At 45.0% G+C, this 138,888-nt stretch overlaps 4 protein-coding genes across 19 annotated transcripts in view; 1 reads left to right on the top strand and 3 right to left on the bottom strand.

Moving 5' to 3' along the window:
- Window positions 1–20,850: 20,850 nt before the first annotated feature.
- Window positions 20,851–42,511, bottom strand: LOC116987524 (transcobalamin-2-like). 3 transcript variants are annotated; one of them, XM_033043620.1, is made up of 10 exons: window positions 42,246–42,511; window positions 40,377–40,463; window positions 37,985–38,168; window positions 36,262–36,407; window positions 34,409–34,552; window positions 33,006–33,202; window positions 31,362–31,533; window positions 30,083–30,266; window positions 26,512–26,633; window positions 20,851–20,891 (listed from the first exon to the last, which is right to left on the bottom strand). In XM_033043620.1, exons 2-10 carry the CDS (start codon window positions 40,435–40,437, stop codon window positions 20,887–20,889), a joined length of 1,215 nt encoding a protein of 404 aa, XP_032899511.1. In that variant the 5' UTR covers window positions 40,438–40,463; window positions 42,246–42,511; the 3' UTR covers window positions 20,851–20,886. The 3 variants fall into 3 exon arrangements, with proteins under 3 accessions (XP_032899511.1, XP_032899510.1, XP_032899509.1); XM_033043619.1 differs by lacking the exon at window positions 20,851–20,891 and adding an exon at window positions 24,036–24,320 and having other exon boundaries at window positions 42,246–42,509; XM_033043618.1 differs by lacking the exon at window positions 20,851–20,891 and adding an exon at window positions 24,036–24,320 and having other exon boundaries at window positions 40,377–40,458; window positions 42,246–42,480.
- Window positions 42,512–46,332: 3,821 nt separating this feature from the next.
- On the top strand, window positions 46,333–82,389 carry ccdc117 (coiled-coil domain containing 117). 4 transcript variants are annotated; one of them, XM_033043623.1, is made up of 7 exons: window positions 46,333–46,417; window positions 52,426–52,773; window positions 59,513–59,566; window positions 63,051–63,305; window positions 63,983–64,120; window positions 64,869–65,106; window positions 82,135–82,389. In XM_033043623.1, the coding sequence occupies exons 2-6, from the start codon at window positions 52,466–52,468 to the stop codon at window positions 65,077–65,079; spliced, it is 966 nt and encodes a 321-aa protein (XP_032899514.1). In that variant the 5' UTR covers window positions 46,333–46,417; window positions 52,426–52,465; the 3' UTR covers window positions 65,080–65,106; window positions 82,135–82,389. The 4 variants fall into 4 exon arrangements, with proteins under 4 accessions (XP_032899514.1, XP_032899512.1, XP_032899515.1 ...); XM_033043624.1 differs by lacking the exon at window positions 46,333–46,417 and adding an exon at window positions 46,760–47,078 and having other exon boundaries at window positions 82,135–82,387; XM_033043621.1 differs by lacking the exons at window positions 46,333–46,417; window positions 82,135–82,389 and adding an exon at window positions 46,460–46,536 and having other exon boundaries at window positions 64,869–66,437.
- LOC116987523 lies at window positions 69,929–118,310 on the bottom strand. 8 transcript variants are annotated; one of them, XM_033043616.1, is made up of 21 exons: window positions 118,019–118,307; window positions 115,717–115,722; window positions 109,665–109,771; window positions 106,411–106,492; window positions 103,998–104,879; window positions 103,368–103,730; window positions 101,342–101,423; window positions 100,058–100,208; window positions 98,074–98,186; window positions 96,378–96,504; window positions 95,732–95,851; window positions 92,094–92,198; window positions 91,292–91,474; window positions 89,091–89,210; window positions 87,494–87,741; window positions 84,174–84,312; window positions 82,267–82,353; window positions 78,323–78,492; window positions 74,791–74,866; window positions 72,858–73,083; window positions 70,721–71,038 (listed from the first exon to the last, which is right to left on the bottom strand). In XM_033043616.1, the coding sequence occupies exons 2-21, from the start codon at window positions 115,718–115,720 to the stop codon at window positions 70,956–70,958; spliced, it is 3,468 nt and encodes a 1,155-aa protein (XP_032899507.1). In that variant the 5' UTR covers window positions 115,721–115,722; window positions 118,019–118,307; the 3' UTR covers window positions 70,721–70,955. The 8 variants fall into 8 exon arrangements, with proteins under 8 accessions (XP_032899502.1, XP_032899507.1, XP_032899505.1 ...); XM_033043611.1 differs by having other exon boundaries at window positions 69,929–71,038; window positions 72,862–73,083; window positions 103,368–104,879; window positions 118,019–118,309; XM_033043614.1 differs by having other exon boundaries at window positions 72,858–73,009; window positions 103,368–104,879; window positions 118,019–118,309.
- A 13,362-nt stretch (window positions 118,311–131,672) lies between these two features.
- LOC116987521 (oxysterol-binding protein 2-like) overlaps window positions 131,673–138,888 on the bottom strand; it is a 212,351-nt gene continuing 205,135 nt past the window's right edge. For 3 of the 4 annotated variants that reach the window (XM_033043607.1, XM_033043605.1, XM_033043608.1), the window contains 4 exons: window positions 137,536–137,631; window positions 136,313–136,497; window positions 134,446–134,666; window positions 131,673–132,457 (listed from right to left, as the gene is read on the bottom strand). In XM_033043607.1, coding sequence (XP_032899498.1) covers window positions 132,315–132,457; window positions 134,446–134,666; window positions 136,313–136,497; window positions 137,536–137,631 — 645 coding nt within the window. In that variant the 3' untranslated portion in view covers window positions 131,673–132,314. The remainder of the gene's footprint in view (window positions 132,458–134,445; window positions 134,667–136,312; window positions 136,498–137,535; window positions 137,632–138,888) is intronic. The other variant, XM_033043604.1, reaches the window with a different exon arrangement.

Raw genomic sequence — 138,888 nt, 5'->3', positions numbered from 1 at the left:
GGAGCTGTTCCCAAACCAAGCTGTGATGCATCCCGATAAAATGCTTTCTCCGGAGCATCTGTAGAAGTTGGTGAGCGTTGTTGGGGACATGCTGAACTTCCTTAGCCTTCTAAAGAAGTAGACTGGCAGAAGGAAGTAGTAGGTAGGCCCCCTTCGGTCATGACTGACCATGGGTGATGCATCCTAGTTTGCAGGTGGTGTGCGGTTGGATGCAAGCCTGGGCGATGTCATATGGAGGACAGGCTGTTGCCCAAGCAGCATGTCCCCCCTCTCCACATCGCTGATTGATCCAAAGGAACAGCAGGGCCATTACAGTTTGGCACCAGTGCCGTCGCAGGAGCTGTCAGAGCGAGGTTGTGGACAACGACGAACTGCCTTAGGGGCTCCGACTCCGGATTTTCTTGAGGTTTACTCCAGGAGCCTTTTCCATGACTGGTACGGCCACAAGGCAGTGGAGGTTTTAAATCAGAGTTTTCCCTCTCCTAGATGGACTGCCTTCCCAGGCTGACGAGGCCCATCTGCCCGAGACTCGTGGGGGCGGGAGCGTCTACCTTCCCGTGCAGATCGATAGCACCTGCCCGCTGCCCAAGGAAGTAGAACTGGATCAATTGGATCCAGTTCCTGATTCCCTCCCCAAAGCCTATTGTGGAGAGCACATCCATCAAGTACGGGTGTGATCTCCTGTTGAAGGTCTTCTCCAGCTCCAAGCTGACCAGGCAGGTGTCCACCCCTCTGTCCTGCATGTAGGCGATGGTATCCCTGAGCAGAGCCAGGCTGCCTGAGATTTTCCTGCCAGGTACAGCACAGGTTTGGTCGGATGGATCAGGACCATGTGTAGGAAGGAACTGCAGATGCTGGTTTAAACCAAAGATAGACACAAAATGCTGGAGTAACTCAGCGGGTCAGGCAGCATCTCTGGAGAGAAGGAATGGGTGATGTTTCAGGTTGAAGAAGGGTCTCGACCCGAAATGTCATTCATCCCTTCTCCCCAGAGATGCTACCTGTCCCGCTGAGTTACTCCAGCACTTTGTGTCTATCTTTGGATCACTACCATATCAGACTTGGCCCGGTCAGTGATGGCCTTGGACAGGATCTTATAATCCACATGTAACAAGCAGTAAGATGGATTCAATGAAGGGATCTCTACACAACACAGGAAATGATTGTGGTTTCTCTGATCAAATGGTTCTCCACCTAACTACACTCAGCCGCCACATAAAGTTGAGGGTGACGTTGTTGAGGTGAATGGAGGAGCAATAAAGGCACTGGTAACTAACCTCAAATTTCAAAGCAGCTGTACACTTCTTCATCAAGCACACAGAAGCATTTGAATTTGCCAAGAACATCGAGGACAAGATCGAAGATTGAAAAATATTCAACACTCAACACCTACCTGGATACTGCTATCTCGCAGAGAAGATATGGAACTCTAAACTCTAAACTCTAAACTTTAAACCGTTATATTTAAGAGTTGCCTAAAATTCGCAATAAGATTTGGGTAAATATCCTGCAACGGATATATAATACTTACATTTTAGTACTAACTTCTAACAACTTCTAACAACTATTAATAATCATGAATACTAACTAACACTAATTATTGATAATTAGATTATTTAGATTATTTAAGAATTAACTAAAAGTATGAAACATAAGTAAAGTGTGATTCAGATATTTTACAATGAAAAATGTATGGTGGCTCTCTCTCTGATGTTTTTGTTTTTGATTATTCTTTTATAAATGTTTATATTATACAAAACTAACATTTCAATTTGAGACTACTAATTATATCATTAATGGAATATAATCATTATTTCTTTCCCCCCCACAAATTGTTTGCATCGAATTGGAAACTTTCCTTTCAAGGAAAGTACGGAGCTAGTATTTTTATTAACCAAAAGCTACGGAAGTCCATAGATGCTTAGCCACATTAGGGTGGCTATCACTAACTGCACTAATTGTAGTTGTAGTTGCTTTTTCTTTTTACTTTCCACACTTTACTAATCCAATTTGCTATTACTTTTTTTATTTTATATCATATTATATTTTGTATTTGGAATGGAATTGCATATTTTACTTAAGGAGATATGTTCGGATGGAAAACAGACGTGACCTAAAATTCATCTACCTGATGTTCGAGTATAAGGTAGGGTTGAGTGTGCTGAATCATCTGCTCTACCACTTAATCACAAGATGCAAGACATGAATATAAACATTGGGGGTGAGGGAATTAAATTCTGTAGTTGGAATGTTAAGGGAATTAATGAACCTATCAAGAGAGGCAAAGTGTTAGCCCATTTAAAATCATTGAAAACAGATATAATATTTCTCCAGGAGACACATCTTAAAAAGGAAGCACAACACAGATTGAAAGCAAAATGGATTGCTAAAGCGTACCACTCTTCATTCTCACATAAATCTAGAGGTGTTGCAATATTAATTCGTAAAGGTATACCCTTTAAACATATATCAACGATAGAAGACACTGAAGGCAGATATATTGTAATAATAGGGGAGTTATACTTAAAAAAGGTGACTCTCCTCAATGTGTATGGACCAAATTTTGATAGCCCACTATTTTTTAAGAGAATTCTTAACAATATCCCAGAATGTACACAACAAACTTAATAATCGGTGGAGATTTAAATTGTACATTGGATGCCTGTTTGGATAGATCATCAACTCAAAGAAAACTAAAATCTCGATCAAATGAATTTTTAAACTCATACATTAATACTACTAATATTAAGGACGTTTGGAGAATTGAAAATCCATCGGGCCGAGAATATTCATTTTACTCACCAGTACATAAAACGTACTCAAGGATAGACTATTTTTTAGTAGATTCAAAACTTATCCCATTTACCTATAACTCGCAATATCATAACATCATAATCTCAGACCACGCTACACTAACATTTGTGATCAAACTAAACGGAATGGTAGAGACACAGTCACAATGGAGATTTAATCCCCAAATCTTAAAAGATAAGTTATGTAATGAATACCTAATAAAACAGATTAAAATGTTTTTTGAGGCTAACGATAGCCCTGAAATCTCTGTTTCCCTTCTTTGGGAAACATTTAAAGCATTTGTACTTGGAGCATTAATTTCTTCCCAATCATTTTTTAATAAAGAGAATAGGGCCAAACAACAGAAACTGGAAATGGAAATAAAGCAATTAGACACAGAAAATGCAATAGCACCATCCATGATAAAACACAATAAAATTGCGGTACTGAAATATAAATTAAACAAGATATATTCAGACCAAGTTATAAAACTTTATCAACATACAAAACAATTAAATTTTGAATTTGGTGACAAACCACAAAAACTACTAGCGCGTCAACTTCGTAAATTGGATGGGGAAAAAACAATATACAAAATTAGAACAGACAAGGGAGAAACATTAACACTGCCTAAAGATATTAATGATAGATTTCTACAATACTACCAAAAATTGTATTCATCTAAAATAACAGAACAATCAACGGGAATGGAAACATTTTTACAGAATTGTAAGTTTGCGGGTCTAGATCAGAAAGAGAGAGAATTACTAGGGGCTGAAATTACGATAAAAGACATCGAAGAGTCAATCAAATCTTTAAAAAACGGAAAGGCTGCAGGCCCCGATGGTCTAAATTCTGAATTTTATAAAAAAAATTATGATTTGCTTTCCCCACGCCTACAGACAATGTACAAATATGCCTACACTCAACAGAAACTCCCAGAAACTCTAAATGAATCTACAATCATACTCATACCAAAAACGGACAAGGATATTGAAGACCCAGGTTCATACAGAGCTATAGCCCTCTTAAATACTGATCAGAAAATATTAACTAAAATTTTATCTAATAGATTGAGCTTAGTGATCAGTAAATTAATACATCCCGACCAAACAGGGTTTATCCCAAAACGTTATTCATTTTATAATCTGAGAAGATTATTTAATATTATATACTCCAATAGAATTCCTAATGCAGATCTAGCAATTATCTCGTTAGATGCTGAAAAAGCATTTGACCAGGTAGAATAGCCATATTTATTTTCGGTGATGGAAAAATTTCAACTAGGACAGAAGTACTGTACATGGGTTAAATTGTTATATTTTAATCCAACAGCCAGAATATTAACAAACAAAATGTTATCAACTAAATTTAATCTCTCTAGAGGCTGTAGACAAGGATGTTCACTATCCCCACTATTATTTGCTCTTGCAATCGAACCCCTAGCAGAAAGCGTTAGAAACCATCCAGGAATATATGGATACAATACTAGAGACACAAGGAATAAAATTTCCTTATATGCAGATGATGTACTAATATATATTACAAAGTTAGAAACTAGTATTCCAAACTTATTAAATCTAATAACTCAATTTGGTCAGTTTTCGGGATATAGAATTAATTGGAATAAAAGTGAAATCATGCCAATAACAAAATTCAATTTACATACAATACAACAATCCCCTTTTAAAATAGTTAAAGATAAATTTAAATACTTAGGAATCTATGTAACTAAGACATATACCTCTTTATTTAAACTAAATTTCCCACCCTTACTGAATAAACTACATAAGAATATTCAATACTGGAAAACACTCCCCATTTCTATGCTTGGGAGAATTAATGCTATAAAAAAGATTTTTTTACCGCAACTGCTGTACCTATTTCAATTAATTCCGATATATATTCCAAAAACTTTTTTCAAAAAAGTCGACTCCATTGCTACAAGTTTTGTCTGGGATTATAAGAATCATAGAATAAGTAAAAAACATTTATGTAAGTCAAAGATAAATGGAGGTTTGGCTTTGCCAAATTTCTTATTTTATTTTTGGGCAGTCCATATTAAAAACATGAATTTCTGGCTGGAAGAAATGGATCGACAACCAGATTGGTTAATGATGGAAAAGGAAGACTGTCTACCTTTTGAAATAGGTCCGATCATATTTGCCCCCACAAAACTGCACAAAAAAACCTATAAAGAAAACCCCATAATTGCGGAGCTTTCGTCAAACTATAGCCTCCCAAACTCCCACCTTTTTCGTTTTTTCCAGATTAGGAATTTTGTGAAGAAGATATTCCCCCATTTCCCAAATCGTCCCCCTGAAACCCTGACCGATTCCATCCTAGCTCTAGATCCCAACCGGAAGAAATGCATCTCTTTTTTGTACAACTTGTTAGGGTCGGTTATATTGAAACCTCATACCTCATTAAAAGCTGTATGGGAGGGCGAGCTGAATACGAAACTAACAGACCAGCAATGGGACTCGGCCTTGGATTTGATCCATTCTTCCTCCATATGTGCCCGTCATGGCCTAATCCAATGCAAAGTCCTTCACAAAGTCCACTACACATACGCAAGATTATCTAGAATATACCCCGCTGTTAAAGACACCTGCAACAGATGCAATCAATCCCCTGCCAACCATAGTCATATGTTTTGGTCTTGCCCTAAGCTAGCAACCTTTGGAGGAGTGCTTTCGACGTGCTAAGCAGAGCCTATGGCCAGACTATTCCTCCAAACCCACTGTCAGCTATTTTTGGTATTCCCCCCAACACCAACCTCTCTGCTGCGTTGAAGCGGGTCCTGGCTTTTACAACCCTGTTAGCCCGGAGACTGATTTTGCTTAACTGGAGACTTACCTGTCCCCCGACACACGCCCGCTGGATCAAGGAGATGCTCTACAACTTAAAGCTTGAAAAACTTAGGTTCTCTCTCAAAGGCTCTACCAAGACATTCCTAGACACATGGAACCCTTTCCTGGAACTTGTTAACTCTCTTAGCTTGTTTCCGGACTCGGAAGAGGACTGAGTGCCCTCTATCACAGCTCTGTCTTATTGCAGCTGCTATCCCCCTCAACCCCCCCCCCCCCCTTCCCTCCCCACAATTTTTTAATTTTTAATTTATTTTTATTTTTATCGTATTTGTGTGGATGTGTACGTATGTGAGTGTTGTTTGTCCCCGGGTGGCGAGGGTGGATAAGGGTAAGGGTTTTGAGGGTCGTTTACATACTGTTGTACAATTATGTCCTGATTATCACTGTCTGTTATCATTGTATGTATGCAAATTGCTGTTAAATTCAAAATTCAAATAAAAAGATTTAAACTAAGAAAACCCCATAATACATAGTGGAATACGAATTTGGAAACAAATAAAAAAAGATTTAAAATTGAATAATATACCACTATGCCTTCCCATTGTAAATAATCCTTCATTCAAACCATCCTTTATGGACAAAGGTTTCACACAATGGAAAAATTATGGAATCAAAAATATTGGACATTTTTATGGGAAAGGCACTTTTCTTTCATTTCAAGAGTTACAACAGAATTATGGACTGCACTCAAATAATTTCTTCAGATATCTACAAATTAGAGATTATGTTAAATCTAATACACAAGTCTACAGGAATAGGGAATCAGAAATTCTTGATGAATGTTTGAACAAGCATCCTAATACTGAAAAACTAATAGCTTATATTTATAACACCCTACTAAACAACGAGGTACCACCGACCGAACCATATAGATACAAATGGGAAAATGAAATAGGTCACCCTATAACGAAAGATATGTGGGACGAATGTTTACAACAAATACATCAATGTTCATTAAATGCCAGACATACTTTAATACAATTCAAGGTCTTACATAGACTACACTAAAATAAAACTAAATAAATCTTCCCACAAATCTCTCCTATTTGTGATAAATGTCTACATCTAGAGGTTAATTTAACACATACGTTTGCAAACTGTATAAAACTTAAACATTTCTGGACTGATATTTTTGAAATAACTTCAGAAGTTATTAATACAAAACTGGACCCAAACACAAAATTAATAATACTTGGAATATCAGAACAAAGTTTAACACTCACAACAATCCAAAGAAATTTCCTCGACTACAGTATAATAATCGGGAAAAAATTAATATTAAAATTTTGGAAAGGCCCTACAACTCCCACAATTAATATGTGGATTACGGAAATGTCGGAGACCCTATACTTAGAAAGAATTAGACTTGTCTTAATGGAAAAACAAGATATTTTCGATAAAATCTGGGCTCCATTCATTAACTATCTGAAGGGATAGATTGGCACAGCACGAGGACCCAACTGAAACTTGAACTCAGGATCAGATGAAAAGCTATACTTTATAATCTACGAACCTATCTCCATTGACGTATTACAGGTAACCCATTCCACCTCCTCTGTTTTTCTGTTTTTTTTAATTTGTAACTTTCTACCCTCTCTTTCTCTCTCTTTCTATAAAAAATAAAAACACTAGAAGCAGAAGTAATTGATAATTGAAAATTTTAATAATGTATGACTGATGTATAAAAGTCTTTTTACTATAATATGTAACTATACTTTATAATATGTCTACTTCTAATAAAAATATAATTTAAAAAATAAATAAAAATAAACCGAAGATAGACACAAAATGCTGGAGTAACTCAGCGGGTCAGGCAGCATCTCTGGAGAGAAGGAATGGGTGATGTTTCAGGTTGAAGAAGGGTCTCGACCCGAAATGTCATTCATCCCTTCTCCCCAGAGATGCTACCTGTCCCGCTGAGTTACTCCAGCATTTTGTGTCTATCTTTGGATCACTACCATATCAGACTTGGCCCGGCCAGTGATGGCCTTGGACAGGATCTTATAATCCACATGTAACAAGCAGTAAGATGGATTCAATGAAGGGATCTCTACACAACACAGGAAATGATTGTGGTTTCTCTGATCAAATGGTTCTCCACCTAACTACACTCAGCCGCCACATAAAGTTGAGGGTGACGTTGTTGAGGTGAATGGAGGAGCAATAAAGGCACTGGTAACTAACCTCAAATTTCAAAGCAGCTGTACAATAGCTAACGCATCCCATGTGAAGGAAGGAACAGCAGATGCTGGTTTACACCGAAGAAAGACACAAAATGCTGGAGTAATTCGGCAGGTCAGGCTACATCATGCTGCCTGTCCCGCTGAGTTACTCCAGTATTTTGTGTCCATCCAACGCATGCCATCTTTGTTTCACTGGCCTATAATTCTCTGGTCCAGCTTTGGGATACTTAGTAAATATGGTAGACAAAAATGCTGGAGAAACTCAGTGGGTGAGGCAGCATCTATGGTGTTTAGTTTCAGACCTTTCCACTATTCACCCCACAAACCATCCTCTGGAACACCGTGAGTCACTTCCTGCAAATTAGATCATCCAGCCATTGACGTTTCTCTGAGTCTAGACGGTTAACCTGCCCTCAATTAACTCCTTGAGCATCAGCCTTGGCAAAAGGGCTAATGGTATGTTCACAAGTGATAGGAGCAGAATTAGGCCATTCGGCCCAAGGACGAGATTGAACCCAGATCCCCAGAGATGTGAGGCAACATTTTTACTAGCTGTGCCACCCTTCTATTTATTGTCACCCATTTGGTGATGCCAACAGCACTTGCCCAAACTCATGCACAACAGGCACCTAGAAACACCATTACCAGCCGGATTCCTCCTCCATACCACTCTTATCATCTGATGTATATTGACACTCAGTCATTCACTGCTCTTAATCCTGGACCTAAGTAATATTGCACTTTCATCAGAAGAGCTGCAGAGGTGAATAGGGATGAACAATAAATGTTGACCTTGTCCTGAAATGAATAACCAAAAAGATTGTAATAATTCCTGTCAAAGGATGTTAGGATAATTAATCTATAAGTTATACACAAATTGCCCGAGTAACTCAGGGGGTCAGGCAACATCTCTGGAGAAAAGGAATAGGTGACGGTTCGGGTTGAGACCCTTCTTCAGACTGAGAGTCAGGGGAGAGGGAAACTAGAGGTATGAAGAGGTACAGATCATTTTCTGTCTATTCATTTCACTTGCACTTTATGTGCAATGTGACGAATAAACCCGTATTGTATTGTATTGTAATGTATCTTTGGTGTAAGCCAGCATCTGCAGGTCCTTCCTATACATTTAGTCTATAAGTTACTTCTTTTCCACGGCCATCCTTCATATATAGCAAGGAGGCACCTCAATTCTCCAGTCTGAAGGATCAGAACTTAGATAGAATGTAGAAAAGTACAGCACAAGAACAGGCTCTTCAGCCCAACATGATGCCAAGATAAACTAATCTCATCTGCCTGCACATGATCAGTGCAGCTCCATTCCCTGCATATCCGTGTGCCTATTTAAAAACCTCTTAAATGTCGTATCTGCTTCCAACACCACCCCTGGCAGCACGTTCCAAGCACCCACCACCCTCTGTGTAAATAACTTGCCTCGTACATCTCCTTTAAACTTTGTCCCTCTCACCCTAAAGTTATGCCCTGTAGTCTTTGATAATGCTAACCTGGGAAACGTTTCTGACTGACTATGCTATCTATGTCTCTCATGATGTTGTGCACTACTATCGGGAGGCCTTTCCTCGTAACCATTTCGTTTAAATTCCTGCAACAGAAAAATTAAATTGTTGTTATAATTATTTTCCTTAATAGTGTACTTTTGGGTACGCTAATTTTGGTGACAGCCCATGTTAGAATCAATATTCCCTTGGGGTTAGGTTTAGGTTCAGGTTTATTATAGTCACAGGTAAAGAGGTACAGTGAAAAGCTTTGTTTCGCATGCTGTCTAAATAGGTCAGATATGCCAAACATAGATACAATCAGTTCAAACTCAAGTACGATAGATAGAGCAAAGGGGAAGATGCAGAATGCAGAATGTGGTTCTCAGCATCGTAGCACATTGTGAAGTACAATTAACCAATTGGTCCGCTTTGGGGTGCAGGAGGCAACACCAGGGTGAAAATCTCATGTGGCATGAAAAATGTGCAAACTCCACACATCTGTGTGATGACAAGACTTCATAGCGTGCATGTTTCATGTTAGGGTGAAGGTCAAGGCAGGAAGCTTGGATTGAGAGAGGAATTGAGGCTCTGGTCAGGAGAAAGAAGGAGACATGGGACAGGTAGAGGCAGCTGAGCAAGTATATCGCTGAAGGAGATTCTGGAGCTGTGGAGCACACACAAGAAGAAAATCAGGTCAACAAAGGGGCAGGAGATAGCTCGGGTAGATAATATTAAGAGAAATCCTCAAAAATATTGTCAGTACATTAAGGGAAAAAATGGTATGGTCGCTCAGAATCCAAAGTGGTCATCTCTGTGAGGAGAAGCATGAGATGGGCAAGGTCCTCAATGAGTACTCCTCCTCTGATATTACCATGGAGCAAGGTGTGGGGTGGCGCAGTGGTAGAGTTGTTGCCTTACAGCTCCTGCAGATCTGGAGTCCTGGGTTCGATCCCAACTACAGGTGCTGTCTGCACGGAGTTTGTACGTTCTCCCCATGACCGCGTGGGTTTTCTCTGAGATCTTCGGTTTCCTCCCACGCTCCAAAGACGTACAGGTATGTAGGTTAATTGGCTTGGAATATGTGTAAATTGTCCCTAGTGTGTGTGTGTGTAGGATAGTGTTAATGTGCGGGGATCGCTGGTTGGTGCGGACTTGGTGGGTCGAAGGGCCTGTTTCCGCGCTGTATCTCTAAACTAAACTAAACTAAACTAAACATGAAGACTAGGGAACTTGGGAAAGATAATGGAGATGTCTTGAGGATAGTCCGTATTATGGTTAAGTAGGTGGTATACGTTCTAAGACGTATGATGGTGGATAAATCCCCGGACATGATCAGATATATCCAATTTCACTGTGGGAAGCTAGAGAAGAAAGTATGAATCCCTGGATGAAATGTATGAATATATCTGAGGGATAACATATATATGTGCAGTTATATTGACAGGGGCTGATTAGGGTTAGCCAACATGATTTTGTACATGGTTGGAGATTGTGTCTTACGAATCTGATTAATTTCTATGAAGAAATAACCAAAAAGGTTGACATAGGCAAACCGGTAGATATAGTCTACATGGACTTCAGCAAGGCAACTGATCAGTCTGAAGAAGGGTCTCGACCCGAAACATCGCCCATTCCTTCTTGAGTCTGAAGAAGGGTCTCAACCCGAAACGTTGCCCATTCCTTCTCTCCAGAGATGCTGCTTCACCCGCTGAGTTCCTCCAGCGTTTTGTGTCTATAAGCAATTGATAAAGTTCTGCATGTTCGGCTGCTCTGGAAGGATATGTTCCATAGGATCCAGGGAGATCTAACTGACTGGATAAAGAAGGAAGGCAGAAATACCAGGGCATGATATAACCAGGGCATGATATAACCAGTCACAATACTTTCCATAGTACCTCTGTAAAGGTTTGTTGGAGTAGTTGGTGACATGACGAATCTCTTTAAACTTCTAAGAATGTAAAGGCACTGAGACGCCTTCTTCAGGGAGCCCCTGCATTCCCTTTCTCTCTATACCTCCCCCACCCAAGTTGCACTAGCTTCTCGTTTTCACCCAACAAACAGCTAACAACGGCCAGTTCCCTTTATCATTGTCACTTTTTTGCATATCTTTCATTCTTTGTTCTTTATATCTCTACACCATCGTCTAAGAATAAGGGGTAAGCTATTACAACGGAGCCGAGGAAACGCTTTTTCTCACAGAGAGTTGTGAGTCTGTGGAATTCTCTGCCTCAGAGGGTGGTGGAGGCCAGTTCTCTGGATACTTTCAAGAGAGAGCTGGATAGGGCTCCTAAAGATAGCGGAGTGAGGAGATATGGGGGGAAGGCAGGAACGGGGTACTGATTGGGGATGATCAGCCACGATCACATTGAATGGCGGTGCTGGCTCGAAGGGCCGAATGGCCTACTCCTGCACCTATTGTCTATTGTCTATATCTCTCGTTTCCCTTATCCCAAACCAGTCTGAAGAAAAGACTCACCCATTCTTTCTCACCAGAGATGCTGCCTGTCCCGCTGAGTTACTCCAGCTTTTTGTGCCTATCTCCATGGCTATATCTGTGCGCAAGGGGTCCAGGACCAGTTGTTGAGATGTTACCGTCCAGGAATTTGAAAACTCACAGGGTCTGATGTTAACGATTAGTTCCTTGACGTTACTGACATTGAGTGAGAGGTTGTTGTTGCGGTAACACTCAGCCAGGTATTCTGTCTCTCTCCTGTACACTCACTCATCACCACTGGTGATTCAGCCAACCACAATGATGCCAGTGGCAAATTTGTGGATAGCTTTGGGGCTGTGGGGCTGAGCAGGGGGGCTAAGCACGTAGCCTTGAGGTGCTCCGGCGTTATGGTCAGTAAGGAGGAAACAAAGTACTGTATTACCGCAAAGATAGACACAAATTGCTGGAGTAACTCAACGGGTCAGGCAGCATCTCTGGAGAGAGGGAATGGGTGATGTCAGAGTCTGAAGAAGGGTCTCAACCCGAAACGTCACCTATTCCTTCTCCTCGGAGATGCTGCCTGACCTGCAGAGTTATTCCAGCATTTTGTGTCTATCTTCGATGTAAACCGGCATCTGCAGATCCTACACATACTGGATTGCCTCAAGGGGTCAGGCAGCATCACTGGAGGACATGGATAGGCGATGTTTCTGGTCGGGACCTTTCTTCAGACTGATTACAATAGGGAAACAAAAGCTGTAAAAGAGATGGGGTGTTCATATAAAGTGTGGCAAGTGATAGGTGGATATAGATACGGAGGGTTTTATAATTGGCAGATGGGTGGGAAAAGACCAGAGATGAAAAGAATGTCAAAAGACTGACAAAGGAGACAATAGGGAGATAAGGAGGCAAAATGTTGATAAGGAGAGGAGTGAAAAATGAGTGAAATGTAAAGCCAGAGGGAGGGATATTGAAATGATTCTTGGGTCTCTTTAATATTTGTTGCCATTCTATTCTTCTACTCTCTCTGATCAAGATGCCCCACCTACACGTCCCACCTACCTGCATTTGATCCATATCCTTGTAACCATTTTCTATATTTGTACCTGTCCAAATGTATTTTCAATGTTGTTTAATACCTGCCTTAACTACCCCCTCTGGCAGCTTGTTCCTTATGCCCACCATCCTCTGTGTGAAAAAGTTGCTCCTCAGGTTCCTATTAAATCTTTCCCCTGTCACCATAAACCTGTCTTTTGGTTCATGATTCCCCTCCTCTGGATAAAATACTCTGTGCATACATCCTATCTATTCCCCTCAAGATCTTCTAAATTCACTGGAATTTAGAAGGATGAGAGGATATCTTATAGAAACATATAATATTCTTAAGGGATTGGACAGGCTAGGTGCAGGAAAAATGTTCCCCATGTTGGGGGTGTCCAGAACCAGGGGCCACGGTTTAAGAATAAGGGGTAGGCCATTTAGGACTGAGATGAGGAAAAACGTTTTCACCCAGAGAGTTGTGAATCTGTGAAATTCTCTGCCTCAGAAGGAAGTGGAGGCCAATTCACTGGATGTTTTCAAGAGGGAGTCAGATTTAACTCTTAGGGGCTAACGGAATCAAGGGATATGGGAAGAAAGCAGGAACGGGGCACTGATTTAGGATGATCAGCCATGATTATATGGAATGGTGGTGCTAGCGCAAAGGGCCGAATGGCCTTCCCCTGCACCTATTTTCTATGTTTCTATGTCTATGTTTATACACCTCTATCAGATCACCCCATCAGCCTCCTGCGTATCTCTAAATACTCAAACTAAGTAGAACTCTGTATAATAGTAGGATCAGTACAAGAAATTGGCAGTAAGGAAAAACATCAGCCAGGATCTTGTGAATGGTGGAGAGGATCTGAGTGACCAGGTGGCCTAATTCTGTTGTTTTATGGGTGGCACGGTGGCTTGGCGGTAGGGCTACTGCCTTACAGCGCCAGAGACCCAGGATCGATCCTTACTACTGGTGCTTGTCGGTACGGAGTTTGTACGTTCTCCCCGTGACCCGTGTAGGTTTTCTACGAGATCTTCGGTTTCCTCCCACACTCCAAAGACGTACGGGTTTGTAGGTTAATTGGCTTGGTGTAAATGTGAATTTTCCCTAGTGTGTGTACAGTGTTAATGTGCGGGGGTCGCTGGTTGGTGGGCAGAAGGGCCTGTTTCCGCACTGTATCTCCAAACTAAGCTAATTCTGGAGTTCCACAGGGTGACGGAGAATGATAAATGTAAACAAAACAACAAAAGAAAATCGCTCGGCAGGTGAAGCAGCATCTGAAATTCGGATAATCACCTGGCTGGGTCGAGGGGAGAAGTTATGCCACGCAATTTTGGAACGGAAAGGTGATATTTGAGATAAGACCCCACTGCCCTAAGGTCCTTCATCCATCTTCTTGATTGCACGGGTGTCAATAAAGACAGAGTAGCTGCAATGGACTGCTCAGGTCAACCCCTAAACATAAACTATGGAGAATCTGGTCACTTGGCTGGTGTTTGGAGCAACCACATTTTGAGTGTGCAAATTGCAAGATGCAATATTTTTAAGATTACCTCAGTAAGCACAAGCTTTAAGAATGACTGGGTGGGGAGTCAGTGCAGCAGATGTAGTGCAGAGGGACTTACGAAGGGTCTTCAATGAAATGTCTCATGTGGAGTTTATTGGAGTAATTCGCACGGCAGGAAATTAGCATGGGCAGCAGAACAAAGTGGCCACAAAATGCTGCCCTAACTCAGCGGGTCAGGCAGCATCTCTGGAGAAAAGGAATAGACGACGTTTCAGGTCAAAACCCTCTGAAGAAGGGTCCCAACCCAAAGCCTCACTCATCGTTTTCTCCAGAGATGCTGCCTGACCCGCTGAGTTACTCCAGCACTTTATGTCTAACAAATCTGTTGCGTGCGACTAATCTGTTTAGCACTCTGCGCTCCTGGACCCCCATGCGAAGGGGGAGGACTCCTCTCTGGAAACCTCGCTGCCAAATGGCAGAACAGAACAGGGGCAACACAGAGCGTGGCACAGTTGGTTCCTTCCAGCACCAGAGACCCGGGTTCGATCCTGACCTCGGGTGCTGAGTGTACGTCCTCCCCGTGACCTGCGTGAGTGTTCTCTCCAAAGACGTGCAGGTTTATAGGTTTGAGAAGGAACTGCAGATGCTGAAAAATTGAAGGTAGACAAAAATGCTGGAGAAACTCAGAGGGTGCAGCAGCATCTATGGAGCGAAGGAAATAGGCAACGTTTCAGGCCGAAACCCTTCTTAAGAAGTCTGAAGAAGGGTTTCGGCCCAAAATGTTGCCTATTTCCTTCGCTCCATGAATGCTGCTGCACCCGCTGAGTTTCTCCAGCATTTTTGACTACCTCAGGTTTATAGGTTAATTGGCTTTGGTAAAATTCTAAATTGTCCCTAGTGCGTAGGTTAATGCTAGTGTACTGGTCGGCGTGGACTCGGTGGGCTGAATTGCCCTGTTTCTGCGCTTTATCTCTAAACAAAACTAAACGAATACAGAGCACAAAAGTGTGTTGGGATAATGAGGAAGCGGAGAGTGTGCAGGAAACACCTCCAAAGTTTCGTGCCTGGGTCCCAATGGTGCTTCTGGTCTAGAGGAGAGAAACTGGCTGAAGAAGGATCTCGACCGGAAACTCGTTACCACCCAGCCCACAGCCAGAATGGACCGTTTCCTTCATCATCATTACTGTTTTGCATATCTTTCATTCATTTGTTCTATATCTCTCCACATCACAATCGATATCTCTCGTATCCCTTTCCCCTGACTCAGCCGGAAGAAGGCTCTCGACCCGAAACGTCACCTACCCCTCTCTCCAGAGATGCTGCTTGACCCACTGGGTTACTCCAGCACTCTTTGTCTATCTGCAATGAGTACTTTGGCAGCCTGTGCATGGGGAGTCCCATCTCGCTGAGCGGCGGTGGGTGCATTATTGTTTGCATGTGGCCTCTGGCTGTACTTTGAGGCCCCGATAGCAACAGGGCTGGATTGTGGCCTCTGATAATTCCCGAAGCTTTGAGTTAGGCTGCTGGTCCTGTCCTAATCTCCTCATTCATTAGCACATTCCTCACATTCCTCAGGTCCCTTATCAGATTGTACAACAAAACCTCTGTCCAGGACCTGCCGTCCGGCCCTGGGCTTGCCGGTTACCTGATCACCGCAAATTCCATTCACGGCTTTATATTGTTTTAATGGCACAAGGTTACTTACTAACCCCCCACCCCCCGGCTAAACCTTATGGAGGTCAGCTTGCCGGGCTGAGGAGGGGGGAATGGGGGTCCGTGATCAGACTTTGCTGGCTTTACTTTGCACTAAACGTTATTCCCTTATCATGTATCTACACACTGAAAATGGTTTGATTGTAATCATGCATTGTCTCTCCCCTGAATGGATAGCACGCAACAAAAGCTGTTCACTGTACCTCGGCACACGTGACAATAAACTAAACTGAACTGAGGTTGGGGGGCTGTGGTGCATGTTTTCCAACCATTATCTGTGAAAAGACAGCACGGTGGCGCAGCGGTAGAATTGCTGCCTTGCGGCCCAAGAGACTCGGGTTCGATCCCAACTACTGGTGCTTATCTACACGGTGTTTGTACGTTTCCCCGTGACCTGTGTGGGTTTTCTCCGGGACCTCCGGTTTCCTCCCAAACCCGAAAGATGTACAGGTTCTCCAGAGATGCTGCCTGACCCGCTGAGTTACTCCAGCATTTTGTATCTATCTTCGGTTTCTAGGTTGATTGGCTTGGTATAATTGTAAATTGTCCTTAGTGTGTGTGTGTGTGTGTGTGTGTAGGATAGTGCGAGTGTACGGGGATCACTGACCAGCACGCACTCATTGGGCCGAAGGGCCTGTTTCCGTGCTGTATCTCTAAACTAAGCCTCATAGTCATGCAGACAGCGCAGAAACAGGCCCTTCGGCCCACAGCATCTGTGCTAATGTGCTTTATTGTTACATGTGCAAAGTGAAAACAGAGTGAAATTATTTTCTTACAAACAGTTCTAAGTATCTCCATACCATCCCTAAATATCATTGTACAGAAAGCGTCGACTGAGCCCCCATGCAAGGGGCGTCATGTCCTTTCTCTCCTCTCCCCGCCCGTCCACCTCTGTTCCCCGGGAGGAGCCTCCCGCAGCCTCGAGGGTGCGGTCGACCAGACCCCGCTTCCGTCTCCTCTCCTACCGGCCTCGCTCCTCGCCCGTCACGCCCATCCTCCCGGTCCCTGGTCTTCGGGGGACGAGCAGCAGTGGCTCGGCCGGCTCCCCCTTCCTGACCATAGACCGCTGAAGAAGGGTCTCACCTGAAACGTCAACCATTCCTACTCTCCAGAGATGTTGCCTGTTCCTCTGAGTTACTCTTGCCTTTTGTGTCTATCTTCAGTTTAAACCAGAATCTGCAGTTCCTTCCTACACATTTAATCCCATTTTTAATCTCTTCATTCTCATTTATATCCCCCCACCCACCCCTGCCCCCCGAGATTTCACCAATCACCTACACACTTGGTGACGGTTTAGCCCAGTCAATTAACCTGTCAACCTGCATGTGGGAGGAAACCGGAGCGCCCGGAGGAAACTCCCACGGTCACACAATGATCATACAAACTCCATCAGACATCGGTCAGGATTGAACCCGGGTCTCCAACGCTGTGAGGCAGCGGCTCAGTGGTTCAGAAAACATTTACGAGGATGGTGCCAGGACTCGACGGTGTGAGCTATAGGGAGAGGTTGAGTAGGCTGGGTCTCTATTCCATGGAGCGCAGGAGGATGAGGGGTGATCTTATTGAGATCATGAGAGGGATAGATCGGGTAGATGCACAGCATCTTTTGCCCAGAGTAGGGGAATCGAGGACCAGAGGACATAGGTTCAAGGTGAAAGAGAAAAGATTTAATAGGAATCCGAGGGGTAACTTTTTCACACAAAGGGTGGTGTGCGTATGGAACAAGCTGCCAGAGGAGGTAGTTCAGGCTGGGACTACCCGTCGTTTAGAAAACAATTAAACAGGTACATGGATAGGACAGGTTTGGAGGGATATGGACCAAGCGCAGGCAAGTGGGACTAGTGTAGCTGAGACATTGTTGGCTGGTGTGGGCCAGTTGGGCCGAAGGGCCTGTTTCCACACTGTATCACTCTATGACTGGGAAGGTGAGGAGAGGGAGGGCTGTTTAAAGTGAAGGTCAGGAGAGGGATGGTGAGGAGAGGGGTTAGGAGAGGGAAGGCAAGGGGAGGAGAGGGTGAGGGGCGGAGGGTGAGGGGCTAGAAGAGGGAAGGCAAGGGGCGGAGGGGAGTAAGGAGATGGAGGGTGAGGAGAGGAGGGTGAGGAGGGGGTAAGGAGATGGAGCAGGACCCATCCTGGGCTATTGAGCTGAGGATCAGGCTGGGACAGGGTTGTGAGGGCTGCAGGGCCGCAGTGACTGAGATGGGGGGGGGTGGTGGTCAGAGTGTGTTGCGGCCGCCGGGGACGAGGGCTTGGGGGGGGGGTGGGGAAGGAGCAAGGCCTGGGTCTCGGTTGCCATGGGGCCGGCATTGCTGACCTTTGGGGGCTGGGACACAGGTCACGGGGAGCCTCGAGTTAAAGGGGAAACCAAAGATCTTTGGGGGAAACGACCTGGAAGGAAGCGAGGATGGAAAAACCCCGGGGTGTAACCTAATCGCCTGCAATCCCCCCGGGAGCATTGCTAATGAGAGAGTGGGGAGATGTGTCTCTCCCAGGGAGCGGAAACCTGGAGCTCTGCAAATACCAGCGCTGGTCTGTGCAAGCAGAGCACAGGTCAAAGGGTGAGTTCAGTCGGAGAAATGTGCCTTTTTCCCTTTTGAAGTGCGGTGCTGGCCTTTGTACTGCCACTCATTCAGAACACCCATCTTCCCAGGCTTACAAAGGGGCTGCCATCCGAGCGGCGGGATGACTGCGCCTCCTCCCTCCTCTGGCGGGAAACATCTTCCCCCCCGGGACCTCTAGGCTGCCACCGACTCACGACAGGGTCTGCAGCGTTGCAAACCTCGATTCATTTATCTTCTCTAGGGGTTTTTATTTACACCCGTCTGGGTTGTGCTCCATTGGGGAGTGAGGGGTTGTGGAAACATAGAAACATAGAAATTAGGTGCAGGAGTAGGCCATTCGGCCCTTCGAGCCTGCACCGCCATTCAATATGATCATGGCTGATCATCCAACTCTGTATCCCGTACCTGCCTTCTCTCCATACCCTCTGATCCCCTTAGCCACAAGGGCCACATCTAACTCCCTCTTAAATATAGCCAATGAACTGGCCTCGACTACCCTCTGTGGCAGAGAGTTCCAGAGATTCACCACTCTCTGTGTGAAAAAAGTTCTTCTCATCTCGGTTTTAAAGGATTTCCCCCTTATCCTTAAGCTGTGACCCCTTGTCCTGGACTTCCGCAACATCGGGAGCAATCTTCCTGCATCTAGCCTGTCCAACCCCTTAAGAATTTTGTAAGTTTCTATAAGATCCCCTCTCAATCTCCTAGAGGGAGGGAGGGATTGTGGAGAGAATGAGGAGTGATGAGGATTGTGGAGAGTGAGGGTTTCAGGAGGGAGTGAGGTTCTGAGGTGTGAAAGGAGTGAGGGTTGTGGTGAGAGTGAGGGATTGTGAGGAGAGTGAGGGGTTGAGGAGGGAGTGAGGGGTTGAGGAGGGAGTGAGCAGTTGTTGAGAGAGTGAGGGGTTGTGAGGATTGAGGAGAGTGAGGGATTCCACAGACTGCTTTGCAGTCACCTGAAGGGCTGCATGGGGATGTTATTTGTGAAGGGCAGCTTTGCAATAGAGCAGCACTCCCCCAGCCTTGCACGGGAGCTTCAGCCGAGACATGGCGCTCAGATGCATGGAATGGAATATGAATCATTAGAATCACAGAGAGATACAGGACAGAAGCAGGCCCTTTGGCCTGTCGACCATCGACCGCCCATTCACACTCATCCCATTCGATCTCCATTCCCATCAGTTCCCCCAAGATTCTTCCACTTACCACCACACTGGGGACAATTTTCAGTGACAAATGACCGTAACCTAGCAATCCGCATACCTTTGGGATGTGTGGGTGGAAACAGGGAGGACGAGCAAACTCCACAAGGACGGCATCCGAGGTCAGGATTGAACCGATGTGGGAGGTGTGAGGTGGCGGATCTACCTACCCTGTTACCGTGCCATCCGAACTGTCCTGCTGCAAGGGGCACTAAAATGGAGGCAGGGTTACTGATTGGAATGCAGCACACCAGAGCAAGCAGTACTTTGCAAGTACATTGGACAGGTACATGGATAGGAAAGGTTTAGGGTTAAGGACCAAATGTGGGTAGATGGGACTAGTGTAGATGGGACATGTCAGTGTGGGCAGGTTGCGTGCTATATAACTCTATGACTTGTTGATCAGGTTTCCAGGCAATGCTGTCAGCTCTGGAGACACTCTGCAACCTTCTAATTCTTGTGGCAAGAGCCCGATACTGAGAGTCTCAGCCGACTCTATACTGCCTCGGTGTACTACTGCTCTACACTTGTTCTGTAACTGAGATGTTCACTAATTTGTATCTAAGTGCTTACATATAGTATTACTTGTACTGAACTGTACACAAAAATGAATTTTACTCCATCCCGGGACAAATAAAGTACCATGCTGTGGTAACCCACCTCAGTTACGTTCCATTTCCTTTTTAAATCAAAGATATGTCATAATCACAATAAGTGAATAGGAATAACATACAGTGTAGAAGACTGAAGGGTGAACTTATAGACCTTATAGGTCTATAGAGGTATAGACCTTATAGGGCGGCACGGTGGCGCAGCAGTGGAGTTGCTGCCTTACAGCGCCAGAGACCCGGGTTCAATCCTGACTACGGGTGCTGTCTGTACGGAGTTTGTACGTTCTCCACTTGATTGTATGGGGTTTTCTCCGGGTGCTCCGGTTTCCTCCCGCACTCTGAAGACGTACAGGTTTGTAGGTTAATTGGCTTTGGTAAAAATTGTCTGTACTGTGTGTATGATAGTGCTTGTATACGGGCATCGCTGCTCAGCGCAGACTCAATGGGCTGAAGGGCTTCTTTCTGTGCTGTATCTCTAAACTAAACTAAAAAGGTATACACAATTAGATGGGGCAAGTGGTCAATCTATAACTAGAGTGGATAGATTTAATGCAGGAGGGGGCAAGATTTAAAAGGAACCTGAGAGGCAACTTTTTTTCACACAAACGGAGGGTGGTGGATAAATGGAACAAGCTGCCAGATAAGGGAACATTTACAATGTTTAAAAGGAATATAAGGTACGTTGGGTAGGAAAGATTCAGAGGAATATGGGCTAAATGCATTCAAATGGGACTTGTTCAGGTAGACAACCTGGTTGGTCTGGATGGGTTGAGCCAGTAGGCATGTTTCCATGCTGTGTAACCTTATGGCTCTATACTCTGCAATAATATAATTCATACACATCTTTCTCGACATTCAGCTAAAAACAAAGTGCTGGCGGAACTCAGCGGGTCGGGCAGCATCTGTGGAGGGTATGGACAGATGACTTTTCGGGTCTCCTCAGGTTCATCTTCAATCATATTCCTCTCACTGTAAACATATGACCTCTGGTTCTTGAATCCCCTACACTGGGTAAAAGACTTGAGTATCCACCCTAACTATTTCGCTTATGACTGAAGATAGTGGCACAAGGAGCCCCAGGGCCAGAAGAGATGATAACCATTGCCCCGGCCACAGTTGCCTGTCTGTGTGGAGAATGACCTGAAGCATGAACTACCAGCCACACACATAGAAAACAGGTGCAGGAGTAGGCCATTCGGCCCTTCGAGCCTGCACCGCCATTCAATATGATCATGGCTGATCATCCAACTCAGTATCCCATCCCTGCCTTCTCTCCATACCCCCTGATCCCTTTAGCCACAAGGGCCACATCTAACTCTAGCTAAATCTAACTAAATATAGCCAATGAACTGGCCTCAACTACATTCTGTGGCAGAGAATTCCACAGATTTACCACTCTCTGTGTAAAAAATGATTTTCTCATCTCAGTCCTAAAAGATTTCCCTCTTATCCTTAAATTGTGACCCCTAGGTTGGACTTCCCCAACATCGGGAATAATCTTCCTGCTTCTAGCCTGTCCAACCCCTTAAGAACATCACACAGAGATAGGGGGGGAATCAAAACACAACTAATGCTTGCATCGCGAGTGCTATTGAATTTAGTTTATTGTCATGTGTACTGAGGCCAGTGAAAAGCTTTTGTTGCATGTTATCCAGTTGGGGGAAATACAACACATGATTACAATCAAGCCATCCACAATGTACAGATATATGATAAAGGGAATAACGTGAATAATGTTTAGTGCGAGATAAGGTGTATTAAAGTCTGATCAAAGATAGTCCAAGGGTCTCCAATGAGGTAGATAGTAGCTCAGGACTGCTCTCTAATCATTGGTAGGATGGCTCAGTTGCTTGATAACAGCTGGGAAGAAACTGTCCCTGAATCTGGAGGTGTGCGTTTTCACACTTCCATACCTCTTGCCTGTTGGGAGAGGGGAGAAGAGAGAGTGGCTGGAGTGCGACTCGTCTTTGACTATGCTGGTGGCTTTGCCGAGGCAGTGAGAGGTGTAAATGGAGAATGGAAGGGAGGTTGGTTTGTGTGATGGTCTGGGCTGCGTGCACAATTCTCCGCGATTTCTTGCGGTCTTGGATGGAGCTGTCCCAAACCCATGCTCTGATGCACCACAATAAAATGCTTCCGTAGAAGTTGGATGAGAGTTGCTGGGGACATGCCGAACTTCCTAAGCCTTCCAAGGAAGTAGAGGCGTTGGTGTGCTTTCTTGGCTGTGCTGTGGGGATTTTCCAGATGATTTCCACTCGGGGAAACCAGATAAGATTTTGAATGAACATCTAACGAACAAATATCCAAATTCCTTAGGGTTGGGGTGGGGGGGGAGGTAAACGCACCCAAGTGTCTACAACTGTCCAAACACCACCAGCTTCATCTCTACTGCCTGACATTCCTCGGTCAATGCAGTGAGTACCAGGGAATCCCACTGCCCTCTGGTGGGTGATGGAAGACAGTGCAGGTACTTCCCACCCACCCAGTCACTGTGGAATGTGACCCCTGCCCTCTTGCCCTCCCCACCATTGAATTCCTGCAAATCCCGGCATTGAGAGACCCGCAGTTTCCACAAAGCGGAATCCCACACACACACACACACGCCCTCCACCCCCCTCGCTCTTCCCAACATTATAATTCACCTCTTGAAACATTTTTTAGCAGAGTGGTCAGAATAGAATAGAAGTAAATAACTTGTCTATATAGGGCAACACAGTGGCACAGCGATAGAGTTGCGGCCTTGCAGCGCCAGAGACGCGAGTTCAATTCCAACTACTGGTGCTTGTCTGTACGGAGTTTGTACGTTCGCCCCGTGACCGCGTGGGTTTTCTCCAAGAACTTCGGTTTCCTCCCACACTCCAAAGACGTACAGGTTTGTAGGTTAATTGGCTTGGTATAAGTGTAAATTGTCCCTAGTGTGTGTAGGATAGTGTCATTGTGGTGGGATCACAGGTCGGTGTGGACTCAGTGGGCCGAAGGGCCTGTTTTCCGTGCTTTTTCTCTAAACTAATCTAATGTCCATTGACGCTTCTACTTCCTTAGAAGATTGAAGAGATTCGGTATGTCTCTTAAACTTCCACAGGTGTACAGTAGAGTATGTTGACTGGTTGCATCACGGCCTGATTCAGCAACTCGAACGTCCAGGATCGAAGAAGATTGCAGAAAGTGATAAACGCTGCCCAGCCCAGCCCATCATGGGTACTGACTTCCCCACCATCGAGGGAATCTACAGAAATGGCTGCCTTAAAAAGGCAGCCAGCATCATCAGAGACCCACACCTCTCTGGCTGAGCTCTCATTTCACTCCTGCCATCAGGAAGAAGGTACAGAAGCCTGAAAACTGTAACGTCCAGGTTCAGGAGCAGCTTCTTCCCTTCAACCATCAGGCTATTAAACACAACAACCTTCAAATAGGCTCTGAACTATGTAGACTTGGGGATATTATTTTTGCACTATTATTGTCTTTTTTTAATATATATATATACTCTAATTTTTTTGTTGTTTATCATGGGTTATCGTATTTATAGTGTAGTATGTTTACATACCTGTTGTGTTGCTGCAAGAATTTCATTGTTCCGTTTCAGGACATGTAACAATAAAACACTCTTGCCTCTTGAAGGAAGTAGTGGCTACAGTTCAGATATATTTAATTGGCCGTGTAGCCTGTTGCATCCAGTACTTAGCTTTAGGTCAGTGCGTAAAATTTAATGATTAAGATTGTTGGCTTTAAAACTCCTTTATTATTTTGCCTGTAATTTGGGGCTTTCAATTAACTATTTAATCACCGGCCGAAGAGAACAAAGGAACACGTGTGTAGCGGGGGGGGAGAATGACCCGACAGGGTGGGTGCTTGCTAGAAGCTGCTGAGCTGCAGGAGGATGTGTTCTCCAGGCTCGGGGAAGTAGTCCTGGATCCCTGCAGAGAGAACACAACAACGAGTGAAGTGGGAGAGTAGGGGAGGTCTGGTCAACACTGAGAACTGCTGATTTAACGCTAACAAGCTACTTATCTGCAATTTGTAATATGTCTGCAACGTGTACCTGCAACATCTGAGTGTCGGAGATCAGTCGAGGACGCATTACAGAGAACAAAGAGGGGCCTGGCGTGGGGGGGTGGGGGGAAAGTCGCCGCGAACATTGGGGACTGTCATAAACACTTTATAACTTTGTCTGTGCCCGATACGTGATGATTCTTTGCATGGCGGATGGCAAAAGACTATTTGCATTTACCCGATCTATTCCTCTCATGATTCTGGACACCTCTCTAAGATCACCCCTCAACCTCTTGTGCTCCAAGGAATAAAGTTCCGTTTTTTCCAATAACACCGATCTGTGTCTCTCTGCAGACTATGGAAGCATAGTTCAAAAGTCACAGGAGCAGAATTAGGCCATTCAGCCCAATTGAGTCTACAACGCCATTCAATCCTGGCTCATCTATCTTTCCCTCTCAACCCCATTCTCCTGTCTTCACCCCACAACCCTCACACCCTTTACTAATCAAGTATCTGCCAATCTCCACTAAAGTTCATTGGGGCCTTGGATCCGGAAAGTTTATAAACTAGAGGCTGCAGGAAGCGATGGACTCGGCCTGATCCATCATGGGCTCAGATCTCTCCACCATCAATAGCATCTACATGAGGCACTGCCCAAGAAGGCAGCGTCTATCATCAAGGATTCAAAGGATTCAGGTGGTGCAGCGGTAGAGTTGCTGCCTTACAGCGCCAGAAGCTTGTGTTCGATCCTGACTACAGGTGCTTGTCAGTACGGGGTTTGTACGTTCTCTCCATTACTTGCGTGGGTTGTCTCCGGGTTTCTCCCACACTCCCAAGATATACAAGTTTGTGGGTTAATTGGCTGGGTATAATTGTAAATTGTCCCTAGTGTGTGTAGGATAGTCTTAATGTACGGCAATCGCTGTTTGGTGCAGACTTGATGGGTCGAAGGGCCTGTTTCCGCGCTGTATCTCTAAACCTAAAACATTCCTACCATCAGGTAGGAGTTGCAGAAGCCCAGTCCCACACCACCAGGCTCGAGAATATCTACTTTCCTATATCCATCAGGCTCTTGAACCGACCTGCGCCCACCTAATCCCACCCGGCAAAAGAACACTACAGACCACTTCTACCACCACTTTGGGTTTGTTTTTCTACTTGGATATTTTTGCATGTGTCTTGCTTTTTTTTAGATGTCTTCCATTTACTGTCTTGCAGAATTGATGTGTAATTTATATATCATCTCCGTATAATCTGTGGTCTTGTGAATTGTCCGAGTCTGTGCCTGTGATGCTGCGGCAAGCGAGATTTTCAATGTACCCGTATCTCACCGTACATGTGCATATGACATTAAACTCAAGGAGACTTGTATCCCCATTAGTGAAGAAAGTGTGGCGTTCAACAGCGTCTTAGTGGAAAACCAATCCCTCTAGTGGAGAGAGCAGGAATTACCGGATCTAATCTTATCTTCAGAGCGAGCCGTTCAGATTGAGAGCAAAACACAGAGTCCTGGGAGAACTCAGTAGGTCAGGCAGCATCCATGGAGGGAATGGGCAGACAAAGTTTCAGGTTCGAAATCAGCCTGAAGAAGATTGGGCGGCACTATGGCACAGCGGTAGAGTTGCTGCCTTACAGTGCCAATAGACCTGGGTTCGATCCTGGCTACTGATACTTGTACGTTCTTCCTGTGACCTGCATGGGTTGTCTCCGGGATTTACTCCCACACTCCAAATGTACAGGTCTGGAGGCTAATTGGTAAAATTGGAAATTGTCGTTAGTGTGTGTAGGATAGTGTTAGTGTGCGCTGTTTCTCTGGACTAAACTAAAGAACCTTTCAGTGTCCGCTTTAAAAATACCCAGTGTCTTGGCCTCCACAGCCGTCTGTGGCAATGAATTCCACAGATACACCACCCTCTGGCTAAAGGATGGAAGCAGCTTTCACTGGAGCTGTGAGGCAGCAGCACTACCCACTGCTGAGATGTGGGGTCGAGCTGAACGAGGAGCAGATCAGAGGAGCCTCTTGCTCGGCAGCTGTTGCTAAAGTCCATGCTCCTGTCAGCTCACGCACTACCTGGCTGGGCCTGCAAGAGAGGGCCACCCTGAACAACCTCTTACCTTCAATAAGTGGAGCGTGTGCTCCCGAAATCAGACGCCAGTAAGTCTTCGTGTTGTCTTGTCCCGGGACGTGGTTGACTGAGGTCAGGAAAGGTCCCCACAGAGTCTGCTCAGTCTCAAAGCTACAGTGAAGAGGAAGGAGAGAGAACATTTTAACCAACACAAGGAGCAGCAGCTGTCAATGGGAACGTCGCTCCTGAGAGAACAGAGGTTTGGACAGTGGTAGCATCTTCTCCCTGGACTATCTCTAATCTTATTTCACTGGGCTTTATCTTAGAAACCCCAACCTAAAATAGGTGCAGGAGTAGGCCATTCGGCCCTTCGAGCCTGCATCGCCATTCAACATGATCATGGCTGATCATCCAACTCAGTATCCTGTACCTGCCTTCTCTCCATACCCCCTGATACCTTTAGCCATAAGGACCACATCTAACTCCCTCTTAAATATAGCCAATTAACTGGCCTCAACTACCTTCTGTGGCAGAGAATTTAAAAAAAATCACCACTCTCTGTGTGAAAACTGTTTTTTCATCTCAGTCCTAAAAGATTTCCCCTTTATCCTTAAACTGTGACCCCTTGTTCTGGACTTCCCCAACAGCGGGAACAATCTTCCTGCATCTAGCCTGTCCAACCCCTTAAGAATTTTGCACTAAAAGGTTATCGCGTGTGAAAACACGCACCTCCAGATTCAGGGACAGTTTCTTCCCAGCTGTTATCAGGCAACTGATCCATCCTGCCAACAACTAGAGAGCAGTCCTGAGCTCCCGAGATCCTCGGACTATCTGTAATCAGACGTTATCTTGCACTTAACGTTACTCCCTTCCACAAGTATCTGTACACTTTGGATGGCTCGATTGTCTTTCCACTGACTGGTTAACACACAGCAAAAAGGCTTTTCACTGCATCTTGGTGACAATAAACTAAACTCAACAAAGCGCCACATAGTTCAGCCATTGCCGTGTGGCTCCACGTGGTAAGGGAGACAAACATGTTAAGTGCCCTAAGATGGAGCGCTACAAAAAGCGGGGCCCAGGTTTGTGTTGAGTGGAAAATAGACAAATGACAAGAGAGTCAATCACTGCAGAGCAACCATTAGTTAATGCCAGAGCATAAAGCCTCATGCCTTTGAAGGGTCTCGACCCGAAACGTCACCTATTATTTTTCTCCAGAGATACTGCTTGACCCGCCAAGTTACTCCAGCATTTTGTGTCCATCTTCTGCCTATGACCTGGGAAGAGCCATTAAATCTAACTATTTCCTCAGGCTGCAGATAAATGTCATTCTTAATAGATGTTGAGGATCTTTCAAACTGCATGGTGGTCAAAGATAGGTCATTCAAATAAATTCCTGTCAATCAAACTGCACCTCTCACAACAAAGGAGACAAAGTGCTGGAGTAACTCAGCAGGTCAGGCAGCATCTCCGGAGTACATGGATAGGTGACGTTCTGGGTTGGGACCCTTCTTCAGACTGATTCAGAAGGGTCAACCCCAACCTAAAATGGCATCTATCCACATTCTCCAGAGATGCTGCCTGACCCGCTGAGTTACTCCAGCACTTTGTATGTCTTTGCTTTCTCCAGTGATGCTGCCCAGTCTTCTCAGTTACTTCAGCACTCTGTGTCCCTTTTTTCCCCGTCCAGAAATGCTGCCTGACCCGCTGAGTTGCTCCATCAATCTGTGTCTATCTTGTGTTCAAGAACCTGTCAGCCTGTACTTAATATGCTTTGCCAACAGGGGGCACTATCGAACCATCCCATCAAGTTGAGTTCTACGTGTAGGAAGGAACTGCAGATGCTGCTTTAAACCGAAGATAGACACAAAAAGCTGGAGTAACTCAGCGGGACAGACAGCATCTCTGGAGAGAAGGAACGGGTGACGTTTCGGGTCGAGATCCTCCAGTCTGAAGAAGGATCTCGACCAGAAATGGCACCCATCCCTTCTCTCCAGAGATGCTGCCTGTCCCGCTGAGTTACTCCAGCTTTTTGTGTCTATCTTAAGTTGAGTTATCGTCTGGCAGGTTCCCCTTGATAATAATAAATACAATATTGGGCCAAAATGCTTGGCTTTCAAACAGGAACAAAATTTGTCTATGTACCCTGAGTTAGCTATCTTCCACAGCAAGCTATATTCAGCCCACACTTCCCACATGTACAACTCACCATGATTGCTGCCTGCAGAATGATTCCATATTCCGAGTACTCTATTTTAAGCCCTGGATTTATGATGGCTAGTTGTTCTTAGTTAGCTTGAGATTAAAATCAGCCTGAGCTCACTCAAAACTATCGGCAGAACCTTGACTCTAAAGGACAACAGAACAGAGAGGCTAGCCGAATTCGGAGCTGAGGCGGAGTTCCAGTGGCGGTGGCCCGGCTTCGGGGCTGAGGCGGCGTTCCGGCGGCGGCGACCTGAATTTGGGGCTCGGCCGCGGGCCAGTGGACGACATCGTCGGGAGCTCGCAGGTCACAGGTTGGTGACCTGTTTTTCAGGAGCTCCCGTAACTACAGCTGCGTCCGCTGGACTGGAGGGCGGTAGCTTCTACAACCCCGGGCCACGGAGCTGAACCGGCCCGTTCGCGGAGCTCGGTTGAGCCGCGGGACTTACTCACCATTATCCGGTGGGGTCACAACAACGGAAGCCTGGATCGCCTCAGTGCAGAGGGAGAACAAGGAGGGAAGAGACAGAGACTTAAGACTTTTGCCTCCATCACAGTGAGGAGGTGCCTGGTGAACTCACTGTGGTAGATGTTAATTTGTGTTTATTGTATGTTTCGTTATTTATTATTATATGTATGACTGCAGGCAACGTAATTTCGTTCAGACTGAAAGGTCTGAATGACAATAAAGGAATCAAATCTAATTCTGCCCGCTGGTTTGAATGTGCTCTTCCTCTCTTTGGCCAGTGCGAGGTCACTGTGCACAAAACCATCCTTGACTGGTTATATCATTCAGTTTCAGGAAAAGATCAGAGAGATTGTGCAGGTGTTCATAAGCCCATCGAGTCTACTCCATCGAATCTATCTTTCCCTCTCAACCCCATTCGCATGCCTTCTCCCCATAGCTTTTGATACCCTTGCTAATCAAGAACCTGTCAATTTACGCTGCCGAAATACCCAATGGCTTGGCCTCCACAGCCGTCTGTGGCAATGAATTCTACAGATTAACCTAAAAGATGGCTAAAAGATCGAACCAGCTTTCACTGGAGCTGTGAGGCAGCACTACTACCCACTCCTGAGACGCAGGATATAGCTCTACTCCCCACAGCCTTCGCCTGCCTTCTCCCCACAGCCTTTGACACCCTTATGGATCAAGAACCTGTCAATCTCCCCTTTAAAAATACCCAGTGTCCCAAAAAGGAGGCATGGTGGCGCATCGGTAGAGTTGCTGCCTTACAGCGCCAAAGTCCCAGGTTCGATGCTGACTATGGGTGCTATCTGTACGAGTTTGTACTTTCTCCCTGTGTCTGGTTTTCTCCGGGTGCTCCAGTTTCCTCCTACACTCCAAAGATGTACAGGAGTGGGCCGAAGGGCCTGTTTCCGCACTGTATCTCTAAAGTCTAAAATCATAGCCTTACTTGAAGTTTGTATCATTTCTCCTGGCTGCTTGCAGTACATCGAGGAGCGACATCTGATTGAGCAGCGGCACTCTGGTCGTGTAAGTCGTCACCAAATTCTTCCCCTTCACGCTGACGTAAACAAACTCCGACTGCGAGCTCGTCTCAGGCTCCTGCGGTTCCAGGTCCACCCGCCTCAGCTCGTCTGTCAACAAAAGAGTAAAGTTACTCACGTTGGCTTCATGAAGAGGAACTGATTCACAACTCTCTCTTCACCCAGAGAGTTGTGAATCTGTGGAATTCTCTGCGGCAGAAGGCAGTGGAGGCCAATTCACTGGATGTTTTCAAGAGAGTTAGATTTAGCTCTTTGGGCTAACGGAATCAAGGGATATGGGGAGAAAGCAGGAACGGGGTACCGATTTTGGATGATCAACCATGATCATATTGAATGGCGGTGCTGGCTTGAAGGGCTGAATGGCCTACTCCTGCACCTATTTTCTATGTTTCTAACATGTTTTGCAACGGCTCAGATAAAGGCTGATCTCAGCTCCGTGGAGGCACAAGGGGAGCATCTTGCCTATAGAAGGCCATTTCATAAGTTATAGGAGCAGAATTAGGCCATTCGGCCAAACTCGCACCAGAGTATTAGGAGCCTCATTGAAACTTACCGATAATGAAACACCTGGATAGAGTGGATGTGGAGAGGGTGTTTCCACCAGTGGGAGAATCTAGGACCAGAGACCACAGCCTCAGAAGAAAAGAACATACCCTTAGAAAGGAGATGAGGGGGAATTTCTTTAGTCAGAGGGTGGTGAATCTGTTGAATTCATTGCCACAGGCTGCCGTGGAGGCAAAGTCAATGGATATTTTTAAGGTGGAGATTGACAAGATTCTTGATTAGTACTGGTGTCAGGGGTTATGGGAAGAAGGCAGGAGAATGGGGTTGAGAATGAAAGATAGGTCAGCCATGACTGAATGGCGGAGTAGACTTGGTGGGCCGAACGGCCTAATTCTGTTCCAATTACTTATGAACCAAACAAACCGGAACACAACACTCTATGTGCAGCCTCACCAACACCTTATGCATCCGTGACATAATGTCCCAGTTTCTCAACCAAATTCTCTTACCTGATGAAGGCTCGCCTGCCAAAAGCCTTCTTCCTCACCCCCGTGATGCCACTTTCATGTTGTGTAATATATGTTGTGTACTTGGAGGTTCCTTGGTGATCTGCTGGCCTCACCCATTACCCGGGCAACCAAGCAGCTCAGTCCCCTTCACCAATGGAGGAGTCTTTCTTACCAGACTTACTGCGGCAGTCCATTTGGCCAATATCCAGGTAGGTTTTCCGGTACAGAACAGGCAATAGTTGGGATAATGCCATTGGGTTTTGAAAGGCTCCTTGCTTGGACTTATTCAGTAGATTTATCTTTCCTTTTAACCATCTTTCCGTGTCTCCCGTGGCCAAGAGAGCCTGCATAGAACAGACCGTCGATGCTCAGTTAAACTACAACGTGCATAACACACAGGAGAGAATATACAATAGGCTCAACAACAGGCTCCGAATGTAACTCCGAGACAGGCATTGGGTACCACGAGACAGAATGGGTTCACAGGGCAGCACTATACAATGGGGTGTTGAACACTCTTTTAATAAACCTTGTGGTTTCCAGTCCCTCATCTTAACTAAGGATGTTCAGTCCCTCTACACCCCCGCCAGGAAGTCCTTAAGCACCTCCGTTTATTCCTTGGCCTCAGACACAGCCAATTTCCCTCTACTAACATTCTCCTGCGTTTAGCGGAAATGGTCTTCAGTTTCCATGGAATAAAGTCTGAGCATGCCCAACCTCTCCCTGCTCTGAAGAAGGGTTTCGGCCCGAAACGTTGCCTATTTCCTTCGCGCCATAGATGCTGCTGCACCCGCTGAGTTTCTCCAGCACTTTTGTCTACTCTTCCTGCAGACTAAGTCGTCTTAACAACTTCTCTTTCGATTCCTCCCAAATATAAAATGGTGTGAAGTAGAGGTTCTGTCCAAAAAACATTGCCTATTCTTTTTCTCCAGAGATGCTGCCTGACCCGCTAAGTTACTCCAGCATTCAATGTTCATACCGAGGATAGACACAAAGTGCTGGAGTAACTCAATGGGTCAGGCAGCATCTCTGGAGAAACAGGATGGCTGATGTTTTTTTACACAAATTGCTGGAGTACCATTGGTTTGTAAGCTACCCAAGCGGAATATGAGGTGGTGTTCCTCCAGTTTGTGTGTGGCCTGACTCTGGCAGTGGAGGAGGATGAGGACAGAAAGGCCAGTATGGGAATGGGAAGGGGAGTTAAAATGATTGGCAAGTGGGAGATCCAGCAGGCCTTGGCAGAGCGAGTGCAAGTGTTCAGTGAAAAGAGTGAAGGGGGAAAGAGTGAGGATGGAGGGAGGGAGGGAGGACAGGGGGTGGAAGAGAGTGGGCAGGACATTAGGATGTATGAGGGTGAATAGGGGGAAGAGAGGGAGGATAGGAGGGAGGGAAGATGGGGCTAGAAAGAGAAGGGAACAGGGGGACGGAGAAGAAAGTGGGTGGAAGGGGAGCAGAGAGATGGGAGAGGGGGAGGACAAGTTGGGAAAGGGGGAGGAAAAGAGGGAGTAAACAAGAGGAGAGAGATAGGGGTAGAGAGGAGGGGTGTACGTCTCAAAGAGCTCTTCAAAGAGGACAACGAATGCTTGGGTGGATCGTAGAGAGAGAAGCCGTCAGTTGAGACCCTCCATCGGGGAAAGTGCGAGAGCAATCCCAACAAGTGGAATAATGGAGGCGGCGTTGCAGGGAGATGCTGATGAAGGTCAGAGACGGGAAGACCATGGATTCTCTGCCAACATGCATTGGCTACTGGATGTGTGACGTCTAAAACGCATTATGGACGGGGGGCGGGGGGGGGGGGAGGTGAGCGTTGTGTTACCTGCAGAACCAGGGGGGTGCTGTAAATGTTGCCCACTTCCCCGTTGCTTTTCCACCATCTCTGTATCTTCTCCATCAGCTTGTTGACGGCCTGCTGGGCCTTCAGCCTTCTCTCAGTGCTGTACATCCATACATCACGTCCGGGGACTGTAGACTCCTGCACGCACTTGAGTGCCAACACCACCATCGCTGAGGTGTCTACCATTGAAACAGGCACGTTAACCATCAGCTTACAGGTTGCCCAGACGCACAAAGGTGGCCCCCGGCGAGTTGCAGACAAACCCGACACCAGGCCCGTCTCGCCCGCCGGGGAGCCGGGCACCTGCTGGAGAGAGGAGCCGCCGAGCCCGGCCTCTGCCCGCCCCGTGGACCGGAGAGGAGGGAGTTTGATTCGGACGGAAAACCGGTGAGGAGATCAGCTGCGGGAGGCACTGCAGTGCCTCAACTGTGGAGTGGGCAGCTGGAGGCCCTGCAGAAGCCTGGCACCGCTCCAGGAGGCTTGGCGCATGGACCGGACCCAACTTGCAGTGGCACGGAGCGGTGGAGGACACCAATGGCCACACTTGGTCAGGCTGACCCTGCAACGCCGCCAGGTCAATGGGTCTTCATGGTCATAGAAACGTAGAAAATAGGTGCAGGAGTAGGCCATTCGGCCATTCGAGCCTGCACCGCCATTCAATATGATCATGGCAGATCATCCAACTCAGTAGCCTGTACCTGCCTTCTCTCCATACCCCCTGATCCCACAAGGGCCACATCTAACTCCCTCTTAAATATAGCCAATGAACTGGCCTCAACTACCAGAGAGTTCCAGAGATTCACCACTCTCTGTGTGAAAAAAGTTTTTCTCATCTCGGTCCTAAAAGATTTCCCCTTTATCCTTAAACTGTGACCCCTTGTCCTGGTTAAGAACTCTACACCTATAACAAATGGGACTTGAAAATAGCACCCAAATTGGCCACTCTGTATACTGACCCAGTGTACTACTGCTATATACCTGGACTGTATATGAGATGCTTTTCCAAGATGTATCTAAATGCTTATGTATGTATAGTGATACTTGTACTTAACTCCTGTCCCGCTGAGAGTCCAGCTTTTTGTTAATTCCATCCTATTAACTATAATCCTTCTCATCCATTCCTGACACACCAGGGGCAATTTACAGAGGCCAATTAACCTACAATTCACCTACACGAACATCTTTGGGATGCGGGAGGAAACCGGAGCACCTGGAGAACAAACTCACAGAGAATAAGTGCAAACTCCACACAGACAGCGCCCGAGGTCGGGATCGAGCCGGGGTCTCTGGCGCTGTGAGGCAGCAGGTCTACCAGCTGCACCACTACACCGCTGATACCATCAGTAAACGTCAGTAATATCGCAGCAGGGAATGAGTTTGCTCACCTGCTGAGTGGTGGTGGTGGTGGTGGTGGTGGTGATGTGGCACCAAGCCAGACAGGACACTGTGATCTATCCGTATGTCATTCACACAGAGGGCCAGCACGCCCAGACTGTACTGGTAGTAGTTGGTCAAAGGCACCTGATGATCTGCAAGAGTAAGGTGAGGCACGGGGGTTAGTGAAACAGCAACACTGGCTGATGTGGGAGAACTCTACACTAGTCACACTCCACTAACCCAGACCTGGGTCTGCCTTGGCCGAGGCAATCTCCCGGTTGCCAAACACTACAAGTTCCCTTCCCATTCCCATACTGACCTGGGCCCGCTCCAGTCAAGAGTGAGGCCTCGCTCAGCACGTTGAGAGGTTTGTAGTGCATCCTCATCACCACAGGATGGCAGCAACAGCAGTACAGAAAACAGCCTAACGGCTGGAGAACACGGGGACACTTAAACTCCGATCACCCACTATCCGACTAAACCTCCAGTCTCACTCCTGGATCTTGTGTGGTTGGTGTTTGTTGCACTTTTATTCAGATCCTTCAAAATATACCTGCTTCTGTAAATCCTTCCCCACCTTTTATATTTACCAGGTTCACTGGAAAATGTATTATGCTGCTGTGTAACGTTTAAAGAAAACATGAATTAAGTGTACGTTGGGAGCTTCGATAAAAAAACGTCCAGGTCCTGGAAATCTGCTAGTTTGGCACCCGTTAATGTCTCAAACGTGACGGATTAACAAAATGTTACTGTATAATGGACCACACACACACACATAATACACAGAAACACACGCTCACACAATCGCACACACGTATGTATAGAGGCACGTGCACACACAATGCAGACGCACAATACAACAGAAACAAAAACACACGCACACAAATACACAGAAATACACACAATACACAGACACACGATGCAGATACATACAATACACATGCACACACACAAACGCACAATACACAAAACCACACACACAAATACACAGAAACAAACACACATCCCATACGCGGAAACGCATATACACACACTACACAGACATGCATGCATACACACAATACACAGATACGGACACGCACACATGACATCATAAGCACACAAAAGCACAGGTGCAAAACTACATTAACTGGGATGTGGTGACTGAACACAAATATTAAAGACATGTATTTCAATATAGACCACAAATCATTACATTCTTTATTCAGATTAATTATTTTATAAAACGTAATCATCAGACATGGATGTCACCGGCAGGGACTGCTTTCGCTCCTCTTGCCTAAATGACTGAGCGACCATTTCAGAGGCCAACCAAGCATCAAGCGCACTGCAGTGGGACCCAGAACACAAATAAATCAGACCGATTCCCCTCTCTTGGGTTTGATTGGCAGTGTAGAAGATCTTATTCCAGATGTAATTAAATAAATGGAAATTTTAAAATTGGGATTTGCAGCCATGACTTCAGAGAGATAGAGATAACTACAAGAGTTAGACAGCAGGCCAAGTAATGGCACAGTGGCGCAGCGGTAGAGTTGCTGCCTTACTGACCCGGGTTCGATCCTGACTACGGGTGTAGCCCGTACAGAGTTTGTACGTTCTCCCCGTGACTGCGTGGGTTTTCACCGGGTGCTCTGGTTTCCTCCCACACTCCAAAGACATGCAGGTTTGCAGGTTAATTGGCTTTGGTTAAAAGAAAATTGCCCCTAGTGTGTAGGATAGTGAAAGCGTATGAGGGTCGTTGGTCGGCGCGGACTCAGTGGGTCGAAGGGCCTGTTTGCGTGCTGTATCTCTAAACTAAACTAAACATAACGACTGTGTAAGAGCAGCACAGGACAGAGGTGGGGGAGAGTGGAGTACGTACATATGGTGTGGTTCCTCTCAGCGCTGAGCTTGTTCTTCAGATAGAGCAGTGCTTTGCGCTTTTCCTGCAGGTCCTGGCAGGAGGCGCGCAGTGCCAGTAGATGCAAGGCCACAAGGCCGGTGAAGGGCCGAGTCCCCTGCTCTGCCCTGAAGGAGCCAAGAGAGAGAAGCGTCAGTCAGTCACACTCTCGCTGTTGTTATCACCAAGGTAAAAAAAAAAATTTTTGATAGTAACATTAGCCCTCTGCCCTGGTCTCCATCTCCTCATCTGATCCTGGGCCTTCTTGTTTAACCCTGGTTCCCCTTGTTTAGTTTCATTTAGTGTAGTTTAGTTTAGAGATACAGCGCGGAAACAGGCCCTTCGGCCCCACCTGACCTAACGACCAACGAATCCCGCATACTAACACTATCCCCCACACTTGGGGCAATTTACAATTTTTCTCAAAGCCGATTAACCTACAAACCTGTACGCTTTAGGAGTGTGGGAGGAAACCGGAGATCCTGGAGAAAACCCACGCAGGTCAAGGGGAGAATGTACAAACTCTGTACAGACTGCACCCGTAGTCAGGATTGAACCTGGGTCTCCGGTGCTGTAAAGCAGCAACTGTACCGCTGCGCCACCGTGCCACCCTATTTTGTTGGCCCAAGATGTACCAGCATGGCTTCGATTGCCAGTATCATTTCCACGCATTAGCACTAAGCAGCCTTTAAATGCACAATAAATTCAATCGAAATCTGGGACTGTATTGAATAATCCTGCTTAAATCCTTCAAACCTTCACTAATCTTGTTCTTTTGTCAGTGGAAGCAGAAGCCCACAGCACCAGGTGGAAGGGGGCTGGTGTTTAGGAGCCCAGTGCATCACAGCATGGTTTGGGAACAAGCTCCACCCAAAACCCCAAGAAATTGCAGAGAATTGTGGACGCAGCCCAGACCATCACACAAACCAACCTCCCTTCCATTGACTCCATTTACACCTCACGCTGCCTCAGCAAGGCCACCGGCATAATCAAGAACGGGTCTCACCCCGGCCACTCCCTCTTCTCCCCTCTCCCATCGGGCAAAAGGTATAGAGTGTAAAAACGCGCACCTCCAGATTCAGGGACAGATTCTTCCCAGCCGTTAACAGGCAACTGAATCATCCTACCAACAACTGGAGAGCAGTCCTGAACAACTATCCACCTCATTCGAGACCCTCAGCCTATCTTCGATCAGGCTGTACTAGACTTTATCCTGCACTGAACGTCATTCACGTTATTCCCTTTATCATGTAGGGCTGCACGGTGGCGCAGCGGTAGAGTTGCTGCCATACAGCGCCAGAGACCCGGGTTCAATCCTGACCAAGGGTGTTGTTTGTACGGAGATTGTACGTTCCCGCTGTGACCTGCGTGGGTTTTCTCCGAGATCTCCGGTTTCCTCCCACACTCCAAAGACACCCAGGTACGTAGGCCAATTGGTTCGGTATATTTGTAAATTGTCCCTAGTTCTGTGTAGGATAGTGTTAATGTGCGGGGATCACTGTTTGGCACGGACTCAGTGGGCCGAAGGGCCTGTTTCCGCGCTGTTTCTCCAAACTAAACTAAATATATCTGTACACTGTGGACGGCTCGATTGTAATCATGTATTGTCTTTCCGCTGACTGGTTAGCACCGCAACAAAAGCTTTTCATTGTACATCGGTACACGTGACAATAAACTCAACTCGAATCAGATAAGGGATGATTACCTGGACAGGATTCTCCGGAGGTCAGTCTTCAGCCGGCGAAGGTAACTCTGCTCCTCGTGGAGGTTGTGTTTCTCCGACAGTCGCAAGGCAATGTGGACACTGGGGTTGGCTGGGAACGTTCTTGTGGATCTGAGGAGAAGGGAGTTCAAGGCTACGATGGCCTTCTCGTGATTCACTTCCAGTTCTGACACAGACAAAGCAAATAACAGACAAAATAACTATCTGTTGATAGTTTAGTTTAGAGATGCAGCGCGGAAACAGGCCCTTCGGCCCACCGAATCCGTGCAGACCAGCGATGCCCGCACATTAACACCATCCTACACACACTAGGGACAATCTGCACTTATACCAAGCCTTCAAACCCAAGCCAATGAACCTACAAACCTGTACGTCTTTGGAGTGTGGGAGGAAACAGAAGATCTCGGAAAAAACCCACGCGGTCACGGGGAGAACATACAAACTCCGTAGGCAGCACACGTAGTCGGGATCGAACCCGCGTCTCTGGAGCTGCAAGCACTGTAAGGCAACAACTCTACCGCTGCGCCTCCGTGCTGCCCACTAATGATATTGATAATGATAATGACACCACCATCCCAGCATGGACGCCCATTACCTGAATCCCTCTTCTCTTTCCCATGCTGATCTTTGTGTCCAGAGCCTCCTCCATTGCCAGAGTGTGGCCACACACAACCTGGAGGAACAGCGCCCTTCCTGCCCTGTGCCGCACCTGGGCTTGCATCTATTTTTCTCCTCCCCCTCCTTCGGCATTCCTTCCTCTGGCTTCACAATTTACGACTGTTCAATCCATCTGCCTCACACCTTCTGTTTTAACCTCTGGCCTTTGTTCCAACCATCTGCCCATCAGAAACACCCTTCACCCCTGTCCGCCTGCACCTGCCTCTCTTCTCCCCCAGCTTTGTGTCTGAAGAAGGGCCCCGACCCAAAACATCACCCTATCCATTTTTTCCCAGAGATGCTGCCTGGCCCGCTGAGTTACTCCAGCACATTATGTCCATTTGTGTAAACCAGTCTCCACAGTTCCTTGTTCCTATAAAATCCCCCTCAAGGTACTCACACACTCAGTGTCAATGAGAACAGAAGGTTCTCTAAGTACCAACAACTGAAGAGCAGTCCTGAACAACTATCTATCTCAATGGAGACCCTCAGCCTATCTTTAACACCACAAATTTAAAACTGGGGGTGGGTTTGGTATACAGGTGATAGTGGGGATTGAGGGTCTCCTCTAGAACAAATTCCCCCTATGCAGTAACCACCCACAGCTATGTTGAAAACTTAAACCACAGCTAAGCCCATGTTTGCATTAGGAGCTCTGCTGTTGCTGATTAAATGGACCAGCACAATCCGTCTCTATGATTCAGTGCACAGGAGCAATAGGATGTAATGTGAGGAGAGGACGGCAAGAGAGCACGGACCAGATGATCTAGGAGGTTATAGGAGTAGTGGTTACAGATGGCAGGTGTATGGAACGAGCTGCAGCAGGAGATAGTTGAGGCAGGTACTATCGCAACATACAAGAAACATTTAGACAGGTACATGGATAGGACAATTTTAAAGGGATATGAGCAAATGCAGGCAGGTGGGACTAGTGTAGATGGGATATGTTGGTGGTGTGGGGAAGTTGGGACAAAGGGCATGTTTCTATGCTGTATGACTCTATGACTCTCTATGACTCTATGATTCAGTATTGGGTGATACATCAGCCAGTGGCACCTGCAAAGAGTAGCCCTTTATGTGTGTGGCCAATTCCATAGAGTTTTGAGCCCACACTGTTTCAACTTGTGTGCAAGTTTTTTTGGACAAACCACCACCACCCAGTGGGTGGGTACCTGGAACTCGCTGCCAGGGATGGTGGTGGAGGCAGTTACAACAGTGGCAATTAAAACATTTTTACATAAGCTTGTGCCAGGAATGGAAGGATATGAATGATGTGCAGGCAGACAAGAGTTTGGCTTGGCATCACGTTCGGCACAGACATTTTGGGCTGAAGGGCCTGTTCTAGTTTAGAGATATAGTGTGGGAACAGGCCATTCAGCCCACCAAGTCCGTGCCGACCAATGATGATCCATACACTAGTTCTATGTTCGACCAGTTTCGCATCCTACACACTAGGGGCAATTTACAGAAGTCACTTAGCCTACAAACCTGCATGTATTTGGAGTGTGGGAGGAAACAGAAGTGGCCAGAGAAAACCCATGAGGTCATAGGGAGAATGTACACACTCCGTACAGACCGCACCCGTAGTCAGGATCGAACCGGGGTCTCTGGCGCTGTAAGGCAGCAACTCTACCGCTGCACCATCAAGTAAATTCCACCGTGTTTAAAGCAGGCAGTGCTTGCTATTCACAGTTGATGCACAGAGCGTTCTACTTACTGTGTGCGAGGAGGGGACCTCCCATGTAGGACATCAACAACAACAACACTCCGGGCTGCATGATGCGTCTCACCAATGCAACCTGCTCTGCAAAAACAGCAAGGCGATTATTTAAAAGTTGGTGCAATTCCCCGTCGATAAAATAGAAAAATTCTTAAATGTTGAGATAGTCCCAGCCTCAACTACCTCCTCTGGCAGCTTGTTCCATACATCCACCGCCCTTTGTATGAAAAGGTCACCCCTCAGATTCCTATTATATCTTTTCCTCTTTCATCCTACACCTGGCCTCTGGTCCTTGATTCACCTACTTGGGGTGGGATATTGCAACCTTCACATGGTCCACCCTGTTTCGACGAATGCAATCAACCTGCCGTGCACAATCAAATAAGATCAAATAGAACAAGTTGTCCTACAACTTTAGGCTGTGCACGCTGTAAGCAAGAAGAAGAAGAAGATTCACCTACTCTGGGCAAAAGACTCTGTGCATCTACCTCATCTATTCCTTTACTGGAATATGTCCCAATAGTCAAGAGTCAAGAGAGTTTATTGTCATGTGTCCCAGATAGGACAATTAAATTCTTGCATTGCTGCAGCACAACAGGATATTGTAGTCATAAATATAGATCAGATCAGTGTGGTCATATACCTTAGAATATATAAGGTATACACACACACACACACATACATCAATAAACAGATAGGATGTGGTATCAATGTTCGGACTAAAAGTTAGAGGTCTCTCATTTCTTTACTTTGGCTCTGCCATTCAACAATATCATGGCTAATCCGATCAGAACTTTAACTCCTCGTTCCCACTTGCTCCTGTTGACGTTTCAGCATTGCTTATCTAGAATATACAAAATTCTAGAGGTGACTTGGTGCGTCAACAAACACTCTACTTAACTTCTTAAGTTCATAATTAACGGCGAGACGGAATTCATAAGTTCTAAAGCGATACGAGCAGAATTAGGCCATTTGGCCCATCAAGTCTACTCCACCATTCAATCGTGGCTGATCTATCTTTCCCTCTCTACCCCACTTCTCCTCCCTTTCCCCCATAACCCCAGACACCCTTACTAATCAAGAATCAGTCCCCTGCCATAAAAATACACCATTGATTTGGCCTCCACAGCCTTCAATGGCAATGAATTCCACAGATTCACAACCCTTGGACTAAAGAAATTCCTCCTCATCTCCTTTCTAAAGGTACGACCCATTATTCTGATGCTATGGCCTTTGGTGCCAGACGCTCCCACTAGTGGAAGCATCTTCTCCGCATCCACTCTATCTAGGTGGGATGTATAAATCAACATTGGACCACCTGTCCTTTGTGGAAAAGTTCTTCCAGGCCAACACCTTTGCCACGTCCATCAGGCAATGGTCAGCACGGAACATTCTGCAGGCACTGAAGGGAAGGGACGTGATGGATCCTGTGGCGAGGTTCCCTGAGCAGACTGCCCAGCTTGTCTGGTGAAATACCTCATCGCCAGAATTCACCAACAAGCACCAAGCTGGCTTGGCTGGCGGTGAGAGCGAGGGACCCTCAGTCAGATCCTTCCTGCACAGCCGGAATCTTACTACTGGCGCACACTGCCATCCGCAGAGTGTGATGTTTGTTTGTTTGTTAAGCTCCCCCCTCCCTCACTCCCCCTCCCCTCACTCACCCCCCTTCACTCACCCCCCTTCACTCACTCCCCTTCCCTCCCTCCACCCTTCATCCTCACTCCCCTTCCCTTCCTCCACCCTTCATCCTCACTCCCCTTCCATCCCTCCCCCTCCACTCCATCCCTTTCCCCTTTTCTCCCTCCCCTGCTCCCCTCTCCTCCCCTTGACAACATAATTGAGCGGCCAAAGTTAAAACTTTCTTACCGCGGAGATCTAACGTGTAAGAGATTCTCCAGCCCAACTGTGAGTAGAGGTGGTGGGCAGCAGGTTAGTAACGGCGTGAGCCCCGGGACGAGCTGCCTGCCACCCCGCGGGTCGCTGGTCAAGGGGTCACTCACAGCACGGCCGCGCTCCCACCGACACCGGCACCTGCACCGTCCGCACTGGGAAATGCGAGATTTCCGCCCGTCTGCTCTGCGAGTCGCTGCTCGCTCATCATGTGAGCTGCTGGCTGCTGCTTCGGTCAGCAAGATTGTAAACCGAGGGGAGGGAGGGAGGGACCGGGAGATAGAGGAGGCAAGGGGAGAGAGGGGAGTGATAGTGGAGGGAGTGAGATAGTAGGGGTGGCAGGCAGGGAGGTGGTAGAGGAAAGGAGAGAGGTTGTGAGGAGGAGAGAGGGTTGGAAGGGGAAGATGAGGGAGGAAGCGGATGGAGGGAAAGGGGGAGAGAGGGAAGTGGGAAGGGGAATGAGGGATGGAGAGGGGGAGAGAGGGAAGTGGGAAGGGAAAGGGGGAGGTGGAAGAAAGGGGAGAGTGGAGGAGGAGGTTGAAGCATAGGAGGGATTGAAAGAGAGGAAGATACAGGAAAGAAAAAGAGGGAGGGAAAGGAGACGGGAAAAGAAAGATTGAGGGAGGGGAATGAGGGGGGGTTAAAGGGAGAGTGGTTAATGAGATAAAGAATGAGGGAGGGGAGAGAAAAAGAGAGGGAGAGGAGAAAGAGAGACTGGAAGAGAGAATGAGGGATCGAGAGAGACAGGGAAAGGGGAGAGATATGGAGGAAGGAAAAGGGAAGAGGGAGGGATGAAAAAAAGAGGGAAATGATTGTACATGAAATTTAAATAAAAAGATCAGACATGTTAAATGATTATTTTGATATTTGCATTATCAGAAGAGGATCATATGATATTCATGTTATAGGAACAGAATTATGCCATTTGGCCTCTGGTCCTATAACTTATAACTTACGGAGTTCTCCCTGTGACCAGGTGAGTTTTCCCCGGGTGCTCCGGTTTCCTCCCACACTCCAAAGACATGCAGGTTTGTAGGTTAATTGGCTTTGGTAAAAAGTGTAAATTGTATGTATGCAAATTGCTGTGAAATTCAAATAAAAAGATTCAAATCAAAAAAGTGTAAATTGTCCCAGTGTGTAGGATAGTGCTGGTGTACGGGGATCGGTGGTCGGCACGGACTCGGTGGACCTGTTTCCGTGCTGTATCTCTAATCTAAAACCCTGCAGTCCCTTGTTTCTACATCAATCCCAAAAAAATGTTGAATACACCTACAGCACAAATGAGTGTTTAAGAAAAAACTACAGATGCTGGAAAAATTGACGGTAGACAAAAATGCTGGAGAAACTAAGCGGGTGAGGCAGCATCTATGGAGCGAAGGAATAGGTTACGTTTCGGGTCACAAATGAGTGTCCTAAGCAGCCAAAAGACACGAACTTGAGAATTATCTTTGCAGACTAAATTAGACCATCAGAGACAAACCAGAGATGCAGATATAGGAAGGGAAAATGTAGAGACATACACATACACAGAGTGTATTTGCATTGTCATGTTGAATCAGATGTGATTACATATCTGTGATTTATGGAGACGATAGGGTGAGGCAGTATTGATGACATGATAACTCTTATAGTGTTAGGTATCGCCAAGGCCAACAATACAGTTGTATATAACTTCAGTGTTACTTGGATAGTAGACACTGTAGATAAGCTAGGGGATGGTGGTAATTCCGATCCTGGGATAAAGGGCAATAATGTCATTATTGCAGACTTTGGCTGACACAAGTAACATTGTACAATAGCATCCCACTATAAAAAGAACAAGATGATAATTATTTTCCTGAACCCTGCCCGATGCAATAAACTTCCTGCAAGAGGGCTGCTTACACTTAAAAGATTTGCTGCACTGCATGATTTTGCTATTTATCAAGCACAAGGGACACACATTAATACAAAACAAAGGGCGGCACGGTGGCGCAGTGGTAAGGTTGCTGCCTTACAGAGCCAGAGACCCGGTTCGATCCTGTCTGTACAGAGTTTGCACATTCTCCCTGTGACTGCATGGGTTTTCTCTGGGTGCTCCAGTTTCCTCCCACACTCCAAAGCTATACAGGTTTGGAAGTTAATTGGCTTTGTTTATAATTGTAAATTGCCCCAAGTGTGTAGGATAGTGCTAATAATGTACGGGGTGATCGTTGGTCGGCGTGGACTCAGTGGGCCGAAGGGCCTGCTTCGGTGCTTAGGTGGGTGCTGTTGAGCTCAAATCAGGGAGCAAGACTTCAGACCCAGCAGGGGTGCACCGAGACGAAAGGGGGAACCAGTGGGGAGCCGCTAAAAACGATGGGGGAACGCTTCGTGGGGCTGCCTGCTGCCACATGCGGCGGCAGGCAGAATATTGGACTGTTGGTGAACTTTTGTAACTTTGTCGGCATGACGACTATCATGTACTGCTTGGGTGAAGTCTGCTGTAGTATTTTACCGGGTTGTATGCAAAATAAAGGCATTTCATCAAAGCAGCAACCTAGTTTTTGTTTCTGGAAATGGACTTGCAGCCAGTGAGCAAAGAGGTATCACAATAATCCTCTGTGTATTAATACCCAAGTGAGTTCAGCACTTATCCTCATCTCTCCAGCTGCAGGGTCACTAATTGACTGCTACTTAATTTTTGCAGCATGAATGAGGATCTAACAACTCTTGCACGCTATAATAGGCTACAAAGTGAAAGTATTATGTGCCCCTCCCCGACAAGCTCAATGTCGCTTTCAACAGATGGTCAGGGGAAAGACGCCATCTGCCTATTAGGCTCGAGAGCACCTGTACCCATGGTCGCTGTTGCAGACATCAGATTGACCTTTCTGAAAGGCTCAGTCATCAATTCTGCACATGCACTGTAGAAAGTCTCCTATCGATTTACGAAGGGGAAATCATGCTTGTCTAATCTTCTAGGAAAATGGACAGAGGAGAGCCAGTGGATGTAGTGTACCTGGACTTTCCGAAAGCATTTGATAAGATCCCACATAGGAGATTAGTGGTCAAAATTAGGGCACATGGTATTGGGGGTAGAGTGCTGACATGGATAGAGAAGTGGTTGGCAGACAGGAAACAAAGAGTAGTGATTAACGGGTCCCTTTCAGAATGGCAAGCAGTGACTAGTGGGGTACCGCAGGCTCGATGCTGGGACTGCAGCTATTTACAATATACATCAATGATTTGGATGAAGGGATTCAAAGTAACATTAGCAAATTTGTCCAGAAGTTTTCAAAATAATTTGACAAATTGTGGATGAGGATGTCCTGTTATTGACTGCAACCGTGTCTTGATACTTGCTGCGATTTAGTTATCCTTAAAATAAAGCAACAGTGAACCCTCGCCGAATTTAAAAATGTGTAACAGATGTTATCGTGTTGTTTGGGGTTGACATATTTCCTCACAAAACAATGTAAAACGTAACTTGAAGGGACTTTGACCAGAACACAATAGATCAGCTTCATCGATAGCGCTGTCGGCGGTAACCAAACCATTGCTGCACTCCAGCTGCTCTGCCCCGAACAAAGATGGCGACTCGCCCCCCTCCAGCCGCTCTGCCCCGGACAAAGATGGCGACTCGCCCCTTCCAGTCGCTCTGCCCCGGACAAAGATGGCGACTCGCCCCTTCCAGTCGCTCTGCCCCGGACAAAGATGGCGACTCGCCCCTTCCAGTCGCTCTGCCCCGGGCAAAGATGGCGACTCGCCCCTTCCAGTCGCTCTGCCCCGGACAAAGATGGCGACTCGCCCCTTCCAGTCGCTCTGCCCCGGACAAAGATGGCGACCTAGTCCTCCCAACCCGTTCTGCCCTTAACAACAATGGTGGTCTGAATCGCTCCAGCCGCACAAAGATGGCGATCCGCAGCCCGACATCCGATTTGCCCCGCAGAAAGATGGCGATCAACAGCCTTCCAGCCGTTGTGCCCCGAACAAAGATGGCGATCAACAGCCTTCCAGCCGTTGTGCCCCGAACAAAGATGGCGATCACGCCTCAATCGCGGCAACGCGCATGATCGGGTGTAATTCACCAGCCAATCGCAGCGGGCGTTTGGGAGGACGCCGTGCGAGCCGTTGGGGACGAGGCGGCGGCAACTGAGGGAGAGGAGCGGCGGGGAACCGGCGCGCAGGTCGGTGGCACAGAGTCATAAACCTCGGCGCTGTTACTCGCACTCGGCCGAGGGGGCGTCTGAATTGTCCGTTGGTTGTGGGGAGTGTCGAGGGACCGCGTTCCCGGTGAATGTCGAGGGTCCGTACTCTCGCTGAGGGGAGGCGAGGGTCGGCGATCGCTGAGGGGAGGGGAGTGTCGAGGATCCGCGGTCGCGGGGTCGGCCGCTTTATCGGCGATTGCGCGCCTTGCAGCCACCCTCGCCGCTGCACAGCTTTTCACTTGAGCGTCGGTGCCCTTGTGTGTCACAAATACAAACAGCAGATCTGCACCGTGCATGTGGGGTGTTTATGACATCTGCGCTGATGTTTGCCAAGCCAGTCCTGTAGCATGTCCCCAACCCAATCGGCCAAACCCATTCTGTTGCACACTCTTTATTATTTCCCCCTCCATCTACCGTCAACTCCAAGAATCCTGTTCATGTTGCCTACTAGCGGACGTAAATGTTTACAATCCGGTTCAGTTTCAAAGGCTCGGAAGTCCCAACGCGCTGTGTGTGGCCACCTCACTGGCTGCGAAGGCAGAGAAGTCCTGCTACCTCCGTGTAACTTGGACTTACGTACGGTTGGCGAGGAATGGGAACTGATGAACATATTTAGTTTTATTATATCACGTATACCGAGGTACAGTGAAAAGTTTTTGTTGCGTGCTAACCAGTCAGCGGAAAGACAATACATTATTACAGCCGAGTCACCCACAGTGTACAGATACATGGTAAAAGGGAATAACGTTTAGTGCAAGATAAAGCCAGTAAAGTCCAATCAAAGATAGTTCTAGGGTCCCGAGTGAGGTAGATAGGAGTTCGGGACTGCTCTCTAGTTGTGGTAGGATGGTTCAGTTGCCTGATAACAGCTGGGAAGAAACTGTCCCTGAATCTGGAGGTGTGTGCTTGCACGAAATGTGAGAGATTAAGGTGCAGGAACAAAGGAGAGAGAAGTGGGATGGCTTTCCTGGGGAACAACACGTAATCAATGGCCTACGTGGTTTAAAGCATAAAATCTACATGTTCTTCTAACAATTTAAAGATGTTCTGGAAGTTTCCAGAAAATAATGAGGTTGGGGAACAGAGGCGGAGCACTGGATGTGTATAAAGCACTTATCTACATGCCTGCTGTCAAACGTAGTTCAAAATAGGTATTGGCATTGTTTCCAGTTCCATCTGAGGACCGTAGTTATCTTTTTTGTGTAGTATTTTTAAGCACTTTTTCTCCACATGTCTGGAAGTGAGATGCTTCGAACATGTTACAGGTAATGCACAAATAGACCCTTGCCTTTGCAGGATGTGCAAAATTTGGTTTTAACTGTTAAAAATCTAGCAAGAAATAAATATCAATGCAGGTTTCATGCCAAAGCAAACTAAGTCACTCGTGATAAAGAACAGAAAATGTTGGAAATGCTCTGCCATGTGGCATCTGTGGAGAGAGAAGCCATGGTGTGAAACACTTTCAACAGAACTGTGAAGTTAGCAAAGAAACAAGTTGTAGGGAAAGAGAGAGGACAACAAATTGGTGAAAAGGTCTGGCTGCTGTAGGACAGAGGCCACGATAATTGTGCTAAAACTCATATTGCTTATGTAGAAGTATAAAAGGGCAAATTCAATTTTGATTTCAGGAGAGCGGAAGGAAAACGTAGAAACATAGAAAACTGGTCCAGGAGTAGGCCATTAGGCCCTTCGAGCCAGCACCGCCATTCAATATGATCATGGCCGATCATCCAAAATCAGTACCCTGTTCTGGCTTTTCCCCCCATATCCCTTGATTTCCTTAGCCCTATGAGCTAAATCTAACTCTCTTGAAAACATCCAGTGAATTAGCGTCCAGTCCCTCCTGTGGTAGAGAACTCCACAGATTCACAGTTCTCTGGGTGAAAAAGTTTTTCCTCATCTCAGTCCTAAATGGCCTACCCCTTATTTTTAAACTGTGACCCCTGGTTCTGGACTCCCCCCAACATCGGGAACATTTTTGCATCTACCCTGTCTGATCCTCTAAAAATTTTATATGTTTCTATAAGATACCCTCTCATCCTTCTAAATCCCAGCGAATACAAGCCCAGTTGGCCCACTCTTTCACCATGCGTCAGTCCCGCCATCCCGGGAATTAATCTGTTGAACCAATGCTGCACTCCCTCAATAGCAGTAATGTGCTTCCTCAAATTAGGAAACCAAAATTGCACACAATACTCCAGGTGCGGTCTCACCAGGGCCCTGTACAACTGCAGTAGGATCCCCTTGCTCCTAAACTCAAATCCTCTCACAAATTGGCTTACTTTCAGTGACTGATGTACAACTAAAGCTATAAGATTTAAGGCTGGAGCGGGTGAACATCTGAACTTGTTAAAGACTGCATTGTCTGAAGATGAGTGCTGTACCTTGAGCTTTGTTGGAAAAGTGTAGGAGGCCAAACACAGATTGGAGTTGTCTAGAGCAGTGGTTCTCAAATGGGGGTACGCGTACCCCTGGGGGTACGTGAAGGCACTCCAGGGGGTACGTGAGATTTTAAAATATAGGCCTACATATATGTAGGCCTATATTTTTGCGCTGGTTAGGGGGTACTTGGCTGAAAAAATATTTCACAGGGGGTACATCACTGAAAAAAGGTTGAAAACCACTGGTCTAGAGAATTAAAGAATTAGGCAACTGGAAGTCCACTCTTAGGCTGAACAAATGTTCTGCAATGAAGTCACTCAATTTTCTCAAGTGTGTTGAGACCACATCATGAGCATGCAGGATATTAAATTTAAAGTACAAAGAAATGGGAAAGTGGGCTTGGGTCCCTGTATGTCAGGAAGGCTGGAGGTAAATGGGAAGGTGTATCTGAAATACATTGTGAAAATACTCAACAGTTCAAGCAGCATCTGTGGAGTGAAATAGTTATTGGTTTATTTATGTAACGTATGTCAAGATACAGTGACAAGGCTTTTTGCATGTTATCCAGGCAGATCATAATATATGGGAGTACATCAGGTAGTGCAAAAGACAAAATAGAATATAGTATTACATCTGCAGAGAAAGTGCAGCTAAAAAATGGACCTAATTTGCCCGAAGCATGGGAGAGATTTGTCAAGAGCCTGATAACAGCAGGGAAGAATCCATTTTTGAATCTGGTCATACATGCTTTCAAGCTTTTGTACCTTCTGCCCAATGTGAGAAGAGGCATTGACTGGGTTGCGAGTTGTCTGAATATGTTGGCTGCTTTCCCGTCGGCAGCATGAAGCAGAGATAGAGTCGATTGATGGGGGGTGGGGGGTGGATGGAGGCTGGTTTGTGTGATGAACTGGGTTGTGTTCACAACTTTCTACTATTTCTTACGTCTTGGGTAGTACTATTACTGTTCAGTCTTTCAGATTCCGCGTATCTGTATTTTCTGATCTTTTATTCTGTGCTGTGTCTCCTGCAGTTACAGGGGAAAGTGTTGTGAGGAGAGTGAAGATGGAAAACCCGAGGCAGAGCACATTGCTTAGGAATACTGGAAAAGGAGGGAGGGGAGGGTGAGTGGGAGAAGAACTGAGAGCAGAAATGCTGAAAATGGATCAGAAAAGATTGAGAGTCCTGTCACCTGTTTTCGTCATCTTATGCAGTCTCTTGAAATTGGTGATCAATTTCCACTCCAGCCACTTCAGAGCCCACTGAACCAACAGGGTCAGTATGAGAATTGGCCAGTCAGGCTGCAGAAGGGGCAGATGGGGTAGACAAATAGGTAGCTGCTGAGGTGGTCTAATCCTGCCACTTGTGGAGGGCCTTTGTGATACAAATGCCTGGTGTTGGTTCTCTTATAGTGTGAATTCTGCTTCTATGGTTTAAGCTGTCATGGGCTAGAGATTACCAGGAGTCAATCGGGTTGTTGCATTTCTTCAGAGGCTCTGAGCATTTTCTTGAATCTTTTTCTCTGTCCTAGTAATCTCTTTTCATGACCAAAGCTGGAATAGTGTCTGAAACGGATCTGGTGTCAAGTGTGTGAATGGTGTAACTGACCTGTCTGTCCACAAGTACTGAAGGGGAAATTATGGTTGAGGAAAAGACATATCAGAAGCACTTTTGACAAATGGCATCGTGAGAAACTGATGCAGCAGAACCCGACAAACTAGAGAATAGAATGAGTTCTTGCAGATCACAGGGTAGGAGGAACTGTCAACAAGGTAGAGATGTGTGAGTTCTTGGGCTTGCAGTGGATGTTGGTTGCTAACCATCTGCTGAAACACTGACAAAAAGGTTGAGAAGGAAAAGCCTTAGGTAGATTCTGTGAAAATAACACCTGAATGGAAATCAGTAGCACATATGATTAAATATTTAAATTTTATTAATCTCAAATTTCATTAATTGCCTTGCATTTAAAACTTCCCACAGACAACTCTTTTATTTTCATATGTTTAGCACCTCTTTTAGTTTGCATCAGCACCACTTACTCATTGTCATTCTTTATCCTTTTATTCTATATACTCTCCTTCCTTCCCTCTCCATTCTCTATAGTTTCTTTTATTCTCTAATCTCTAAGAACGATAATAGACTGGAACATTAGCTAAGTTTCTGCTTGATCTCCTAATTGCCCTGCATTTTCTTTTTGTTTCAGCTCCAGCATTTTTAGTATGTTGTTATCAGATGTATTTACCAAAACTTGTTATTGCAAGCCCCCTAGCCCAAACTTTGTTCTACAATTAACTTTTTTATTGTAGTTTTATTATAGTTTTATTGTAAGGACACAGGTGGGATGGGGTTTAAATTATGATGTTAATATTCTATGCCTTTAAATAGAAAACCAAGATTCCATTTGTTTGTTTTTCTATTGAAGGCATTAGATGCTAACATTTAACAGGGGGGTCAATGGATGAACTGCACCAAGTGAGCAGATTCTAGTTTAAGTGGCGATTTTTGATTGGTACCTATTCTTTCTGACAGAAGCCAGATAGGCTTTTTTGTTAAGTTGAAATTGGTATAATGAAGGTTCATTTCATTGATTCTTATGGCGATGTGGTTGTCTGACGAGAGATTGTCTGGAGTGTAGAAGAATAGGTGATCTCAATGAAGCATAAGTCTCTGAGTGCCTGAAAGTGTGCATGCTGAGATGATATTTAGGCGAGCTAACAACATACAAGAGCATCTCAGGTTCAAGGCCATTTTGGATTAAGACCAAGAGAAGTTCCTCGCTGTACAGTTTGTTTATTTGGATTGCTATTCAGAATCTGTTTATGCTCACTTGGTGAAAACATTCAAGGCTGATTAATTTTGGATTCTCAAAAGAAGCATGGATTTCTGGCAATTATGTTGTGGAAGTGTTGTTGAATTTTAAAATTGGGAATTAATTTATTGAATAGGGAAATGCTCACCGTAGTTCAAGCATTCTTTCAATCTTGATTGTGTTCGCATTTAACTTTGTACATCAATAATATTTACGCAAGCCAAGTTTGAGCAGCAATATTATTAAAATATCACGTCAAACCCTATTAATTGTAAGTGCATTAGACTGGGAAGAAATGCATGCTGGGTGAGGGTGCATCTACCAGTGTCACTGTGATGTTTGTGATGTCATTAATATATATCTTGATGGATATAATTCCTTGAACCTGTGGTATTGAGCCCTTGAAGTGAAGTACTTGGAGTGTCCTCATGAGGGTAGAATTCTATTTGGTATGGTGGGAATGTGTTTAAAACAGAAATTGCATGAGTAATCAGTGTTGTCCTCAATACTAGCGATAGAATAAAAAGGAGTTTAATGTTGCCAGTTTTATAACTTGTGTTATAATTTATATATAGCAAAATATTCACACGGCAATGCAAGCGGTTTGGATTAATGAGCCTTTTATTGCTCTAAAGAAAGCTATGGAAATGAACGGAGTGTTTCTAAAATGGCTTAATTAAATCAGCATGCTCATTTCTTTGTGTGCAATGTTTTGGTCATTCTGCCTGAGAATTGCATAGGAAAAGTAAGTATCTTTCTGTAGTGGATCTTCTGACATTGTAATGCTTTTTTTTAACAGGGACTGACGTTTATCTGAACGCTCGAGTGCATTACCTGCTATGGTGATGGCACACAGTCTCTGTTACAGCTCCTTGGCACCCTCAAGCAGACAGCTGTTTCAGTCACCTGGATTGGATGTGTATGGGAGAAATGCATCACATTCAGCAGCACACATCCAGAATCCAAAACAGCAGCCGGAATGCTTTATACCAGTGTATTGTAATCCCGCTTTACAACTAAATGGAAATGGCTTTAGGCAGACAGATGGTATACATGAAAACATGGACATTGCTATGGAGACTCCCGTATGCAATCCTTTGAATGGAATGAGATCTACTGCAAATTATGAATTTAGGCACATGCCCATGTGAGTATTGAGAGTTTTTATCACTGTCTTTGGATGGAAGTTGTTCGAACTCGCCATTGTTGATAGTATGAGCAAAGTATGGGTGTTGCTTATGTTTAATCCAGGGAGAAGGCTACACAATTAAGGAATTTAAAAAAAAAAGTTAATGTTTCAGTAATCAGGTACAGTTTACAGGTACAGTGAAATGCGTTTGTTGCGTGTTATCCAGTCAGTGGAAAGATTTCTGCAGAATGATCCTACGTCTAACACCATTACTTTCTATTGCCTCTATTGTATTGGCTCACTCAGGACTATTATAGCAACAATTAAGTATTTCCCCTGTTTACTCGATGGCGAGGAGCTAGAGGAGGATTAAAAAAGTTACAGTACAATTTTAACTTGCATGAATATATTTTGCCTGGAGATTTTCAGTAAAACCGCATATGAAAGCTGCGCCAGGATTTTGAAACAGGAATGTCTTCAATTTTGGCCCTTGACTGTTGTGATTTAATTGCTGACTCTTGTTCCCTTTTTCCTAAATTGAAGAGATGTGTTCTTCAAAGATTGAGCAAGTATTTAATTGCCTCTGAGAAGGTGGTGGTAAGCTACCTCTAAACCTGTAAGTGTGGGTGTACCCACAATGCTACAAGGGAGGCAATGCTGCATGACAGTGAAGAAACAATGCCGTTTCTTCTTTATCAACTGCTTTATCAAAGGGAGCTGAGGGAATGCTCTGTGTTCTGTTTCACAGAGACATGGCTCACCCCCAGCTCCCCAGACTCAGCGGTCCAGCCTGAAGGGTTCTCCATCCACCGTATTGACCGTACCCTGGCATTTGGGAAAGGGAGAGGAGGGGGCGTCTGCCTCATGGTCAACTCTGCGTGGTGTTCCGACGTGGCAGTCCTGTCCAAGTCCTGCTCTCCACACCTCGAACATCTGGCGGTGAAGTGCCGTCCCTTCTACCTCCCAAGAGAATTCACCTCCGTTATCCTGACCGCGGTCTACATCCTACCCCAGGCAGACGTCCGTCTGGCACTGGAGGAGCTGCACGCCGTGGTCAACAAACACCAGACGTCTTACCCCGAGGCATTTACCACCATTGCTGGGGACTTCAATAAGGCGAACCTCAAGAAATCACTCCCCAACTTCCACCAACATGTCTCCTGCTGCACCAGAGAACCTAACACCCTCGACCACTGCTACACCACCATCAAGAATGCCTTTTGTTCTATCCCTCGCCCTCACTTCGGTAAGTCCGACCATACCGCGGTGCTGCTTCTTCCTGCCTACAGGCAGCAATTGAAGAGCGCACCCCCAGAAGTGAGGACAGCACAGAGCTGGTCGGGGGGGGGGGGGGGCAGAGGAACAACTCCAGGACTGTTTGGAGTCTGTAGACTGGGCAATGTTCAAGGACTCGGCAACGGACTTGAACGAATACGCCACAGTCGTTAGAGACTTCATAAAGAAATGTGTGGAGGACTGCATCCCTACAAAAACCTTCCGAGTGTTTCCCATGGATGAACTTTGAGATCCGCACTCTTCTAAAGTCCAGACACAGGGCATTCATGTCCGATGATACAGTGGCCTACATGAAGTCCAGATACGACCTTGGTAAGGCCATCAAAAAGGCCAAAAGGGACTTCTGCTCCAAACTGGAGGATGAGACAGATGTTCGGCAGCTGAATGCAATCACCTCCTACAAGGCGAAACCAGGAGGCAGCTCGAATGTCGGTGAAACATCACTCCCTGACGAGCTCAATGCGTTTTACGCACGCTTTGACAGGGAGAATACTGATGTGCCTTCCCGATCACCCATTCGCTGTGATGGCATTTCAGTCTCAGTCACAGAGGCCGACGTCAGGAAATCCTTCAGAGGGGTGAACCCCCGAAAAGCACCTGGTCCTGATGGTATACCCGGTCGTGTTCTAAAAACCTGTGCGGACCAACTGGCGGGAGTTTTTACGGACATTTTCAACCTCTCACTTCTGAGGTCTGAGGTCCCCACCTGCTTTAAAAGGGCATCAATTATACCGGTGCCCAAGAAGAGTAAGGTGACGTGCCTCAATGACTATCGACCAGTGGCACTAACGCCAGTGGTGATGAAGTGCTTTGAGAGGCTGATCATTGAGCAAATCAACTCCTACCTCGACAAAAACCTGGACCCACTGCAGTTCGCTTACCGCCACAACAGATCAACGGTGGATGCGATCTCGCTGGCCCTCCACTCCGCACTGAACCACTTGGACAACAAAAACTCATATGTCAGGCTGTTATTCATCGATTACAGCTCGGCATTCAACACAATCATCCCCTCCAAACTGGTTACCAAACTCGCAGAACTGGGTCTCTGCGCATCTCTCTGCAACTGGATCCTCGACTTCCTCATCCACAGACCACAGTCTGTTCGTATTGGTGGAAATGTGTCAGCCTCGATAACAATCAGCACAGGAGCACATCAAGGCTGTGTGCTCAGCCCCCTGCTGTACTCACTCTATACCCATGACTGCGTAGCCAACCACAGTGCGAACTCCATCATCAAGTTCGCTGACGACACCACTGTTGTGGGGCGTATCACTGATGGGGATGAGTCAGAGTACAGAAGAGAGATCGAGCAACAATATGGTGCCTGCGCAATAACCTGGCCCTCAACACCAGCAAAACCAAGGAACTGATTGTGGACTTTGGAAGGAGTAGGAGGGGGACCCACAGTCCCATTTATATCAACGGGTCGATGGTTGAAAGGGTCAAGAGCTTCAAATTCCTGGGCGTGCACATCTCTGAAGATCTTTCCTGGTCCGAGAACACTAACGCAATTATCAAAAAAGCTCATCAGCGCCTCTACTTCCTGAGAAGATTACGGAGAGTCGGTTTGTCAAGGAAGACTCTCTCTAACTTCTACAGATGCACAGTAGAGAGCATGCTGACCGGTTGCATCGTGGCTTGGTACGGCAATTTGAGTGCCTTGGAGAGGAAAAGACTACAAAAAGTAGTAAACACTGCCCAGTCCATCATCAGCTCTGACCTTCCTTCCATCGAGGGGATTTATCGCAGTCGCTACCTCAAAAAGGCTGGCAGTATCATCAAAGACCCACACCATCCTGGCCACACACTCATCTCCCTGCTACCTTCAGGTAGAAGGTACAGGAGCCTGAAGACTGCAATAACCAGGTTCAGGAATAGCTACTTCCCCACAGCCATCAGGCTATTAAACCTGGCTCGGACAAAACTCTGATTATTAATAACCACTTTCTGCTATTTGCACTTTATCAGTTTATTTATTCATGTGTGTATATATTTATATCATGGTATATGGACACATTTATCTGTTTGTAGTAAATGCCTACTATTTTCTGTGTGCTTAAGCAAAGCAAGAATTTCATTGTCCTATACAGGGACACATGACAATAAACTCACTTGAACTTGAACTTGAACTTGTTTTTGCTGTTATTTAATTAAAACATTCCAGAATGGATACTGTGGTGGTGTTTGGTTGTAATGTCAATAAATACTATGTTTACCAAAGGTGCTAAAAATAGTGTTTACAGGTAGAAAACGAGATAATCTTGTTATATAACCCAAGTATTCCATATGCAGAGAGATTGTATTAGAACTACTTGACGTATTACACCTGCCCCGATATGTTACTATATATATCCCTTTGTTGTTTTGGTTCTTTAAATGCTGTGTTTCTGGTTACTTCAATAACTATCAACATCTGGAGACTTTTCTTATTGCAGGAATGAGTTTTCAAATTAATCTCTGCCACTCAGCTCCAGTATCACAATTACATAATGTAAAAGCTGAAAATAACCAGCAGGTCAGCCGCATCTGTGAAGAAAGGAACAGAGTTAATATTTCACATCGATGACCCTTTGTCAAACCATTGTTTATGTTAATTATGTTTCTTCTTTCAATGCCTGGGAATTATTTACATTGTTGCAAAGCTGACCTGCCTTTTATTCTCCAGTCCAATATCTAACCCTTCCCTTCTTGAAAGCATGGATTTGATGAAAGTGACCAATTGTCCTCCAATACTTCATTGAAGTACCAGCACGGTGACGCAGCGGTAGATTTGCTGCCTTACAGAGCCAGAGACCTGGGTCCGATCCTGACTACATAGAAACATAGAAAATAGGTGCAGGGGTAGGCCATTCGGCCCTTCGAGCCTGCACCGCCATTCAATATGATCATGGCTGATCATCCAACTCAGTATCCTGTACCTGCCTCCTCTCCATACCCCCTGATCCCTTTAGCCACAAGGGCCACATTTAACTCCCTCTTAAATATAGCCAATGAACTGGCCTCAACTACCTTCTGTGGCAGAGAATTCCAGAGATTCACCACTCTCTGTGTGAAAAATGTTTTTCTCATCTCGGTCCTAAAAGATTTCCCCCTTATCCTTAAACTGTGACCCCTTGTTATGGACTTCCCCAACATCGGGAACAATCTTCCTGCATCTAGCCTGTCCAACCCCTTAAGAATTTTGTACGTTTCTATAAGATCCCCCCTCAATCTTCTAAATTCTAGCAAGTACAAGCCGAGTCTATCCAGTCTTTCTTCATATGAAAGTCCTGACATCCCAGGAATCAGTCTGGTGAACCTTCTCTGTACTACATCTATGGCAAGAATGTCTTTCCTCAGATTAGGAGACCAAAACTGTACGCAATACTCCAGGTGTGGTCTCACCAAGACCCTGTACAACTGCAGTAGAACCTCCCTGCTCCTATACTAAAATCCTTTTGCTATGAATGCTAACATACCATTCGCTTTCTTCACTGCCTGCTGCACCTGCATGCCTACTTTCAATGACTGGTGTGCCATGACACCCAGGTCTCGTTGCATCTCCCCTTTTCCTAATCGGCCACCATTCAGATAATAGTCTACTTTCCTGTTTTTGTCACCGAAGTAGATAACCTCACATTTATCCACATTATACTGCATCTGCCATGCATTTGCCCACTCACCCAGCCTATCCAAGTCACCTTGCAGCCTCCTAGCATCCTCCTCACAGCTAACACTGCCCCCCACTACGGGTGCTCTCTGTCCAGAGTTTGTACGTTCTCCCCATGACCGCGTGGATCTTCTCTGGGTATTCCGGTTTCCTCCCACACTCCAAAGACATACAGGTTTGTAGGTTAATTGGCTTTGGCAAAGATTATAAATTGTCCCTAGTGTGGGATAGTGATAACGTTAGTGTATGGGGATCACTGGGTCAGCACGGATTCAGTGGACCGAAGGGCCTGTTTTTGCGCGGCATCTCTAAAATTAAAACTAGACGTGTAGTTCTTCCACACATGAATCTTAATAAAGATATTTGGCGTTCTCTTCGAATGCATGGGCTAATTCATAACCTAGTTCTCACTTAAATGCAGAACCACCTGTATTACCAGTTGATTTCAGTGTTTACCAACAAAAGGCAGTCTTAATGTGAATGAACCTTCCAAAGCATTTTGCAATTGATGCCAGAAAATATGCATCAAACCATGGAGATCCAAGGTGGCTGCCAATGTGTATTGTGCATTGGAGAAATTCAAAATTGAGAGGGGTGGTAGTACCAGGAACAAGAAAAATTTAAAAATGAACTTTTGGGTAGTGGAATGGAGAATCCTTGATGGCAGGGTTGATTGAGGTGGTTTATGATGAACTGGGCAGTGGGTTATTTGTAAGGTATCAGAATCACCAGCCTCTCTCTGCATTCAAACCTCTGGTGCTTTTGACTTACTTGGAACAGTTCATTTGGTTGTTATGGAAATCTTTATTAGTTACCATTGAACAGAGAAGTGGCCTAGAATGATAGGAATTTAAAAAAATAATAAAAATTTCAGAATGTGGACATCATTAGCAGTGCCAGTATTTATTGTCCAACCCTAATTGCCCACTAAGCAGTGGTCACTTCAGTGAGTTTAAGAGTCTCTGTAAATGTGTGGTCGTGTGTAGGCCAAACTGGGTAGGAATGGCAGGTTTCCACCCATGAAGAGTAGATCACTAACGGTTAATGTACTAGACCTTAACTGACCACCTGAAATGGCAGCAAATTGTTGAAACAAATACATTTTCATGGCGATCTGCTAATTTTATGAGTGTCATTACTAAGTATTTTATTTTAAAATCTGATATCTCTTGAATTTTCTCTGGCCTGTTAGTCCAGACCATTTGAGTTACTAGTTTGCTCACTTAACCACCACGTTACCACTGTTGTCCTCCAGTCCTAACAGAAGCCGATATTTCAACACAAAACTTGGTAATCTGCAGACTCTGAACCTTACTGTGTGGCTGGTGTCAATGACTCTGCATGACACTCTTTATGATGTCAGTGGGACGGCATTATGTGACTGTGTTTGCCCCAGTCTCTGTAACTTGCACATGCCATTTACCTACAGTGCTCCTTGGCTTATGAAAGCACGCACTGCGGATATGATGCACTGCAAAGTGACCATTGCCCACTAATTAAAAATGGTGTGTGCCTAATTGTATTTGAAATCTGCACCAGTGTGTTTCTGCTTTCAAAAGAAAGTGATATGCTGTTTCCCAAAACTAACTTTTTGAGGATCTTCGGGAATTAGATTACCAATGGCACTTTGGAGCATAAAAGAATTCTACAACATCACTTTACAGTTTTATAGAAAAATCACTCTCTTAAGCAGGTAGAATAAATTTGGTGTGATTTTTAAATTTTAAGGAAGTCAAAATGCTAATTTAATTAATAATTATTTTATAGCTTTCCTCTTTCAACTAACATAGATTTCTCCTTTTTCAATAGGAGGAATGAGTTTTGTTCCAGAAGGAAGCACAAGCGGGAGCAGGAGGAAGAAGAGTGAGTAAAATTGTAAAACTGTTTTGAAATGTTATCGGAAATTTGAAGCAAAAAAATGCTGGTGGATATTTAATATTCATACTCGCCATTGAGTTTACCCTACATTTTCATTATAAATTGCTGGAATGTTGATCTTATGTGATAGTGGAACATGCCTCCAACGAGGACCACCTAACGATTGTGAACAATGGCTTAACTCTCTGCTCATTAAAAGACAGAATTCAGATGATTTAAATGTAGGGAGAAAACAAAATCAGTTGGAGTCAAAGTGAGTTAGAAGCTACGGGGATATGATGAAGCAAAAGGATGGCATGTCTTTTGTTCTGCAATTTTTTATGAACTAATATCAATCAAGGAAAATGCACAATTCAAACGTTTAATTTCTATGTAGTTTCTGGTTGAATGCCTTTTGTGTACATTCTCTTAATTCACATGATCTATTGAATCATTTTGCTTATCGGGTTATGTTCAACAGCAAAATGTCACCTTGGATCTACTGTTTCCAAAAAGGCTTCAGGAAAGAGTTTGTGTTGTATGTTGTTTGGGTTGCATGGCTGCATTGCTACATTTTGTTTGCCGACATTCTTCTGGATCTGGGTAAGATTCTCAGATGGAAATAGTAGGAAATCAAGGTTCTTTAGAGACTTTAGAGTTACAGCATTGAAACAGGCAATTTGGCCCACTGACTGCAGCGACCAATGATCACTCCGTACAATAACACTATCTTACGCGCCAGAGACAATGTACAATTTACAGAAGGCAATAACCTACAAACGTGTACATCTTTGAAGGGTGGGAGGAAACTGGAGCACCCGGTGAAAACCCAGGCAATCACGGGGAGAACGTACGGAAAGCTAGATCAGCCACAATTGAATGGTGTAGACTTGCTGGACTGAAAAGCCTAATTCTGCTCTTATGACTAATTAGCTTATGAATAGTAGTTTTGTAGTAGGGAGATTGGGACACAGCACACAGCTGAGGTATTGAATGCTGTAGGTTGTCATTGGTAAGGAAAGATGTAACTTCCTTGCACTTGCACACAGTGCCCTCCATAATGTTTGGGACAAAGACCCATCATTTATTTATTTGCCGCTGTACTCCACAATTTGAGATTTGTAATAGAAAAAAATCACTTGTGGTTAAAGTGCACATTGTCAGATTTTATTAAAGGGTATTTTTATACATTTTGGTTTCACCATGTAGAAATTACAGCTGTGTTTAGACATAGTCCCTCCCCCCCGTTTTCAGGGCACCATAATGTTTAGAACACATGGCTTCACAGGTGTTTGTAATTGCTCAGGTGTGTTTAATTGCCTCCTTAATGCAGGTATAAGAGCTCTCAGCACCAAGTCTTTCCATCACCGTTGGAAACTGTTATTGCTGTTTATCAACATGAGGACCAAAGTTGTTCCAATGAAAGTCAAAGTAGCCATTGTGAGACTGAGAAACAAGAATAAAACTGTTAGAGACATCAGCCAAATCTTAGGCTTACCAAAATCAACTGTTTGGAACATCATTAAGAAGAAAGAGAGCACTGATGAGCTTACTAATCACAAAGGGATTGGCAGGCCAAGGAAGACCTACATAGTTGATGACAGAAGAATTTTCTCTTTAATAAAGAAAAATCCCCAAACACATGTCCGGCAGATCAGAAACACTCTTCAGGTGTGGATTTGTCAATGACCGCTGTCCGCAGAAGACTTCATGAACAGAAATACAGAGGCTACACTGCAAGATGCAAACCACTGGTTAACTGCAAAAATAGGATGGCCAGGATACAGTTTGCCAAGAAGTACTTAAAAGAGCAACCACAGTTCTGGAAAAAGGTCCTGTGGACAGATGTGATGAAGATTAACTTGTATCAGAGTGATGGCAAGAGCAAAGTATGGCGAAGAAAAGGATCTGCCCAAGATCCAAAACATTCCACCTCATCTGTAAAACACAGTGATGGGGGTGCTATGGACTGGGCATGTATGGCTGCGGAAGGTACTGGCTCACTTATCTTCATTGATGATACAACTGGTGATAGCATAATTAATTCTGAAGTGTATAGACACATCCTATCTGCTCAAGTTCAAACAAATGCCTTCAAACTCATTGGTCGGCGGTTCATTCTACAGCAAGACAATGATTCCAAACATACTTTTAAAGCAACAAAGGAGTATTTCAAAGCTAAAAAAGAATCAATTCTTGAGTGGCCAAATCAATCTCCTGATCTGAACCTAATTGAGCATGCCTTTTATATGCAGAATAGAAAACCCCCAAAACAAGCATAAGATAAAGATGGCTGCAATACAGGCCTGGAAGAGCATCACCAGAAAAGACACCCAGCAACTGGTGATGTCCATGAATCGCAGACTTCAAGCAGTCATTGCATGCAAAGGGATATGCAACAAAATACTAAACATGACTACTTTTATTTACATAACATTGCTGTGTCCCAAACATTATGGTGCCCTGAAATGGGGGGGACCATGTATAAACTTTGCTGTAATTTCTACATGGTGAAACCAAAATGTATAAAAATACCCTTTAATAAAATCTGCCAATGTGCACTTTAACCACATGTGATTTTTTTTTAAATTACAAATCTCAAATTGTGGAGTACAGAGGCAAATAAATAAATTATGAGTCTTTGTCCCAAACATTATGGAGGGTACTGTATTTCTTGAGATATTTGGTACAAATTTGGAAGAGCTAAGTTTAAATTACTGGTTGAGTTATTTTACTTTAACATCTGTCAGTTTGGGTCATGAAATGATTGAATGGGAAATCTAATTATATTGTTCACCTTGGTTAATTAAATGCAGAACAATGAATGATCCTGCTAATTTGTATAGCAATTGACTCTTGTATTTTGCCTATTGGAAATTCGGGACACTTTCAAAAATGGAGTTTGATGGTTTGTCCAAGGATTTTTAATCTGCCAACATCTACGAGTGCTTTGTTGTGATTTCAAGCAATTGATCTTTTTTGCTGCCCTCCCCATTCCGTAAATTTATCCCATAACATTATAGCTGTAATAATCCAATCCAGAATTTATTTAAAAAAAAGGCATAATTTGTTTGGAGAACTAAGCTACCAGCATAGGTTTAACCATGACCTAGCTGAGTATCATGTAACTTTAAGGCACCAGAGATCCGGGTTTGATCCTGACTACAGGTACTGTCTGTACAGATCTCCCAGTGACCTGCGTTGGTTTCTCCGGGTGCTCCAGTTTCCACCCACACTCCAAATACGAGTAGGTTAATTGGCTTCAGTAAATTTGTAAATTGTCCCTAGTGTGCAGGATAGTGTTAGTGTGCGGAGATCGCTGGTCGGCACGGACTCGGCGGGCTGAAGGGCCTGTTTCTGCGCTGCATCTCTAAACTAAAGCACATGTAGCTTTTGGTGATTAATTTATTTCTTTTTTTTGCCATGGAAATGAATGGTGCAGTTTTTAAATAGTATATCCTACTAATTTTTTTGCTGAATCCTCTCGCAGAGCTCCTGTTCAAAAGAAACGTTTAACTGAGAAGATGCTGGATTACCTGGTACCTTCGGGAAACATTTCATGCAGCTCTTGGCCTTACATTCCATGTCCCCAGGGAAATGGGGTATCTGATGTTGCCTCCACTTCCTGGCAGGATGAATCTACCTCACAGGAATATAGGGCGGTTGAGAACAAAGAGGGCTGCATGGAGGTGAAAACTGATCCAATCCAAACCGGACTGGAAAGGCTGAAGGAAATTGAAGATCGGTAGGTGGTGGAATCTGTATCCCGTTTCTGTAATCTGCTGGAGGTTTTGGCAAGTCATTGAAGGCTTCCATCCTTAACCTATTCTGACCATGTGGTGTTTTTGTAAAGTGCTGCAGCTTTTGAGAAATTAGTTAATCTGGACCTAATGTGCACGTGCCATCCTCAATATTGTAAGAAATCCTTGTACTCAATGGATTGAGATCCAGGAAGCTTCTTGATAGCATTCCTGAAATCTTTTACTGCATAAAGATCTGTTTGCAGATGATAATTTTGAAAGTAACACTATTTTAAGGAGAGACAAGTTATATTTAAATTTTGATGGGCAGGAGGAAAATAAGAATTTGGAGGTCTAGAAGAAAATAATTACTGCGCTTGAGTTTAAAACAATAATGTTGGAGACTGCGGTATCCCTTCAGCAAAATTTCAAAAATATTGCCATTTCAAATTAATAAGTATGTTAAAGACTTAGCATTGCTGAGATAATTGTGAGAGGCAAAATAGATACACAAATTAAACATTTGGGATTTAATTAGCATGGATTCCATTCCAGAAATCATAGGATATCTTTTCCTAGAGAGTGGTGGGTCCGACTGCTATTTTTCAGATTGATCGGGGTGAATTTGTTGTTTATTCCATACACATTATTAACATATTATAACGTAATTTCCATTCCACAGACTGGATGGGAGAGATGATCCAGAAATTGACACGGTTGAGATTTCAGATCTGCCGGTACTGATCTTGTCTGAATCTCTCCGAGAAGAACTGAAACATGGCCTGGAAGAAGTTTTGCCTCATACAATAATGGAATCCCTGTAAGTATGACCACCATTTTTCCATCTAACCAGCTTCACGTGTCTAAATTATGATAGGCTGCATTTCCCCTTTTCACCATCTTTTCCCCTTCAAATGAACGTTCAGAGTGAGTTTGATTCATTGTTGATCCACGCTATTTTATGGGGACCTACAGGTGGGATGCGAGAACATTGGCATCTGCAGACTAAAAATCAGTCCCGTATTCAAGTTGGAATATCTTGCTGTGAGTCCACAAGGGGCCTTGGGAACCGTGCGTTAGCTTTTAGTGCCCCAATTATTGTCAATCAGTTACTTTTGTGTTGCAAGGACTATTGCTTCCATTTTCACATTTCAAATCTGTGACATTTTTCTGATTGAGAAGGCACCTGAAATATTGACTCTTCTTTCTAACAACGACTGACATGCTGAGCATCCCTGGATATTTTTTTTCTTGTTTATCTTTTGTACAAGATGTAGTGTTAGCTGTGTGAACGAGGATGAAACAAGTTCACTTTTTGCCTGTCTGATACTTTATGAACAGCAGAATGAGTAGCATTTGGAGCACTGACAGAAGTGACTTAATTTCTGTTTATTTTTAAGCCTGAATTAAGAGACCATTTCCAGCTGTAGGCTGTGAACATAATTGCCTGGTTTGAGCAGTATGCTGAATGTCACGAGAAATAAGCAAACTGTAAACGGAATGTGATTATAGATGAACCTTAAAACACTGGATTCTTGATTATTTTTTTTTATTTTTTGCCATCTTAGGAATCGTCCATGCATGGAACTTGTTCTGTGGAGACCCCCATGTGAGCCTCTTTCAGATAAACTTGCAGCTTTAACAGAGCAAAGGAAGTCCAAGCATAGGGAACCACAATGTGATCCTGATTTATACAACAAGAACACAAAACTGGATTCATCCTTGATGTGTGGTGATATGAATCAAACCAGCGCAGTTGAAGAGGACATGGAGCTTTAGAGGCAGCTTGCGGCACAGATCTGTGGGGTAAAAGCATTGTAACTTGCAAAGATTCTCCATCAGCGGGAAATGGAGTATTGTTAACGTTTTAAAGATTTTAAGTGACACCGAGGTTTTGATGTCCCCACTGTTCTCGCATAAACCAAACACTGAAGCTAGTCATTGCTGCAGTCTTGTGTAGTGTCTGTGACTGCACATAGATATCCTTTCTATAAATATATTTTTAAGTCTGTTCCTATTGCAACCAGTTTATCTCTGCTCTGGAATAATCAGCCATAGGCTGTCCAGTGTCAAATATTTACTTGTGATTGGTTTTAAGAAAATAAGTGCCGTAATTTATAATGCTCTTGAAATGCTATTTCGTTTTCTATGTAATACATGACAAGATAGGGAAGTGGTAGAAGCATTCCATGAAGTGTACAAGAGATTTGTATGGAATATGGATGTACATGGAAGTATTGTTTGACTCAACTTTGGCTGAAAATGTTTTAACTATGAACTTATTTGGTATTGAGCTCAAGATAAAGATTAAGTTTTCTTGCACTATATACAAAATGGAGAGAAAACTAAATAAAAATTGAGGGGTATTGTATAAAAAAGAAATGTGCACTTAAGATCTCTACTTGTCAATGTCACAGCTATTAATCTTTTCGTATATACTTGTTACATTCTAAGCATTTGTGTGTTTGCTCTTTTTCACCCACACCCAAAAATTGTGTTAGGAAAAGTGTAAAATAAGAAAGCAACCACTTCCACAATAAGTTGTGATATGACTCAAAGCACTCACAAACTGTCAGTATAGAGCTGACTTTTGGTTTGCATGAGGCTTGTGTCTTAGCAAGATGCTGGGCTAAATCATTGGGCATTGGAGGCATTGCTTATGACAGTCAGTCATCCTTGGGTGGGCCTACCTGACTTTCAAAGACATTCATGGATAGGGATAGTCACTTGCAAATACTGATAATAAGCTGGGGGGGAGGTGCAAACGCCCCTCGGAAGTCTCGGAATGCTCCTATTGGCATGGAACTGGTCAGCTTAGGCAGGTGGTGAATGGACATTGAAAGATTCCTACCATGTTATTTTGCTCTTTCAATTCAATATCAAACCCAAAATCACATACTTGTATTGCAGCTTTAAAAAAACCCCCAATGTGGGTGACCCTGGATTTTGTTGTCCACAGTATTGCCTAAAGTAATTAAATAAACTCATACTGGGATAAACAACTTGGAATTTTGGAGGGAAGATGTTGCATTCCCCTAAGCAGTTTGCAATGAAATGTAATCCGCACCTTCGGGACTTTGGTGCCAGATCTTTCAACTTGTTGGATGTTCTATTATTAAAACCAATGTTAATTCACATTTATATTGATATGTAACATATAAAAACACATTTTTAGTGAAACAACAAGTGTCGGTGTGGGCAAGTCGGGCTGAAGGGCCTGTTTCCGTGCTCTATGACTCTTAAGTAAATTAAAATGGAGCCTGGGAACCAGAGCCCTGCTGAGTGGCGTGGGCAGAGGCAAATGTTCCTAGATACTGCATCGTCAGATAATGGATTATCGTTGTTTTACTGTGTCGGCTACCACTATTAACAAGTTTATTATAGATGTTGTCTCATTAGGAATGTGAGAAATATGCCATTAAGGAACTAACACTAGAACATCGAACTGGAAGAGTTATTTTATAAACCTTTTGTTCCGTGTAGGTTCAGTAACAATTGCAAGCCTGATATGTAATCATTAAAATATTATGAGATGTAAATGCTAATGTTAAAAGAATATTCATGATCCCATCAAAATGCTGAGAAGAAAATATTCTCTATTAGAGATGAGTTATCGTTTACACTGAGTAATGCCAGGATGCTTCTGTGGGTAAGGAATTTGGATTGGTAGATACTTGAGGGCAATTTTTCTTAGACTAGGGAAATTGTCTGACTACAAAACAGAAATTGTCATCTGGAGAAGGGGCTTTCACAAAGAAATTCCAGAGGCCTTTTTAATTGTGGAGCTGAAAATGGAATAAAAAAGGGTGAGGATTGTTGATAGCCAGCAGATAAATGACGTTTGTGGCAAATTGGGGCATAGGTGGGTTGTTGCTAGGGGTGGGCTATTAAAGCATTAAAATTGTAAGTGAAGTAGAAACCATTTAGAAAATTAGGAAGTGTTTCAGAATATGCAGGGGATTGGGGTAGAAAGTAAACTGCAGATGCTGGAATACAAGTACAGAAAATTCTGTAGAGAGACAAACTGAGTTAACGGTTCCGGTCAATGACCTTTCATCTGAACAAGAAAAAGCTGAAAGTTGCAGGGAGTGAAGAAAACAGGAACAGGACATAAAAAATAAAAAGAGAAACTGGATGATACAGCTACCAGAGGGGGAAAGGCTTGTTAATCATAGCTGAGTGGCATGCAGAAGGAAATATGAGGTATGTGTAGGAAGGAACTGCAGATGCTGGTTTGCACCGAATACGACACAAAATGCTGGAGTAACTCAGTGGGCCAGGCAGCATCTTTGGAGAGAATGAATGGGTGACGTCCTGGATCGAGAACCTTCTTCAGACTGAGTCAGGGGAGAAGGGAGTCTAGAGATATGGAAGGGTAAGGTGTTGAAACGCTAGTGGACGACAGATGGCACAATGGGCTAAGTGTTCGGCTGGCAACCGGAAGGTAGCTGGTTCGAATCCCGCTTGGAGTGCATACTGTCGTTGTGTCCTTGGGCAAGACACTTCACCCACCTTTGCCTGTGTGTGTCCTTGGGCAAGACACTTCACCCACCTTTGCCTGTCTGTATGGAAGTAATTGTGTGAAGCACTTTGGGGTCAATGCAAGTTGACTAAAAATGTGCTATATAAATAAAGACATTATTATTATTATTATTATTATCAGAGCAGATGACAAAATGGAAATGTAGAATAGATCATTGTTAGCTATGGGGAAGGTGACAACGCTGCACACGATCAGTAATATTTAATCAGGAGGACAGTAGAACTTTTCTGAGTACTAGGAGAAATGATGTAGAGAGGGAAAGCAAGGGTTATTTGAAGTTAGAGGAATCAATACTCATACCGCTGGCTTGTAAGCTACTTTGTTTGGGGGTAAACAATGCTGGAGCTGACATACAGAAATCTAAACTCACAGATTGCTAGAAATACCTAGCAGGTCGGACAATATCTATAGATAAAAACCAAGTGAGTTAACATTTACAGGTTGATGACCTTGCAACAGAGCTATCCAGTTTTAGCACAAAGAAAGTTTAGTTGTTTGGAATTTAATTCCATGTCGAGTCCCCAAGGTTGGAACCTATAGAAGAAGAAATGCTGTTGTTTGAGCTTGCGTTGTTTCTGAGGAAGTTCCAGCAGAGGTCAAAAAATAAATTGGATTGAGATAGGAAATTAAAGTGGCTATGATGTTTTGAATTCGCACTTGTGAACTGAATTGAGGTATTTTCCAGAAAGCCATCAGTCAGAAGAAGGGTCTCGACCCGAAACATCGCCTATTCCTTCGCTCCATAGATGCTGCCTCACCCGCTGAGATTCTTCAGCATTTTTGTCTCCCTGCAAAATGGTCACTTAACTGTGGTTGGTTTCCCCATTGTAGTGGACACCACTATTTGTATACTAGTTGCATATTTATTAGTTTCAATTCCTAGAAAGGAGATTTCGGTTTTATTTAAAGTTGCTGTGTTGGTTCTTGAAAGAGACTCTTCTGTCATCTCACAAAATAGGATCTAGCTCAAGTGAACTAACTGAATAATATCATAAATTGGTCCAAACGCTTGAAAAATAGTTGCATGTGGTTCGTTGGTTGAGTTTGGGCTTGGTTCATCTACCAAGTGGTGCCTAGAACAAATAATCTTGCTAAATTGTTTCAGTGTGGTCACCACTGAAATCTGTGGGCAGATAGGTTGAGGAATTTCTCTTAAGTTTGTACATGGCTACTGATGTTTGTGACTTTAGGCTGTCTTGTTTTAGCTTCTGAAGATGGACACATGAGTAACTCAGCGGGGTCAGACAGCATCTCTGGAGAAAAGGAATAGGTGACGTTTCGGGTCTAGACCCTTGTGCAGACTTTTAGCTTCTCCTGGGTTACAATAGAAGCCGAGGAATAGATTTCTTGGACTAGTGTTATCCTAAACTTTTCAAAATGTTCTTAAGATGTTTTGGCATCTTCTCAAAGATGCCAATTTCAGTTGATTTTAAATTAGCTTTAATGGAGTAACTGGATTTGGGTTAAGTAAAACTGGTACGTAAAGGTACAAGTCGATATTTGTAAAAAAAACGTTAGCTGTCAGACCTCGTGTGCATAGTGAATCTTTTTCACAATGGATACACTAGTATAAATTGTGTTAGCATGCAAGGATGTCTGTCTCCAGGCAGTGCCAAACAATCAATAAAATACTCTGTTGTATGTTGTGTTCCAATTACTCCATTCATTCTGTGTTGTTCTGTTTCTGGGATTGAATCAGTTAATCTACCCAACATACTTTCTTTAATCCTCATGTTTCATGTTTGTTTTATTTGTAAGTATGATTCACCTGAATGAAGTGCACCAGTGTTCCTACTCTGAGAGACAGGCCAATATGTTCCTTTTAATTAGGGTAGCTTCTGTGTGGCTGACATTATCATTACACAAGATACTATCTTTAAATGTAATGCACATGAGTTCCAATGTTAAAAATAGATATGAGCCTTTCAGGTGCATCTACCACAGTAATTTTTAAATATTTAAATATTTATGTACATTACGATCAGAGTCGTACAGCATGGAAACAGGCCTTTCGGCCCATCAAGTTCATTCCGACCAACAGCATTATGGCTTCTATCTGGGTGAAATCAAACACAACAACTTGAATTTGTATAGCACCATTTAATGTAATTTATAATCTAAAACAATTCAAGATAACAACAGCATAATATTGTTTAAATCTGACACTGCGTTGCATGATATATTTACAGGCAATCATAGCTTTCTTTTAGATGAAAGCTATTTTTGAAGCATCAACTTACATGACTGGTTTAGGTTTTGGAGGGAGTACGTTGTATCATCAAGCTGTCAGCTTTGTCCCGTAGTTCTGTACTGTTGGAGTTGAAATCATTCCATCACCTTGACTTTTGTGTGGTAGATTGCTTTGGGAAGTTAATAGCTGCAGAATGCTCAATCTCTGACTGGCTCTGGTAGTGGTGACTTTTTTTTAAGCATGAGAAGTTTCTGTCTCGGATGTTGATGGTGGAGTAGATGTATTAAATATCGTGCCCACCATTGTGCAATCTGTTGTGGTAACCATTCAACAGATTACATCTGTTCAGTTTTGCAGTTTAAGTAATCCAATGCAAGGCTGATTTGGTATAACTGATGTTTAGGAGAGCTGCATTGTTCTCTTGCAAAGAATTGAAGGAGTTTAGCATTGAATATATTTTAAAATTGTTATTTAAATAGTTTAGGGTGGCACAATGGCACAGCAGTACCAACTGCCTTTCAGTACCGGAGACCTGGGTTTGATCTTGACTACGGGTGCTGTCTGTACTGAGTTTGTGCGTTCTCTGTGACCGCGTGGGTTTTCCATCGGGTACTCGGGCTTCCTCCCACATTCCAAAGATGTGCAGGTTTGTAAGTTAATTGGCTTTGGTAAAATTGTAAATTGTTTCTAGTGTGTAGGATGATTGCTGATCAGCGCAGACTTGGTGGGCCGAAGGGCCTGTTTCCATGCTGTATCCCTAGACTTTACGTTTATAGCACTCAGTCTCTCTTTCCTCATAGAACTCGGGTTTTGCTCATGATCAAGACCAGCTTCTCCATGTTAGCAGGATGGACTGCAGCCTAGGTTTAAGTCCTGCTTCATTTGGCAGAATAATAGATGGCTTGGATCATGTACAATCTCTCACTGCAAACGGATCGAGACAAGTGAAATGATGCTTCCTCCCCAGATCTCATCTCCCATTCCAATTAGTTCTTGAGCTGGTTCTGGAGAGAAGGGAGAAAAGTTACCATAGAGCCTCGCTGGATCTGAATTAGCCTTTTCTTTCAACTGGAGCTCGTAATCAGACCACCATTCCAGTTGGAGTCCACAAGGTGGTTACAGTGTTTCGGGAGAGATGGGGTGGCACAGATTTACAAAGCAAAATTATTGTACCACTGAATTTACTCAGCAGGTGAGGCAGCATCTATGGAGCGAAGGAATAGGTGACGTTTTGGGTCGAGACCCTTCTTCAGACTGAAGAAGGTTCTCGACCCGAAATGTCACCCATTCCTTCGCTCCATAGATGCTGCCTCACCCGCTGAGTTTCTCCAACATTTTTGTCTACCTTCGATTTTTCCAGCATCTGCAGTTCTTGCTTAAACGTACCACTGAATTTAACTGCTTTAGGATTTTATGGAGTCATAGATAGAATTATAGAGTCATTCAGCAGGGAAACAGGCCCTTTCACCTAACTTGTCCATGCTGACCAAGATGTTCCATCTACTCCAGCCTACTTGCCCACGTTTGGCCCATATCCCTCTAAACCTTTCCTGTCTTGTTCCTGTCCAAATGTCTTAAATGGTGTGCAGGAAGGATGTGGAGGCCTTGGAGAAGGTGCAAGAGAGGTTTACCAGAATGCTGCCTGGATTAGAGGATTGGACAAACTTGGACACAAGGAACTGCGGATGTTGGAATCTTCAGCAAAAACAGTCTGGATAAGGATCCTAACTTGGAACGTCACCTATCCATGTCCTCCAGACCCGCTCAGTTACTCCAGCACTTTGTGTTTTTGGACAAACCTAGATTATTTTCTCTGGTGTGTGGGAGGTTGATAGAAGTATATAACATTTTGAGAAGCATAAATAGGGTAGACAGATCCTTTTTCCCTGGGCTGCAATCGTCCAGTCAGTTAAGGAACGTAAAAGGGATTTTGTAGTTAGGGGAGCAGGTGTGATTCCAGGATAGTATATTCTTTCACTCGCTCAAGGGCAAAAGACAATGAAGGGAGGGGTAAGATTTTTTTTAAAGTGTTTAAGCAGGGTTTCGAAGGTATTAATTTCCAGATTGCTGGGAATGCTGCAAACTGGTTAAGTAAAATACAGAGGAAAGTGATGTTATAAAGGGTGCAGTAAGGGAGATTCTGATTCATGGGGTATCAGAACTAGAGTGATCGTGATTCCAGCTCCTTTCATGTTCATTGTTCTGGAGATGGAGGGCAGAGTGGGGGCTTGTGGTTCGAATTAATGGGGCAGGAGAAAAGGCTCTAGAATGTAAGAATGAAAAGTAGGAAAAATGTGTAAAATCTTGATTAGTCAGGGGTTATGGGGCAAAGGCAGGAGAATGGGGTTGGGAGTGAAAGATAGATCAGCCATGATTGAATGGCGGAGTAGACTTGATGGGCCCAATGGCCTAATTCTGTTCCTAGAACTTGTGAATTTATGAAAGGAATGGAAGAGGTAACTAGAACTAGAGCAAAAAAGGTTTTGGATAGGACCAGATTAATTAACTAACATTATCACTGATGACTAATTAACGTACTTGTGCAATTTTTGTAATCTCGGCCAATAGCAATCTCAGCGTACCAGGTTTCTGATTTAGGCAGACTTTGGGTTATAGATATTCCTCAAAGGCTTTGCATAATGCGGGGGCTGTGTAGACTTGGAACAGTTCTCCTGCTCAGAAGAAGATGCCCAGGTACTATCAGATGTGATCTGGTACTGGTCAGGTCCCAAGGGTGTTTTCTCCAAACCAGTATTCTATTGGTTTCTCTGTACAAGTTCTGCATCAATTTGATTGCTGGTGTTTTACTGGCCAGTAAACTACTCACCATCTTTTTGTACGAGTTGCCTGCTTCAATGTGCAGAGTGTTCACATCCTCCAGGCCAGTTCCATGGTAGATGCGGTTTTCTGCTCGGAGCTGCTTCACGCGACTTTGCAAATGACGGAACAGCTTCAGTGTCCCAAAATCCTGCTGTCTGAAAGAGATGACTGTAGAGGAAGCCATTGACGGAGTGGAAACGCATCGCAAATGAGAATTTTCACTGTGCTCCTTGTAAGGAATAAAAAGCACAAACACATTACTGTACTGTATAATTCTAGACTCTGCTGAGGTAATGGCAAAGCAGCTTTATATTTAACAAATTAAATTAAGGTGGACCCAGTTGCGGAGGTGATGTGTTGAAGCTGTAATATACAGGAATTGATGGAAATAATTGAAATCCACGTCACCCATATGTGCAATAAGTATCTGCAGTTCGAGGACAAGTGACTTGTTACTGAACCTGGAGATAATGGTTTTCAGAAACCTGGAATTGTGCAGGAGTGAAATGAGTGTGTCCAGAGTGGTGTGGGTCCTTGATGATGCTGGCTGCCTTTTTTGAGGCAGAGCCTCCTACAGATCCTATCGATGGAGGAGAGGTCAGTACTGATGATGGACCACCACTTTTTGTAATCTCCTTTGTTCCTGGATGTTTCAATTGCTATTCCAGGCAATGATGCAACCCCTTAATATGCTCTCTACTGTACACCTGTAGAAGTTTAAGAGCGTATTCGTGGATGTACCGAATCTCCTCCATCTTCTAAAGAAGTACAGGCAATAAGGGCCTTCTGAATGATTGCATCGATGAGCTGTGTCCAGAACATATCTTCAGAGATGTGCACAGCCAGGAACATTGTATTTATTCTCTATAGAATGACACTGTTTGTTTAGAGATGCATAATTCTTTGTGGTGAGATCCAGAATGACCATCCAAGATACTTTTGAGGGCCAGCACATGAATAGGGAAGTCTTGAATTTCCTGAGAGGACCTCACTGCTGGTAATCTGCTACATTCTGGCATTGGATTCCTCCTGGAACCCTGGTGGACTATCACTTCCCACAGTTTCCCCAGCAGTTATGACAGGAAATCTGACCATTGACTGTCTGAAGAAGGGTCTCAACCCGAAACGTCACCTATTCCTTCGCTCCATAGATGCTGCCTCACACGCCGAGTTTCTCCAGCATTTCTGTCTACTATTAAATGTAGAAAGTAACTACAGATGCCGGTTTATACCAAAGATAGACACAAAGTGCTGGAGTAACTCAGCGAGTCAGGCAGCATCTCTGGCGAAAAAGGATGGGTGACGTTTCGGGTTGGAACCTTTCTTCTTTGGAGAAGGGTCCTGACCCGAAAAGTCACCTATTTTTTTTATCCCGAGATGCTGCCTGACCCACTGAGTTACTCCAGCACTTTGTGCCTATCTTCAATCTGAACATTGAACCTGCATATGACGTTAGATCCATTGCTAGTTCAGCAACTGCATTTATTTCAATGAGAGGGAAACAAGCAAATTTCAAATACTTTATGGCTTTTCCAGTTAACAAATGCAGTAATTTTTTTTTTATAAATGCATTTCGCAGTATTTTAAGTTTATTTAAAAATATATTCATTTACCATTAATAAGTTGCTTGATTATTTTGATTGTTCATTTAAGTGTGGTTTGAAGTATTTGAGCGTTTTGAGTTATTTCACCCAGTGGGGAGGCTAAATCAGCTGTCGGTTATCCATTGGACCTTGCTGATTAAGAGCCAGTTTCAGGGATCTGGATGGTGAGTTAAAACTGGTCACTGTTAAATAACCAAGTTGGGACATTGTCCACCCAAAAGATGCTGCAGGTAAATATGGCTAAAGGAGCAGCTCTCCGCTTGCCAAGGCTAATCCTCAGCCCATGACCATGTATTACATATTGTGTATTTAAATTAACTCAGAAAAGTTACCAATGATAGTTGGTGGATTTCATTTTCCAGCTTTTCAATCTTCTTTTGATGTTCAATTGTATTCTTCAAGACATCCCTACAGTTAAGGAAACAATAAGTGTAACCTACAGAACTGATTATTTTACTCCCAGTGTATTGATAGTGAGTCTAACCACATTCCCCAGACACAGCTCAAGCCACTGTTCTTAATTCATTGTATTTTGTTTTTTATTTTTAACATTTCTCCACTGGCTAAGTTATTTTTGTCTTCAAGTGGTATGACAGGCAGGCAGGCAACCTTCCCTTGTAAAACCTGTCTCGCTTTTACCAAGCAGCCAAACTGCCAAAGCCCAAGAGCTATCATGTGGGAATATTGTATTATAAGCAGCATGTGTTTTTGCAAATCCCTTTTTTTAATCAATTACACCAATTTGCTGTTTTCCTATACCCATTATTCCTCTGAGAAAACTTGTGACAACCTGCTTAGTGTGACTAGTCTGGTGCAGGTTTACTGGACTGGTCCTGGTGTATATCTCCCAACTTTCTGGAAATCTTCATCTTATTGGTATCATCATCTATCATATATCTAGCTTTCGACAAGCAAATATTACTTCAATATTAGACAAACCTTGCCCAAAATTCCATTCTTCGGCCTTTAAACCCAAAAAGCTGTTGCTAAGTTTGAATTAAAATCTAAATGGAACAAACACTCAGCTGATCAGTCAGAATAAGGTAATCCGTTAACATTTCAGGACAAAGACCCTTCTTCAGGTACATTGGATGGGAAGGGTATAGAAGGATAAGGGCCAAATGCGAGTAAATGTAATAAGTTTAGATGGAGCATCTTGATCAGCATGGGTTGGGACTTGGGCTGTAAGACTTGTTTTTGGTTGTATAACTCCAAGGGAAGTTGGCTATTAGGAATCAGAAGAGATAACATGGAATATGAAATTCAACATGGATTTAAGAGAGAGTTAGATAGAGCTCTAGGGGCTAGTGGAGTCAAGGGATATGGGGAGAAGGCAGGCATGGGTTATTGATAGGGGATGATCACAATGACTGGCTGTGCTGGCTCGGTGGGCCGAATGGCCTCCTCCTGCACCTATTTTCTATGTTTCTATGTAACTCTGGTAAGGATAAACCTGAACATTAGGGATTAGCTGTTTGTGATAGATAATTAGTAGAAATTAACATTGGGGTAAGAATTAGTGCTTCATGATGCATCCCCTTTCTGAGATTAGAATCCAGAGGTAGCATTGTGAATTGGTATATAGTTATAAAGATTATTTCTGGTGGACCTGCAGCGAGGTTGTCAGATCCCAGGGTACCTTCGACATGCAAGGCTGGGAGGGAGGGTTTGCTTTCAACATAGAACGAAGTGCTGTTAATAGAAAACAGTTAATCATTTAATTCGGACCTGTGGAATCCAATTACTGGGACCTAGCTGGTTGGAATTTTAGATAATGGCAATTCACATGGACAGGTCTAAGTTGTATTATGTATGTGTAAAATTTATTTTCTGAATCTTTCTATCCCCGTACAGTCTTTTAAAAATGCTTCGAAATCACAGTAAAATGTGCCCATAAAAATGTTCAAGCAAGTGGAAAGGAATTACTGTTTTCTTACGAGTAAGAGGTAGTATAAAGTGATAAATTAGTAGTTTTTCCGCAATCCTAGGTGGCGTTGCCAGTGTACTTGATGATATTTTCTCTTTGGGTAGATTAATGGTTGTCTTGAAGAAATATAACAGCAAATTGTTTCAACATCATCTAATTTGATGTGCCGTTAGTATTAACGTATTCGAACACTGAGGTGCAATGAGATCGAGTAGTAAGAGGAGCTTGGAATGAAAATCGGATCAAGTCCTGTGCAACATGGAACAAAACAATGCTGCTGCTATCAGACCCCACGTGCAGGACAGTTTCTCTGAACACCTTCGCTCAGTCTGCCTGGACCTACCTGATCTCTGTTGCTAAACACTTTCATTCTCCTTCCCATTCCCCTATTGACATTTTTGTCCTATGGGCTTCTCATTTTCAACCAACAAACAGCTATCAACGGCATGTTCCCTTTATCATCGTTACTTTTTTTGCGTATCTTTCATTCATTGTTGTATATCTCTCTACATCATCGTCTAAATCTCTCGTTTCCTTTTCCCGTGACTTTCAGTTTGAAGAAGGGTCTCGACCTGAAATGTCACCTATCCCTCTCCACAGAGATGCTGCCGGTCCTGCTGAGTTACTGCAGCTTTTTATGTCTAACTTTGGTTTAAACTATCATCTGCAGTTCCTTCCTACACTGTTGGTAACACGGAACTGTTTACAAGTTGAAAGTCCGGCTGCAATCCAAGTTCCCACCTGACAGAAAGGTGGTAGGTATGTGGAATGAGTGGCCAGAGAACAAAGTTGAGGCAGGTACTATAATAGCACTGAAAAGGCATTTGGACAGGCACATGAATAGAAAAGATATATAGCGATATGGGCCAAACACTGCTAAATAATGGGGCACTTTGATAGGCATGGGCGAGTTGGCTGAAAGGCTTGTTTCCTTTTGGAATAACTAACTGCTGACAGTATTTCATTAAACAAAAAGTGCTGCAGGCCGTCCATTAAAGCAAGCCAATGTATATTTAGTAATTGGGGCCTTATATTTACACTGGAGGTTGTTAGTTCTGGCAGATTGACATGACTTCTCTCATAGCTTGAGGGAAATCAAGCCCCCAGCTTGGCTATCCAGACACCCTGATTTGGCTATCCAATTCATAAAAAAAGACCTGGATTATTGAGGAATATTTTAGATTTGGAATGTCATCATACCTACATGGATACCAGGATAATCATGAATCGTCCTGTTGTTGCCAAATAGCTGGTAAAACAGTTGAGGCAGATTCCACCTATCTACGGCAAAAAGACTGCAGTTGCTTAAAATCTGAGACAAAATCAGAAAATGCTAGAAACAATAGGCAAGACAGCATGTGTGAAAAGAAGCAGAGTTAACATTTCAGTTCTGAGACTGTTTGTGAGAATTAGGTTCTGACAAAGGGTCTCAGGCCTGAAATATTAACTCCGTTTTTTTTCCTCGGATGCTGCCTGACCTGCTGAATATTTCCAACATGTTCTGTTTTTATTTCACCAGTCTACTGTGGGACACAGTCCAATCTCTAATTGTAATCAGGAAGAGCAGAGCAAGAGAGTTATATTTCAAGGGAAAGTCAGGAACAGTATTGAATGATTTGGTGGGGAGGCTGAGGTGGGGGTTGTAGGAAGAAAGTGAAATATTTTGAATAGGTCTTAATACATTTTCATGATAATGCTGTAGAACGAAGAAAAGTAAATCACTGTACCTCAGTACACGTGACAATAATAAACTAAAGTACAAGGAAGTCACGAGATAAGGGGAGAGAGTAGGAATGTGTTGAGACCAAGAATGGATCAACCAGGATTTTATCAGATGGTGTAGCAGCCTTAAGAGGCAGACTAGTCTCCTCCTGCTTATGTTCTTATTGTGTAAAACTATTTCTGACGACACTTAAAGTGATATGAAAGTCACGTACTTTTCAAGTTCTTCATTCAATTCTTCCTCAAACGTCCATTTGGCAATGTTCCTTTGGACTGTTCGTGACTCAGTGGCCTTCTCCAGAAGCTGCTGTGTTAGTGTGTGCTCCTCTTCACTCCCACAGTCCGGCACTGGCGAGCTCTGCAACCTGCTGACCTCATTGCGATTCTGTGCAATGGACAACACAGGAACCATTTACACTATTGCAGACCTGGATGGCTCAGTCTGGGAGCACATACATCACATCTCCTTGTTCAGTCAGAAGGTAACTCCTTTGCATATCAATTGACTAATTTGACCGAGGTGATTGAAACAAAAAGGTTATAATAACCAGCCCTGATACTTTTTGTAATTCCTTGCCGTTTTTTGGTGGAGGCTAATCAATTGTAAGCAGTAATTTGTTGAACCTTGTCCCACGTTTCATCCCCAGGTTGTATAGATCCTGATTCTTCCAGTACACATCCAAAGACAGTTTAACTGTGGAGGGCTACCACCCTTTCAGGATTTCAATTCCAGAACTCCACCTTTACAAAGCTGTTCCCCAACCAGTTCTAGCATAACCTAGAAGAATCTGGAGAAAGGCCTCGTCCCGAAACGTCACCCATTCCTTTTCTCCAGGGATGCTGCCTGACCCGCTGAGTTACTCCAGTATTTTGTGCCTTGGATAACCTTCTTGCCCATATATTCTATATCTAGTGGAGTAAATGATCTAATACGGTTTACTCACCTTGTTGACTGCTGTATTTAAGGATCTGTGGTCATACACTTTTCCGCACTTCCACGCATTCAGTATCTTCTTTACCATGCATTGACTTTACACCTGCCCATAATCCATCACTTTACATTCAACTGGATTAAACACCTTTCTACTCAAACGGCAGACTGGAATGTATTTAATCTGGGCCTGATAATGTATCCATTTTCAAAATTGCTAAATCCCTTAAAACATTTTTCCTGTCCAGTATTTCACGCCGATCTGCCATCCACATCATTAGTACCTATTTCCCTATGTCTGTGATGACTCTCAATATTCAATGAGGCCTATAACAGCCTCTGCCATCATACATACTTAGCCTTTTTGGTACTGCTCTATTTTTTGTTATTCTCTTAACCAATTATGGATGAAACATCTATGAATTTTCTTTGATCTCAGTTTTCATACCCTCTCTTTGAATTTTCTTTCTTCTTTCTCTTTGAATTTTGCACCAATACACTGATCTTCCAGGATTTCTGCTGTCTCTCATTAGCCTATCTTGTTGCCTCGCCTTACCTCTGAGCACTGTTTTCATCCAAGGCGTTCAACACTTGGCATTCCTATCCTTATCCTTATCCATCCTTCGAGCCCAATACCTCAAAATCCTTGAATCCAACCCTTAAATGCCTTCTGTTGCTTTGATATTGACAAACTTTCAAGTAACTGCTTCCAGTCCACCTGTTAGTCTAATAAAACTGGCCGTAACACAGTTTATAGTCTCCACTCCCATTTCATCTTTGTTCTCTGCAAATAACCAAGCTAAATCCAACTGAATTTTGATCCCCATCTCAAAAGTACTCTCCCCCTAACTCTCCTTCCACCCGGCCCGTTTCATAACTTGAACCCCACCCAGAATTGCCGTCCACCCCCATCTTGTTGAGCTTCCTACATACTGGATTTTTAAAAACTGCTCCAGAGTGTAATTTGGGAACTCTTCTCTCTAGGCTTTCCCACTGATTGTAATGCAGTTAATATTTGGCTAATTGAAATTTCCCCACTATTACTGCCCCAATGCTTTTGCACTTGTCTGACATTTACCTTAATTTGTTCTATCTCCTTCTGACCGTTTAGACTGTCTATTTCTGTATTCGCTAGTGCAAGGCACACAAGTAAGTAAAAGGTTAGCATCTTGGAGATCCTGCTTTTGATTTATTTCCAAACTCCCTAAAATGCACCTGATAGAAAGATGATATCACATCTTACAAACCAAAAAAACAAGACTAAGATTAGACCAACCCTTCGAATCTGCTTCACCATTCATAGAATCATGCCTGATCCTCCCATCTCAAAACCAATCCCCGCTCTCTTACCATACCCCTTGATATTGTTCCTTGCACTGATATGGAGCAAAACTGGCTGTTCAACCTCATTCTACAGAACCTTTTGCAGTCGCTCAGTAATATCCTTGACCCTAGCATCAGGATGACATCCTGAATCAATGATCATACAGCATGGAAAAAGCTCTTTGGCCCAACTCGTCCATGCCGACCAAGTGCCCGTCTAAGCTAGTCTAATTTTCCTGTGTTTGACTCCGATCGCTTAAACCTTCCTTTCCATGTAATCATGAGCACAGAAACTTCTGCCTGCTCCTCCCACCATAGAATCCCTTGCAACTTTCAACCTATCTCCTCCCGTCCTGCACATTTAAGCCCAAGTGCTGTTGTCTTGACTCTGGCTATACTCTCAAAATGGAACCCTCTCTGCCAAAAATACTCAAAACTGAGCACTGGTTGGAGAACAAGATGCCCTCGGGAGTCCGCTGCTCTATATTAAAAGTTTTATGAATTTCACAGATTCACCACCCACTGACCAAAGATGCCTTCTCATCTCCTTTCTAAAGGTACGTCCTTTTATTCTGAGGCTATGGCCTCTGGTCCTAGACTCTCCCAATAGTGGAAACATCCTCTACATTCACTCTATCCAGGCCTGTCACTATTTGGTAAGTTTCAAATGAGATCCCCCCCTCATCCACTAAACTGCAGGGACCTTGACTGCCCTTTAAGCTCCTGCACTTTTCCAGGACTTGGGAAAGATCCAGAAATTCCAAGATGGCACCGAAGGTGGCCTGCCGTGTTTGAATTCATTCTCAGGTTAAATATGAAGCTGCACTATTGCCCTAGGCTCACCAAAACCCACACTCTAATCCAAATGAAGGGTCTCAATCTGAAATGTCAACCACCCATTTCCCTTCCCAGATGCTGCATGACCTGCCAAGTTCCTTCAGCAGTTCAGTTTTTGCTCCAGTTTCCGGCACCTGCAGTCTCTTAGCGTCCATGGAGTGTGGAGACATGAACCACTTCAAAACTCACTGTGCTTCAGGCGAACCAATAGATTTATATTCCCAAGCACAAAAGGTTCTCAATCAGCTGATAATAACCAGCATCCCATTCAAGCTGCCTACCTTTTTAACCCGGTTACCACTGTAAATGAAAACTGCAAGTTTTGAGAATATCATAATGCCCCGTCCCACTTAGGAAACCTGAACGGAAACCTCTGGAGACTTTGCGCCCCACCCAAGGTTTCCGTGCGGTTCCCGGAGGTTGCAGGTAGTGGAAGCAGGTAGGGAGACTGACAAAAACCTCCGGGAACCGCACGGAAACCTTGGGTGGGGCGCAAAGTCTCCAGAGGTTTCTGTTCAGGTTTCCTAAGTGGGACAGGGGCATAGCAGTTAAAACTAAGTTAAACAAATAAATATTAGAGATGAAGTCATCCTCTTTTTCGCCCAACGTTCTTAGACACTGCACAGTGTCCTTTGTGCTTGAAATACATAATGTACACCTCTTTTGTGGATGGGAATTAGGTTTACACATAATCCTGACGGGGTCAGATGAAAGGTTAAACCTCGGGTGGATGTGAAAGCAGAGAACAGGTATGCTCTCCCAATCAATATTTATTCATCAACCTGGTTCAATTGTAATTGGCAGATGAATTGATGTTTGTGGGACTTTGCCAGTTCCTCTACATTACAATGCTGACTGGTTTGCCAAACAACTTTGAAGCATTGCGAGATCATGAAAGGGTGTTATATAATTGCAAGCTCTTTCTTTTTTTTACAGCACTTGCAAGAACTCAGGCCGATCGCAGGAGAACTTATCCGTGTGACAGCCTTTAAAGTCATAATCTACTCTTGTTTCAAAATACCATGTCACTCGTGAAAATGAGAAATAACCTTGAATGGATGGAGTTACCTGGAGCAGTCTGTCCTCAATGGCTGCCAGAGCCTTTTCCTTTTCCAGCAAAAACTGTTCTCCTTGGTGCTGTCTGACCTCTCGTTCCTAAAGACCGAAAAAATAAAATTGGGTTTGCAATAAGTGGAAGAGTTGATGAGTAGCACCACAATGTTACTGAACTATGTAGGTACTAAATATCTGCCCATTGCCTGGTGACAATGTCCCTCTGAGACAAGTCTCAGTGCATTGGACGTACGAACTGCTTTCTTGTAATTCAGGCCAGGTTTGCTCTGGCTCCACAGGCAGAAATAAAAGTTCATTTGGCAGGGTTGCTGGCCAATTAAAACAATTAACTATATTATTTGTTGCTTTAATTGGCCTGTTAAAGAGAAACAGAGTATTGATATTTTTAAATAGTTCTGTGCAAATCCTTGCATCAGTGCCTTTAAATTCAATTATGGACATGTAGCTCGATCCTTAACTCCCATGTTAAAATGCTCTGGACTGTCTTCAGTCTGAAGAAAGCTCTCGACCCGAAACGTCATCCATTCCTTCTCTCCGGAGATGCTGCCCGTTCCGCTGAGTTACTCCAGCTTTTTGTGTCTATCTGGGGGTCTTCAATCATAGGTTGAGGGCAGTTAATGTAATGGAACAGCTAGCTGCTGCCTAGCAAGTGTGCAAGAGACACAGCATTAGCATAGACCGTTAATGTATTAATAAAGATAATCTGGGTTAATTTGCAGTAATTTAAATCGTGGCCATTAATGCTGGTTAAGTGGTATTGTGTTGGAGATGACCCTCATATCCTGGGCAACAATAGTAACCGATATCAAAAAGTGATTATGTGAATAATTAAAAAAGTCATTATTGGGCATTAACATTGTATAAATGCAAGCCTTTAAAAAAAAAAAAAGACCAACATTTAATGTGATTCTTTTCCCAAATCCTTTGGGGAAAAAATGGTTATAAAATTTGTGCTGTGGAGGGCAAATGTCATGTTTGTGTGTGTGTGTGTGTGTGGAACTGGCACAATTACTGTGAACCCAATAGTATGCTCTGTTCCAATTTCATTTAAGTAATGACGCATTTGTCAACAGTTAAAAGTTTATTGCTGTTCTTCCCGTTGATGTTTAGTTTAGAGATACAGCATGGAAACACTAACCACTGATCACCCGTTCGATGCATCCACTCCCTGCACAAGGGGCAATTTTACAGAGACCAATTAACGTACAAAACCACACGTCTTTGGGATATGAGAGGAAAACGGAGACCCACGTGGCCACAGGGAGAGCGTGAAAACACCACATAGAAAGCATCCGAGGTCAGGATCGAACATGGGTCTCTGGCACTGTGAGGCAGTAGCTCTACCAGCTGTGCCACCCCTAACAAGTCTGCTGTCCCTTTCATGAGATCAAGCTTCACTACCCCCACACGGCCCCCCCCCCCCCCCCCTTTTTAACCACACAGTCCGGTTGTTTGGAGATAGCTTATTCAGATATCCATTTACTTTAAATCAAAAGGTGTGTGCAATATAATCAACAACTGATGTATATTTAATATAATTGCTTAAACTGATCTAAAGTGGGTTTGCAGGCTATTTTACGTCTTCCCTGCCAAAGGAAATTAAAATGGAGAAGAATGGAATATGCTGACTCATGGTCATCCATCTTAAACAACAATTCTACATTCTGCCTCATCGCTGCCCTGCCTACAACTTAAAGTGGAAGTGCAGAGAAATGTCTTTACTGCATTAGGTATTTTAAAATACCTTTTGTAAACATCACAACTTCATTACTTGGCCAAATGAGTTTGTATGAACGGCACAAATGTGTGATTAAAACTTTCCACACTGCGCAGAAATCAGTCCAAGACCACATCTGAAGCAAAGTAACGCAGCTAACACACTTCACTGGAGCATCTGGTACCTTGTCCTTCTGTGGAGAATGTCCTTTCTGCCACTTGGTCTCCAGTTCCTGCTGCAGGTCCATCACAAGTTGATGCATATCCTCACCAACTGTGTGCAGTGTGTGAAGAGCTTCCCCCAGTGTCATCTGTGATGGGCTTCTGCAAAGCAACAGGCATATTTATTTTGCAGAGTAGACTTTCTACTGAGCCCCACTCCAGTAGATACCCTTCTGACGTGCAGGTTGGAGGAGAGATGTAGACATTTCTGTCTTCGGCCATTTGAAAAGAATGGATGCCAAATGCACTGAGAAGTGGATGAACTGTAAGATTGAGATGCTATGAACACTGATCTGGACTTCTCTTCTGCATTCAAGCTGCTTCATAAATATTGAATGTAACTGCAGCAGCAGTACTTTGACAGCTCCTCCATTGTGGAGCCAAGAACAGATCATGAGAAACTGAAGAGAGAAGAGAACATGGATTTGCTTGGTGCTCCAAACACTCCAAGTCTTGGACTAGATTCAATCATATTAAAAACCTAGCCTACTGCAATGAAAAGGACTAGGGGCTGATAGGAAAAAGTTTTTCTCCCCACCCCATGTTGCTCCTGGGAGCGTAGTACTCCAATAATCACGATGGTGTGGAAAGTTAACCCTAAGAGACCCACATCATGTAAACCCACACAAAGGTCAGCCTCACCCGACAATCCTGCACTATGTCCTGTAAATGTCCTGCACTATGTCCTACATTCACATCTGTAGAGAGAGGGAAATAAAGGGCTTCAAGCAAAATTGTTCCTGCAGGCTCACTGTTTCAGCTTGCTCTTATCCCAGTGAACAGGTTTCTTCATACCTTGATTTTTTTCCCTCCTCATCCAGTTAGGGTCGTAGTTAAACAGCATGAAATGAGGCCCATTGTCCATGCTGATTAAGTTGCCTTACTGAGTCAGTCCCATTTTTCTGTGTTTGGCCAATATCACTCAAGAAACTAACCAAATGCCTTTTAAACATTGTAATTATAGCCGCCTCTACCACATCCTCTAGCAGCTTTTTACACGCACCCACTACCCTCTGTGGAAAAAGTTATCCCTCAGCTGTGCTTTCAATCTTTCCTCTCTCACCTTAAAACAATGCCCTCTAATGTTAGACGTACTTACCCTGGGAAAAAGACTGTGGCCATTCCCCTTATCTAAGCCCAAAGTTTTTCTATAAAGTCACCACTCGGCCTCCTATGCTCCAGAAGAAAAAGTCTCAACCTATCCAGCCTCTCCTCATAACTCAAGCCCTCTAGCTCTGGTAACAGTTTTGAGAATCTTTTCTGCAACCTTTCCACCTTAATAACTTCCTTCCAATAGCTAGGTGACTAGAACTACTAAATAATCCAAGTTTAGTCACCAACGTCTTGCACAGCTGTAATTAAATATCTCAACTCTTGTATCCTATGCCCTGTCACAAAAGTCCAACGTAAACTCGAACATCTCATCTTTGAAGTCCTCGGGGCCTAATATTTTATTTAACAATTTCAGATAACCAATCCTTTTTCCTTCTCTTCACAGATTTACACACAGAGGGTGGTGGGCATATGGAGAGAGCTACCAGAGGAGGTAGTTGAGGCAGATATTAGAACACCATTTAAAGAAACAGTTGGACAGGTACATGGATAGGGAAAGTTTAGAGGGATGTGGGCCAAACACGGGCAGGTGGGACTAATGTAGAAGGGGCATCTTGGTCGGCATGGACAAGTTGGGCCAAAGGACTGTTTCCGTGTTGTATGACGCTTGAGTATGACTCTATGTGGCTGTGGAGAGAAACACAATTTCTGTGATCACTGAACTAAATTGACACATAAAGGTACAACCAACAGAAGAAAGCAAGCCTAAAGCAAAATAAAGTGAATGAAAGAGTCCCTGCATTGATGTCAGGTGTAATCCGTAGCTTCTGCTAGACTTGTTCTTCATGACTCAGTGTGTATACAGAAGCATCACTGTGTGATTTCTCTATGGTCGTAGCATTTCAGTTACAAACCTGAGCAGGGTGCTACAATGAGGGCTAGCTCGGATCTCCTGGACCTGATCGACCTGTCATATTGTACTGGGAAGACCATGCACAGACCCTTCCAGCTTCTCCTGCATTTTTCCATCACTACGACACCAGCCTTTTCTTCAGCTGGTCTCTGGCTTTCATGTATAAAAAGTTCATTCTTTTTATGTTACAGTAAGTTCTTTAAAATCTGATCCCCATCCCAGTGGTTAGAATAGCAATGATCAACCGGTTGTGACCTTTGCACACAATGGGAATGGCAGAGACCCTGCCTGTGTAAAGAGCTAGTTTAGTTTTGTTTTGTTTATTGTCACGTGTACCAAGATTCAGTGAAAAGGTTTTGTTGCGTGCTAACCAGTCAGCGGACAGACAATACATGATTACAATCGAGCCATCCACAGTGTATAGATACATGATAAAGGGAATAACATGAATAATATTTAGTGCAAGATAAAGTCTAATAAAGTCTGATTAAAGATAGTCCAAGGGTCTCCAATGAGGTGGATGGTAGCTCAGGAATGCTCTCTAGTCGTTGGTAGGATGGTTCAGTTGCTTGATAACAGCTGGGAAGAAACTGTCCTTGAATCTGGCAGTGTGCGTTTTCATACTTCGGTACCTTTTGCCTGATGGGAGAGGAGAGAAGACGGAATGGCCAGGATGTGACTTTACCTTGATTATGCTGTTGGCTTTGCTGAGGCAGCATGAAGTGTCAATGGAAGGGAGGTTGGTTTTGTGTGTGTGATGGTCTGGGCTGCATCCACAATTCTCTGAAATTTCTTGTGGTCTTGGATGGAGCTGTTTCCAAACCATGCTGTGATGCATCCCGATAAAATGCTTAATGGCTTGAAGCCCTTTATTTCCCTCTCTCTACAGATGTGAATGTACCTTTCTCTTTTAATCAGTTCCATGCTATTTTTCTACCTCCAACTGTTAATTGTTACCTGGACAACCTGCTCCCAATCACGGTCATTCCCTCTGCTCTCTCCATTCCTCTTCTTTACATCCGAAGACGATTATGCTTTCAATTTTCCAGTTCTTGTCTTTTCACTTTTTCTCAAAGTTCTCACAGAGACTCCTTGACCCAAAATGTTATTTGTTACTCTGCCCACAAATGCTTCCTGACTGCTCGGTACTTCTAGCCTTTTCTGGGTTTTTTTTTTGATTCCCAGGATATAGTTTCTTGCTCTGACTATTTACCCTTGCTGTGTGTATTGTGCTCCATCACCTACCTTAAGGATGTGATGGCTCGGAAGAGGCAAAGGAGTTGGCAGAGGATGGCATCTCTGTTTACAATGACCTACCGCAGTTCTCTGGATGATGGACTCACGGCCTCCGCCAGTACTCTTCCTCTTGTGCTCCGTATCAATGCTTGAAGGTGTTCACACTCTTTTCTGATCGTGGACACTAAGGATCCCTCGGCCTGCTCCCTCTGCTCCTGGGCTTCCCTCCGTTTCACCGTGGCCTCACTGCTCCTGGACTGCAGGTTAGCCAGCTCTCTCTCTGACTGCTCCACCTTCCACGCCAGCCTCTTGACTTCGCGTTCCTTTTCCTGGACACAGGAGCAGATGATTAGTATGGGTACGTACTTGATTAGTACGGGTGTCAGGGCTTATGTTGAGAAGGCAGGAGAATGGGGTTGAGGGGGAAAGATAGATCAGCCATGTGTTTAAGAAGGAACTGCAGATGCTGGAAAATCGAAGGTACACAAAAATGCTGGAGAAACTCAGCGGGTGCAGCAGCATCTATGGAGCGAAGGAAATAGGCAATGTTGCTCCGTAGATGCTGCTGCACCCGCTGAGTTTCTCCAGCATTTTTGTGTACCTTCGATAGGTCAGCCATGATTGAATGGCTAAATAGACGATGGGCCAAATGGCCTAATTCTGCTCCTAGAATCTAAAACCAGCCAATCAACATGAAAATTAAAACACAAGAGGCTGCAGATGTTGGAATTTTGAGCAAAAAAAACATTGGTGGAGGAACTCAGCAGATCAGGCAGCATCTCTGGAGGGAAATGGACAGTCAACGTTTGGAATTGGGGCCCTTCTTCAGATTGATCACCGGTATTATGAAGAAACATGTTCATTTATGAATGAAACATGTTCGTTTCGGTCCCAACCCGAAACGTCTGTCAGTTTCCCTTTGCAGATACTGCCAACATCCTCCAGCACTTTGCTTTTTGAATGTGAAAATTAAAAGATATACAGGTTTGTTGGTTAATTGCATTCAGGAAATATTGTAAATTGTCCCTTGTGTGTAGGATAGTGCTAGTATACGGGGATGGCTGGTCAGCGTGGACTCTGGGCTGAAGTGCTTGTTTCCGTGCTGTATCTCTAAACCAAACTAAAATCATTTTGCATGATTTGAGTCGGAATGGGAGAATAACGGGCGTGCCTCAAAAAAACCCCACCAGCATCCCCATCCCAACCCCCCAGTAATCAAGTCACTCCATCTGGTGGATGCCTCCTCTAATATACCCCAGCAGCACTGCTGCAGTTGGAAACAGAACTGGGGATCAATCACCAAGCTTTGGGCAGCAGATCGGTAAATCCTGGTGTCTCCTTCTCTGATTCTACTCCCCAGGGCTGATGTGATATTCATTAGCTATAGGTGTACAATTAGGCCATTCGGCCCATCGAGTCTACTGAGCCATTCAATCATGTTTGATCTATCTTTCCCTCTCAACCCATTCTCCTGCCTTCTTCCCATAATCCCTGACACCCGTACTGTCAATCTCCGCTTTAAAAATACCCGATGACTTGGCCTCCACAGCCGTCTGTGGCAATGAATGCCACAGATTCACCATCCTCTGGCTAAATAAATTCCTCATCTTCTTGCCAAAGGTTCATCCTTTTGGGAAGCTGGAACCACACTTTAAAGCCAAGGTTGTCAGTGACCTACCAGTTGCATCTCCTTCCTGAGCTGCTGGAGCTCCCTCTGCTTGTCCTCAGCCACGTCTCGCACAGCTTGCTCCTTCTCCTGCTGGAGGGAGCGACTCCTCAACTCCAGCTCCTGAACCCTCTGCCAACACAAACAGGGTAGCAGGTGAGAGTAGGAGAATCAGGCACTCAAGCAACATTTAAGGGGCTCAGGGAGCACCAGAGGATTGGAGAGCAGGAAGTAAGGAAACCCAACCTTGATTGATTAGTACAGTTGTCAGAGGTTATGGGGAGAAGGCAGGAGAATGCGATTAGGAAGGAGAGTGTCTGACGAATCTTATAGAATTCTTCGAGGATGTAACTAGTAGCGTGGATAGGGGAGAACCAGTGGATGTGGTGTATCTGGACTTCCAGAAGGCTTTCGACAAGGTCCCACATAAGAGATTAGTATACAAACTTAAAGCACACGGCATTGGGGGTTCAGTATTGATGTGGATAGAGAACTGGCTGGCAAACAGGAAGCAAAGAGTAGGAGTAAACGGGTCCTTTTCACAATGGCAGGCAGTGACTAGTGGGGTACCGCAAGGCTCAGTGCTGGGACCCCAGCTATTTACAATATATATTAATGATCTGGAGGAGGGAATTGAAGGCAATATCTCCAAGTTTGCGGATGACACTAAGCTGGGGGGCAGGGTTAGCTGTGAGGAGGATGCTAGGAGACTGCAAGGTGACTTGGATAGGCTGGGTGAGTGGGCAAATGTTTGGCTGATGCAGTATAATGTGGATAAATGTGAGGTTATCCATTTTGGTGGCAAAAACAGGAAAGCAGACTATTATCTAAATGGTGGCCGATTAGGAAAAGGGGAGATGCAGCGAGACCTGGGTGTCATGGTACACCAGTCATTGAAAGTAGGCATGCAGGTGCAGCAGGCAGTGAAGAAAGCGAATGGTATGTTAGCTTTCATAGCAAAAGGATTTGAGTATAGGAGCAGGGAGGTTCTACTGCAGTTGTACAGGGTCTTGGTGAGACCACACCTGGAGTATTGCGTACAGTTTTGGTCTCCAAATCTGAGGAAGGACATTATTGCCATAGAGGGAGTGCAGAGAAGGTTCACCAGATGATTCCTGGGATGTCAGGACTGTCTTATGAAGAAAGACTGGATAGACTTGGTTTATACTCTCTAGAATTTAGGAGATTGAGAGGGGATCTTATAGAAACTTACAAAATTCTTAAGGGGTTGGACAGGCTAGATGCAGGAAGATTGCTCCCGATGTTGGGGAAGTCCAGGACAAGGGGTCACAGCTTAAGGATAAGGGGGAAATCCTTTAAAACCGAGATGAGAAGAAATTTTTTCACACAGAGTGGTGAATCTCTGGAACTCTCTGCCACAGAGGGTAGTCGAGGCCAGTTCATTGGCTATATTTAAGAGGGAGTTAGATGTGGCCCTTGTGGCTAAGGGGATCAGAGGGTATGGAGAGAAGGCAGGTACGGGATACTGAGTTGGATGATCAGCCATGATCATATTGAATGGCGATGCAGGCTCGAAGGGCCGAATGGCCTACTCCTGCACCTAATTTCTATGAGAGATAGATCAGCCATGATTGAATGGCAGAGTAGACTTGATGGGCCGAATGGCCTGATTCTACTCCTATTCCTTATGACTCTAACACAATCATCTTTCTGATGAACGCCTACGTTATGGTCATGTTACAATCAACACTTTGCTCCATCAGAGAGACAAGACAAATCCACATGGCAACACTGGCAGACCCTGCACTGGCAGCTGACAGACTCTATCATTGTAGGAGTGTGACTGCAAGGGTGTCTGCATCACCCAGCTTACCCTGGAGAGCTGCGGACCTCAGTTGCTGCATTCTTTCAACAATAAGTTTCAGAGTGGTAAATGGATGTGGGAGAGTGCTGAAAATACCATTTACTGTGTAGGTCCTGCCCTTGTTAGACGTCCCAAAATGCAACACCTCCCACTTCTCTGTATTAAATGGCATCAACCATTCCTCAGCCCACCTGGCCAATTGATCCAGATCCTACTGCAATCTTTCACAACCATCTTCACTATCTGCAAAACCACTCACTTTTGTATCATCAGCAAACTTGCTAATCATGCCCTGTAGGTTCCCATCCAAATCATTGATGTAGATGATATTGTTCAACCGATCAGCAGTACAGTTACCCATTCATCCCAGAGCATTTTACATGCCAACCTTCTGCAACTCGATAATTTTATTCTGTAACGCCAGTGAATTCCATCGTTCCTTTGCCAGCTCTTCCTTTGACTGAGTGATGGCTCTTTCATTCTCCTCTTTGAGAGACGACTGCTGTTGTTGGAGCTGTTCCTCCCGATCTGCTTCCCACTTCTTGTACTCCTGAGCCAGGGCGTTCTGGACCTGGGAAGACACATACACACACACACACACACACACACACACACACAAAACCAGTGAGTATCTCACATGGTGGAATACCATTCACAGCCAAAATAAATTTATCTTAATTTTAAAATGAAGTTATTACGTATAATTGTAAGTATATTTATAAGTATCACAAATATTATATTGGTATTGGTTTATTATTTTTTTTTATTAACACATACACCAAGATATATTGAACAACTTTGCGTATTAGCTATTAAACTATAATGTATAGTTGTATAATTTGGGGATGTCCGGGCTCAGAATCTATTTACTTTAGACTTTAGAGGTACGACGCGGAAACAGGCCATTCGGCCCACTGAGACTGCGCTGACCTGCGATCAACCCCGTACATTAGCACTGCCTGACACACTTGGGACAATTTATAATTTTACCCAAGCCAATTAACCGACAAACTTGTACATCTTTGGAGTGTGGGTGAAAAAATCGGAGCACCCGGAGAAAACCCACGCGGTCGCAGGGAGACGATACACTTTGTACAGACAGCACCTGTGGACAGTATCGAACAGTCTCTGGCGCAATAAGGCAGTTACTTGACCAATGCACCCACGTGCCTCATAAAGATGTTGCTCACCATCATTTTTGCCTCCTGCTTCAGTTCTTCACTCAGTTTCTTCATCGCCTCTTCCGAAGGCCAAACCTGATCTCTCAAACTCAGACTTTCTTCATGCTTGGCCGTCTGAAAGAGAAAGTAGAATCAACAGCAATGCCCCAAAGTTCCCAACCCCCCCTTTATGGGCTTTAAGTCTTATCGGTATTGTGGAGGGGTTTAATCCCTCGTACAAAGTGCCTTGTTTCAGGATGAAAATAGGCCTTCTGTGTGTTGATAGTCTGTACATATTATTCCTAGAAACATGTACGCCTATTACTGATGCTTCGTTTTGAGCGAGATATACATTGCAAGTAAAATACCGATCACACAAAATATACAGTGCAACACAAATCATATACAAAGAGTGTTCACATCTTTTTATTAGACGTTAACACAAAGTGCTGGAGGAACTCAGCAGGTCAGGATGTATCCGCTGTAGGGAATGGGCAAGTGTTGTTTTGGGTCGGGACCTTCTTCTGACTCATTTTTATTAGACACTAGACCAAGTGGGACCCGTTGGGTCCTGTTCCCCAACGCAATATTCCACCACTTACCCGTTCCCCCAACGCAACCTGTTCAACCTATCGCAATATTCCGCCACTCACCCATAGCCCCCAACTGCGCAGGCGCGGCTCATTTCCCCTCATCCCCCAGCACTCCCTCCCCCTCGTCTTCACCCTTCCTCGTCTTTCCCCTCTCCTCCTCCCTTCCCCCAGTCCCTCCCTCACCTCTCCCTCCGTCTCCTTTCCCCTCCCCTCAGTCACTCCCTCCCTCCATAACCCCTCTCCCCTCCCTACCTCCCTCCTCTCCCTCGATCTCCCTGCTCCCCCACTCCTCACCTCCCCCTATCCCACTCCCCCACTAAACACGTTTAAATAACATTAAATGCAACAAATCTCTCATTGCACTGGGAGTCCTGTCATTTGTTAACAATGTAATGGGCAAGTGGAAAGGCAGGGCCAGAGGAATTGGATTTTTTAAAGTGAAAAGTGAATTTTTTAAAGTTTAAAATGTGAATAACTTGTAAAATATAACATCAATATGATACAACACACCACAGGACAACAAACTTGATACAACACACCACAGGACAATGGTGAGTAAGGTAGGCCAAAAATTGTAGCGTTATGGTGTACCGTTTTGCCGTAATTTCAGGATCACACACATCACAGACATAATAACAAACAAGATAAGAGTTTTACTAATATGTAGATGTTTATTCTCAACATAGGGCCATTACTAGCAAAGCTACCAGTCACCCTTATCTGACCCGGGAAGGAACTGATCCTTCCTGAAACACTGGAAATGTATCGCTTTGGAGTTTGATACAAGCACTTGACTGTTCACTGTTAAAAATCACAGTATAGTTGGATAAACAGCAAGTTTTCTTCCCTCACTTATGAAGTAGTTGGGTTCTGATCTGTTTAGTTGCACCAATAATTCCTCTAATAATTGAAGGTCAATAAGAGCTCTCACCACAAAGCAGAAACACACACACATATTCATGGAGACGCACACACACACTTGCACAGACCCACAAACACACACACAAGGACAGACACACACTTTCACGGACACACACACGCATTCACAGACAGAGACACACACGTACATTCACAGTCACAGACGCACACACACATACACAGACACACACATTCATAGACACTTATATTCATGGACATAGATCCGCACATACATTCACAGATACATATTCATGGACACACACATTCACGGGGACACGCACACATTCATGAACACACACATACACACACACACACATACACAGACACAGAGAGAGACAGGTTTAGGGTGAGGGGGGAAAGAATTAATAGGAACCAGAGGGGCAGCTTTTTCACACTGTGGGTGGTGGGTGTGTGGAATGAACTGCCAGAGGGGATAGTTGAGACAGGTAGTAGAACAACTTTTAAAAGACATTTAGACGGGTATCGGGTAGGAATGTTTGGAGGGATATGGGCCAAATATTGGCAGATAGGACTAGTGCAGATGGGTTATCAGGTTGGCGTGGGCAAGGTGGGCGAAAGAGCTTGTTTCCTTGCTGTATGGCTCTATGGTGTATTCACGGACACACGCAAACAAACAGAGAACACGCACACACAATGAATCCCAGAGCAAAACATCAACTAAATCCATTGGTTTCAGCAGGATACAACCTCCTAGAAACCTAATCACCATGTTTCTTATCTCAGCTGTGTATCAAGGACAAGGCTCAGGAGAAGGCAGGAATACCTGTGTGCAGGTAAGGGGGGAGAGCATTCACAGGGAGAACATGTAAACTCTGCACAGACAGCACCCAAGGTCAGGATTGAACCAGGTTTAGTTTAGTTTAGAGATACTGCATAGAAACAGGCCCTTCAGCCCACCAAGTCCGCACCAACCAGCAATCTCTGTACACTAACAATAGCCTACACACACTAGAGACAATTTACAATTTTATCAAGCCATTTAACCTACAAACCTGTACGTCTTTGGAATGTGGGAGGAAACTGGAGCTCTTGGAGAAAACCCACACAGACAGTACCTGTGGACAGCACCTGTAGTCAGGATCGAACCCAGGTCTCTGGCGCTGTAAGGCAGCAACTATCGCTGCCCCACCATAGTTAATGTCTAATCCCAAAGACTGCACCTTGGTGATGCACTCAGCTGTCTGGGCTGGGATTTGAACTCAGAGCCCCGGGGACTGCAGTGGGTGATGGGCGATGTCCGGTTGCCTGCCTCCGCTGCTCTTCTACGGCCCCCGGGGCCAGTTGCCGCTGGCGTTCCTGCCTCAGGGTCTCCAGGGCGGACAGCTGGGCCTCGTTCTCCACCTGTAGCACCACCACCACCTCCCTCAGCCTCAGCTGCTCCAGCTCCCTCTCCGACAGGATCCTCCCCAGGGCACTGACACTCAGCTCGCGCTCCGTCAGCTGCTCCAGCTCCCTCTCCGACAGGATCCTCCCCAGGGCACTGACCCTCAGCTCGCACTCCGTCAGCTGCGCCAGGAGCTCATGGAAACATCCAGAGTTGCAGGGGCCGGGGACGAACCCTCTACCAGGTGTAAAGCGAGAGAACGTGACTTTGCGGTGAGGGAGATGCACACCTTCAAGAAGTCGGGAGCATTTCACTGTCATACGCCCTGGATCGGCAGCTCCATCACCGAGGAACGAAGAGATCGCAAAAATCAGTGGACACTGCCTGGCCCATCACAGGTACCGACCTCCTCACCATCTATAGGAACTACTGCCTCAAAAAGGCTGCCAGCATCATCAAGGACCCACATTACCCTGGCCGCGCTCTCATTTCACTGCTACCATTGGGAAGAATGGTCTCCTCAATCCTCGTGGGTTTCTAGGTCCCAGTTTACCCCCACGCCCTCTTTCCCTTCACTAATGGCAGTCCTGCGCTTGCAAGAGTGAAAAGACATCTTGAACCATAGAACATCGCCTTGGGGCGAGGAAGAGCAAACTATGACAGGTGCAGTGGATCCAGGGACCAGCCTCTGGTCTGTGTCATGCTTGCCAATCATTTAGAGCAAGCACTCAATAAAGAACAGATGGATAGCAGGAGGTGAGGAGGTGACTCACACCCCCAGTGAGATACTGGCCCTCATCGCCAGGACTCACCACGGCCTCCAGGCTCCTCTCCAGCTCCTGGACCCTTGATTCCAAGTTGCTGTTTCTCTCCAAGAGTTGGGTGAGTTCAGCTGCCCTCTGCTCCTGTCCCAGCTCCAACCCTTCCAGCTGCTGTGGGAACAAAGAGAGGGAGAGGGATGAGAAACCTACAGAGTGTGAAGGAAGCCGAGAGAGGGAAGTTTAATATTTAGGGTAAAGCCTACATTGAGTCTCAGCTAGGTCAAAGGTAGGAGGTTTAGGGGCCACACCACGTGTAGTCAGGAAGAGGGTAAGGATCAGATCGTTGAGCTGATTCCAGAGCTTCAGCTACGAGGAGGGAACAACTTGTTCATTCCGACAGAGAAGGCCATGAGAAGATGTGCTAGAGGCACTCCAGATTATCTGGGCTTTTTATGGAGAAGATGAAGGAGGGCTAGTTAGTGTCTGTGTTCCCACTGCAAGCCTGCAACCGCGTGCTGAGGTCTGAAGAAGGGCCCCAAGCCGAAATATCACCCATCCTTTTTCTCCAGAGATGCTGCTTGAGCAGCTGAGTTACTCTGGCACTTTGTGTCTATCTATGTTTAACGTTGACTTGACACCTGTGGAGGCGAGAATCTATGGAGCACTGATAAACACCCAGTGTGTGAGGGTCTCTCACCCGGCTCCGCGTCCTGTCCGCTGTCATGTTCTGGTTTGGTGTGTTGTTGAGATCATTCCCACGTCCAGCATCTCGTAACTCCTGCCGCCTGCCATCCTCGCCGAGCCCCAGATTTACCGACTCTGTTCTGAGGCAGGGAAAATGGGATGGTCAGAGAGAGAGGGCAAGAGTGAGAGAGGGAGTGTTCAGAGCACTGTTCCTAGTGTGGATACAATTCCCTGCCATTGTGACACTGTGCAACATCAGAAACATCAGATTCCTCCTCCACTCTTGTGTTGAACCACTGCTGACACTGTACGGGCGACACGGTGGGCTGATGGGTCTGTTTCCGTGCTGTATCTCTAAACTAAACTACAGTTAAACGCATGCTGTTTTGCTGTGGACCCCAGGAATACACGGTCTAGGGTAGACTGCATGACAGTGGGATCAGGACCAAGCCCACCCAGAACAGCCCACAGGCTCTGTGGAGTCAGAGCACGTGGGTTCACACATCAGCCCACGGAGTCAAATTTTCTGTGGGCTGGAAGAGTCTGTGTTCCACATATACCAGAGCTTCAGCTACGAGGAGGAAACGATTTGCTAATTCCGACAGAGAAGGCCAAGAGGAGACTTGGGAGAGGCACTCCAGATTATCTGAGCTTTTTACGGAGAAGGTGAAGCAGGACCAGTCAGTGCTTGTAAACCCACTGCAAGCCTGCAACCCCATGCTGGAGTCTGTGAGGTTGCAGCCACTGTTTGAATATTTGAAGGGTCTGCTCCTTGCTTTCTGGCTCCACTTTAGTCCCACTATCCTAATCTTTGGGCACCCAGTGCAGAGGGGGAGTGGGTAGATCAGAGGATATCCTGGTTGGTCTGCTCCTGGGCCTGGCCATGCTGGCCATTTGTGATTCACGGCACCAGGCAGAAGAGGGCTCTGCCCGAGCCGGCTGCCTGCCCCTTTTCCAGGGTTATGCTCCTTGAGAAAGAACACACGGTGTCCACGGGCACCATTGGCCTGGGTAGAGTGGATGTGGAGAGGATGTTTCCACTAGCGGGAGAGTCCAGGACCAGAGGGCACAGCCTCAGAATAAAACAACCTACTTTTAAAACAAGGAGATGAGGAGGAATTCCTTTAGGTGGAGGGTGGTGAATCTGTGGAATTCATTGCCACAGATGGGTGTGGGGGCCAAGTCAATGCATATTTTAAAGGCAGAGATTGACAGATTCTTCATTAGTACGTGGGGTGTCAGGGGTTATAGGGTGGGCAAAAGAATGGGGTTGAGAGGGAGAGATCGATCAGCCATGATTGGATGGCGGAGTGGACTAGATGGGCTGAATTGGCCTAATTCTGCTCCTAGAACTTATGAACTTTGAGTCTGAAGAAGGGTTTTGTCCTTAAAAGTTGCCTATTTCCTTCGCTCCATAGATGCTGCTGCACCCGCTGAGTTTCTCCAGCACTTTTGTCTACTTATGAACTTAACCTCACTCGTCCCTATCAAGGGGGCAGTGACCAGTTTGAACCTTCCAAGGTCTTCAGGTGACCTCAAGGTTTGGGCACCATCCCTACCCTAATCCAAAATGCACCCAAACATGAGCCGCTTTTAAACAGAGCTTCCCCTCCTCTGTTTCCATTTAAAGTCATTTGCCCAGACCCGGCACAATGGTGCAAAGTTTTAAACAGTGATTCGGATTTGGCAGCATGCAGGCTCTGTACCACCTGGCCTGATCAGACTCGCTCTTCATCTCCCTTGCTGGAGCCTCCAAGGATCTCGGCTCTTGTAGGTCTTTCTCCATCGTCATCTTCGGGGACTGACGGTCTCCCATCACTAGCTGCAAGTGAAGAGAACTTTTACGAGGATGTTGCCAGGACTCGGGGGTCTGAGCTATAGGGAGAGGTTGAGCTATGGGGCAGGGGTTGTGGGGTTATCTTATAGAGGTGTACAAAATCATGAGAGGAATAGATCTCTTGCCCAAAGGGGAATCAAGAACCAGAGGACAAAGGTTTAAGGCAAGGGGGGGTGGATAGATTTAATAGGACCTGAGGGGTAACATTTCCACACAAAGGGTGGTAAGTGAATGGATCAAGCTGCTGGAGGAGGTATCCGAGGCAGATATTATCGCAATGTTTAAGGAACATTTAGACAGAGGGGCGAGAGAGAGGAGAGACAGAGGGGAGGAGTGAGAGGGGAGTGAGAGAGGAGAGAGAGAGAGGAGAGCGGGGGAGGTAGGAAAGATGCCTCTAAGGTTGAATATCCCCTGTTGACAAACTGAAACACAAGAAGAAACTCGGCAACACAAGAAAATAGGAGGAGGAGGCCACTCAGCCCCTCAAGCCTTCCTACCATTCAATATGATCATTGCTGATCTATGCTGTCCCAACTCCTCTGTGCCAGCGCCCCACACCCCTCAATTCCTCAATCTTTCAAATATTTATCTATCACCACCTTAGATATAGACAATCCTTCCTTCCATCGAGGGGATCTATCACAGTCGCTGCCTCAAAAAGGCTGGCAGTATCATCAAAGACCCACACTATCCTGGTCACACACTCATCTCCCTGCTACCTTCAGGTAGAAGGTACAGGAGCCTGAAGACTGCAACAACCTGGTTCAGGAATAGCTACTTCCCCACAGCCATCAGGCTATTAAACCTGGCTCGGACAAAACTCTGAACATTAATAACCCATTATCTGTTATTTGCACTTTATCAGTTTATGTATTCATCTGTTTTGTAGTCAATGCCTACTATGTTCTGTTGTGCTGAAGCAAAGCAAGAATTTCATTGTCCTATCAGAGACACATGACAATAAACTCACTTGAACTTGATAATCAGTCCTCTACTACCCTCAGCGACAGGTTCACTCCCTCTCAGTGTAAATATTTCTATGCACCTTAATTTTAAATGACCCTTTATTTTGCAGCAATGTCTCCTTGTTCGTAACTCCCACTAGTGAAACCACTTCCCAGAAGATCAGAGGAACACGGTTAGCGATAATCCTCCGGGTCTGCTAGTTTTACTACTCCTATGTGGAGCTGGGTTTTCACCACGGAGGAGACTTCCTATGTGTGCATCATAGTGCAAGACATTGCCAGTAGAGTTTCATTTCCCCAACACTTAGAGTCATAGTCATAGAGTGATACAGTGTGGAAACAGGCCCTTCGGCCCAATTTGCCCACACCGGCCAACATGTCCCAGCTACACTAGTCCCACCTGCCTGTGCTTGGTCCATATCCCTCCAAACCTGTCCTATGCATGTACCTGTCTAACTGTTTCTTAAGGTATACAAAAATGCTGGAGAAACTCAGCGGGTGCAGCAGCATCTATGGAGCGAAGGAAATAGGCAACGTTTCGGGACGAAACCCTTCCGGGTTTCGGCCCGAAACGTTGCCTATTTCCTTCCGGGTTTCGGCCCGAAACGTTGCCTATTTCCTTCAGGGTTTCGTCCCAAAACGTTGCCTATTTCCTTCGCTCCATAGATGCTGCTGCACCCGCTGAGTTTCTCCAGCATTTTTGTGTACCTTCGATTTTCCAGCATCTGCAGTTCCTTCTTAAACACTAACTGTCTCTTAAATGTTGGGATAGCCTCAACTATCTCCTCTGGCAGCTTGTTCCATACATCCACTACCCTTTGTTTGAACATTTAGTACTTATCCTATGTGGCAGAATTTTAAAATGTGTCTGAGGAAAGAGTTGTACTGCACCTTGAGAGTGCTGGACACCTGAGGGCTTCTGTTCCACCTCCAGGAGTGATTCAGACAGTCTTTGAACCTGGGATTCCACGTGGAGTTTCTTTGCTCGTTGCTCCGTTCTGCAAAGTTTTCATATGTCACCGTTTGCTGGGAGCCTGCATATCTGGAACAGGAGCAGACCCTCTCAGGAGTGGAGTCACAAATCCCCACCAGCTCCGTCGCTCAGGTAAGCTTGGAGTTCCAGGGAGAACCTGACCGCAGGATCGCTGGTCCAAGCCTTGTAACTGTTTCATGGGATTAACAGTATTGGAGCCGCTCCCTTAATAATGACCGAAGATAGACACAAAATGATGGAGTAACTCAGCGGGTCAGGCAGCGTCTCTGGACAAAAGGAATAGGTTTAGTTTCGGGTCGAGCCCCTTCTTTAGACTAAGAGTCAGGGGAGAGGGAAACTAGAGGTATGAAATGGTACGGAACAAACCGATGACCCAGAAATGGTGTAGCCTACAATGGGCCATTGTTGGCTGTGGAAGAGGTGATAATGAAGGGATGTGAACAGTGAAACTAGCAGGATGTCTAATGTGAGAGAGGGATGGAGAGCGAAGGAATGCATGGGTTACTCGCGATTAGAGAAATCATTATTCATACTGCTGGGTTGTAAGCTGCCCGAGTTACAAATGCCGCGCTGTTCCTCCAATTTGTGTGTGGCCTCACTCTGACAGAGTCCCATGAATCTCAGTCCGAAGAAGGGCCTTGACCCGAAACATCACCTGGTCCTTTTCTCCAGACCTTAAGGCCATGACCTTATTGAAAGAAGCAGCAGATGCAGGGGCTGAATGCTTCCATTTCACAACCTGCCATGAGCTTGGGAGTCACAGATCAGACAAGATGAAAGATTAACTTCCCGAAGGGGACAAAAGTGAACGGGATGTAAATGTATTGTGGTGTTCTCCACTCACCGACGGAAATATTTGTTCTTTATATTTGATTTAATGGAGGTTCAGGAATGAATACGAACTTAATGCCACTTTTGGCCTTAGTTTCAGCACCAAACACTCTCCCGTCGTGCATTGCGTGGGTTGGATGCAGAGTTGAGTGGTTGCCAATCTCCAGATAGATACAGAGTGAGGCTCGCTCATGCACGGCAGTAACAATGCAGAGCTGGAGTTCCCAACAACATGATCGCAAATCACACAGCTGAAGGACTTAAAACACACTTGTATTATAAATGTAGAGGCTCCCTTCTTTCCCCAGAGCTGCTTTGAGTGAAGTAAACCTGTGCTGCGTTTCTCTGACCTGCTTCTCTCTGTCGTGGAAGTACAGTGAGTCCTCGCGCTGTGATTCCCATTCACACCTGCATCAGCCTGGAATCCCTCGCCTGCAACATAACAAATCAGCAATGACAGTCTCTCAATGGTTGCCTTGATGCAAGCTGTCCTGGACAGCTCCAGCCTTGTAAAAAAAACTGGAATCGGAAGATAGAAACACTAAAGCGTAGGAGTAGGGGAAAGGCCATTCGGCCCTCCAAGCCTGCCATCCAATATGATCAAGAGAGAGGGGCAAGAGAGTCAAGAATGTTTAATTGTCATAAGTACCAACAACAGAACGATGAAATCCTTACTTACAGCAGCATAACAAACCTGTAAACAAAATTCATAGATAACATATGAATAACAAAAAATAAAAGAAACTAATAACCACGTTACAACTGCGGATCATCCAAATTCAGTACCCTTTTTCTGATTTTTCCCCATATCCCTTGTTTAAAAGTTCAAGGAGCAGAATTAGGCCCTTCTGACCATTAAGTCTACTCTGCCATTCAATCATGATTGATCTACAGGTATCTTGCTAATATCCCTTGTGTTAGCCCTAAGAACTATAATTCAACTACTTCTTCAATAAATATAACGATTTAGATTCAATAGTTTTCTGTGCCTGAGTATTTTCAGAAGTTCTCCACTCCCTGATCTCAGTCTGAGTCCTTCAAAATCCAGCAAATATAATGCCAACCATCCCTGCACACGTCAGCATTGCCATCCCAGGGATTGTCTGGTGAACCTTCACCGCACTATGTCTAGAACAAGAACATCTGAAGAAGGGTCTCGACCCGAGACGTCACCCATTCCTTCTCTCCAGAGATGCTGCCTGTCCCGCTGAGTTACTCCAGCATTTTGAGCCTCTTCTTCTCCCAGATCAGGAGACCAAAACTGCAGGCAGTACTTAAGGTGTAGATTCAACAACACTCTGTACATTTGGCCTCTGTAACCTCATGTTATAGAAAACCAAATTCTATAGACAATTGTGTTAATGGGGAAAAGGGGGTTAGGGGCTAGAATGTTTCAGACACGCAACAACAAAGTTATTTGCTGTTTTCCCACCAACCTGGTTAAACTCGCATCAACCCACATTTCCCCACTCACTCGACCTGTCAAAATCCCACTGGTGCATCTCTGCACCCTCTTCACACCTCACGCTCCCACACAGGGTCAGGTGTTGGCTGAACTATTTTGTTCTTGCATTCGACCTCCCCAAGTGCAGCACCTCACACTTGCTTGAATTAATCTCCATCTGCCATTCCGCCACCCATTTCTGTAACTGATCAGAATCTTGCTGTACGCTTTGAAGGCTTTCCTCACAGTCCGCAACTCCGGCAATGTTAATGCCACCTGCACACTTACTAAACAACCCATCCATGTTTACGTACAAGACATTTATATATCACATCCAACAGAGGTCCCGGCACAGACCCTTGTCACAGCTCCACTGGTCACAGACCCCAGCCTGAATACTGTCCTTTATGCATAACCCTCTGTATTCTACCAGTAAGCCAGTTCTGAATTCATAAGGCCATGTCACTGTTAATCCTGTGCTTCATAATCTTCTGGATCAACCTATCGTGGGGAACTTTATGAAATGCCATACCAAAATCCATCTAGACACATTACCCGCGACCTATATAAATCAGCTTTGTCGACTTCTCAGGGGTGGAAGATTGCAACCTTCGCGTGGCCCGCCCTGTTTCGACTAATGCAATCGACTCGACGTGCACAAACGGAAGATTAAATAGAACAAGTTGTCCAACAACTTTAGGCTGTGCACGCCACACGAAAGAAGAAGTCAACTTCTCAGAAAACTTGATGGACTTGGACCCTCTAGTACATCATTACTGTTAAGGATCCTGCCGTTAACTTTCCCCTTACATTAGACCTCCCAAAGTGCAACATCTCACACTTGCTCAGATTAAACTCCATCTGCGATTGCTCTCCAGTTTAATCGACAAACACACAAGAGTTGTGAGGCTTAGTTTGAAGTGCTGACTTACCGGAATGTCCTGGTGGAGGTTTACCCTGGGGTGAGGACAGAGAGCCTCTGTAGCCCCCCGGTGCGCTGCTTCGTGCAAGCTGCCTTGTTGCCTTGGCGCCGAGGCTGGAGCCGGTCAGCGTGTGGCGTGGTGGATCCGGGGAGTGGGGAGTGACGGGGCAGCGATCACCGACAACGCTGCTCCTCCAAGCACGACAAGCCGGCGGCGGGACTGGCCGGTCCCTGGAGGGGTCAGTGGACCACGGCAGGGATTCAGAGCCACCAACAAGACTGCCGCTCATTCCCTCCCGCTGTCCTGCAATGGTGGGTTCACCTGCATGTTCCGCTGCGCCCCGGCCACTTGCAGGTGCGGTGCCGGCATTCGCTGTGTGGCGAAACACGGAAGTGTGTGCGGCATGGTACGGCGAGCGGCATCCATTCAGCGGCACGGCATCCTCCTGAAATCTGGGAGCCGGGTTCCCTTGTTGCAACGGGATCGGTTTGCGGACACACACAGATGACAGGGCCGGTGGTTCAGGGTGGACATCTCTGCCCAGCCTCTCTCCGTCCCGTGACACTCTCTGTGTTGTCTCTCTCAGCTTCACTCCGACACCAGCCAGGTCAGAGCTCAGACCCTCGTGCTTCTCCTCACCTGGGGCGGTTGCAGGAGAGCTACTCGAGACCAAAGTGCTGTCTCTCCTTGGATCTGGGTTGACAGGAGGTTCTAGGGCCGAGATGGGAACCCTGATCCCGTTCCCCAGAGGGGGGTTTCTTTGCTCCGACATGTTGTTCCGGCTGAGCTTTGAAATCCTGTGGCCCAAAGACTCGACGCTGCCGGTCCTGTAGCTCAGCCCCTGGGGCACAGAATAATCCCACTCAGGCCCAGCCAGGGACCTGCTCCCCAGCAGGACATGCTCCAACTCTTGAAATTGTTGGACGATCTCCCGATCCTCGGCTGGAGAACTGGCAGGGTTGACAACCTCCTCCTCGATGCTCCCCACAGGCTCCCGCTTCTCAATGGATCGGGACGGCCGAATTCTTCCTGAGATTTCCCAAAGAGCAACCCCGTGATTTCGCCCGCATAATATCGGGTCGTGGCCGACCTTCTCCCCACAGGACCCTTCCCGAGGATGATCCGAGGCTTCGCTTTCCGGGCTTCCTGGATGAAGGCCGGTGGACTCCTGAGATACTTCCTCCAGGGAATCCTGGCTGCCAAGTGACATCCTGCCCTCTGAACCCGAGTCAAAGGTCCAGACGGGGTCCACCATCCCCTCATGGAAGCGGGTGGCAAAGTCCTCTGTGCACACGCTGTTCGAGTCGCTGTGGTGGGCATCTTCCTGCATCTGCTGGGGTCCCAAGAGGCACTGGACTCTCCACTCATACTGTCTCCTCCTGGAGTCTCCGTCTCCCGCTTCTCTTCCGGGCCCGGGGAAAGGAACGTCGGGATGGCTTCTGGAACCTGGGTTCTGACTGCACGACACTGTCACGTCCCGTGGCCCGATCAGACGCTGGACTCCCTCCTGGCCAAGGCGACCTGCAACCAAGACACAACATGGGGATCTGTAGAATTAAGCTAGAGTCACAGGAGCCTCAGTTGCTCTGTCCCCCTAGAGGTCCCCATAGAGCAATACCCCCTCCCAAGGGGGTTATGGAATGGGCTACCAGAGGAAGAAGGGTCTTAAGAAGGGTCTCGACTGGAAACGTCACCCATTCCTTCTCTCCAGAGATGCTGCCTGTCCCGCTGACTTACTCCAGCATTTTGTGTCTACCTTCCAGTTGAGGCAGAATCTATAACAACATTTAAAATACATTTGAACAGGGACATGGATAGAAAAGGTTTAGAGGGATATGGCCAAATGCAGGGAGGCGGGACTAGTGTAGATGGGACACCTTGGTTGGCATGGACAAGCTGGGCCGAAGGGCCTGTTACCGTGCTGTATGTCTATGACACACCACGGAGAGGTATGTGGCCACGGTTGAACCCAAAACAGTTCATAGAATGTGGCCACAGACCTACTTGCTCCACACTAGGCAGGGGATTCCTCTCATGCAGGAACCATTCAGCACCCTCTCTGGAGTAAATCCCCTCCCCCCACCACAACCACAGCCACCTTCAGCCGCAAGGACCAACCAGGCCTTTGTCCCTGGACCACACTGGCTGCAGGTTAGCAAGAGCTACAGCAGCAAGAAGCACAGACTTTAAACAGAGCCACAGAGATATACAGGATGGAAATAGCCCCGTCAGTCCATCTCATCCATGCTGACCGAGTTGTTTTATTGTAGAAACAAGGAACTGCAACAACAAAAACAGAAGATGCTGGAGTAACTCAGTGGGTGAGGCAGCATCCCTGGAGAACATGGATAGGTGATGTTTCAGGTCTGGACCTTAGCAGGGTAGAGACTCCTAAACTAAAGGGCACAGGTTTAATATGCGAGAGAAAAGATGTAAAAGGGATCTGAGGAACATGTTTTTTTTCACACCGAAGATGGTGTGTATGTGGGCGGAGCTGCTAGAGGAAGTGGTAGATCAGATTCAATTGTAACCTTTGGACAGGTAAATTGATAGAAAAGGGTGAGAAGGATAGGGTCTAAATGCAGGCAAATTGGGACTAACTCTCTTCCAACTTTCCTTCCTACAATCAGTCTGAATTATGTCGGAAGGAACTGCAGATGCTGGTTTACACCAAATATAGACACAAAAAGCTGGAGTAACTCAGCGGGACAGGCAGAATCTTTGGAGAGAAGGAATGGGTGATGTTTCAGTTCGAGACCCATCTGAATAAGAGTCTCGACCCAAAACATCAACCATTCCTTCTCCCCAGAGATGCTGCCTGTCCAGCTGAGTTACTGCAGCATTTTGTGTCTATCCTCAGTCTGATTGAAGATTGGATTCAATTATAACATTTGGACAGGTACATGGACAGATTTAGGGGGGGTTAAGGGCTAAACCCAGACCCCAGAAAATTAATAACATTTAATAAAAGTCAGAATTGTATTATAAAGTGACTGGGCATTTTGCCATTAGTAAGAGCCTCACAATAACAAATACAAGTCCTGGTTCTTACCAGTGCTGCTGTGGAGCTCTTCTCCGTTCCAGAAGGTGGCGCTCTCAGTGGCTGGCTGTGCAGGACTTGTAGCGTTCGAGAACTACGGAAGATGAACAATTTAGTTTAGAGCAGTGATTCCCAACCTGGGGCCATATAGCCCCAAAGGGGCCATGGCAAATTTCAGGGGGGCCACAGAAACATTTGGGGATTTAGGGGGCCACAGGTTCAATGAAGGGGGCCACAGTTCTATTAAATTTCAGTTCTAATAAATTTAAATCTATGTAGTTGAAATATTTTTGATGTTTGTGGAATAGAATAAAAGAGTGCAATTAATAGACACTGATATTTTTATGGAAAGTATTATAATATTGAAGTACATTTTTTCCACTAATAATGTCATGGGGAGCCACAGAAAAATTAAAAGATCCCAAGGGGGCCATGAGCTAAAAAAGGTTGGGAACCACTGGTTTAGAGTATAGAGATACAGCACAGAAACAGGCCCTTCGGCCCATCAAGACTGGGTCGACCAGCGTTCCCCATACACCAGCACTATCATACACACCAGGGACAATTTACAATCTTTACTGAAGCCAATTAACCTACAAACCTGCCGTCTTTTAAATGTGGGAAGAAACTGGAGCGCCCGGGAAAAACCCACGTGGTCACGGGGAGAATGTACAGACAACACGGACAGACAGCACCCGTAGTCAGGATCGAACCTGGGTCTCTGGCGCTATAATGGAGCAACTCTACCGCTGCGCCACCGAGCCGCCCTGTTGCCATTACATAACAGATGGGGTGAGTGTCACTGTGCGGACTGCCAAGAGTTTAATATAGTTTGAGTACATGCACTTATAACCTTTGGGAACTGACCTCAAAGACGGAATGAACTACACCTCCAGGTCAAGGCATGCTGGCCCAGTTAGTCTGACATCCTGTGGCTACCTGATCTCAATCACACACTGCCAGCAGCCTGCTGCTGTTGACTGGGTGACTTTCTGACACAGCCCTGCAAGGGGCGGCTCACCTCTCAGCGACTCACCAAGGCTCCTTAGACAGCACCACCCAAGCCCATTACCTCAACCAGCTAGAAGGACACAGGCAGAAAAATAATGGTAACTCCTCCTCTTACAGGTTATCCTCCAAGCCACACAAAATCCCAACTTGGAATGATAACAACATCCCATCATTGTCGGTGGGTAAATAGTTTAGTTTAGCATTGGAGAAGGTTCAGCGTAGCAACAGGCCCTTCGGCCCACTGAGTCTCCAGAACAAGGGGTCACAGTTCCAGAACAAGGGGTCACAGTTTAAGGATAAGGGGGAAATCTTTTAGGACCGAGATGAGCAAAAGGTAGTTGAGGCCAGTTCATTGGCTATATTTAAGAGGGAGTTAGATGTGGCCCTTGTGGCTAAAGGGATCAGGGGGTATGGAGAGAAAGGCAGGTACAGGATACTGAGTTGGATGATCAGCCATGATCATATTGAATGGCGGTGCAGGCCGAATGGCCTACTCCTGCACCTATTTTCTATGTTATGTTTCTATGAGTCCGCGCCGACCATGATAACCCGTGCACTAGTTCTATTACACCCAAGGGACAATTTTCAGAAGACAATTAACGTCTTCGGAGTGTGGGAGGAAGCTGGAGCACCTGGAGAAAATACACGGGGTCATAGAAACATAGAAACATAGAAATTAGGTGCAGGAGTAGGCCATTCGGCCCTTCGAGCCTGCACCGCCATTCAATATGATCATGGCTGATCATCCAACTCAGTATCCCGTACCTGCCTTCTCTCCATACCCTCTGATCCCCTTAGCCACAAGGGCCACATCTAACTCCCTCTTAAATATAGCCAATGAACTGGCCTTGACTACCCTCTGTGGCAGAGAGTTCCAGAGATTCACCACTCTCTGTGTGAAAAAAGTTCTTCTCATCTCGGTTTTAAAGGATTTCCCCCTTATCGTTGTCTTGTACAATGACAATAAAGATTATTATTATTATTATTATTATCCTTAAGCTGTGATCCCTTGTCCTGGACTTCCCCAACATCGGGAGCAATCTTCCTGCATCTAGCCTGTCCAACCCCTTAAGAATTTTGTAAGTTTCTATAAGATCCCCTCTCAATCTCCTAAATTCTAGAGAGTATAAACCAAGTCTATCCAGTCTTTCTTCATAAGACAGTCCTGACATCCCAGGAATCAGTCTGGTGAACCTTCTCTGCACTCCCTCTATGGCAATAATGTCCTTCCTCAGATTTGGAGACCAAAACTGTACGCAATACTCCAGGTGTGGTCTCACCAAGACCCTGTACAACTGCAGTAGAACCTCCCTGCTCCTATACTCAAATCCTTTTGCTATGAAAGCTAACATACCATTGGCTTTCTTCACTGCCTGCTGCACCTGCATGCCTACTTTCAATGACTGGTGTACCATGACACCCAGGTCTCGCTGCATCTCCCCTTTTCCTAGTCGGCCACCATTTAGATAATAGTCTGCTTACCTGTTTTTGCCACCAAAATGGATAACCTCACATTTATCCACATTATACTGCATCTGCCAAACATTTGCCCACTCACCCAGCCTATCCAAGTCACCTTGCAGTCAAAGAGAGAATGTGCAAACTCCGTACAGACAGCACCCGTGGGCAGGATTGAAGCCCGGGTCTCTGGTGCTGTAAGGCAGCAACTTTACCGCTGCACCACTGTGTGGCCAAACTCCTGGAACTGCCGCCTTAACAGCATTGCGGGTGCACCTACACCTCGAGATCTGCAGCGATTAAAGAAGGCAGCAATTCACCACCACCTTTGAGGGCAATTAGGGATGGGCAATTAAGTATTGTCTCACCCTGCACAGCACTTATCCCTTGAATGATTTTTTACAAAAAGTATGGGATATTTGAGACTGAGGCCAGGATAGCTCAAATCTGCCAGAGAATTATACAGCACAGGAATGGACCCTTTGGCCCATCGTGTGCATGCCAACAATCTATGTTAATCCCAGTCATTCAGGGCAACGCTCAGGGCATTGGGAGCCATGCCAAGGGCAGGCAGCACCAATGCACCTCCCAACATTCAGAGATCACCAGCAGCAAGTGTGGTCTTTCTTCACAAATGCCGTGGAATTCTTCTGGGTTGTTGGGCTCTGTATAGAGCTGGAGTCACAGTAGAGGCCTCTGCCAGAGTAAGGGGAGGTAGACCTTCTGAAAAGAAAAGCCAGTTAGTGCCAGCATTCAGCTTAGTTTTGAGATACTGTACATTGATAACTCGGCTTTACCTGCATCTGACTGAGTTGAGCATCAATGGAGTCCATCAGATAATCACAGTGGTCTTTAATGGGACCTGATGGAGTCTCAGTTTGAACCTGACTCTCCGTCTCCATCCCTGTACAAGAGGCAAAGCAGAATATTTCAAAGGTCATTCATTACACCAATTGTGTATTTTAAACAAGTTAAATGTTTACACTAATTGGAATCACTTCCCAAACCCCCATCTTTTATCCTTCAATAAAATTCTGTGAACTGGGATCATTGCGGACTTGTTAGTGGGATAGCAATTTTTTAATTAATGACCAGGAGAGAGCAAACCTGTCCAGGAGACAATCCTTCCCACTTATTTTTCTTTTAGCAAAAGTAAGTTTATTACAGGTTCAAAATGACAACCAAAGCTCTATTCTAAGGATACTTCAGTCCAACAAAAAAAGGAATATGCAAATATCAAAGCAAAATGTTGATATCCTTATCTAAGATGCACTCAAGCCCTGTTGCGCCCAGCGGTCCCAGAAAGTGGGCAAAGTGCCCGTGGTCACTGCGGGAAACCTCTCCAGGGATAACCAGACATGGATGCAAGCCTGGAAGAGGGGCAGGCAGTCGACACATGCGGAGCCTTCAGCCGTTTGGCCCACGCCCAGCAGCAACCTGACCAGGAGATCCCCCGACCAACTCACCTCCTCCTTCCCACTTCCAATCAGGCTGTTTCTCTGTTCGGCCCGGGTTAATATTTACACAAGGGCAATGGCAACACCCGCCTGAGCACAAAACCATGTTGTAATATTTGTATGGGTTTTCTGGAGGACCAAACTGTTAGATAACCTTAGTGCTGAGTGGAAGTGTCACATTGCAATACTGCAATTCCCCATCATTGCCACTGGAGGGTCTCAGTGAACCATTTCTGTGCAGGGGAAAGGGTTTAGATCAAGATGGACACAAAGTGCTGGAGGAACTCAGAGAGTCAGGCAGCATCTTTGGAGAAAAGGGATGGGTGATCTATCGGGTTGGGTCCCTTCTTCAGTTTGATCAAGGACAGGTTTCTATCTTACAGAATCAGCATTGGATGCTGTCAGGTTACTGGTATTGTAACTCAAAATCAAAGAGTAAAAGCACTACAGATAGCAATGTTACAAAATTTTGAGATTTTAAAAATCAAGTCTGTAATTTATCCCATCAGATAAAGCATAAAAATAAGTTTAATTTGACACCTAATTCACTTTCATATCTCAAGTATTTAAAAAGTTATGGCCATTTTCATACTCGGAAATGAGCATCTTGTTCCCTATTGATTTTCTATGGACATAACAAAAAAGTTGTGATCGTGAACAGTCAAAAGCCCATAACTTTCTTAAAAATTAAGAGAACTGAATGAAATTTTCAGTTATCATAGATTGAAGCATTCTGAAACAAATATAAAATAATCTTACTTGGATGACCTGAAATTAAAGCATATAATTAGTTAGTTACCTAATTGTAGCTAATTTCAGACTTCAATTACTAGATCTAAACATCTATCCATTTCTTAATAAATTATTAACATTTTTAAATAGCCTAAATGTCCAAATAATATTCACAAATAATTCACAATAAAACATGATTTTTAAATCTCATTTACATTAATTTATAGACCAAATGGAAGGAATTCAGTGTTCAATTGCTGTAAATAAATGCCCATTTAAATCAGCTTTCCAGTGGGTCCCTGTGGAACGCGCTGGTTTAGAATGTTCACATTGCGGTAGATTTGTGCCCCAAATGCCCAGAAAAATACTGCGCGATATAATGGGCCCAAATTGAGCTGCTCGCAATATTAAATTTTGTATAAAGGGATCTTTAGAAGCCCTTTTTAATGTAAAAATATACAACCTAACTTCTGCTATTTGCTTTATGAGACTCTGCGGTTGCTGGCGGTCGCGGGTTTAGAGATTGATTTTTAAACTACTATAACTATTATACGAGGCCTTTAAACCTAATAATAGCTTTTGCGACGGGGTCTTCCAGCGATTTTTCGTTAATAATTAACTAGGCTGAACATTTTCGATTGGAACAGCTTAGAGAAAATCGCGTTTTAAACCCGCCCCCTCTAAACGGCGCCAAAATCGCGCACACGGGCAGCAGCAGATTTTCAAAGACGCTTCAGGTAGGCTTTGCAACATACCTACTACAGAGGCTCCAAACATGATACATAAAGAGGATGCTGGAAATATTCAGCAATCAAGCAACTTCCCCTGGAGAGAGAAAAGACCTTCATTCAAGAAGAGTATGAAGAAGAGCAGCACGGTAGCATAGTGGTAGAGCTGCTGCCTTACAGCGCCAGAGATCTGGGTTCGATCCTGACTGCAAGTGTGGAGTTTGTATTCTCCCTGTGACCTGCGTGATTTCCTCCTACACTCCAAAGACCTACAGCTTTGTAGATTAATTGGCTTGGTATCATTGTAAATTGTCCCTTGTGTGAAGGATAGTGTAAGTGTGTGAGGATTGCTGGCCGGTGCGGATTTGGTGGGCCGAAACTAAACTAAGAGTTTAGAAATGGGAAAGTACAGTAAAACTCTATTAATCCAGCCCATTTGGGATTCTGATGATGCTGGATTAGCAGATCTTCTGGACTATTGGATGCGGTTCTATTAATATCCCTTTTTAAAAAAATGTAACAGATGAATATTTTTTCCCCAGTGAGCCTGTGGAAAATTTAAAGGGAGCATGGGAAAGATAGGCGGATGGGAAATGCCAGAAATGGGGCCCTGGTGTGTGTGTGGAGGAGTGTGGCACATCATCATCTGGTGAGCCATATGCTGAACAATGGGATTTACAAATAGTTGGATAATGGATTATCAGAGTATGACTGTATTGTTGCACTTGCTCGATGTACTGATGGTGTCACCTCTGGAGTTACGTGCAAAGTTCTGGTCCCCTAACCGATGAAAGGAATTGCAGGCATTGGAGCTAGCTAAAAGAGATGGGCAGGGTTAATTTCTGGAATCATTACGTTGTCCTTCAACAAGCAGCAAAATAAGTTAGATTTGAATGGGTAGCTCTGCTATGATGTGATGGTTATGTTCCTTGCTTTACAGAAAGTCACATTATGGCAGGACAGGACATTATGTAGTTGCCTTCCAAGCACAGATTTAGACACACTTTAGTATTAGTGACTGTGCTATAACCAATGTGTCTTGCAAATAGTGTTCCCTAATCCATCATGTGCAGGAAGGAACTGCAGATGCTGGTTTATACCAAAGTTAGACATACAATGCTGGAGCAACTCAGTGGATCAGGTAGTATCTCTGGAGAAAATGAATAGGTGACGTTTCGGGTCGAGACCTTCCTTCGGACTACAAACCTGAAATGTAATCTATTCCTTTTCTCCGGAGGTGCTGCCTGACCCGCTGAGTTATTCCAGCATTTTGTGTCTATCTTTCCAAATCCATCTTCTTCTTCTTCTTGCGTATGGCATGCACAACCTAAAGTTGTAGGACAACTTGTTCTATTTGGTCTTATTTGGTTGTGCACGCCAGGTTGATAGCATTCGTCGAAACAGGGCGGACCACGTGAAGGTTGCAATCTCCCACCCCACCAAATCCATCAATCGCATTATAAGGAATATCTGTTGTGGAAATACCCATTACAACAGAACCACCCGTGTTCACCATGGAATACGCGCGGTGGAGTATCTAGGATGCAGAAAATGTGGTGGAGAGTGTGTTTAGTGAGGTGGTCACACCAAAGGCACCAGAAGAAGAGGGAACGGGTCACAACCAGGAAGGCAGTAAAGGCAGGAGGATGGTGGCAGACCCATCTGTGATCTTTCCCCTCTCAAACAGGTGATGGATACTGTGCAGGTATGGTGTCCCTCCAGGGGATAATGGCAGCAATGGCCGTGGCACCTCAGAGGCCTTTGTTGCATTTCAATTTTTTTTTCTTCTAACCTGCAGAATGTGTGTGATTCATGTATCTTAGTTCAGTTTAGTTTTGAGATACTCCGGCCCACTGACCAGCAATCCCCGTACACTAACACTATCCTACACACACTAGGGCCAATTCACAATTTTAGTGTAGCTAATTAACCTACATACCTGTAGGTCTTTGGAGTGTGGGAGGAAACCAGAGCACCCGGGGGAAACCAACACAAGTCACAAGGACAATGTACAAACCCTTTACAGCCAGCACCCATAGTCAGGATTGAACCCGGGTCTCTGGTGCTGTAAGGCAGCAACTCTACCGCTGCACCACTGTGCCACCCTTATTATTATGATTATTGTTCTATTTTTTGTGATGTCAGCGTCTTTGTGCCTGTGATGCCGCTGCAAACATTGTGTCCTGTTCCTGTGAATATGATAATATACTTGACCCGACGACATGTTAAATAACAAGGGTCTGTTCATGATCATATACACAGGAACAGTGTGGTATGGACACAATGAAAAATCTAGTTTGCCTTTGTCCTGTTTTCACATCTTACACTTCCTTATCTATACACTTCCTTATCTGTGCACCGCCCACTCCCCTGGCATCAGTCTGAAGAAGCGTCTCGACCCGAAACGCCACCCATTTCTCTCCAGAGATGCTGCCTGTCCCGCTGAGTTATTCCAGCATTTTGTGTCTATCTTCCTGCTGTTGGGTTGGTTCTAACTGTGTGTGGACATGTCTGGCTGTATTGTCAGCCTCATGGCAAGGTGACAGTCATCTTCAAGAGTCAATGTCAAACACCTGTGGACTCACTCCCCTGTGGAACTGAGGCCCCAGCAAGGGGGCACCATGCCTGGCCCAGAGATCGGCGCATCTGTAGAAGTTGGTGAGAGTTGGGGACATGCCGAACATGTGGGCCGAAGGGCCTGTTCCTGTGCTGCACCATTCTATGTTCACAATGCCGTTTCATTCAAGGCTATGCAAATACATTTTTAGCCCATTGTGCAAAATAAATATTTAAATATTTTTTGCACTACAAACAGCAAATGCAGATTTCCAATTGGCTCAAGTTGTGCGATTTCATCAAAAAAACATTTTATTAATTTTTTTAGCTACAGGATATAGAGCCTCTTTTAATATGGCCAGGTTGAGAAAGGTTGTCTTCAGCATCAGTTCAGTGTAAACCAAGCCCAAATCTAACAACCTTTCAACTCATTGCGAGCCTTCAAACAGGTAAGTGACTTCCTGGCTTCTACTTGGAACTGCCGTTGGCGTGGTAACCTGTACCATAAAGCCGTACAAAAATCTGATCTCATCCTTCTCCCAGGTCAACGGTACACAATTCCCTTGCTGTCAGCTTTGATTTCCTGAAGCGAGGGCTTCAAAAGAAATTGCATACAGGTATACAAAAGGAACCGGCCAAATACAAGCTGTCACAATGCCACCAGCTTCCAACAAAGCTAAAAACTGTATCAAACAGGAGCCAGAAGGAAGCACAACATGAAGACTATCACCTGGACTAAACATGTCATCACCTAAAACTGAAATACCATCACGGCGAATGGGGGCTCGGGAAGGCACATCAGTGTTCTCCCTATCAAAGCGTGCGTAAAACGCATTGAGCTCGTCAGGGAGTGTTGCTTCGCTGACATTTGACCTGCCTCCTGATTTCGCCTTGTCGGATGTGATGGCATTCAAGCCCTGCCACAGTTGCCGAACATCCATCTCAGGTTGAAGACAAGGCACAGGTTGAAGATGGGCCTTCATGTTAAGGTGTGGACAGAGAGCACACCATAGGGATGGAAGAACTGAGGACCAACATCTTCCGCGGAGTCTGCCTAAACTTACCTGATCTTCCGGTTGTTCAATACTTTAACTCCCCCTCCCATTCCCACACTGACCTTTCTGTCCTGGGCCTCCTCCATTGTCTGAGTGAGGCCCAGCGCAAATTGGAGGAACAGCACCTTATATTTCGTTTGGGTAGCTTACACCCCAGTGGTATGAACATACTTCAAGTAGCCCTTGCTTTCCCTCTCACTCCATCCCCTCCCCCTTCCCAGTTCTCCTACCAGTCTTCCAGCTTCTGGCTACATTTTACGTCTCTGTACCGCACACTCCTCTGACATCAGTCAGAAGAAGGGTCTCGACCCGAAACATCACCCATTCCTTCTCTCTACAGATATTGCCCGTCCCGGGGGAGGAGAGAAAACCATTCATCCAAACTGAAACATCAGGATCAAATGGATGTTCTCTACTCAAATAATGAAAAGTGAAGATATTATAAATAGCAGTTTTGCTTCAAAATGTATGTTCAGAGGTGATAAGTTGCTATTCAGACGAGTGGGCTATGTATATTGTTCCCCTACAGTTGGAATTACTGTATTTTCTGATCCAAGAAAGAGATGGAAACGCCATCTACAGATGTGCCGTTGAAAGCATTTTATCGGAATGCATCCCAGCATGGTTTGGGAACAGCTCCATCCAAGACCATGAAATTGCAGTGAAATGTGGATGCAGCCCAGACTATCACACAAACAAACCTCACGCTGCCTCGACAAGGCTAGCAGCATAATCAAGGATGAGTCACACACCGGCCACTCCCTCTTCTGCCCTCTCCCATCGGGCAAAAGGGAAAGAAGCGTGAAAACACACACCTCCAGATTCAGGAACAGTTTCTTCCCATCTTTTAGCAGGCAACTGAACTATCCTACCAACAGCGAGAGAGCAGTCCTGAGCTACTATTTATCTCATTGGAGACCCTCGGACTATCTTTGATCGGACTTTACTAGACTTTATCTTGCACAAAACGTTATTTCCTTTATCATGTATCTGTATACTGTGGATGGCTCAATTGTAATCATGCATTGTCTTTCCACTGACTGGTTAGCATGCAACAGAAAGCTTTTCACTGTATGTCAGTACACGCGACAATAAACTGAAAAAAGAGAAATATAAACAGTATTTCCAGACACTGCACCCCAGTGTCTTTGCCATTTCCATCAAGGCTCCACGACTTCCGTCCCACCCATCTCCCCCACCTCACCTCTGACCCTGCCTCTCACTATATCTCATAGCATGGGGGGGGGGCAGCAAAAACAAAGGTGGGGGGGGACGAAGAAGGAATTAGTACTTTTTGTAACTTTGTCGGAGCCTTTGTGGCGACTCTTTTGTGTACTTTGTATGGAAAAACAAAGAATTTCACTGCACCTAGCTTGGCACAAATGACGAAAAAGTATAATTTTCAGCTGGTCCGTGTAGATGGGGATCTGTCCAGCGCCTCTTATGATGTCGACAAAACCGTGACCACCTGCAGATTTAGGCAGTGCCACCGCTGGACAGGTGGTCAGGAAGAGACAGGACATCCTCCGAGTCCAGCCTCCTCCTGCTCCACACTGAGTCCCTCCTCAAAGCCTGGGTGCAAAACCTGAGGTACCAAAGCACCCATTTAAACCGCCCGACCCCCTCCCTGCATGCACGCTTCAATGGTCTTTATAAGTTCTAGGAGTAGAATTAGGCCATTCGGCCCATCAAGTCTACTCTGCCATTCTCCCAGTAACTCCTGACTTCCCTCTGGAAGGCGACTCCGGACTGTCAAAGCTGCTACAGCCAGACATAAAAACAGCTTTTTTCCACGAGTAGTAGCTCTGCTCAATAACCAAAAATCTGTAGCCTCCTTTTGCTCTGGTATTTTATTTAATTCACATTCACGTTTAATCGATAATGTTTTATTATTAATGTTTAATGTTTTATGTGTCATTCCTAACTGTCACTAAATGTCATGTTGTCACTTGCGACAACATTTTGTTTTTTAAATGTGCTATATAAATAAATGTGACTTGACTTGACATGACTTGCGGGCGGAGCACCAAGGCAAATTCCTTGTGTGTGAATACTTGGCCAATAAACTTATTCATTCATTCTTACTAATCAAGAATCTGTCAACCTCCGCCTTAAAAATACCCACTGATTTGGCCTCCACAGCCGTCCGTGGCAATGAATTCCACAGATTCTCCACCTTCTGACTAGAGAAATTCCTCCTCATCTCCTTTCTAATGGTACATCTTTTTATTCTGATTGGTCCTAGACTCTCCCACAAGTGGAAACATCCTCTCCACATCCACTCTATCCAGGCCTGTCACTATTCGGTGAGTTTCAATGAGATACCCCCTCATCCTCTTAAACTCCAGTGAGCACAGGCGCAGTGCCTTCAAACGACCGTCTTCCTGCACAGATTGTGCCCGAATCAAAACTACAAACCACTTGGTTATTTTACACCGGTTAAAAAAGTTAAGGGGTGTCAAGACTCTGCAAAATAACACGATGCATGTAAACCCCCTCGAGTTAAACTGCGAAATGAGAATTACATTTTTCTTTCGGTTAATTTACAGCAATTTAAATTATATACTTGCCATTAATACATTGCTTATTGAAATGCTTGTAGACAATGATATAAAGCACTAACCGGTTGGAATTGTCTCAATTTGCAGCTGCACTGCCAGAAGTTAGGTTCGGGAGGTTTAGGAAACTCTGCAAACTCTTGTCTCCGGGAGCTCGACGGCCGGCCGTCGCCCGGCAACCGGCACGCGCCGGAAACAGCTCCCTTCACCATCGGCGGCCGGCGGCGCCCGCGGTTGCTCAGCAACAGAGGCCCACAGGGACAAGGCAGGCGGGAAAGTTAGCGCCCTGGGGAGAAGCAGGGATGGAGGGAGGGGTGTGGGGAAGAAAGACAGGGAGAGAGACGATGAGAGAGAAAGAGACGGAGAGGGAGAGGGAGAGAGAAAGAAAGGAAAGGAACAAAGATAGAAAGAATAGGAAGGAAGGATAGAGAGGAAGGGAGAGAGAGAAAGACGAAAAAAGAGAGAGGGAGAAAGAAAGAGACAGAAACTTAAGAAAAAGAAAGGAACAAAGAGAGAAATAATAGGATGAAAGGATAGCGAGGAAGGGAGAGAGAGAGAAATACGGAGAGAGAAAGAAAGAAAGAAAGAAAGAAAGAAAGAAAGAAAGAAAGAAAGAAAGAGAGAAACCGAGAAAGTTTAGAAGGAAAAGAAGGAAGGATAGAGAGGAAAGGTGAGAGAGAGAACGAGGCTGAGATAGAACGAGGGAGGGAAGGTGAAAAAGAGTGAAAACAAGATTGTGAGAGGGGGGGGAGGGAAATAAAGCGAGGAAAGGGGAGAGGTGAGAGAGACAGAACGAGGCAGTGAAGGTGAAAAAGAGAGTGAAAGTAAGATTGATGGAGAGAGGGATGGAGGGAAGGTGAGTATAAATTATCGGAGGAAATTGAGAGAGAGAGTGAGGGAGGCTGGGGGATGGAGGGAAGGTTGGTAGAAAGTAGAGGAAAATGAGTGGGAGGGAGAGAGAGAAAATGTGAGTGAATGGGAATGAGGGAGGGAGGGGAAGAGAGGATAAGTATATAAAAGGAGAAATGGGGGCGAGAGAATGAGACAAAGGGAAATAGGGTAAAAGGATAAAAGGATAAAATGACTGAAGGCGAGAAAGGCAGTGAGCGTTCCAAACCAACTGTTGAGGTGTAGCTACATTATGACATCTACCAACAATGCCAGGTATCACATTCTTTAGTCTTTCTGTTCAGAAAAAATATGCAAGATTCAGCAATTACTATTAGCCTTCCTCATGCAAGCTGACCATTCACCAATAACCTTCTCTCCAATCATACTTGTTCAGATTCAACTGTAGGCTTGATCCATGAATACAGGACTCACTGCCAGGGAAGCTACAAAGTCACAGTATCAAGGTAATGTTAAACTCAGCTAGGGGCCCGAGCACGACCATTTATAAGGAGCAAACTATCCAATGACTGGAGCCTTACACAGTCCTGTGGGTAACTAGTGGAGCTGGTCTTAATGTTTTAACACCCTGTGTTCAATCCTGTCTCTGTGGAGTTTGCTTGTTCTCCCTGTGATTGTGGGTTTTCTTCAGATGCTTGTTTCCTCCCACAACCCAAAGATGCACGGTGTGTTAGGTCATTGGCCACAATCAATTGCTCCGAGTGTGTAGTTGTGGTGGAATCGGAGTTGAATAAATGTGATTCATGTGGTATTGGTGTAAATACCTGCTTGGTGATTAATGTGGTCAGAAGTCCGTTTCCACCCTTGTAAGATGCGAGAGGATTTAGAGGAGATTTATATGGGCATTGCCAGCGATGAATACGTTTAATTAGATGGCAAAATTGGCAAGACCTGGGTTATTTTCTTCCGATGGGAGAGATTTATTCATGATGTCTAAAGCGAGAAGCCTAGAAAGTGTAGACCTATTTCCCATAGCAGAGACGTCAATAATTAGTACGGTGTGAAAATTGATGAGATTAGATGGGGGAATGGGGAAACTCTTTTTCACCCAAAGTGTGGCAGCTGAACTGTAGACAGAAACAAAAGTACTCATGACCTCATTTGTACCCAAGTGAACAGTTGCAGGCCTGGCTTATTTTTGCCGCCATGGGTACAATGAGTTGCCTTCGGCATTGTAACCTTCTCTGATTCCACTGCTGGTGATAAATGTCAGTTAAGGTCAATTGACTCATAGTCATAGAGTCACACAGCACGGAACCAGGCCCTTCGGTCCAACTTGCCCACGCCTACCACATTCCCCATCTCCCTCCATACCTATCCTATCTATGTACCTGTCTAAATGGTTCTTAAACATTTCGATAGTACCTGCAGTGTTCTGGGATCATGAAGAATAATTCCACCTTCATTGTCCAGGTTCTCACACTAATAGTACTTTTGGAGTACTTGTACATTCAGTTGTGGATTTGTTTGAGCCTGAACTGAGTCATCACCTTTGTGAGAGGAGAAAACTGGACTAGAAAAGCAGCTCATGACTAATGGGTAAAAATGAAGCGCTAACATAAATCTGGACTCTGTATCCCACATTACGTGACACAAATGGAAACACTGCTGAACCTAGTGACTACCTCTGCAAGACAGTCATGACGCTGCTTTTTAAATGGGTGCAAAGTTTCCAGAGGTTAAACCACCAGGACGATAAGTGGAAGGCCTGGATAGAGTGAATGTGGAGAGGATTTTTCCGGAGGCCATAGCTTTTGAATAAAAGGACGTACCTTTAGAAAGATGCGAAGGAATTTCTTGTCAGAGGGTAGTGGATCTGTGGAATTCATTGTCACAGACGGCTGTGGAGGCCAAGTAAATGAATATTTTTAAGGTAGAGATTGACAGATTCTTGATTAGCACCCTTGGTTAGGGGTTATGTAGCGAAGGCAAGAGAATGGGGTTGAGAAGAAAAGATAGATCAGCCATGATTGAATGGCAGAGTAGACTTGATGGGCCCAATGGCTTAATCCTGCTCCTAGAACTTATGAATACACCTGCCACTAAAATACAATTCATGTCTGGATCAGCTGAGTTAAGGATTCTCCGTTGGTAACTTTAATCTCGACCCGAAACGTCACCTATCCCTTTTCTCCAGAGATGCTTCCTGAGTTACTCCAGCATGACAGGAAGAGTCTGGTGGAAAATGCCACTTCCATGGGAAAATTCACCACCCAGTGATCCACTTTCACATGGAGGGAAGTGGTACACAGCAGTAGGTGGCTGCAGATCCATGAGAAGTCAATTGATGGGTTTTCCGCAACACAGCAGATGTGTAATCTAGAACACAGCAGGCAGTGATCAATCTAGTTTACGTCCAGGAATCCATAATGCAGCAGACTGATTAATCTAAAACAGCATATACTAATTCATCTAGGATTTTACATATGGTAAGTAAGTGGGCAGATGCATTCTCACTGGACAAGGTGTTGCAGACTATTATCAAACTACTTGCATTTTCAGTACTGTATGCGGATGAGTTTCAGTACTGTACACTGAAGGATTTCATTACTGCTCAGTTTGGATATCTTACATAATTATAACACCACCAACACAAGAAGGATCTTTATTTCTGAATTTATTTTATTTCTACATTTTTGGCATTTTCTGTCTTTAATCACACACGATGTTGTTTTCGGATGTTCTGTCAGCATGGATTTTGATTGGTGCTGGTTAAATCAGTGACCAAACTGGTGAAATATTCCAATAGGCAGGTGAGTGCACCCAAAAGGCCCAGACTTTATCGAAATAATTCATTAATGTTTGTAAATATATTCCTTTAAGCAATTCAAATGTACATACAAACTAAGGAGCCATGATTCCTTTCATAATTAAGCAGGTTATAGAAGTACATTGGGGAAGAGCATGATTAACACGTTTGCACCATTGAAAGTACACACAATTCTATTGCATTTTCTCAGCAAGCTAGGTTTGCTGTACATTTTCTACCACTAAATATTACAAAATAGAATTAGAGGAAGTTATAACCATTGAACTTTGCTTTACTTTACTAACAATGAGAATAAAATTTAATTAAATATAAATTGCGATCTCTTCATATTGAATATATTTACATGTTACTATTGTACTGTGGAGTTCTGCCACTGGCCTCAAAGGTTGACGGTAATCTTCAGTGGGTGGCCAATGCCTTCCGATGATACGGACACACTGGGAATCTTGAACCACCGTCCTGAGCATCTGGTGCCCCTCGCTCAAGGTTTGCCAAGATGGGAATAACTTCCCAGTCTTATACTGTCTAAACAAGAGCGTTAAGTCCAAGAGTAAGTTGCAAATACCATCTCATTTAATGGGAGGATATGGCCCCCTTCCTATCTGAGTGCTTTCCAATGGATTGGGGGTTAAAAAGATACAAACATTTAGAATGGGACCCAAGAGGGGGGCAGAAGGAGTGGAGATGTAGGTGATAAGCCACCTGGCTCCTGTGTTGAGATTATGGCACTATGCTTTAGCATCTTTAAACAGTAGGCTTTAGTACTCTTTGCATGTGCTCATTATTTATGTAGGAAGGAACTGCAGATGCTGGTTTACACCAAAGATAGACACAAAAAGCAGGAGTAACTCAGCTGGTCAGGCAGCATCTCTGGAGAAAAGGAATAGGTGAAGTTTTGGGTCGAGACCCTTCTTCAGTCTGAGGAAGGCCTTGACCTGAACAGTACCTATTCCTTTTCTCCAGAGATGCTGCTTGACCCGCTGAGTTACTCCAGCTTTTTGTCTAATTATCTATTCCTCTTTCACAGTTCAGTTTACTTAACAATTTTTACGTTGTTCGATGGGAGGTGTTCTTTGACAATAATTGTTTCAATTATCAATCAAAAATGTAAATGAAACCATTTCTATTGAGAGATGTCAAAAACGTGTTAAATCCAAAATGGGTTAGAGACAAGTTCAAGATAACTTTTACCACTCCTAATGAGGAGACTAGGGAAAGAGATGACCATTCAAATATAGTCCCGAGTGTTTAAAATAATAGGAAATCTATCATCTTGACATTAGATCAGAAAACATTGGAAATGTTCAGCAGGTCAGGCAGCATCTGTGGAAAGAGAATTTCTGATCTTCAATCGGAAATGTTAACTCGGTTTCTCTTTCCACAGAGACTGCCTGACCTGCTGAATGTTTCCAGCTGTTTCTCTTTTTATTTCAGATTTCCAGAACCTGCAGTTTTTCCAATTTTCTTGACACCCTGTCCAATTCAAAAGGTTTCTGATTTGAAATAGTTGGAGAAACCTGATATTATTCAGCTCAACCCAGATCTTTCAAAGGTAGAGACAGATCTATCAAAGGTCGAGGCCAGAGAACTGCGTTTAATAGTGTTGTTCAAATGAAATAACTCATTAGATTTGATTGAACCTCATTCTTGCCCCTAGCAAAATCGTAGTTGGCATATCATAACTTTTCATCTGAGGCTGGAAATCTTGGGTGAGATCAACAGTGTTAGGATGAGAGGAGTTTGCCTCACATTATCATAAAATTACCAGCACAACTTTAGATTAACAAGGGGTCAATGACCCCTCTGCAGCCTACACACAGTGCATTTTGTCAGGTATATAAAATGATGAGAGGCATAGATGGTCAGAACCTTTTGGAAAAATCAAATACTAGAGGGCATAGATTTAAGGTGAGAGGGTCAAAGTTTAAAGGAGATGTGCGGGGCAAGTTTTTTTTTTACACAGAGATTGGTGAGTATCTGGAACCTGCTTGCCAGGGGTGGTGGTTGAAGCAGATACGTTAAATGATTTTTGGATAGGCACATGGATATGCAGAGAATGAAGGGATATGGGTTATGTGCATGTTGACGGTCTTGGCATCAAGTTCTGCACAGACATGGTGGGCTGATGGGTCTTCTATGGTCTTATCTACTGGAGCCAAATGGACTCTTCACAAGCATATCTCAGTAGGAAGGCGTGGTGATTCGGTACAAAGAGCACTGTCCTCCATTTTCAGCATCTGTGCAAGGGGCAAGTATTGAGAACATCAACCTGAAGCAACCTCAGCAAGGAGGAAGGATCCGAGACACTCATGTCATCCATGCCAGTGGGAGAGGCAATGAGAAAGAATGCACCCACACGGCCTGTTGATCAATTGTAGAGGGCATTTAAAAAAAATATTAATAACAGTTAGGTTTTGTGGATAAGGGCTGGAAAACTGAGGGGTCAGATTATGCTGCCAACATGGGTGAAAAGTGCAGTAAAAATAGAGGCAACAAATGGGGAAACTTGAGGGAAAAGAGAAAAGCTCAATGGAAGCTGACCATCTATCAATTTCTTTCCAGATTTGTATCATCATCAGACCAACAAGTTCAGCTTTCTCATAAGCTCCCATTTCGCTTTAAGACAGGATGAAGACACTCAGGGTAAACATTACTGTTTTCACATTTTTGAAATAAATCTTAATATATTACAAATATATTACTAGTCAGAATTAAGTATAAACTGCAGATTTATACAATCACAGTTTTACGTTCTAAACAATTTAAACATTGTAAATATTTACACGGTCTATTTGGGTTTTATTCACAAAGAAGTCACAACCGTTGGTGGCAGTCTACTGCATCTGACATTCTACAAACATAAGAAAGTAATGAGTTATGTTTGTCCTGTGGTATTAGATTCATACACTTAACAACTAATCCTGCTGTATAAAATGAAGTAGTGCTAATGGGCACAATATATGTACATAGTGGCCAATTATGGAATCGTGAGACCAGCCCAGTAATTGGATAATCAAAACGGACTTATTACAAACCAAGGATCCTTAAAGGAATTTCATTCGAGGGGGGTTACTTTGAAGTCAGGGTTGTTAAAACACAGGCCACATCTTTCAGAATGGTGGTAAACACCATGGTGACTGGAGTAAAGGACTGGTGGGGAAGTTGGGCGAGGGGCGATTCACTTTTTCTTTTCTTGCTTTCCTCGTCAAACTATCTAGTTTCTACTTGACATTTCTTCAAATCCCAGTTAACAGGTAGGAGTTGCAGCATTTAAAATTGCAGGCACATTTTAAATGAAACATTTGTGATGAGGCATTTGCAACACAACCACGGATGGTTCTAAATGTATGTCAGGATTTCACTGTTAACATAATGCAGAGGCCTTAGCCCCAGGTAATTGCTTTTCAGGGTGTTATTGATCATTCCGACTCATTGGGGAACTGGTTCCTGAAAACCACCCAATTAGTGTTGCTGAGTGACGACAGGTCATTAACTCTGGTATCTGCGGCCTGTTATTTTTCTTCAGCTTGCTTCCATTACAAGCCAACCGATAACTCTCTGTCTATTGAGCCGGGCAATTTGCTGTGTTTGTCTGCCTTAAACTGTGCTTGTACTCGTGGTTACCCAGTGTGGGGGGGGAAATCGAGAGGAGAAAAATGTAGATGCATGCAAGCAATCCTCCTCAAAGTAATAACAAAGGTAATGAACATTGACCTCAAATTTCAGGTAGTCCCTGCTTTGTCTACCCCTTCTCTGCTCTCCCTCAGCCCACTGTCTCTGCCTCTTTCTTTCTTCTCCCCCCCCCCCCCTCCCCCATCCTCACATCAATCTGAAGAAGGGTCTCGACCCAAAACGTTGCCTATTTCCTTCGCTCCATAAATGCTGCCTCACCCACTAAGTTTCTCCAGCATTTTTGTCTACCTTCGATTTTCCAGCATCTGCAGTTCCTTCTTAAACAAAAGTAATTATGTTCTTCAACAGAGACACAAGGAACTGGTTTATATCTAAGGGACACAAATGCTGGAGTAGCTCTGTGGGCCAGGCTGCATCTTTGAAGATCAAGGTTATTTGGATTGTTATTGAGTGAGCAGGAGGCTGTGCGTTCACAAGTTACAGGGTAGGGTGGTTGACAAGCCAGATCCATGGTTCCTCCGATAATTGACGTTGTAATTAATGGGAATGGGCCAAATGTTTGTGCAAAAATGAGAAGTTAATATCACATCCATGATCTATCATTAATAAAGTGCCTTCAGTGAGGAAAAATCACGTCTCAAAGTGCTTTGAAGAGAAATGGAAAGCAGTCATAGGTGGGGGGAGGGAAAAACCCAAAGAGTTGGAGTAACTCAGCGGGTCAGGCAGCATCTCTGGAGGACATGGATAGGTGACATTTTGGGTTGGGACCCTTCTTCCAGCACTCCGTGTTTTTACTGTAAACCAGCATCTTCAGTTCCTTGATTCCAGAAGCCGGGGACCTGGGTGGAGATGTGGGATGGTGTAGGTTCAGGGAGAAACAGTTAGGTTCAGGGAGAAAGAGTGGGAGAGGGCTGATCAAAGCTGGTAAAATATTATCAAGGTACTGGACTGAGCAAGAACAATAATTGGAAGGAAAAAGGCCGAACAGGGGATAGAGATTAGAGAAGCCATGAAGATAACACATCCCATTGTTTCTTTCTGGGGTCAAAATAACTTCCTGCATCAACAGCAAATGTTCAGTCATCTCAGGGATATGAAGGAGAAATATAGATGTACAGAACTGGAATGGTTTAATTTTAAACTAATCTGAATTTCTCTTCATGTAAGGCCATTGCCCCAAATTAGACCAATCTTTAATGCTGGTGGAAGATGCCTTGGGCTTATCATTCTCTGGTACTACCTGATGCTCCATCAATGGGTCCTGAACTCCAGGTTGGAAACAGATATACAGTGGCTTGCAAAAGTATTCATACCCCTTGAACTTTTCCACATTTTGTCACATTACAACCACAAACGTAAATGTATTTTATTGGGATTTTATGTGATAGACCAACACTAAGTGGTGCATAATTGTGAAGTGGAAGGAAAATGATATATGGTTTTCAAATTTTTTTACAAATAAAAAACTGAAAGGTGTGGCGTGCAAAAGTATTCAGCCCCCCTGAGTCAATACTTTGTAGAACCACCTTTCGCTGCAATTACAGCTGCAAGTCTTTTGGGGTATGTCTCTACCAGCTTTGCACATCTAGAGACTGAAATTTTTGCACATTCTTCTTTGCAAAATAGCTCAAGCTCAGTCAGATTGGATGGAGAGCGTCTGTGAACAACAATTTTCAAGTCTTGCCAGAGATTCTCAATTGGATTTAGGTCTGGACTTTGACTGGGCCATTCTAACACATGAATATGCTTTGATCTAAACCATTCCATTGTAGCTCTGGCTGTATGTTTAGGGTCGTTGTCCTGCTGGAAGGTGAACCTCCGCCCCAGTCTCAAGTCTTTTGCAGACTCTAACAGGTTTTCTTCCAAGATTGCCCTGTATTTGGCTCCATCCATCTTCCCATCAACTCTGACCAGCTTCCCTGTCCCTGCTGAAGAAAAGCATCCCCACAGCATGATGCTGCCACCACCATGTTTCACAGTGGGGATGGTGTGTTCAGGGTGATGTGCAGTGTTAGTTTTCCGCCACACATAGTGTTTTGCATTTAGGCCAAAAACTTCAATTTTGGTCTCATCTGACCAGAGCACCTTCCTCCACATGTTTGCTGTGTCCCCCACATGGCTTGTGGCAAACTGCAAACTGGACTTCTTATGGCTTTTTTTCAATAATGGCTTTCTTCTTGCCACTCTTCCATAAAGGCCCGATTTGTGGAGTGCACGACTAATAGTTGTCCTGTGGACAAATTCTCCCACCTGAGCGGTGGATCTCTGCAGCTCCTCCAGAGTTACCTTGGCTGCTTCTCTGATCAATGCTCCCCTTGCCCGGCCTGTCAGTTTAGGTGGACGGCCATGTCTTGGTAGGTTTGCAGTTGTGCCATACTCTTTCCATTTTCGGATGATGGATTGAACAGTGCTCCGTGAGATGTTCAAAGCTTGGGATATTTTTTTATAACCCAACCCTGCTTTAAACCTCTCCACAACTTTATCCCTGACCTGTCTGGTGTGTTCCTTGGGCTTCATGATGCTCTTTGTTCACTAATGTTCTCTAACAAACCTCTGAGGCCTTCACAGAACAGCTGTTTTTATACTGAGATTAGATTACACACAAGTGGACTCTATTTTCTAATTAGGTGACTTCTGAAGGCAATTGGTTGCACTGGATTTTATTTAGGGGTATCAGAGTAATGGGGGCTGAATACTTTTGCACGCCACACTTTTCAGTTTTTTATTTGTAAATTTAAAAAAAAAACATGTATCATTTTCCTTCCACTTCACAATTATGCGCCACTTTGTGTTGGTCTATCACATAAAATCCCAATAAAATACATTTACGTTTGTGGTTGTAACGTGACAAAATGTGGAAAAGTTCAAGGGGTATGAATACTTTTGCAAGCCACTGTATAAAGCAGGCTTTCTTTGTGAAATGATAACTTGGGGTTTCCATCACAGTAAATGCTCCCTTTGTATGGTATTCCCTTTGCAGTTCTTCACAACATGCACACTGCACAGAATGTGTCCCAACACTCAGAAAAGCACAGGAATATTGGAATAACTGTTATTCAGGTGCTTAGGCATTTTGGACTTTATGATCCAAGGAATGGTTTAAACATCTCATTCCTGGGGTCTGCCTTGGCCCTGCTTTTCTGTGACCAGAACACTCTCATTCAACTCCTCATGAATACCTAATATCAAATCTGCAACTCGTCCGTGAGGAGACTTTCTCTCCCTGTACATGATTGGGAGCCAAGGGGAGCACGACTTGAGAGACTACAGGCGGCTGTTCCTTTGATGAAGGTCTGATCAACAGGAGGCCTTCATAAACGTCAATAAGCAACAACCTTCTCCACGTTTAGATCAGTACTTCAGTGCCGTTAACACATTATTGATATGCTGTCCTGCAGCTGAAATTAAACTGAAGCCATCCGTTCCTGTGTGAATATTATTCCAGTGGATGGATTTCATTCATGCACTGATATGGTTACTGACTGTGCTCTCTATATGATGTTGCCCGTCTCTGTTGCAGAATGCTGCACAGGTCTATGTAGCATGGACACTTATTTTTCTGCAGACTGATCAGACTTCAGTCACAGTCGGGAATGCACTGTTGGAAAGAGCAAGGAATTGGTGCTGGACTGAGCCTTTCTCACTGTGTTGCAAGTGGGGTCATTCTGAGGGTCACAGCGACACTCTTGGGATATAAAATCTCAGTTTCCATTGCAGCCAGTTGGTTGCAGCCTTTGTCTCTGTGCATCTGTGGCGTCGACTGCCTATCTGGCTGTGTCATGGCTCCCTCCATATGGCTTGCTCCAGTCTTGTTGGACCCAGTGTAGAAATCAGTCGGGAGTGGGACCCTGGTGCAATCTGTGTAGTCTGTCCCGTAGTGAGAGATCATTTTGCAATTCATCAGCTTGCATTCCTGTACCCCCCCCCCCACACCAGTTAAGACCACCGAAGCATGACATTAGATGCAACTTACAGGACGATAAGATGGGACATCAGTGCATGAGGGAGGACCCTTCCAGGAAGTATATCCCCATCAGCTATCCCTTAAAGTTCCTGAAACCACTGGCATCTCACATGTTTAGTCCACACCACTGCTGGTTGTGGCACATTCATGGAGACTTTAGACTTTAGAGATACTGCATGGAAAGAGGCACTTCGGCCCACCGAGATGCTGACCAGCAATCACCCCACACAGTAACACTATCCTGCACACTAGGGGCAATTTTACCAAAGCCAATTAACCCACAAACCTGGACGTCTATGGAGTGTGAGAGGAAACCAGAACACCTGGAGAAAATCCACACAGTCACAGGGAGAACGTACAAACTCTGTACAGACAATCCATAGTCAGGATTGAACCCGGGTCTCTGGTGCTATAAGGTAGCAGGTCTACCGCTGCTCCAATATGCCACCCTTAACTTGCTGAGGAACGATTCTGACATTTAATAGACGGTTACCTCAACATCTCTAAGGATGCCTATGTCTATGCCTGCCCGAACGCATCGACCACTGGATGTGTAACACCAACTGTAAGTTCTGATTGTCGTGCTTTATCTGTAGGGCTTGTGGTGTGGAGAAGAGGGGGGTGAGGGGGGAGGGGGGTTGGGGGGGGGGGGCGGGTAGAATCAGATCATAGCAATCCCAACCTGTAACAACCAGCAGTTCAGGGTACTGGGGAGTGGAAGGCTGTCTTTAGTCAGTAGTCCAGCAGCCCATGGTGCAGTGAGAAATAGAATTCACTGGATTGTGAGGTAGAAAATAATGTTGATGATGCATTGCATGTTAGAGCAAATGATTTTTTTGTGTCAAACAATGTAGAATCCCTACACTTAAAGCTTGCAATGTGATTTGCAGTGTGATTTCTGTAATTTTGCAATTACATTCTAGAAGTGTGAAGATGTTATAGAAACATAGAAAATAGGTGCACGAGTAGGCCATTCGGCCCTTCGAGCCTGCACCGCCGCTTTAGATCAACGTATGTTTTCCGTTGATCTAAAGCATAACAGATCAGTTGACCTACTCAATACCCAAAAGGGATTTTGTTACGGAGCAGCAATCTACAAACGTGGCCAGTAAGATCTACATTTCACCTTCTACAGGCAAACTTTCAATCTCAGTTTGCATTATCACTTCAAGTCTGTCTCATAATTCCTTGCAGCAGACCCTTTTTCCCCTCAGCCACTTGCTCTTTATACAGGCCAAGTGTCCATCGGCGAGTTCTCACATATTACAGTAAAAGGCCAATGTTGCTCCCAAACCCAGGCTGATTCCAGTCTAATGCTACAGCCAGAGACCTCTGCATTTTGTTTTTAACAATAAAATCTAATTCCAGCTGATAATGTGGAAAACCAAAGCGATCGTCTCTGTGCGGAGCTGCGGGACATGGGCAAGGTCCTCAATTATTATTTCACCAATGATTATTGGTTAGCACGCAACAAAAGCTTTTCATTGTACCTCGGTACATGTGACAATAAACTAAACTAAACCTCAGTTTTTGCCGTGGAGAAAGACATGAAGATTGGGGAACATGGGACAGTTAATGGAGATGTCTTGGGGACAGTCCGCATTACGATTGAGGAGGTTTTGGATGAGGCTCCTGAAGATGGATAAGTCTCAGGCTTGATCAGATATATCCAAAGACACTTTGGGAGGCTAGAGAAGAAATTGCATGATATGACATGGGTGAGGTGCCAAAAGACGAGGGTGACTAATGTTATGCCTCTATTTAAGAAGAGCTGCAAGGAAAAGCCTGGGAACTATAGACCAGTGAGCCAACATCTGTGGTGGGCAAGTTACTGGAGTGGTTTCTGAGGCATTAACTGTCCCATGTTCCCCAATCTTCATGTCTTTCTCCACGGCAAAAACTGAGGTTTAGTTGGGCAATTGGGATGAGGAATGGTTAATGGAGTATAATGCAAATGAGTGCGAGGCATTGCGTTTCAGGAAGTCAAATCAGGGCAGGACCATCACAGTGAATGGCAGGCCCATGATGACTGTTGTAGAGCAGGTACATAGTTCCCTGAAGGTGGAGTCACAGGTTGATAAGATGGTCAAAAAGGCTTTTGGGATGTTGGCCTTCATCAGTCAGGGTATTGAGTACAGAAGTTAAAATGTTATGTTACAGTTAAAGATGTCGGTGTGGTTGCATTTGGAGTATTGTGTTCAGTTATGGTCACCCTACTATAGGAAGGATATTGTTAAGCTGGAAAGGGTGCAGAGAAGATTTACAAGGTTGTGGCAAGGACTTGAGGGCTGAGAGTTGGGTTGGGTAGGACTTTATCCCTTGGAGCACAGGAGGCTGAGGAGTGATCTTAAACAGGTCAATAAAAACATGAGGGGGATAGATAGGGTGAATGCACAGTCCTTTACCCAGAGTAGGAGAATCAAGAACCAGATTACATAAGTTTAAGGTGAGAGGGGAAAGATTTAATAGGAACCTAAGGGGCAAACTTTTCACGCAGAGGGTAGTGGGTATATGGAACGAGCTGCCAGAGGAGGTAATTGAGGCAGGTACTATAGCATTTAATAGACATTTGGACAAGTACATGGATAGGAAAGGTTTAGAGGGATATGGGCCAAATGTGGTCAGGCGGGACTGATGACATGGGTGAATTGGACCAAAGGGGCTGTCTCCTTGCTGTATGGCTCTGACTAATTTGGTCAGCAAAACTCTGACCTTTTATCCTAAACTGCAGATCACATCAACAGTCAGGGGTTTAAGGATGTTGGAGTACCTGGCTATTAGAACACTGGTACTAATCCCGGTCTTCAAGCAACCCACCGTTCTCCCTCTGCAGTCACCTGTAGCCAAAAATAATTCCATGAATCTTCTCTGGGTCATATTATTTTGGGAGGGGGAAGGGGAGGGAGCTGTGTTGTATCTTTGGAGTGGGGCTGTGGTGTTTATTTGCATTGACATTGTTGGTACCAGAAAGCTGCCCTGTATGTTTCCGTTGTGTTGTCCCACAGTGGAGGTTGGCATTGCTCCTTTCCTCTTCTGCTGGTGACAGAGGACACTCTGAGGTCCATTGGCCTGGAGCTGGCCGTGCTCAGTAAATGTCTGGGCACAGATTCCAGTCTTGTGTCTCCTTACTCTCCCAGTAGCCACCTTTGTAAACATACATCTCCTCTCCGGTGATGGGGTCTTCTTTCTTCTGAAACCACACAGGCTTGTAAGCATCACAGTCCCTGCCTGTAATTGAAAGAACAGGATTTCATTTATCGAGTCACAGAGAGACAAAGCACAGGCTCTTGGCCCACCGAGTCTGTGCCAACCATCAACCATCCGTCTGAAGAATGGTCTCGACCCAAAATGTCTCCTATTTCTTCTTTCCAGAGATGCTGTCTGACCCGCTGAGTTACTCCAGCTTTGTGTGTCTATCCTTTTACACAAATTCTACTTTGATCCCCATTTTTAATTTAGACTTTAGAGATACAGCGTAGAAACAGGCCCTTTGGCCCACCGAGTCCACACCGACCCATGATCATTCTAGCACTATCCTACACACTAGGGACAATTTACAATTTTTTTTTACTAAAGCCAATTAACCTACAAACCTGTACACCTTTGGACTGTGGGAGGAAACCGGAGCACCCAGAGAAAACCTACGTGGTCACAGGGAGAACGTACAAACTCCATATGGACAGCAGTCAGGATCGAACCTGACTCTGGCACTGTAACTCCGGTAACTCTCCCGCTGCGCCAGTGTGCCGCCCCATTCTCCGAACGTTTCCATCAACTCCACCCTCATTCCACTGCTCACCTACACACTGGGGACAATTTACTGTGGCCAATGAACCTACTAATCCACAAGCCTTTGGGGCATGGGAGAAAACTGGAGCACCCAGACATGGGGGAAAACTGGAGCACCCAGTGTGTTCAGAGGGAGCGCATGCAAACTCCACACAGAGAGCACCCAAGGTCAGGATTGAACCAGGATCTCTGGGGCTCTGTGACCCCGGCTCTCCCAGTTGTGTCACTGTGCAGCCCACAAATAGTGCCTCTCAAAACATCCTGACATCTAAAAGCACCATGCAAGCAATTTGTGAAGCACAGTCACTGTAGTAGGTAGGAAGTAGTAGGCCCCTCCCTCGGTCATGACTGACCATGGGTGATGCATCCTAGTTTGCAGGTGATGTGTGGTCGGATGTAAGCCTGGGCGATGTCATATGGAGGACAGGCTGTTGCCCAAGCAGCACGACCCCCCCTCTCCACGTCGCTGATCGATCCAAAGGAACAGCAGGGCCATTACAGTTTGGCACCAGTGCCGTCGCAGGAGCTGTCAGAGCGAGGTTGTAGACCACGACGAACTGACTTAGGGGCTCCGACTCTGGATTTTCTTGAGGTTTACTCCAGGAGCCTTTTCCATGACTGGATATGGCCACAAGGCAGTGGAGGTTTTAAATCAGAGTTTTCCTTCTCCTAGATGGACTGCCTTCCCAGGCTGATGAGCCCCATCTGCCTGAGAACAAAGAGGGACCTGGCATGGGAGGACTGTCGAGAGGACAGAGGGACCCGGTGTGGGGGGGACCATCGGGAGAACATTGAACACTTTGTAACTGTCGGCGCCCTATACGTGGTGACTCTTTGCATACTTTGTGTATGGTATGCAATACAAAGAATTTTAATGTGACATGTCACATGTGATAAAGTAACATTCATTCATTCCAAGTTCGTTCTGGACTTTTAGCAATGTCAGTTTTCAATACTAAGTCCACCTCCTTTCTTCACGGTGACGTTTCCCTCCCCCCTAATGGCCAGACTCCAGCAACTGGATCGGTGATTGTTCCTCGTCTGGGGATAGTTCTACCAATGTGCACGGTGGTGAATCTGTGGAATTCATTGGCCAAGTCAATGGATATTTTTAAGGCAGAGATAGATAGATTCTTGATTAGTACGGGTGCCAGGGGTAATGGTGAGAAGGCAGGAGAATGGAGTTAAGTGGGAAAGATAGATCAGCCATGATTGAATGGTGGAGTAGACTTGAAGGGCCAAATGGCCTAATTCTGCTCCTATCTCTAATGAACTAAGAACTTATCAAGGTACGTCGATGCCTACACAGGTCATGAGAGGCTGAGCTGGATTTAAGGACAGGTGTGAGTCGAGAGGGCTGCTTTACCCTGTCAGACAGCTCCGCTTTCACCCTTCCCTGAGCCCCACCCAACACTCTTGGTTCTCACCGTCCTCCAAGGCTTTGACTGCCTCGGCCTCCCTCAAACGGCGGGTAGCTCTCTGCTTCTCTTCTAGCCGCTGCTTCTCCACGTTTGCCTCCTCCCAATTGCCGTTTTCCATCAGGCGCTGATCCGGCCTCAGACGGCTGTCAGTAGGCGCCGTCATGCTCTCCACCTCGTTCAGGGTTAACGCCAGCTCGGAGAAGTAGTACATGTTTTCTGCATTGTCGCTGAAACAGAAGGACGTATTGTTGCTGTGATTCTCAGCAGGGAACCCACATCTAATGGCCTCGGAATGGTACACAACATTCGACAGAGCTTAAAAGGCTACATTTTGAGGATAGGTTCCAGAATTATGTACAGTTCTGGGCACCATGTTATAGGAAGGATATTGTCAAGCTTGAACGGGTTCACAGAAGATTTACGAGGATGTTGCCAGGACTAGAGGGTCTGGGCTATAGGGAGAGGGTTGAGTAGGCTGGGTTTTTATTCCTTGCAGCGCAGGAGGATGAGGGGTGATCTTATAGTGGGCTGGGTACTTTTCGGCACCGCCGTTTCGGCGCCTCCGTTTTGGAGGGTTAGGGTTATGGTTAGGGTTGGGTCGGGTACTTTTTGGCGCTGCAAAGGAAACGATCTGCTTTAAGTTTTCAACATTTCCTTCCCTATGGCACATTAGCACAGTCTTATGTCAGTGCTAATGCTAAATACATATGACAAAATAAATTCAAGAGCATGCTGTAGTGTGAATAGAAAACATATTAAATGAAATGCAGGTCAGTAAATTTTGATGAACTTTCTAAAACGTTAAAAACCCCCATCGGCCATCCCTCACGAAAAGCAGTCCTGAATGCTAACCCTAACCCTAACCCTAACCCTAACCCTAACCCTAACCCATCAAAACGGAGGCGCCGAACCGACGGCGCCGAATGGTACCATTCCGCTTATAGAGGTGTATAAAATCATGAGAGGAATAAATCGGGTAGATACACAAAATCTCTTGCCCAGAGTAGGGAAATCGAGGACCAGAGGACATAGGTTCTAGGTGAAGGGGAAAAGATTTAAGGGAATCTGAGGGGTAACCTTTTCACACAAAGGGTGGTGGGTGTAAGGAACCTGCCAGAAGAGGTGGAGAGGGACTATCCCAACATTTAAGAAACAGTTAGACAGGTACATGGATAGGACAAGTTTGGAGGGATATAGACCAAATGCAGGCATGTGGGTCTAGAATAGCTGGGACATGTTGGCCGGTGAGGGCAAGTTGGGCCGAAGGGCCTGTTTCCACATTGTATGACTCTATGACTAATTTGAGTGCTTGTGGCTGAAGAATTGAGGTATTTTAGGAGTCAGTGGAGTAGAATAAATACATATTTATTTTGGGTAAGGACCAAAAACAAGAGAGTATGATATTAAAACTGGAATTAGGCCAGTCACGACCAACATAGGAAGCACTTTCTCCACACAAACACTAGCATAAAATTGGAACATGGGTGATTGGTCAAGTTAAGTTTTGAAGACTGGGATTGGGTGGAGGGAGAAGGTGACAGCAGTGATGAGAACTAAAGATAGGAGGGGAAATGGCAAACACGCACCTTACCGCATCTGAAATGACCACAAGAAATTTTACATGGCATGTACCAGCATGCATGGCTTATTTACCACAAGGTTGGTGTAGACTTCGTGATAAACCAGATGTGGCTCTATGGATCACAGAATCCCACACCACAGAAAGAGGCAATTGAGCTAATTGAATCTGTGCCCACTTTTTGAAAGGACTCCAGATCACAAATTGTTCCAGACTGCATTCAAAACAGGCTAATGCCTGAGATGACGGTTGATAGATTTACACTGTGTGTTAGTTTGTGAAGTCAATACTCACGGAAGTGGATATTTCCTCCACAGCACCTTGGGTGGAAGGGTCTGGTAGACGGTTTTCTGCTTGCCTTCACAACTGGTCCCATCTTGACTGCTCTGTACAACCTTTGCAAACTCCATCTTCTCATCCCATGTCCCTGACAGGATATAATTAGCTTTTCCATCTCGGTCTGTCACTACACCTGTCACCTGTTGTACCACAAGAAAAATGTTCTCATTGTGTTACCCACCAGAGGAGGGGTGGGGGGGTAAGAGGTGGGGAGGAAGTTGAGAGGAAATAGAGTAATGCCCCTGTCCCACTTAGGAAACCTGAAAGGAAACCTCTGGAGACTTTGCACCCCACCCAAGGTTTCCGTGCAGTTCCCGGAGTTTGCAGGTGGTTGCCGGAGGTTGCAGGTAGTGGAAGCAGGTAGGGAGACTGACAAAAACCTCCGGGAACCGCACGGAAACCTTGGGTGGGGCACAAAGTCTCCAGAGGTTTCCGTTCAGGTTTCCCAAGTGGGACAGGGGCATAAGGGTAACAAAGTGGGGAGCCTCCCTGTTAGCTGTGTTCCCGTCACAGGTTCGAGGAAGACTGAGCCACTGGGACAAACCTGAGACCACCTTCGGCACTGTGTGGTCAAGACTGGGTTGCCGGGGACAAGTCTGAGACACCAGAACCTCTTCCTGCCCACAGACAATGAGGGACTGTACCCACACACAAGGGGCAAAGACTGGCCGCCAGGATAATTGAGAGACTGCCGGTGTCGTCTCTTCAAGCCAAAAGCTGAGCCACCAGGAAGAATCCTGAGACTGCCAACGTGGCCTCTCGAGGCAAAGGTGAACTACAGGAAGAAGCCTGTGATCGCCACGTCTCCCTCTTCGAAGGCCAGGACTAAGCTACTGGGACAAGCCCGAGATCATCTGTGCCATCGCACATGTGCTCTGATGGCGAGGGATAGCGCTCCCATGCAGCCCTGGGCTTTCTAACCACTGTAAATACAATATTTCACATGGATTTGCCCTACTACAAGTGTTGGTGTGGTCATTGCCAAACCCCGCATTGTCCCCGATGCCACAATTTATTGTTGGTGATAATTTCAAAGATCAGTTATGATTATTTCTGGCCCACACTGAATTTGAAAAAGCAGCAAATAATTTAATAGTTGCTATCAAATTAAATGAACCAGCATTCTGCTGATAAAAGGAAATCCCTGTTACAAAGGCAGAATACATGGTGCCACTCACCTTCCTGGCACAGTCCCGTGAGAAGTAACTATAGGGACTGAATTTGAGTTGACACTTGTCCCTTGTCTTGAAGTTGATGATATCGATGTCTCCTGACTGAAGGGGAGAATGCACGATTACACTCTGAATCTTCACAAGAATTTAATTACAATCAAGATGTTTGACTGATAGTCTACAGTTGAATGAAAACTGGATCTGATTTATTGGTCTTGAATGAATTGCTGAAGTTTAGTTTAGTTTAGAGATACAGCGCGGAATCAGGCCCTTCGGCCCACCGAGTCCACGCCGACCAATGATCCCCGTAGACTAACGCTATCCTACATACACCAGAAACAGTTTTATTGAAGCCAATTAGCTTACAAACCTGTACGAATTTGGAGTGTGGGAGGAAACCGGAGCACCAGGAGAAATCCCATGCAGATTACAGGGCTGCCAACTCTCACGCTTTGAGCATGAGACTCACGCCCTCAAGCAAACTCTCACGCCCTCACGCTCATCAGAAATCTCTCACGCTCAGTGGTGAGAAATTTAGTGATCAACGAAAATTTCGAAACTCGGATAAACTGCATGGTCCGCGGGTGTTGGAGAGCAGGGGCTGCGGGAGGGATGGGAGCAGAACCAGCGGCCGGAACAGATGCGGGGAGCCGGGACTAGCGAGTGTTTGCCGGGGCTGGCGTGTCGCTCGCTGCAGCTCTGGCCATGGAGCACGGACAGTGCATGTCCCGGGCGTCGGAAGCGTTGCGCCGCTGCCGCTGCCGCGAGAGTCTCTGTACCGAAGGGACAGACTCTCAAAGGGAGGTGGAGAGAGAGAGAGAGAGAGGGGAAGGAGACAGGGAGACAGTGGGGGGAAAGAGAGGGGGGTGAGAGGAGAGAGAGGGGGGGAGTGAATGGAGAGAGAGAAGAGGGAGGGGGGGGAGAGAGGGGGGAGAGAGGGGGGAGAGTGAGGTGGGAGAAGGGGGGGAAGTGAGAGGGGTGAGAGGGAAGAAAGAGGGAAGAGAGAGGGGTGGAGAGGGAGGAGAGGGTAGGAGAGAATGGGAGAGAAGGGGAAGAGAGGGGGAAGAGGGGGAAAGAGAAACGGGGGAAAGAGAGATAGGGGAAGAGGGGGAAAGAGAAACGGGGGAAAGAGAGAGATAGGGGGGCAAAGAAAAAGAGAGAGACAGAGGAGAAAGGGGAGAGGGCAAGAGGAAGAGTGAGGTAGGAGGGAGAAATGGGGAAGAGAGGAGGAGAGAGGGGGGGAAGAGAGAGAGGTGAGAGGAGAGACAGAGAGAGGGGAAAGAGAGGGGAGAGTGTGTGGAGAGGGAGAGAGGGGGAGATAGAGGGGGGGAGAAAGGTTGGGGGAAGCGAGGGGGAGAG

This window comes from Amblyraja radiata, chromosome 25 (genome assembly GCF_010909765.2).
Source record: "Amblyraja radiata isolate CabotCenter1 chromosome 25, sAmbRad1.1.pri, whole genome shotgun sequence".
Taxonomy (NCBI): Eukaryota; Metazoa; Chordata; class Chondrichthyes; order Rajiformes; family Rajidae; genus Amblyraja; species Amblyraja radiata.
The sequence above is the reverse complement of the archived record's forward strand: the minus strand, read 5'-3'. Positions and strand labels throughout refer to the sequence as shown.

Coding starts and splice junctions, on each gene's coding strand:
- LOC116987524 (XM_033043619.1), bottom strand. CDS start 40,437: ATGCAGCCCGGAGTGTTGTTGTTGTTGATGTCCTACATGGGAGGTCCC. Junction 38,169..40,376: donor AGGTCCCCTCCTCGCACACA/GTAAGTAGAACG, acceptor TGTCTGTGTCAG/AACTGGAAGTGAATCACGAG. Junction 26,634..30,082: donor AGAAATGATACAAACTTCAA/GTAAGGCTATGA, acceptor TCTTCACTGTAG/CTTTGAGACTGAGCAGACTC.
- ccdc117 (XM_033043623.1), top strand. CDS start 52,466: ATGGTGATGGCACACAGTCTCTGTTACAGCTCCTTGGCACCCTCAAGC. Junction 52,774..59,512: donor GAATTTAGGCACATGCCCAT/GTGAGTATTGAG, acceptor CTTTTTCAATAG/GAGGAATGAGTTTTGTTCCA. Junction 64,121..64,868: donor CATACAATAATGGAATCCCT/GTAAGTATGACC, acceptor TTGCCATCTTAG/GAATCGTCCATGCATGGAAC.
- LOC116987523 (XM_033043609.1), bottom strand. Junction 101,424..103,367: donor ACCTCCACCAGGACATTCCG/GTAAGTCAGCAC, acceptor GTTATGTTGCAG/GCGAGGGATTCCAGGCTGAT. Junction 91,475..92,093: donor AGCAGGAGGCAAAAATGATG/GTGAGCAACATC, acceptor GTGTCTTCCCAG/GTCCAGAACGCCCTGGCTCA.